Source organism: Pempheris klunzingeri, chromosome 14, assembly GCF_042242105.1.
Source record: "Pempheris klunzingeri isolate RE-2024b chromosome 14, fPemKlu1.hap1, whole genome shotgun sequence".
Classification (NCBI taxonomy): Eukaryota; Metazoa; Chordata; class Actinopteri; order Acropomatiformes; family Pempheridae; genus Pempheris; species Pempheris klunzingeri.
In genome coordinates this window covers 23691244-23835422 of record NC_092025.1, presented here as the reverse complement: position 1 = coordinate 23835422, position 144179 = coordinate 23691244, and the positions used below count along the sequence as shown (strand labels likewise).

The following is a 144179-nucleotide window of genomic DNA, read 5'->3' as shown; positions in this document are numbered from 1 at the left end:
AAATGAGTAGCGATCATGAGCGAGTCGTTCAGCAGAAGAATTGTGTAGCATGCAGCTATATTAAGCAGAGCCACATGATGTGGGCCACTTTCATTCCCGAAAGATCATCAGGACTTCATTACCCAGATGTCACTCTGCTGAGACAGCAGCCAGTAACTAACATCAGTAGTCCCACCACATACTCACATGCACACCGCTGCCACCCTTCATACTGTGCCTTGATGGCTGATGTGATGTATTTGACTTTTTGGAGGTATTAACCATGTATGAGTAGAAGCAGAGGCCATTTATTATAAGTCTGAAAGAAGAGAGTTGGGTGGCACGAAGCCCAGCAAATGCACATCACACTGCTTATCAGCCCATCACGTCCTTGGTCCGTCGCGTTTGAGGAGGGAGGGATGGAAGGAGGAAAGGATAGAGGGAGGAAAAGAAGACGATCCAGAGGGAGGAAGGGTGCTGAAATGAGGGAGAGTGATCTGAATAGAAAGGAGGGGAGGCAAAGACAGACAGGGAGGGAGGGAGGAGTGTGAGGAGAGATTGGAAAGACAAAGAGAACAGCAATGAGAACATGACTGATGAAGGCTGGGATGATCAGGGAGGGAGAGAAACTGCTGAAAAAGGGGGAGGACAAGATAGAGGGTGGGGTCAAATACAAAAAGGGAGAAATGGGAGTGAAGATAATGCACGCTGGGGGGTGTGGGCATGACAGCGATGAGTTATGATAACCCCGAGCACATTCAATAAATAAACACATCAATATAATCGGATTGTTTTAAGCAGGTGTCAACGCACTCCTGCAGTTACATTGGTCCTGATTAGTGTCTGTGGACCGCGTCCCTGCAGCAGCTCTATACATACAGTACACACTTTGAATAGTGTCATGTTTTGCATTTAAATAGAAGACAAGGGAGGTATTATACTTTGACTGCAAATCAAAATGGAAATGGGATGCTGAGCGTTTCCTGGGAGTAGAAGTGAGAGCTCTCTCCTGCAGTCGAATCTATGACTGTGCTGACAACAGAGAGGGAATAAAGTGGAAACTCCCTCTGGGAAGTAATTAGTATGGACAGTTTTTAGTGTTGACACTGCTGGATTTGCTTTCAGATCTCTCATTTGCTTTTTCCTGCTGTCCAGGGAAAACATTTCTGTGCCAATTTCTGAGTTTTTTCAGATTTTTTTTCAGATTGAAAGGTCTTTTGTGTGCTTGGGAAGTTTCATGAGCCGTTGAATTCATGTTTTCAGCTGTCGTAGAATTTCATGAAAGCATTACCATCAAAATGGAAGAACCAGACGTCAGGTCCTCATTTGTAATGAAGTTGACTTTTTGGTGGTTTTATGGAGGCTCTCGCTCTGGTTGGCTTCTCTGCTTCACAGTCACAGAAACAGTAAATTCAGTTCTTTAAAGTTGTTGTTGTTGTGTCTCTACTTCAAGATTATCTTGTTTGAGTTATGAATAAATCACCTCAACTTAGAAAGTGAGACTTGAAACTGTGCAGAGCGTTAAGGAACGTCAGCACTGTGACATCTCTGGCATGTTTTTGTTCTGTTTGACTAAATCATAAATCACTTTCACAGTGTGGAGGTGGGTGGTTGATGACATGAAAGTAGTATCAGCTATTTTAAAAAAATAAATAAATCATGTACTGTATTATATAACTACCATGTTATACAACTACCATTCAGTACTTTGTTTTTGTCCACCTGGTCTTTTAGAAACTGAAAATGTACAAATGGTTATGAAGATTATTATTCTTTCTTTCAAAGTCTTTGGATGTTGAGGAGGCAGCTGGGAGTCAAAGAAAGTCAAAGCTGACCTTGTTGTTCAGACAACTTTGGCTTCTGACCTGTCCCTTAGTGCATTGATCCATGTATGGCTTCTTGTCATTGCTTCAGGGAATACAAACATTTCTCTGGAAAGGCTGTTTTCCACAAGCAACCACACAACCAGAGCCATTTTAAAGCAAGGTGGAAACTTTGCAAGACCTAACTTTCCTTGTTGTCATGGCATCAAATCCAGTAAAATTTCTGCTAAACACAGAATCCAGCACCATCACTTGTGTTTTTACATTATAGCCTTGTGAGTACAAGTGGGCTGGGTTCCTTGTTTTCCTCTTTTTGAGTAAAGTCAACGGTTTTGCAAGTGTAAAATCCTGTGTCATTTATATCCAATCACCTACTTTATAGTAAGATGTGAGTGGAGGTTTGGGAGACTCTCTGGACAAGAGGAATGGTCCTCTGCACGTCTGGTCATTTCACAGTGCAAGTTAATGTTGCATAGCAGAAATTGGTTTTGCAGGTCTCCAGTAGCAAGGTGGACTCAAACAGTATTATACTCACTGTGCCATTATATGCTGCTATATAACCCATGCTACTGTACCTTCATTTGTAAGGAGACACAGGCATATATGATGACTCTCCCCTGATGTATTCACAGCCCATATTAAGGAAATAAAAAAAAAAAAATCAGTGCAGCCTGAGGAGGAAGAATCTATGTTTGGGTTTTGGGAAGGTCCACTGGGGATGGGTTGGGAACAGTCTGAGAGAAACCAGATATTGATTTTTTTTTTTTTTTCTTTCATTTTTTTTTAAAGATGCTCAAAGATGATTCATGATTCAAGTCAAAATAGGTCACGACATTTTCTGACTGATGATGTAACCGTGTTTGGAGTAACGGTTTCATCAGTGCCCTGCAGGATGGGACTGTAACGTTTGGTGGCCTACTGTATAGAACCTCCATACAGGCCAGTGTGAGCTGACGTCAGTGTGTGGGCGTGCAGCATGCAGGAAGCCTTGTCCACTTCAATTACGACTGAACTAGACGCTTATCGTGACTGAATACTATTTACATCCACATTGAAATAGCCTCATCCCCTTGTTTTGCATGGCATTTGAGGATTAGATAGAATTTGTTGTGCATTATGTGAGCTTCAGAGGAGTTCTACATCCTAACAGTGATAAATCTGAGTAGAGAACACATGAACTATGTGAGTTAACAACATAAATGTGGCAAACAATTCTTTTACTTTGCATTGTGGCTTTTTAAAGAACAAACACAACATATTTGCAACCTTGCAACGTCCGCCTGCCTGGTTGACGCTCCCATACTCTCCGTTCGGTCCGCGGGTTGTGGCCATCGCCTGGGCATGTAGGCTTGACGGCGACACCTTCAGCGACCTGAGGAACGGCAGCTGTGACAGGCCGCCGATGTGGCTGTCACTTGTCCTGACTGATGACAGACATGCAGCCGCTTCCTGCCAGCTAACATCTGGGGGAGCAAAGAGCCTGACACTCATCCTGACAGCAAAGGAAAATGAAAGTGGAGGAAGCGAGAGAAGGTCTGCAGCGAGAGGTCAGGCGTGTTGTTTTTACTTTCATACGTCACCACTGTTGAGTCGCTCTCAACTTATCTGCTGGAGGTAGATAAGAGATGCATCAATAGAATGTTTTAATGGACGTTGACATTTTTACTTTTAAGTCACATAAGCAGGAAAAGCACACTTATGTAATTAATGGCTGCAGTCCGCTGGAGGTCTCAGTAAGACTATAGCAGGACTCTGGAACCGGCTCACCTAAAATGTACTCAGCCATTATTAATAGTAGCAATTACATGTCCTGCTTTGACATGGCAGAATGTCCAGTGTTTTCAGGGATAATACAGGTCTACAGGTGTGGTGGAGAAATATCATGTTTTGAATTATTTCATTTTTTGGATTTTCATATACAATCCATAGGTACGTTTCTGAAACGCTCTGACTGATGGTTGATGCCTTGGCTGTACTGTGAGGTTCAGTGTGTGCAGCAGCCCAGCTGACATCAATAAACCATAATGTGTTTAGTCATACACTAATGACAGATGGCAAGGGGCAGGACATTATCTGTTTGATTGATTAATGAGGTCTCCTCTACAGTCAAAACCAGCACCTCTACTTCAAATGGACAGAGCATATTCCTTATATTCTTATATATATATATTTAGTTTGACACAGAAAAGGCATTAACAAAGTTCAAGTTGTATATGAAACAGAGTATAATGGATTAGTTTAATTAACCTGTTTACAGTATGAACTGTTACCTCACATGTGGCACAGAATAAGACAGCGAACAAACTCTGGGATTTAAGTAACTTGGCTCAATATTTATTATTATTATCTACAGTATCTATAGATTTTTACGCCCCGGGGTTATACTGAGTCAAAACCGTTAACCGCTAATGTTATGTAACTTTTAGTTTTCTTTTAAAATATGCACCAGTAACGCACAGTATCATCTGACATAATAACGGCCTCAGAGTGGGTCCTGCTTCATTGCCTGATCTTGAGGCCCTGTCTGGAGGAGCTTCATGCTTATATGTAACATATCTCTAATAAGCTATAACGTGTCAAATCAAATTACCACACAGTAAACCAGTGGCCAGAATATGGAATAAAAACTGCACACACTGCAGCGGGTGGAAGGAACCAGTGGTTAATACCAGCTCATGTTTGCCCCGAGGCCCCACAGTAGCTTAACCCATTCATGCCCGTCAGCTTACTTATAAAGGTAACATAGGATCCCAATACTAATCTTTTAAAGATGGTTTTTCAGTAAATATGTATGTTAATGTCTTGGACATTGCTCATAGTGTTAGGAATTACTAGATCAGTGTCTGAGTTGAAATTCAGTTGTGGAAAAAGGGGCATGTTGGAATTATAATTTCACTAATAAAGGAAAAGAACTGAAGCTGAAATTAATATCCAGGGACTCCTCAACAAAATCTAATTTCGCTGAATGTTTCATATCACATTTTACAAAAGTGTGTTCTTGAGTAGTTTTTTGGAGATGAAAGTGAGCTTGCATTAATGCCCGTTTTGCTCTTTCTAAGCTCACTCATCATACTTGAACATACTCAATCGACAACAGTAAGAAACAAAAAGTTCTCCATCAGCAGCTCTAAATGTCTCTTGTCTGCAGTGGGCTGACAAATAGCCAGTGGGCCTGCAGACTTTGAACCCTGGAGGAGCGTCATATGTTTCATTTAAAATGAGCCCACATCTCAGATGTCATTTTCTTCTTGTCTCAATAGATTTGAAACTCACATATTAATTTGATCAGTAGGCTCTTTGACTTAATTCCATTCCAGAGAGAACAACTATGTAATAGACCATGGTTGTGACGGGAACAAAACTGCACATCAGAGCTGCCACTATAATGCTCTAGAAGCCAAGTAAATGATGTTGCTTCTATTCTCTGAGGCTATTTTCTCCTGTTACAAGTAAGCACTAATGAAACAGTTGAGGTTTTAGTGTGAAATGATCCCATGTTTTAATTGAGCATACAATATTAACCACAGGGCAGGAAGGCAAATGTGTAGACAGATGGTAATTTGATGCAGTGACAAAGAGCATGTGGAGACACGATCAATAATCACCCACACGGGGTGGGGGTGGGGGGGAGAGTTAGGCAGATGTTGGACCAATTGGAATCTGCTGGCATTTACAGTTAAAGATATTGACACATCTTCCCGGGCCACAGCTCGTAAAAACTCTATTTACAAGCCCCATTTAAAGACATTTTTACAGAATTTGAAAATGTCACAGAGTATTACTTAAGAAGGATGGCATATCTGTGTAAATGAAATGTGATGGCAAAGAAGAAAGAGACCTCTAAACCTCCGGTGCTCACTAAGAGGAGCGTCTGGACTCCTGCCCTCTGGTTGGTGCTTTCAGAGATGGTGCTCTCAGTACTGTCTATCACCGTCATAATGGTGTCGATTTTCTTTTATACTTTACGTCTGAGATGGGGTGAGACGAGTCTTTATTATCATTGTTTCAACTATCTGCCAAATCGGACAGCCAAACTGAATCAGTCTAAACGGGCAAAGACGTGTGATGATTTAATGCAAGGTTGCGTCATGATGTCCAAATTGTTATGCAACTAATTAGACGGATTCATGCCGACGAAAATGTTAGTTTGATACTAAACAGGCCAAGTTTGGGCAGAATTCAGCCCAGCAGCAGGGCTGATGATTGGTGAAGACGGTCGGTTAGCATCTGTGACTTTTAGCCCTGTTACATCATCAATATAAGTTATATGAAAATATACTCAGTGATGTAATGTGCAATACCAAGCCTCATTTTGGGGGGACATGCAAGGTGATGCCAACCTGCTCAGGGAAAAAAAAAAGACAAAATTATCTGCTTTTGAAAAATTCACAGGCCCTCTTCCATCTGCTTTTTGTTGGGGGCAAGCCTTCACTTTGTTTCAACACACCATTTGAAGTCTTTATATATTCATATATTCTGCCAAAATGTCTTCACAAATCTATCAAATGTTGTAGGGACCTCCGCTTGCAGGCTGTGGCACACATTACTGTTGGCTCCCGGAAGTGAAGAAGAGATGTAGCGTGACTTGTTCATGGTGCCGCCAACCCTGTTAGCAAGGAGGTCAGGGTGGATGGTGTCTGACCTTAAATGTAATTAAAAGAATTTAAAAAATGGATCCTAAAATAAACTGGCATCCAGTGCAAGGACGCAAAAAACAGGGGAGTTAAAAGCCGAGCTGCAGCATTTCTGAATGAGACAGATACACAGAGAGTTACAGTAGTGGAAGTGAGAGGAAACATGTTAAAACTGAGGCTCACTGTTTGCATCCTGAAGATCTCCTGAGGATCTCCTAACCTTAACCAAGCACACGGCAGCAAGTGGCAGAGTAGACATTGCTTAAATTAATCATTTCTTTGCATTTTGTACTGAGAAACAACCTGTTTTGACATTTAGACGTTTCGCCTCTTAATGAACTGCCTCAATTTTTTTAGATTTTGCAGTTTAAGCGCCGACTGAACAAACGTTGTTATCTGTAGCCAGTAATGACCGTATGCATGCCAACACAGCGTGTGCTTTGTTTGTGTGGCAGCTCAGACTGACGAACTTACCAGGAGCATTTTCTCTCCATCTCTTTGGAGTCTCTCAAAGTGCAAAGTCTCAAAATACACACACAACTGTTTTTGTAGTATTTTCAGCTCGGTGAGATCTGATTTGCTGATCTGATACAGTCATTTGTATTGTCTAGCACAGATTCTCATCTGATTGTGTCCATTCACATGTTTGTATTGACTCTACGTGCAGCTGCAGCACCTCAGCGGTTCACCTCACTCAGACATCCAGCCCCCACTGAGTTCACTATGTTTACTGTTAAATATACAAATCATGCGGCCTGGTGACTTTCTGTTTGGGGCACATAGCCGATAACCACAAGTCCCACAGTTCAGCTTCCTGCCCCAGGGGAGCTTTGTTGCATATCATACCCCCCCAGCACCACCCACCACCACAAATGACAAAAAAGAATCTTTTTATTAATTTGTAAAAGGCTGCTATGTGTTTTGATTTTTTTTTTTTTTTTACGTGACTTGTTTGTGAATGAAGCCATTTTTTTAGGCTTTCAACAGCTTTTTTTTTAAAAAGAAGAAAATAGATGCAGCTAACCAGCTCTGAGTTTTTAAAGGCTTTTAACCAAATGTTTCGCTTTCACAAGCCAGGCAGCAGCAGGTGGACAGCAAAGGGAGGCATTATCATCTGACATTGAAGGGGAATCCTGAAGTGAAGCTGAGAATAGTCAACAATAAAAAAAAATAAATAGTTTTCTAAGCAAGAAGGTTTCATTTCAACTCTAAGTACTGTAGTATAATGATGCACTGTGAACATCGCATTAGCTAGTTTCCCCTTATTTCCCCGTCCCTTTATAAAACAGTGTAGTAACATCTCTGTACCAGCGGTGAGTGTTTTACAAAGTAACATCCCCTGATCCCGACCAGGAAGGCAAAATCGTTTCCGGTTTGGAGTCAGTAGGTGACTTCTTAGACGCAGTCTGTGCTGCAGCCGGAGGTGCTACAGCCATGGGATTCACACAAAGCTTAGCCTCATCAGTTCTATTTTAAACCATGTTTTCAGGGCTAACATGTAGATGCTGTATGGTTTTGCTGACAAAAGTGTATTGTATGTGATTGTGACTTTTAAGATGACCTATTTAGGAAATGCTGCTTCATCAGTATTCCAGATGGTGCTACGAACAATATTAAAACAAGCCTCATGTTGCATGCACGATTCAACAGAGTTTAATCATTGAAGGGGGGGGGTACTGTTTACATAACTGTATGTATAATGTATCTGGTATGTAGATGAACACAAAAATACATGTGCTCATTTGGTCACACTGAAGCTGAGTGATACCCAACTAGGAGTTCTATCTGTCTATCTGTCTGTCTATCTGTCTGTCTGTCTGTCTGTCTTCACACTGACCCCTTCCAAAGCTGGTGCAGCAGGGAGCTGCCCTGAGGCCCTAGACCCCCATGGGGGCCCCCGAAAGCCCCCTGGCAATTCTTTTATGGTAATTTGATGAACTGCTACTTTGCTTGGGAATCTGGGAACAGGCCCCACTGAAGCACAGTATCAGCGGGTGTGATCGGGGTCGGATCGCACAATATTACCTAATCTTGAGTCGCTGTCTTGAGGAGGAGCTTTATATCAAAATCTACCTGCAAGATCTTCATTATGTCAGCTTATATTGAGCTTATGTTCAAGGGGCAATCCTGAATTAATTGCCTTTAATCACATTATCACACAGAAAACCTTGGACCTTGTAATTTTCCAGCAGATGAATACTGTACAGAAAGGAGGGGAGGGGGGGCTTATAGGAGCAAAGCAGCTCATTTGTGCCCTGGAGGCCCCTAGTAGGTTAATCCAACCATGCTGCCTCTATCATTTTAAAAGAAAGTACAGGGATCCATACCTGAAACATGGCTGATTAACACAATAATATGGGTATTCTCATCTAACAGCAGTCTGTCTGGACCAGCTTCTTTTCATCAAAGTGTTCTTTAAAGAGCAGCTGAGTGCTGTAGAAGAATTAATATAATTTAGAAAATAACTGCAATCAGCACAGTCCTGAGACCAGCACATAGCACAAAGACTAAAACCCAGTTGATAATGGTCTAATTCTGGTTATTTCCCACTTCATCATGCATTCATGCAATCATGTATTTCATGTACTAAAAGCTTAATAATCAGCAAAAGCACAGTCGCCTTTAGATTCAAGCCTCGACTTCGACTTCGGCCAGCAAAGCCCTACCTGAGGATCTGTGAACTGGCTCACCTGGGGTCAGCATTTCTGCCATGTAGCTTGGGTTCAGACGCAAACATGCTTTAAAAGTGATCAGTAAAATCTCACAATCAATTCTAAATGGAACAGGGAGGCAGTGGAGAGAAGGCAGTGAGAGAGTGACTTTGGGGGTTATGCCAGAAAAGAGTCACAGTAACTAGAGAAGTCTAAGTCGAGAGAAAATAAGTGTGTGTGACTTCTTCCAGATCAGAGTGTGAGAGCTTTGGTTTGATCTTGAGTTCTTATTTGAGGGAAGCAGGAACGGACAACCTTTCTGATCTGCAGTTCAAAGCTCAGATCTGTATCAAATAGCGTTCCCCAATTTCGGGGCCTCACATTAGCAGACAAAGAACCAAGGCTGCTCCCAATGAGACTGTTGGGGTTTTGGGGGGACTGAACAAGATGCTGTCTGATTTGATGATGAAAAGGGAGTTTTCGGGAGCTCTATGCCACAGCCCTCAGCGTCCAATAAATCAATGCATGCAGTCTGCACACAGGTAGAGCTGTTTGTTCTGTTGTAGAGAAAGTAAACAAAGATGGATCTTTGGAATTGTTAATATATTGCGGTTGGAAAAGAGTGAATCAACATTCAAAAGTGGCTGAAATGAAGGCATGTCTGAGTGAAAAAGGCTGGAGACATCACTACACTCTCTCTCCCCCGTCTCCCACCCCAAAAACCTGTTTAGAGATTTAACGTGAGTTTGTTTTTCCAGTTCTGGGCAGTGTGTCGTATTCAGCCAGAGTACTCGAGGCTTTGATATCCGGTTAAATATCTCAAGCTACATGCAGGTTGCATCCGGACCCTGTCGGTCGATGTGTGCCCACAGGACATGCACATTAAACCCACATTGTCAAGAACTGATTAAACAATATCCAATGGAGCCATAACTAGAATAAGTCAGTCTGAGTTTAACAAATCACTCCCTCTGTAAGTGTGCTCCTTACTTGGTTTCTTTTTAAGGCCGGGGAGGGAAAGCAGTTTGCTGTGAATTACTACAACTGTCGAACTGTTGAAACCAATCAGGCTGATCTCTGCAGGTGATGACTAATCAGACCAATGAGCACCCACAGGTGTGTTAATATAGAATATAGACAGTTTGCTTATATGACTACAAATATATTAATGTAATTGAAAATTTGTGTTGTCTGAAAGGAAACCTTACGCTGTACAAAGCGTACGAAAATAAGAGCTTTCTCGCAACTGATGCTCAATTGGCAACGAGCAAATACAGCTACAGCAGCATTGATTAGGTTTCCTCACAACTGTGACTTTGGTAATTACACCCCAAAAGCAATGCAAATGTTTTCCAGCTGATAAACATTATATATACTATAAAAGTTGTACACTGGTGTACTGGTGGCATAAATAGATTTTGCTGCATTGGGACAAGATGCTGAAGAAAATGGGAGATTAATAATGATAAATACAGACAAAATGAGAAAAAGGAGGAGGAGAAAAATCCTCATAGATTAAATGTTTCTGTTCTGTTCTTGCCATCCAGTCTAGAGAAAGAACGTGCAGAGTCAATCTAAGTAGTTATTCTGATGTTTCACATGTATACAGCTGATCGCACCAGTTGTAAGAGCTTAACTTGACTTTGGAGTTTCTTTACCTTCATTTCTCTCAGCTTAAATAGTGATGCCAGTCTCAGATTTGGCAGTTCTCCAAACACTTTGCTCTCTTAAAAGATGCAACAGTGCAGTTTGGCAGCTGGCACAAAGGGAGAGTCAGGAGACAACGTATTACCCAAGACCAGAGCAGGGCTGTTAACTCCCACATCTAAGACATCCAACATCCAAAGTACACATTTCTATCAAAAATGCAAAGAGAGTTTTCAGCCTTTAGAGGAAGCTGGTTGTTTTCCTTAAAAATTCAAAATGAACTGGGAGAACTAGCAGGATCCTGGACAGGATTCATGCCTGTAACCAAAGAAAGATCAAACACATTAAACCCGGGAAACGTTTTGCTTGTTGTCGAGTGTCTGTATAATGTGCATTTATTCATATGTACAAAATGATTAAAAGCAAGACAGAGAAATATTGAATGTGTAGGAGAAAAAAAGACAAGAACCATGTTAACGATTCAAACCTCAAAAGGAAAGAATAAACAAAAACCAATCAAGATGACATATTAAACACATCAGGACTGGATAAAAGGAACTCAGAGACAACACAACAAGCAAAATGGTCTGATAAAAACAAAATTTATAGAAAATGACAGCCGAAAAGTACATAGAGGAAAATAGCTATGATGAAAAGCAAAGAAACAGGACAGGATTTTTTTATGGTAATAAGGAGGAAGCAGATAGGTTCACACGTCAGGTTCGTACTCACAATCGGATGATGAAATTGATTCATTAATGTGTTTGCACTTTTCCGCAGTTTGGCAGTCAGGAATGGGAAGCGAGTTGCCCAGAATCTAGATAATTAACCAAGATAATTAATGTCTTATCGTATCATCTTTGATGTTTAGGACTTCGCACATATCTGCCATGACTTTTCTTCTCCTGGATGGAAAGCACCTCCTCATCCCAGGTGAAGCAGGAGAACGACCCACAGCTGCCAGAGACGTCTAGCCAGAACAGCTTTTCTTTATTCTTTTTTGAGTCAGAGAGCCACGACACTGAGCTGCACCGGGGGTGTGAAGAAGGAGACACCCAAGGGAGCCCTGTGGCACTTTAAGAACAATCTGGTCCTCCTGTTGCTGCCTCATCAGGATACTGGTGGTCTCATCGGCTATCCTGATCACCCAAGGTGCTTCAGACTGTGTGAAAGAATAATTCAGGTCTCTCTTTACAACCTGGGTTTCACTGTAATCTAGTAGTTTGGGCCATAAATCTTACCAGTAATACCAAAAATAAGTCACACAAGGAAAGAAACATGAGTAGTCAGATCAGACAGCCTCTTAACCACAACTGTGTCCATATTTCAGGTGATTTCCTCCCAGTTAACGCTGTGCTCCCAGATCTCAGCAACTGTTTTATGAAATTATGAACAAAGTCATGAGAATGAGACCAAAGTTGGGGTGAAGTGGAAGTATCTGTTGAAGAAAGACAGGACACAACAGTATTTCAGTATTGTGGTCTCTGTAGAGATGAGGAAATGCTGGATTGAGCAGACTTTCTTTGCTCCTCATTAGAAGCAGACTGGTGTGACATGAACAGAGGTATTGTAAGGTGTAGTAGTGGACCCTGTGAGTGTCTCGTACTGCTCATTGTTCCCTGAGAGATTTCCTCCTCTGCTCCTCCAGACAGTCTGCCAGGTGTTCAGCTGTCACCTCAGATTGGAGCTGAGTTTGCAGCTGAAACTTCAACAACCACACCAGCATTCTCCTGCATAGAAATGCATAGAAGAGATCAGTCGTCTTTATGCATTAGCATAAGAGACACTTTATAGGCTGCACTTGTTTTTTTTTGCCTTGGGGTTGAAAAAGGATGTTGGGGTGAAAGATGGAAGATTTAGTCTCCCGGAGTGTTGATGCAGGTGCAGAAGAAGCTTTAAGCCACTAAAACTACTTGGTTAAGATTCAGGTTCACGTTCACACCAATGTGGTCGTCTTTGAGTGTCTACTTTTTGCTATAGGTTTCTGTGGCTGAGTCACTGAAGCAGAGATCCACTTTTAATAAATCATAATATTTATGCAGTAAAGCAGAACCTTGTTCTTGTGTTGTGAGTTGATGGGCCTGAGGATGACAGCACTGTCTGTCTGCCTGTCTTACACTGTGGTCTGGACCAGGATATCTGACTGATTGCTCTGGCATTGGTAACAAAATACCTGCAGAATGGACCCTGATGTTAGTGTTGACCTCCCACTTTTCCTCTAGCACCACTATTGGGCCAGCATTCCCACACGTATACATCAAATAGCATAATTTAAAGGAAAAACTTTTAAAAAATGTATTTCTTAGCCCCACTAGTGGTACGGCCCTCAAGCAATGTAAAATCTGTGAATGTAAAAAGTGGCTTCAAGATGTCATACAGTCTTGTGGCTGCTGTGAAATGGGAGCTCTTTCATAGAACTTGTGTGAGTGAACCGGCAGCTTGTTGTTGTATACGCAGACATCTCCATGGAGAGGGTGGATCCTATCAGCCATGATCTGCCTTGTTTTCCTCATCAGTCCACAGCACAGGTACACGTGTTCGGTGGCTTCCTGTGATTTTCTGGCACTTTTTTTTGACAGCTTTCCCCAGGTTTCTGTCCTTGGCAACATAAAGCAACACAGCTGAGTCCACCTCATCTGTGAAAGCAAAGTATTGGCTTCTCCTCTGCTCTCACAGTGTGGTGCATTCAAACATGTGGATTTCCAGACCCTAAAGATGAACTAATGTATTCTATTTTAGCTGTAGAAAAAAATACTTCTGGTTTCTCCCTCTCATTTCTTTAACATTGTCCAGTGGCAGTTTTTATCATCACAACCAAGGTTCACGTATATTAACATGTATTTTATCAAATACTGTGTATAACCTTCCTTGCATTGGTGAGTTATGTATAAAAGGAATAAGATCGTTGTTTAATGTGACTGTTGTGGTGCGATGGCACTGTTTTATCGTCTGAATCACTACCATAATCATATTCACAACCCATAGCATGGTTATACTGTAGATTACCATCAGGTATTATACTTTTATTGCAAGAGCACTGTAGTGGAAAGAAAATTGTCTCGGGTCGATTTAAGACCAAAGTCTTTTATTGCCGATTCAAAGCTGTCTATAAACTCTTAAAAATGATTCAAAAACATGTATTTTTTAATTAAAACATTCACACAGCAGAGCTCTAGTCATGTTAATCCATTTTTCTCCTTCTGTGTTGCTCATCTTTTTTGGGGGAATCCGGCTGCCTAATTTGATGGATGAGATAAAACTAAGGAATCATGTAAGATCATCTTCATTAATACAGAACTTTATTTTCAGAGCCCTAAGTGTTGTCTTTCTCCAGCTGAGCTCTTCAGAATCCTAAATTGAAGTGCTGGAATGCCGCAAGGTAGTTACAAAGAGAGTTGCATATGTATGCAAAGCCTTTTAAGTGTGAAAGCCAAACACAGTCATGTTTCAATTTTTTAGGTGCATATTGGTTGTCCAGAGGGCAGTACACTCAATTTTCATATTTTAGCATTAATATCCAGCAGGGAATTCTTTACTGTGACTGTGGATAATGTGGCACTCACGCTGTCACTGGGACCTACATTTACTACATTACTGTTGTTTACTGTGCATGTATAGGCCTGTAGAAACTATGAACTGTTTCATTCACTAATTCATTATTTGTTTTGCTTCTTTTGATTAGAAATCCTCAAAAAATGGACAGTGACAAAAACTAACCTGCACAAACAAAAAAACAAAGGGTTTCTGAAGCATGTAGTATTGCATGCATCATTCCCTCTAACAGACTCCTAAAAAAACACTCTAAACAGCATTGCCTGGAAATTTCAGGTGTTTCAAGTAGTATTTTGTTTTTGTTAAAATTAGGATCATATGTCGTATAAACCCAAACAGGATATTGTCTCTTGTCCCACTCACTGGCATTACATTTGTTTTGAAGAGCTTGAGGTATAAGAGCCACTAACAGCTCTTGAAAAATAATAATACTGTAAGCTGATGAGAGTTCCTGTTGAATATGTTCTCAACACAGTGTAGTGTTCTCTAAAGCTGTGATTGATTCTAACTGTTACTATATATAACTATAATAACTATCACTTGCGATTGACAGATTGGAATTGAAGAGGCTGAGATATTCTGCCCTTTAGTCCTTAGCGTTGGCCAAGCTTCAAAAGTGCTGAATCCTATGTTTCCCATTATGCAGCTGAACCGTGTTTGTTCGAAACACCTCTCTGCACCCCGACTAAATCACCATTTCTGTAGCAGCCATTGTTTTTATAGACTGAATAGCACTGGCCATGTTGACCAAACTGAACTTTATTCAAAGAATGACCCTTAAACTACTTAATCCCTCTCATGGTCATCATTTTTAAAACTTTAAAGCACTGTGTGCAAGATCGTTACTTAACCCAGTGGCTCATTTCAAAATTAACCAATCCAGAAAGATGTGCATATGTAAAACAGTGTGAATAACATGTATGGGCTTTATTCTCTGTTTAAAGCAGGAGCTCTTGCACCTATTAGTCAAATGATTTGAAGCCTGCGTAGATCAGCAAGCTGCCAAACTTTAAAATGTGTCTTTCATGATGCAATAGCAGACGGATTCTAACACCACTCTAAATCTGCATGAAGACCGTATTCCTTAAATTTAAATGAAATTTGATTCTGGCTGTGATTAATGTGGACATTAATATGAACACCTTAAAAATTTGTAATTCCACAGTGACAGGATTGAAATAGCAGAAGCTAGAATGGAGATTAGAGTCAGTAATACTTGAATCACTGATGCCTCTACAAGTATTAACATTAATTCCACTTAGCCTTTAAATTCATGTATTCCTTAAACCCAAGCATATCAGCAAATGCCGAGCGGTGCGTCTGAAGACTAATGGCTATTTTCATAGGTATAAGTGCAGTTACACCAGGCAGGTGTGCAGGCGAGAGCGTCCTTCATCATCTGCCCTTACGACAACACTCACACCAGCAGGCTGTTTAGAAACATAGAAATCAGCAAGAAGTGGCAACACTCCTACATTTAATTAACAGGAATCTCAATGTGTTGGCATTGTAACAAACACGAGGTCTACAGGAGAGGGATGTGGGTGGAAATGGGGAGAAATGGATGGATATTTGCATCCGTCAGTAATTTTAATGAGACACAGCCACGTGAGCGATCAGTGCGAGCAGTAGGGCGCCAGCAGTTGCATCTGTGTCACTTCCCAAAAAGACTGAGTTAGTGTGAATTTGTGTTAATATATGCACTCACATTGGGCCTCAAATACAACAAGATGCATGCTCTCAAATTTCTGTCACATTTCTGCTATAATATGCTTTTTTTTTTGTTGCTCATATCACACGTAGACTACTACTATCTTTTCAGACTGAATGCATGAATAAATTGTATGAACCGTATCGTCGCATCACGCCTGAACTTGCAGATTTACAAGGTTTAAAGAGACAATGTGCATAAGGAGTCATAACAAACCTTCCCCACACTGATCAGCACCTAACTGGCAGCACTCCCTCGATGATAATTTCATCAATCATAAGGTTATCTATGCAACATTCAGAACTATTAGCCATGTAACGATACAGAGGAGTAATGGCAGCAGAGAATGCAGTCACACTCCTTCTGTGTATGTGTTGTAAACAGAGCCTCTCTGTCCTTTGTTTAGGTTGTCGGGAGGCTGCGTGTACATGTCAGTCAATGAATCGCTCAGTGAATAAACCCACAACACAGTGAAACCGAGCCAAAAGAACCAGCAACATACAGAAATAACCTACTAACACAGTAGCACAGTCACCGAACACATGAGAGACCTGGCCGAGGAGCCGCTGAACCCCCTGTGGGGGGGTGGAAGAGGGGTGAAGTGCATTTGTTGTGTGTGTTGTGAAGTGTGTTTGTGTTGGTCTGAGATGCTGAGAAAGGGAATAGAGAACCTTTAAGTGACACTATTGATGGATGCACTGAAAAATGTATCTAGGTATAAGCATAATGTTGATTTCCCTGAAATTAAATCTGTAAGAAAATAGACAAACACTAAGTATTGATGCTGGAACGCTCGACAGATGACGATCTGGCAGAGGAAAAGAGAAGACGCAGACAGAATATACACCAGGGAGGGGGAGTACAGGTGGAAACATTCAGGGAGGGGCCGGCAATCACAGGAGTGGGAAACTAACAAGGGCCTGAAACGAGAGGGAGAAGATGAGCAGGAAACACATGAACTAAACTTCACAAAAAAGATTATCCTGCAAAATTCAGCATGTTTCTTTATGAGTGTAATTATCTATCAAATATGATATTTTAGGATGATTTAAAACTTAGATGATAAATAAAATAACCATACTGCAGTCAGGAGGAAAGGTTTTTTTTAATGCAAATGGTTTGTTGGTGTGAGAGTAGCCGGAGCTCACTTCCTCCTTCTGCCCCTCCGTCTTTCCTCAAGTGTTGGACTGCATCTCGACAGACCCGTTGCCAGGCAGAGCGGTCGTCTTCCACTCTGACAGATGGAGTGGCAGATCTTTGCTGGGAAGTTTTGATCTGGTCCTTGGATGTCCTCCTCTGCTCCACAGAAGAGTGCTGGCCTAGATGGGGCAGGCAGTTGGTGCTTTTGAAAAATATTGGAGTCTTAAAAAATGGCCCTTTCTGTTCAGAGAGAAATTCAACATATGTGTCAAAACCAAATGAGCAAAGTTTTAGTTCAAGTGGTCAGAACTGGTGCCATTGCATTGGTGGCATGTTGATGAAATCCATGAACTAAAAAGACTCGAATGAGTTGGGAAGAACAGTTTCATTACTTAGGACTGCTTTTTTATGTAGGGGCCAGTGCTGCTGGCCAGTTTTGTGGCATCAAACAAACCCACCTATGCTCAAATGGGCAACGATGTGTAGCTAACAAATCAATAATGCAGATCAGATGCTGCAGTGTGATAGTAAATTCCATTTCGGAGGAGAGGATCCAGTTCATTAAAGATCTGCTAGTTTGACTCACAGGAATTAGGCTGTGGATATAAACCTGCCAATCGCCATATATCAGAGAGCTCTGTCTCACTGTTTTCAAAGTTCCCGTTGCAGCGTGAAACAACAACAACAACAACATCCTCCAAGCTTAGCAATCCACACATTGAAAATGCCAGTGGCTATCAGAATTGACTTGGCACATCTCTTAACTCTGGCAGTGGCATGCATCACTGCTATTGACCTGACCGATGTATCGATGCACTCCACTTCACACAAACTTCTCTGATATCAGTTGAGTAAAGTTCTGCTGGAGCTACACACGGCTATTACACAGTCTGTGGATATAACGAGTCCAGTGAGCACCCCCCAGTGCCGAAGTACAGGCAGGCTTCACCTCTATGGCAAAGATGATCAAGTTATGAGTTTCTGTTTTATCAGTAAACATAGTATCATGTAGGTTTGTCTCCCCAAATGCAAATATTCCACTAAAATAAGTTCCCTCTGACACCATTTTGAAAGGCCACCATCGCTGCTTCCTCAGTTTAGCACCACCCAAGACGATGGCGATTGCTGGTCAAGACTCTGTGGAGATCTTATCTAACATAGTCTACAATAATAACTTAACTGTGCTCATGAAAATGTACCGGACTAATTAATTTATTCATATTATATCAATCAGCATGAGTGTGACTTTCATCTACATTTCGGAGTCGTCCTCATCAAAGGAGTGACTATTATCATGCGATCATGAGTGACAAGATCCATTGACCTACTGTATCTTCACTGCAACAGAACAAGCATCATCTGCTAAGGGAGACAGTGAGCTGTGACCACTGAGAGCTCTGGAAGAAGCTTGTAACTGCAGCTAGATTATCACTGTCCTCTAAAACTGAGTGTAACTGTGCACAAGTGGAAAAACAGGTCTTCATACCTGAATCGTAACATTGGTTGTTCGTCAATGTCGGTTTTATAAAAATGTATAATGTAATATATGTACTTTCTGGTATGCCACCTCCATTGTTAAGGCCTGGTTATGTTTGAGCAATTGAGTTAAGGTTGAGGACAGATCATGGTCATGTTTAAAAGAAACTGTGCTCTGCTGTGCTGAAGTAGGAACAATCATATACTCACATAAGGCAATTTACACTGAGAGAGTTCACTCATTATTTTCACACAACGGTTTGCTTTTCAGGAAAATGTCACCATACTGGAGACATTTTTAAGTATTTGAACATACAACCAATTCTGTCATTACTCGAATGAGGACAGACATGGCGGCCCACACTCAAGGCAAGATCCAACTAAAGTCCATAATTTACTCTTGATAATATGTATTTCCTGCGCTGTAATTTGGAGTTTCACATAATTATATTTAGGATGATGTATAATTGCGCTCTGGGACTCTACACCTCCTTGACAAATAGCTTTCTTTCAGTGAAGTGGCTCGGGGTATTCTACCAGCCTTTTTGGCAACTGTCTGCTGCTTTCCAAAGGGGGATGAGAGGAGCTGATGTGATTGGCCATATTGAAGCTCGCCCCAAGTCCACCTTCTGTTAATGTATCCCTCCTACTGAAAGTGTATTCATCCTACTCCAGCCACTTTTCTCTATTGTAATGTGCTGCGTCAGGATTACACTTGTGGATCCAGTCAGAAAATGAATTGGCCGTTCCCACGAGGGCTTCCGAAATGATTTTGTACTTGTGTGCGCACCCAGTTTGACAGAAAAATTGTCTTGTATAGAGTTTTTATTTGGTGTGTCTAATAAAATGATGAGACAAGCCATTTCACTATAATTTCAAAGTGATAGCAACCGTTGTATCGCGCACCAGATTCACAAGACTCGACTCAGAGATCAGACGGTTATCGAGCCTGATATTCCTGCTCGTGCTCCATAAATGAGCAACAGACACCTTTTGTATAAGTGATTAGCAGACATGTGCATCTAGCTGAACGGTATGATGTCTCCTGATCATGAGGTAGCTCACAGTAATCATCTATGAGAATGCAACTGGAGCATTATTACTCATTTTTAAAATATCTTGGTGCTAATTAAATGTAGAATTTTGACGATTGTGTCAGATCTAGAAGAACCCCCTGCAGATGTTCAGTTTTGTGCCGTCACTTTGATGCCATTTCCATGAAACTTTCTGATGCACCTGTCTTCCTTCCAGCGCTGCCTCCAACTTCTTTATCCTGGGAAATTATCAATGAGAGCTCCACCAGACAGCTACCTCTTTTGTTGCCATCTGCTCGCTGCAGAGGCTGAAGCAGCGAGGGCCTCTGTCATCTTGACATGAGGACAGACTGGAGCAAATACCTCCAGCTGTACAGTCTGTACCCGTCCCACCTGGAGCACTATCAATATGGTTTCCTCATGGTAGTGTTAATGTCAGACAACTGACGGCTTTATGCTTCACTGCCTCCCTCAACTTGTCACAGACAAGACTAGTTTTCTAAAGACTAAATTTCACAACTAGACTAAAGTTCTAGTTCTGAAATACAGGATCTATTTTCTCTCCAGACGATCAAGCAGCTCTTTGAATGTGAAAGAAAGGCTGTAATAATTGTTGTCAATTGCAGATTGCTTTATAGAGGTACATTTCTATAATTGTATAGAGATGTGAAGGTGAGTACAAGGAAAAGGGCCGTTAGTGCAGCACTGGATGAGATAATGTAGGTTTAGGTACATTTCCACTTGAATTAATGGCACTAGAGACTGTATAGTTCTGTAATTGATCATGTAACGGTCACAGCTGGCACCATCATCAAGTGGGATAAGAAGGTTACTGGGCCTCATGAATCTCTCAGTAGGCCTAGTTTCTTTCTTTCTACCATGGAGATTGAATCTTAATGACACAGTTTTGTTATGTTTTTGGATTTTAGACTTTTGGTTAGAATGAGCAAGACTTGAAGACATCAGTTTGTGCTGTAGTTTATTGTGAAGGCAAGTTTTTCACTATTTTCTAATGTTTTGTAAAACAGGCAGTTGGTGAATTAATCAAGAAAATAATCATCGAGTTAATCACTAAGTAGAAGCTAGTTGTAACCCTATTGAATTAATTTAAGTCACGCTCATTTTAATAGGGTTACAGGGATAATGATATAATGATATGATATATTGCTTCACCCAAAACTATGTGGAAACTGTAATTCCTACACTGATGCTATAAAAGCTGGATAAGCCTTTATCCTGGTCATGAGAAACCTGAATATGCTAGCTGGAGTAATCCAATAGACACACCTAATCCAGGTTTCTGGTCATTGTCTGCAGGTGCGTCTTTAACTGGAGTTATTTAGTGGTTTTTCAAAAAAGAAATGTGGTGGTTAAAGTTATGATGATGGTACGTCAAAGCCAAAGACCAAAGTGGGTGTGCAATTCACTGCAACGGAAGATAACAGTGTACAGACAGATGCTGTTTACTGGGCACGGGACTGGTTCATGAGGGGACAAATTTGGGTCAGTTAGTCTAACAGTGCTTTCTCATCTTCTGTTCAGTGCTGCTCGCCTGCCTGGTGTTATAGTTTTTATTATCATGGGCAGTGGAAACAGCAGAGGCTAATCTTTCCATGACCAAGCAGATTAAGCTTGCAAAGCAGTTTTTTTTTGCATAACAGGAGCAGAATTATTGTTTGCAAGTGCTAAGGCAACAGCACTGTGACCTTGTGCTGAGTGTTACTCACTCGCCCTCTGGTACAGTCTCAGATACAGTGCGTGTGTCTGCAGCCAGAGTAGCTAATTACTTTGGTATGGGATCCATTAATTTTTTTTAATACAGACAAAATAGTTTGCCAAACAGTCCAACACTGTGTGTTATGACAGCAGGAATGCAGATAATTAAATCTCCTCTTTTTGACAACATGATGAATCATAATGGACCTGGTGGTGCTCCTAAATATATTAGGACGGTGTCATTCACAGCACCAGTTGTTCCTCCAGGCAATAAAAGACTGTGTATGATCTGAAATGTCTTGTTTATTTGGTTGAATATGAACAAAATTAGATCTGCTTCCTGTTTGAGCTGAATCATTTGTGCCATCAATCCTGCATATATTCCAAAAAAATGACAGACCGGCTTTCACGCCCATTATCTCGTGTTTACTTAACCGTTATAGGATGCTACCACAAGTATCTGCTAAAAGAAACATTATGTAAATATGTCTACATTTAATATAAATCATATCAACAGGGATTGATCCAAACTAAGATTAGGACAGATGATAACTTCACTAAATTTAGTTGCATTAGTCAGTGATAAAAAGAGCTATTTCTAAAACATTGTGCTGCTGACTGAACATGATTGAACAATTAATTTGTTATTCATTCATGATTCATTATTTTACAAAATCATTTGTTTGTTGTATATGTTACTGTTAATTCTCAGCTATATAAATTGAAGCATACACAACCGTAAATACTCAGTCAGCACTGCAGCGTGTAGGCGGTGACTGACTTGAATCATGTTTTCCCCTCGGAGCATACCGTAGCTGTATGCATTAGCTGCTGAGGTTGTTCAGTACTACAAAGTATACTTGACTCAACTCTACTTGACTTGGCTGCTGTTGTATATATTTGTTGCCCTCGATATTTCCTGCACATGTTAAACTGCAGCCAGTACTTGGAGGAACGCTGAAAGGCCACTTTAGGGCTCACCAGATTCGTTCACGTTCCAGAGTCGGAGTCGCTCAGATTTATTCTCTGGAGACCATGAATGTGTGTGTAAACTTTGGTGGAAAGGCAGGCGTGCTGACATTGTCAGCTTTAGATAGGACACTTTCATCGTTACATCACTATAGTCCACGTTTGCATTTTGGCATTTCAGTGCCAGCTGTAAAAGGGACAGAGGTCTTTGGCCACTGTTAAATGATGGGAGGGCGCCGCGGTCCTGTGATGAGCGCTGACCTCCTCGCTTCACACTTAAACAATTCACAAATTGTTTGATGTGTTTTTTGATGTGTTTGATGGCCTTTCTGTTGCTCTCTCCGTTTCTTTCGACAGCTCTCTTAGATGGCAGAGGACAAGTCACACTGCCACCACTAATCTCCCATCCACATGTTTTATCACCATGACAGAGGGGGAGTTGTGATAGAGTACTCAGCAGGCTGAGTAATCCTTTTGACAAAATTGCGCGCACTGTTTATTCAGTGCCTTTGACTGAAGCACAGAGGAGAGTCGTCATATCTAGAATAGGAAGTGCACAGTGGCAACTTGGACGCTTTTCTGTAAACATAAGCCTTGAATTTTTCTTCAACCGTGGCTTCCATTGGTGTTTGGCAGAGTGCTGTCAAATTGGTTTGAAATGTCTTGATCCATTGTCCCATACTGAGGTTCAGATAAAAGAAGTTTGTTTTATGTTGGTCATGTTTGGCTTCGGTTATTGACGTTTGATACATAATCCTATTCAAAACCATAGAGAAACTAAATGGTCATGTTACTGCAGATGGATTAGAGCTCTAGTCTGAACACAGTGGACCCAGTTTTATTTGTTAGCTTTACGGATAGGAGTTCCCCACACTGAGATCTCCCCTCGTAGTTTTTTCCACTGCAAAGCAACCACTAGTATCTTCATGGTCTCCTGTAAGGCCTGTCAGATAGGCCTCTGCCCCATTTAATGGTCTGAAATGAAATGCAAAGACTTCCTGCACAAGGCCCATTAGAGAACAATGCTCGGTCTGACATTCATGACATCCATTTAACCAGCATCCATGTAGGCAAGGCTCTTTGTCATCCACCTTTTCCATTGTCTCGGCTGTTTGATCCTGAACAAACAGTCTCCTTACCCTCCTATTCATTTTTCAAGCCCAAAAGCCATAATATCTCCCCAGACGGTGAGGCTACCCCATACATGCTTCTACAGTAAATGGAGAGCTCCAATGCATTCCATTAGCCTCTCGAGCAGAGTGTTAACCTTAGCCTTTCTAGCGTAGCGGGAAAATGGCTCTGGAGGGAGGATTCCGTCACTTTTCCTGTATTTGCTGTGGTTCTTCAGTGCGTAAAAAGTTCCATTCACTCTCCAAGTGCTTTTAAAGTCAAAAACCTGAGACTATTGTTTTTTTTGCTCTCAATCAATAAAACATACGTCTCCACATGACGGGGTTTTCGTGAATATTTAATCTCACCACTTGTTCCCTTTTATCTGCGAAATCACTAAAGAAACATGAAGAAATCCTTCCTAGACTGTGACTTTGAATTGTTTCCTTTTATACGCCCCATTTGAAGCAAGGAAACAATAAACTCCGAATCACAAAGGGATTGTGAATACCCTGCTGAAAGTACTATTCTTCTGTCAGGAGCATCAATCCTCAGATCCCACCCCACTCGATGTTTCCATCTGTGACTAAATGTAAATGCACACCTACTGCATGCTTTGCTTCACATCTCATTATTAGAGAATTGTGTTAATGAGATGTAAATACATTTCAGTTATGCTGTCTTTGGAAAAAATCTACACACCCATGCCCTATCGTTGAGTCTTAACCTCAATGTAATCAGTGTGAAATATGTAATTCCTTGCAAATACAGACAATGCAAAGGTCCAATGGCAAATTTTGATCTCTTTTGCGAGAGAGTATTCATGTGATGGTTTTCAGACAACAGTGAGGATGGAACATGCAAAGTAAGGAAAGCCAAAGCTTTTGATTTAGACTTGCCCAGGTATTGTAGCAGGCATGTTGGTAGATTAATATCAGATTAAATGTCTTTTTATCATAAAATGTTATACTCTATTAGTCTGGATGTCATTGTGCAATTGCTGAATTTGATATTTTGCAGAAATCATTGTTGAAAGCGTGAAGGGACTGAAGAGCTGGGAGAAAATGAAGGATGCATACTTTAAAGTGTATCATCTGACCCCAGTTTGGCCACCAGCAAGTTAGATTCCAATTTTTTATATAATAAGAGGAGAAATAAACCACTTCCAAGTATATAAATAATTGCAGAGGCTTTCCTCATTGGCCATATTTTCAGTTATCCATGATATTATTGCCCATGTTGTGCGGCAGAACTTAGATTATTAGATTAGTGTTGTGTCAGCAGGGTTTGGCGTCTGCTAAGAAAATGCTGCATCGCATATACACGTACTACTAAAACACATTTGCAGCTGTATTTACAGTATGATGCATACAGAGAGCTCCCATTCCTTCTCAGCATCAAAGTCTGGAATAAGATCTGTTCACTGAACAAGATTTCCTGCATATTTTTCACATTATCCCCATAATAAACTCTGACATTTAGCCTTTAGGTGCATTAAAACTCTCATTACGCCCAGCTGCATTTAAACCTTGCACACTCCAAGTAGTGGGAAACAGATTCACGAAGTCAAAGATGATGATGATGTTCATTATATTCAGTGAATGTGACTTTCCCCTAAATGATTATTGTTATCAGTATCTTCGTGCACGTTATTGAATTCAGTATTCAATCATAAACCAGCTTTTTTTCCTCTTTGTTCATTCATGATGTGTCTATGAGTGTGTTCTGATTACTTAAAGTTATCCAGTACATTAAGGCTTCATTGACTAATGCTCGGAAATTAATACCAGGGTTGAGTGACAAATCCTTATAAAGGAACCATTGCAGAATATATGCAAGCTGCACAATTTTCCATCAACATGCATGTCGTATTTGTAGATAAAACCTACAACCGTGTGAGAAAAACAACACAGAAACTCCACATTTCCACAATGTTTTTCTTCTATGGAGCTTCAGGCTATGCTAATATTTGTTTTCATCATTTTTACTGAGGTATATTTAACACTACAAGGAATAAATGGCCTCCAGATTATATCTTTGTTGGGCTCATTCAAAGTGTCAAAACAAATGAATTCAGAACTGTTTACAGATTTGGAGTGTGTGTGATATTATGCACATAATAAATCAGCTTTGTCTTCAGTGAATGCCCCTTTAAGCTTTTAAAAAGAAATGAGAAATTGCAATATACAGCTCCATTTAGATGCAGCCAAAGTGTTGTTTAACACTAATAATAAAATCTCCTCGCTTCACTGTGTCTCATTCAAATCAAATCATTAGAATTAGCCTACTATAGCGTGTCTCAGTCTCACTCAAATGCAATTTCATAAGTGCAGAAGCCTCAGTGCCTTGATCTGCCCATTGAAGTGAAGTACAGATACTCTTTTACATGCATGTGAAGAGGAAGAGACTCTTTTCTGAAACATATAGCAGTGTGAAAACCTTTTGAGCCATTGGTTCACCCACATTTACTTAACACTTTGACCCTGCCGATAGTTCTGGGTGTATTTGGCCAGCTCAATGCAGATTGATAGAATACTAAGTGCTGAAAGTAATGAAAAGTTATAATTAAAAAATTCCACATCAACATATCTTACTTTGATCTTACGGATCTTATTGTAATAACCTTTGGAACCACTTTCTACTGAAGATTAGAAAAGTAAATTGGGTTGTAGTTTAACCAAAAGTTATGTTCATCATACTTCTTCTATCATACGCTCGATGTATTCTTCCAGGATAGTGGTAGTTAGACTAAACATATTTGGGAGAAAGAACCCATCAAAAGGGAAAAACAGAAACTCCCAGAATCAGTTAATCTTCACTAAGTAGGCAGTTTATTCTGGGAAGTGATACCGTTATAGGGAGAGCAATATTAGTGAGCTGTTATATGCAAATGCCAATCTGCAGAAAGGCTGGCAATATTGTAATGGAGGGATACTGGTTTTTACAGCATTATGGAGAAGTATCTTGTAGAAAAACTATCCCTGGGCAGTGATTGTATGGTTTGGAATTTATGATGGCCAGTAATGTCAAGTTGTGTGACAGATTAATGGCAAAGTTCAGTGGAGGGAATTTGACACTTGCAGCAATTTTTCAGAGTAATGTGGCTGTTTAGAGAGTTTGGCCATGAAGAGGATTTAAGTCCCAAAAAGTGGAGCATAGCATTATCACCACATTGGCTTACTTTTGCAAGTTGACAGACAAAATTTCACAGTAATGATGTTGTACATATACAAATAGATATAAAGATAGATGCAGATACTCTGCTGGTGACATGTAAGAATTTACTCAAAAGCATGTAAAAACATACTAGTATTGAATAATTAACAGCACATTAATGTGTTTTTCAAGCTCTGCAAGTGGAGTTATGAAACTTTTTAGTCTAGTTTGTTACTCGTGTCCTAACGGCCTGTTCATGAGGATCATTTTGCATGTAAAGAATTCTTTTTCACTGTTTTCAAGTGTTTTTTTTAGAGGCTGGAGATGTGACTCGAGTTCATCTTTGTTGCTTCTAGTCCCTCCCTCAGTGACTAAACATTTGAATTAGAACATCTTATGTCTCTTTAATCTGCCACTGAAGAAAAGACACTGTGTTACTATGCTGGCATCAAGATCTTGTGCTGTAAGCCCCTACTTGTCCACAAGCAAGTGCTTTTCCTGACACCCCTTTTTTAGCTTGTTGTTATGGTGATTTGGCACTGAGTTGTATAACCCGTCACTATGGGAACAAAACAACTAAAAGCTGTGTGTTTGTGTGACAGTGATATGAAGGAAATCTGAAACAAAGATATCCTTTTCTCCTTATAGAGAGCACTGAGGCATTCAACTCAGAAAGCCCACATTGACTGTGCGGTGGCCATGACACTATGAAGGGCTGCCGTACAATAGACCTCCACCACAATATACCAACGGCAGCTGATGTTTTTTTTTTAAGCATCACAAGCAGTGGATTAGCTGTGACACCAAAATGTCACGTGGGTCCCATGAGGGGGAAAATGAGAATGTTGATTTAACCAGAGACTCCTGACTGTAAAATAAGAGTGTATGATGTCATCTGAGAATATTTTTACCCTAGTGCTGCAAGAGGGGCACATTTTTGGAACAAAGAAATGGGCTCAGTTAATTATGTGAACTCACGTTAAAGTCGAAACAGGTTGTTTGCCCATTCTTGGCTCCCTGAGTGGATGACCAGCGCCTGATTCTATCCCAGGGAATTCAAGATCAGAATTTCATAGGGTAGTTAGCTAGAAACTTTTTCTTCTCTTATACAAAAGTCAGAGGTTTTTTACATCTGCAAAGTTTGGCTCATTCAGGCCCGTAGAGCTGCATAATAAAGTGCAGAGGCACAAGGACTGGAAGTGCAAGGACTACCGCATGACCCAATGGCATGGCGGCATGAAATGTTAAATATACTGCACTGGAGAGACCTGCATGAATTTAAAATGTCAGCAACCATCATCAACATGGTGTTTTGTTGGAGGGCATCGTCTTTCTAACACACAAGTGCAGAAAATCCTTTACCACTAAAGTCTCCACCATAGAATCCCTCCAGCCTGAAACCATTGCTCCACACGTCTTCATGCTTTTATACAGTAAAACAACACTGTACAGTATAACAGTGTTTCTCCCTTTCACGTAGCCACCATCAAGGTGCAAGGAACCAAACCTGCCACCTCTCCACGGTCATCGAGAAGAGGACTGCTGTATTCACACCGGGTGGCTCTCAGGTGGAAAGCAGGATGTGGCTAAAAGCATTCAGGCTCACTAAAAGCTTTCTTGAACAAACAAAGGTTACAAAAATGTTAATACCATAACTAAATTAAATGGATACCCACGAGGGGATGAGAGTATCCCCACTGGCAATGTAATTTAATGATCATAGGCAGGAAAATCAAAAGCAGGGAGGAAGTATCCACCCCTATGCCGCCCGCCTACAGCCCCATGGCAAGTAACACATATGTCTACAAACCATCTTATTTCCTCACTGCAGCTTTTCCCACGAGCCAAAACAGGGTCTCGTTTTCATTTTGCCATTAGAAAAAGAAAAAAGACGTAATACTCATCAATGCAAAGTCGGGATTTCTACACCCACTTCCAAGACACAAAGTCTGAAATGGTTAACTCTTTACATTTAATTATTATATTCATCAACACCAACTTATTATCATCTCTCTTGAATCAACTAAGAAACTAGATTAGAGGCCCTTCCAGCATTGTGAATGACAAAGAAAGGGTCTCAAAGGAAGGAACGATTTGAAAGCGTGGAGGGAACTCATAAGAGCATCTCAGGGACGTGGTCAGCACTTCTGATTTCTCTGCTGATTAAACATCCTTGAAAGAGTCACTCACTTGTCCCTCATAGCAAATTAGCTTAACAACCTGGACAATAACTCCAGCAGATCACAGATATTGTTGCCATGGAAGGGAAATGCTCCTGTCACAGGCAAGATGTTGTCTGTGAAAGCTGCTCTGAGAATTTAGATGTTTAATCTCGTTATGAATCTGAAAAGGTAAAGTAAAGTAAAATGATATTTCTTTGTGTTATTTTCATTGTTTCAGCTGTCGTGTTTATTAGCATAAATGATATTGCGGTGAACAAACTCCCAGGTTAGCCAAACCCATTAGAAGAGAAACAGAGACCTGCTTGTGTTTCTAACCACGTCTGACTTTTCACCGAGTTTCCACATCTCAGCAGTCACTTTGGTGTAATCATAACTGGTAGAGATGATGGCCCAAACTATGAAAATAGACAAAACAATTATATTTGTGGCCCTTTTTTTTAAGGATTCAGTTGGAAAACCTGGATTATTGCTGGTTTTGGTCTTTAACTTCTTCTTTAACAGTAAGCTTGTACTATATTTAGCCTTCCTCTGCTACAGTGCGCTCCTCCGAGGTTAAGAAATGATCTATGTCTGAGGGTACTTTTTGCATCGTCTTGCCCACCTTTTTTCCAATGATGTGGCTTGCATTTAATCTTGCTAAGACATATTAATGGCTAACACCAGAGGGCTGAAAACATATATGGTAATAAAAAAGTAGTTTTAGTCATTGTTGTATCCTATTACAATGTTCAGCAGAGCTTTATTATCCCCAAAGGGCTGCAATTAGAGCCCCACTGCTGAATCTGGTCAAATACAATGAAAGACTGCCAATGTATAACCTACAAATCAGCATAATGTAGCATTAATTAGACTCACAGTGATTACAATAGAAGTTAGGAAAGCCGGCTTTGCCAGTGAAATTAGAGTTATAAAGCTGAGACTTTCAGAAATGTGGATCCTTCCACGTGAAGTTAGCTTCAGCCTGTGAACGATATTCCAAATAATGTGAGAGCTGTCTTGTCTGTGTGAGTGAATTGCATGCATCAGCGTTGTCCTTGCACTCCTCAGGGCAAAGCCATTGACAGATCGGTCAAAATGATGATATAAGATGGAGATAAATTGTGTGTAATGCAAGACACTCTCTCATTTTCATGTGTGTAACTTGATATTTTATTTCATTCAATGCATTTACGGTCTTTTTTCCTTTTTTTCCCCCGGTTGGACATGGATGTGCGGCTTATTTGAGAACCCTGGCCTGTTCATTTAAAGAGATGTCATCATTTTAGATTAAAATGCCTATAATGCTCCATAAAACAAGATAAGATGAAGCTCTATTGATCGCCATGGGGAAATTAGGTTGTTGCATCTGTGAAAGTAATGGGCTTTAGCAGGGCAGTGAAGTTGAGTTAAAGGATAAAAATGAATCTAAAACAATCAACTAAACAGTAAAACTAATGAAAACAAGACAATAAAGAAATTAATTGGTCTATAAATGGTTTAATTACACAGACAATATACTTGGGACCGTTTTGACATATAGGACGCGCAGACACTATACAGCAAGCAGACTTCGTTCAGATGAACTTTCTTGATAAATTATATGAACCAAAACTTTAAAACTTATTGCAGATTGCAGATTTTGAGTTTTATGCATCAAATAATACAGTAAATCCTTTTGTTACACGCCTTTTGTCTTGGAAATCCTTTTGTAACAGCAGCTGTATAATATCACGAGGCTCGGTTTACCTCACACAGAGTATCCCCTATGGGAAACCCTGTTGTGTCAAGCCCTATAGATTGCGTCAGTCTCAGATCGTATTGAGGCACAGATCATGCTGCCTCGAGGCATTTGCATCCTTTCATCAATACACTACTAATGCATGCAGTGGCTGTGCCTACGAGGCTCCATTTGGCAGCAGAGAAACAGAAGGCAGCAGCCATGTTGGAAGCCGCAGCGAGCTGAAGCACACACTAACCCCACATACTGAATATCTGCAGCTCCATAGGTCAGCTCTAGTGTGTGATTGTAGTTGCAGGGCACCCCCTTCTCTTCTAGCCTCTATATTCTTCTCAACTTCACACACAGAAGTTCAGCTTTTTAGTACTTGTTGAGGTTGTTGCCAACTGAATTTGAATTTAAAAGCCTCTTTGTTCAGTTTTCAAATGTATTCAGAAAATGGTGCAAGTGTCATCAGAGACTACCGGCAGTAATGACGAGAAACAGAAACCTAGACGCAAAAGCAAAACGAGAACAGATGAAACAACACCCCACATTTTTGTAGTGCATCATAGAGTTAAAATAACATTTGTCAACTAATCCTGTGACGAGACGAAGTCGCTGCAGAAGGTGTAGCCTGATTGTCTGATATGCAACAATAAAACAAAAGTGTTTGTGCCAGTTTCCAGCTAGTAATTAGACAGCAATCTGTCTGCAAACTCTTTAAAACTTGCTTGAGAAAACTTTGATTTTTATCAAAATGAAAATATTGTGATGAAGTCTCACAGTGCAGGCATTTGAAATCAGTCTGGATTTAATCAGTCTGTATTACCACACAACAACAATGTGATAATAATGTCCATTGTGTCGTGTTATACAATCCAAACTAGTTTCAAGAATCTGCTTATGGATTTTCATACCACATGGAAATGAATAGAAACCAATGCCTGCAAGGAAGAGCAGAAAAAACACATCCAAAAATCCTAAGCATGCACTTAATTTGAAGTTAAGAAGCTAAAAACCTGCCACTACACTAGTATGGTATTTAAGGATTAAAGTCAAATGACAGCCATATAACATGGTTTAAATCTGAAATTGATATGCTTATGCCTAAAGGCTTGTAAAAGCTGTCTTTGGTGATGATTGACAGTTGGACATTGGCCATTTATTCATATCAAAGTGTCATGCATTACTTTTAAAGTCCAAGTTCACTGAAAACCGTCTGAGAAATACTGCTGCAAAGCTTCACATCATCAGTCAGAAGGTTCAGCGTTTGCAAGTGTTGGTTTCATAGACAGACACCGACTTCAGCCGCGCACAACGCAGGCTAGCCCCTCACGATCAGAGGGAGGAAGGAGGAAGGAAGAAGGGTGAGTGATGGTGTTCTCTACAAAGACTTCCTAAAAGATGTATCGTCTTTTACCCTTCACTTCTTCCTTTCAAGGCTCTGCTTTTGACTAATTGGTTGGTAAATATTTGATGTCAAACAATTGTTGGTATCTAGTCTGCTCATCAGGAAGAATGACTTCACTAAATGATAAGTTCTTAGCAGGCTGTTAATCAGTTGTTGCTTCATCCAAACAGCCTCTGTTGGACCAGATAAGGGCGACTGATAGTATAAATTATGGATGATTTTATGAGTGCATATAAAGGATCAATGATGAAATGTTCTATTTCCCTCTGATGGTGTCACACTGGTGATATATTCTTCCTTTTTAATCTGTGAATTATGCCTCATTAAAGCTGCACTATGAATTTAATGTGGAAATACACCGCTCTTATCTGGCTAAATTACAAAGTGAGGTTTTAACAGAGAAAACATTCTTCTTTCCCTAATTGAGACCCTGTAGATTCACTAAATGACGTTGGACATTTCTTCACAGGAAGTGATTGATTGGAAACTGAGGGCATGTTCGACCTGGCTCTGAAAACCCCACATTGGGGATTGCTTTATCCAGAGGAAGTTGGACTCATCAGTCCTAGATCATTAACTCTTCACTTCCTTATCCTTTTGTATCAAGCACCACAGACTAGTCAAGGCTGAGTTTCCCTGAATGGCTTCAGAGAAGTTAGAATATCCTCTCATCTCGTCGTTAATTTCAAGTCTCCCCCCCCAAAAAAAACCCATTTCCCATCAGAGCGACAGACTGGTGGGGGCATTGCTTACATACACAACAGACTGTGTGTGTACTGTACACACATATGTTCATACAGTAATCTACACCAGGACGCAAGAGATTAGGTGTCAAGCAATGTTTGTGGTGGCAGAGGGATAGGATATTAATAAGTGATTCTGATGAGGGACTGTTTTTGAAATGAAGGTGACTAAGTGAACAACAGATGGCATTTATGAATCAACAAAGTAAAATAAATTCATTTATTTGTCATTGAATGTTGGTAAATGTATGAAATGCCCATTGACACCCCCTACTAGAGCATTGCTCTGCTGCCTAACAAGCTAACATGGTTTGATATGATGGGCAGGTTAGCTAGTTACTAGTATGTATATTCCAAGTTCAAGATGAGTTACCAAAAATGTTTTTACAGAAACGGAAAGAACGAATGAACAAATAACAGTGCTGTTTCTTCTTAGACATTTTTAAAACAGGTGTCACCAACCTGTGAAGTTTCCTTGTGCTGTTCTAGAGACTCTCTGTCTATTTGTCTTGTCAAATCTGTGACTATATGCAAAATGAAAAGGCCAATTGGAGACCAAGTTGGAGCTTTAAGAGACTAAAACATGTTATGGTTAATTCATCGCTCACCCATGAAAGGGATTAATGAGAAAAACATCTGAATAAAAACACACAACACAGCACACATCTACATTAGTAGACGCTGCTGGTGGACCTTTCATGGTGACCAGCATGGAGCCAGACGGCACACATGCTGCAGCTGTGTGGTGCAGCTGACGACAGCCCTAACCGGCCTTTGTATCTGCCTTTCTGCTTCATTGCCATGTCAGTTGCACATGATGTGATTACTGACATGTCCATTCGCATCTTAGATCTGTTTAATCTGACGGAAATGTGTCCGACGTGCGTCCGCGCTTTAGGGCATATATAATGTGTCAAGATATATGACAAGTAGCTGCTAAAATGGCAGATTTTCTCTATTTTATTTTAAATCACCCAAGTGATCTGATTTCATGCAAACTTAGGGGCCTGACAAACCTTCCCCAGTGTGACTGAAACCTGACTGCAATTTCCCTATGCATATAGATAAAAACTGATTAAATGGAAAGCCACACACAGCTTGAACATATCCAGCTGCAGTCCATTTGTAAAGGTAATCCAGGTCTGACTGAAATGGAAATAGACATTCCTCAGAGAAGGGGCAAAAATAGGACTCCACCAGTGTTTCAAGTGCTAATACAGCCTTCATCCCCAGGCTAGCATGTCTTTTCATCTGCACTTTATGTTGCATTCATGGCTAATTGAATGATATTGTGAACCATTTTAGATTTTTATTTGCATGTGTTGGCAAAAGTGGAATCTAAATAAAGAATGCTGAAATAAAAAAAGCAATAGCTGTGTTTTTGGTGAGTGAATTGGACGGTATTATTCCACCATTCCAGATGTAATAGCAGCGTAGTGATACTCAAAGCAGAGTAAAAGAAGGGGGGAATGAAGTCTAAGATAAAGATCGATAGGGAAGCCCTTGGCACTGAAACATTAGTGATGCTGTGAGGATGCTCCATCTCTCTCCAAAGCCTCTCAACAATTTTTCCTGACCTTTTACTTGAAGAGACATTTATGCGCTCCTCTCTCTCAAGATCAAATGTCTGCCCTCCTCATGACATCCTCTCTATATATTTACCCTTGACTTGGCAGCTGGCTTTAATGTTTGACAGCTTTTGTATCGGCGGCAAAACATACATTGTGTTTCAGTGTTTCATTTAACTTAACTAAGCTTTTTAACCTTAGTCTGCTGAATGCCTTTGAGGAGATACGTCCAGACCCTTTTGAATTTGAATGTGTAACAATACAGCACACCAGATTGAAATGAAGAGGCTGGTTGTGTTTGAGTGGATTATTTGGGTTGAAAGTGTGGCTGCACACCTATAACACATATGATCCCAGGAATATGTGTGCTTGCCGGGTTCTTTTTCCAGATATTCTGCTCCATAGATATTTGCCCCACCAGGAGTGGTGCCTACAGACTTAATTCCTTTTCAGCACATGTTAAGCTCATATTTTACTAGTTTTAAAGCTGGGGTATGCAGTTCATAGGCCACAAAAGCCCAAAAATTTTTCAAATAAAGCCTTCTTCCTTCAGCTACCTACCAGACCAGCACGAGCATACGCACACGCTTCAACATGACTTTGATCCCCATACTTTTATATGGCAGCGATATTAGAAGTTGAGAATTACCATTCTGTTTCCTTTTCAAATTTGTGGACCTTTAAAGCCCTTTGAAATAGCATAGGCTACTGTGATTCAAGGTTCGAATGCTAGTTTGCTGTATAAATATAGACTTGTATTAGCTGCAGCCATGAGCCTTTTGGCTAAGGTTAACGGGAGGCTAAACTATGAGCAACATTCAAAATAGTCGCTCAACACCTGCTTTCATGGCAACTGCAACACATTTAAATATGAAGGCAGCTGCCTCATTGCAAAGTTCTCTCCTTCTCTGAAACACCTCGCCGATATTTACTTTGTTTTTATTGTCTGACTCTCTTTTAGACTCTTACTTTTTTGGGCTTTGTTGCAGTGCAGGCATCTGTTCCAAAACTTTTTCTGCCCTTGAACTAGACATATGAAGGGAGGTGTACATGACTCTGCCAATAAAAGGTTGCTCTCGCTGAGATTCTCTGTGATTGGCCCAAGTCTCCTGTCACTGTCGCTAGATTTTCTAAAGCCTGAAAACAGAACCGAGAGGAGATGCTGTTCGCTCGGACCACACGAATTACAATTTGCCGAAAGGGTATTATGGAACTTTTGGCCAATGCCACAAAAAACTGCATACCCCAACGTAAATCTCCTGCTTTTTGAGAAAATGATGACAAATTTGTTGCATGGAAGCTTTCCTGCATTAAATTCTGAGAAGAAAATCTTTTTGTGGATGTGCTTAAATGTTAATCAAGTTCTAAAACAAGAAAAACTCCAATAAGTGGATTGATGATTCATTTCTCTACAAAGATTAATAGGCAGCACTGTAGCTGGAATCATTTGGGTTTGTTTTTTTCTCATCTGAAGTGTTATTGGCATCACAGCAGAAGTAGAATACCAGTCAAAGCCTCAAAGTGGCTTGATACTTTCATTAATTGACATCAGACAAAGTAATCTGATGAATACAATGTGCCCTTAGACTAGACACCCACTCATTCTCCTGCCACACTCACACAAGCACACCCACACACACCCACACACTGAGCAGATGTTTCACGTAATGGGAGCACAACAGGAAGGGAATTCAATTCAATTTGGCCTGAGGTCTAATAGGACATCAAGTGGAAGAGGAAGGCGATAGGGTTTCACATTGGAAGCCCATCTGTATCCGTGCTCCCCTTCAGACCCACCTACCCAGTGATGTTGTTAGACTGAAATGAGACAAGAGCTCCCTGATGCATCGTAGGCTATTATCACCTTCTCAAATGGCACCATAAGGCCTCAGGGTTGGGAGGAAGGGGCAAGGATTTGTTTTGTTGATAGCATTCAATGCATGTATTGTCATTGTACAGTTTCATTACTTTTAAAAGGGATTAAGGGATTGCTGGACAGTGCTCAGATGACCTTCAGGCGTGACATAAAGTATCACTGTTGTTGGTTCAGTCTCCAGGAGAGGCAACATACCATCGCACTTTTGATTCAATATACTTCATTAACTTACTCATTTCCAGCGTTAAACAGTCTTCTGCTATCAGCCCCCTTACTGGATGAGGGAGTGCACCCTATTTTGTCATCTCATGCAACATGAAATGAAAGAGTTTACTCTAAGATTGGTGTCTCCATGTCAGGGCTAAGATCATGTTTCTTTGATGAAATGCAGTTGTACAATATATTTATATTGCTGTCATGATGGAAAAATTGGTGGACAAGAGACACACGACATTTATACATATGAAATAAACATCATTCATGGTGGAAGTTTGGGAAATCATTGCTTTTTCCAGCAGGTGGGAGGAAATTGAGACTTTTCCTCCTCCAGAGATGGTGGAGTGTATTGATACTTAAATTTAAAAGTGGAACTTGCCTATAGTTTGTGGAAATATCAATTCTTTTGAAACTTTGTCACAGCCAAAGTCAGTAACAGCATGCAATTAAAAATAGATCTCCATGACCAACCCAGTATAAAATGTTTTGCATGAGGATTTTTATCTCATTTTTATCTTTTCATATTTGAATAAATATTGAGATATCCTGTATCAAGGCAGGATAATTGTACACAACAGATGATACAAGTCGCAGTCAGGCCTCTGTGAAGAGATCTTCTCCCTTTGAATTTCACTTATTTTTGTGTATTTCACCAGTTTGCTAGGGTAATTCATTCATTGCCACAATGTGACTCCTTCTTCACTCTGCTCCTACTGCACCGTGTTTGACTGGATTCAATAGCTAGATCATATTACACATCGCAGATCGTAATACCAGGTACATATTGTGTTATTATTGGCTTGCACACACTCGCATAATGTCAGCAAGCTGTTTGGAGTCACAGTTTTACCTTAAGTTCCCTCCAGCCTCCTTGTGTTTAAACGAACAGATGCCGGAGAGAGAAGCAGTCAGCAGTACCAAGTCAGAACAGCAGCAAGCAGGAAACCATTTTGTTTTGGGCTGTTTGGCCAGCAGTAGGTGCTTTTGGAACATATGGAGTACACATTCCTTTAAGAGCCCTGCTCAAGGACACATCAGCAGTGTTTTGCAGAAGCAGGGGAGAACTTTAAACATTGAGTTTTAAATGTCCTAGCAGGTCCAGGGATTCAAGGTTTCTCAGAGCCCCAGGCTACGGTGCAATAGATCAAGTGAGGCGGTCTGTAATACTGCTGCAATATCTACTTACTTCTGAAACATTGTCAGGCTACCAGATAAATATCTTTACATGTGAGGCCCATCGTCTTTCCTTTCCTGAGGCTACGAGTGATAGTAGAGTCTCACAATTTAGTCATTTTGTCATGTGACTGGTAAAATATACAGAAACCGTGAGAGATTTGAATAGTGGCTCTGCATTTGGACCCAGGAGAGTGAAGCAGATGGCGCTCTGGTAGAAGAGCCGTTAAGGAAGTTTGTGGATTGCTGTGCATATTTGTCGCCTTTAATGTTGATCAAGGCAAAAGTAGCTCTTCTTTCCAAGCACACACACACACACACACACACACACTCCTGTGAGGTAGAGAGCTTTTGGTCGATAACGACTAGACAGCCTCTAAGTAGCTTCTCTCATCATTATAGCTCCTCCAGCCTCCTCCAATGGCTACGACTGCTCATTTGTAAGTGTGGGATGTTTCCCCGGCTGTGGCTTCATCTTTTGTTGCCCCCACTGTTTGCCATTCAGTTTATGGGGCCCACACACACACACACACACACACACACACACACATCCATGGATCCTTCTCTCTTTTATTATGGGAATTCCAGGCACATGTGAGTGAAGCAGGGAGGCAGTCCAGATACCCCTCCCCCTCCGGCCGGTATCCCCTCATTCTCATGGATTTCTCATGGGGCTAAAGCAGACGAAATGGGGGAGGAGAAGGAGGAGGAGGGAACCTAGGAGAAGGAGGAGGAGAAGGGAAGGAGAGCTAGGCTAATTCATCAATAATCTTTACCTAATCCCTCCCTCTCCCCTTCTCCTTCTCACTCTCTTACTCTCTCTCTCCCTGCCTGGAGGCATTCAAGCAATACATCCATCCCCCGCCCCACCTCACACACACACACACACACACACACACTCACACACACATACAAAGACACAGTCAGCCCGTATACACACACTCGCATGCACACACACACAAGAGTCTGTCTGAACACGTCCAGAGGGAGAGGATGAATCGAGCTGGAGAGTGTTATTTCTTTCGCCTCCATGTGTGTGTCAGTGTGTGTGGTGTAAGTCGAGTCCTCTGAGGGTTGTGTGTCTTAGCTCTGACCGGGAGCTAAAGTGGTGATTATAGAGTAGAGACTAGGTGTGGCAAAATGGGGCGGCGTCAAAGGCTTTGTCTATAGTTCCCGTACAGCCCACCAACCGGGAGGAGGCTCTGCCTGTCTATCAGAGTCTGTCCTGGAGCCATGCACAGTCTGGGATTGAAAGAGCTGCTGCGTGGGGCTGAACTACTCTTAAACCAAGACCTAAGCCACGGGGAATTTGAGAAGCACAAGTTCAAGAAGCTCGGTGGAACCTTTGTAGCCGGCAACAAGAACATGGCCAAGTGAAGGACTGCTGGAGCTTTTGCTGTTTTCTTCTTTCACCCTCATTTATTCTTTTTTTTTGCAACTCATGACAAAGATTTTCTAAAGAGAAACCAAAAAAGAAGCCAAACTTCTGTGGAGTGCCTGCCGAGTAACACAAGCTTTTGAAGAGGCTTTCCTTTCAAAAAGATCCTCTTGATTTTTTTCAGATTTAAAGGATGCAATTTCAATGATAAAACCATTTGGAATATGGGACTTTTAATCTATGATTTGGACCATGGGGACAGGCAACTATGTTTTTGTGCTCAGCTCTGGGTAATTTTGATAAGTATGTCACATTTATTCTGTTTGTTTTACCATGATTTTGCCCCACTTTGATTTCACTGTGGTAACTTAGGTGTTAAGCAATGTTGACTGTTGTTTTTCTCAACAAGTGCAGTGCAGTATGCTGAATAACAATGTATACACTATTCAAATACAAACACTAGTGCCTTGTTCCTTGTATGTAAAGCAGGGTTACCTTCACGTCCCTCGTGAGTTTGTATCGTCGTCATAGTTTTCTAAAGATTTATGTATACAGTCTGGTTCCAACTGTTGAAAACACTGATTGAATGCGCTGCATACCAGATAAAGATCACATGCCATGTGCCTAGTCAATGTGAACAACATGTGTCACTGGATAGTTTGTGCTCTGGATGCTTGACACATATTGGCCAGTTATCATCTGATTAATGTTGTTGACCTTTCTACCCGTAACCTTTCTGTGGCAGACTGAGTAGAGCAGACCCGTGGAACTTCCGGTTTATACCTCATTCACCTTTCAGCTCACTGACTCCTCCTCTTTGTGTCTCTTTCTTTACCTGCTCTAACTCTTGTTTTCTTTACTGTACCCATAATTCTTCAGTTTAAAAAAGAAAAAGTATATGTAAAGGTTTCATCTCTCTCTTCTCCTTTCTCTTTTCACAGCTCTTGCAGGTAAAATCTCTCCAACCAGCTCAGATGCCCTCCTCAGTTCTTCAGCAATGACAGTTAGTCCTTCGCCACCCAATGTGTACCTTCCCACCAACTTCAAAATGTCCAATGCACAACTGGCTTTCTTTTTGCGGGAGGCTCAGATCACAGGACAAACAGTTGGCGGTGGCAGTAAGAGCAGCAGTGGCCCCAGCACTGGTCACCCGCTGCAGCGAGCAGAGAGTTTTGTGGTTTTCCAGACAAAAGACCTCCCTGCCATCAACATAAGCTTTGGGCCTTTTGCCCGGGACCAGGCCTTGTCCAAGGAGTTGCTCCAGCCAGCTAGCCCGCTGGATATTCCTGGTCAGCTGACAGTCAACTGGAAGGTGAGGGCCTTCATTGTCCAAGCACGGGTCTTCTCCAACAACCCCACTGTCCAGGTGTTTTTCTACATCGCTGGCCGCGATTGGGATGACTTCAAGGCTCAGGACAAGCTGCCCTGCGTCCGTCTGCATGCCTTCCGGGATGTCCGTGAAATAAAAACCTCCTGCCGCATGAAAGGCAACCTGGCACAGTGTTTGGCCCAGCTGGAGCTGCCTCCATCCTGGTTTAACACCAATGTAGCCCCACTAGGTAGGAGGAAAGGCTCCAGTGATGGGCTCTTGGATGGGCTAACCAGTGAGACCCTCCAGGCTGAGCTCTACTACACACTCCATGGGCCTAATCTGGACGGGGAGTGCAGTGAGGGCTCAGGTCACAGGGGTGGTGGTGTTTCCAGGGGAGAGCCTCCGTCACAGCACCCTCTACTGCGCATCGGGAGCATCAGCCTGTACCAGGCCAGTCAGGAGCAGCTGCTGGTAGACAAACAGCTAGACAAGAATATGTTCCTCAGGCTGCCTGAGAAGCCCCTGAAGCCCGGAGAAACCCTCAAAATCTTCCTCTACCTGATGCCCAACTCAACTGTCGAACAGTTCACCCTAAAGTAAGTCTCCTTTACAACATATACTGGACATCATACTCTGTCTGTGCCTCCAAGTTAATTCTCTTCTCACTCTGAATTGATGGATTTAACATGTTCATACTCACGCTTTTACTCTTTGGAAAAATGATCAAGCTGTTTTCATGCACAGCATACACTTATTCTGTGAATTTTCCTGTTTTCATTCAGTCATATACAAAAGAATTATTGATGAATAGATTATTTGCCTGCTTCCTGGTACACCTAACTCTCCCTTTATAATTATGCTCACACATAATCGTCTGCAATTTGTCCAAGGTTTAGGCTGAAGGCAGTAAGACTGCATGTAAACAAAGCTATGCAGTGTGAATGCTGCATCTTGTGCAGTCCCCAGTGGACAGGCTTAAAATAAATTTAGCATTTACATGTTCAAATAGCCCTCCATTAGTGGGACAATTATCATAGAACTGGTTGTCTTCATTACAGTTGTGATAATCATCCTAATTCAGAGCTACACAATTAGATAAAGGTTTTACATAACCTAAAAATGAATTGCAGCATTATAAGATCATGCTGGGCATGTGAGTTTGGCCAACATTATGTAATTCCAATCCATGCAATATTCTCTGTCTCTGGCTTTTCAGCACATGTATTGCAATGCCATTTATGTTCATTTTTAAGTCTAAGGAGCCAAATGAGCATGTAATCGCATATTTCATCCTTCTCATTAATTTCTCCTCCACTGAGCCAAGAGATGTGCCAGCAGTAATTAAATTCAGGTAAGATAAAGAGGAGAAGACAAGGCTAAAATATGGCAACACTGTACGGCTCACCTTTTGAAGTAGTGGCTTAACATCCAGAGATTTCTTTTTTCTCTCAGGAAAGGATTGTGTGAATAATTAGTAGTGAGCTGCTTCTCAAAGCAGTTTGTGTTTAAAGCACGAGGCAGGCAGAGCTGTTTGACCAGGTGATGGTTGTGGATCTCATTTTAAATGCCTTGCTACAGTATTTCATGCTCATGCAGTATAAAAAAACAACAAAAAGAAACCTCAGTGAGGGCAGCAATGTTGTCATTGATGACTTCAACATATTTTTCAACAGATGTCTCAAATGCCTACTAGTGATTCCTACAGCAACATACCGCATGTTTCCACTTCACAATACTGTAAACTGGAGCTCATTATCTGAGAAACATACACAGTGCTTGTAATAACAAATGGAGCAAATATTTAGCATACCAGTCGACAGATATTTTTATAATAATCCGTTCACTACTTGGATCGTATAACTCCATTCTCATAACACTAAGTTCTATAATAACACCTAACATGAATCATCATTAACCGAAGCAGCATTTTACAAGTATTTAATGTAATAAATTGATTTGTCAGATCAGCTTGTTGGGGCCCTAAAGGCAAAAATGAGCTATGGTTCCACGATTTACCCCCCATTACAGCCCCTTAGTGGCTCGCTAATTTGCTCGCTATTTTATTTTCCAATTTCCAGACACACTATTTTCTCAGAGCTTCAGTGTTCATTTTTGTATTCTCTGACATTAGAGGTGTTTCAGAAGTACCATAATGGCTGTTACAGTAAATAATATTTGCCAAAATTCTCTGAATTTGACCCTCTGTCTATGAAAATAGAGCTGAGGGAGCATGAGGCTCAGCTTGGCTCCCTGGTCTCTGCACTTCTTTCCTCTCCTCGCTTGTCAACACAATATTCAGGGTTAGAGAATAAATGATTATTTGCACTTGACAAGGCTTGAGGAAAGTAAGTTTTTCTCTGCTCGTAGGCGTGAAGGCAGCAGATAGAAAGGAAACCAATATTACTGACTTACTCAAGTGCAATGATGAAACACACTGTAAATATGATTGTTGTACCATCATCTGAATCTCTTACAGATCTAAATTTAGAGATTTGTGGTGTATTAATTAAGCCTCAGTGACTCGTTAAGTGCCAGCAGAAAGCATCTTATTTCTCCCGCCTGAAAGGGTTTGTTAATAGTGACTCCCTCTTTGTTTCAGTCGAAAAGGTTCTGACCCAAACAAATTAAAAAGCTGTTCACTTTTTCTAATTTTAAGCACAATTCTTTAAACACCTCAACAATGACAATTGACTGACAGTATACAGCAATAGTACAATTATTTATTCAGCATTCCAGATTTCTCTTCATAGCCCATCGATAAAGCCTCATAACAGCTTATTGTTGGGAAACAGATACTAATCTGTCATTTTATATACTATACATATGGCCAGAGCAGTTTACCTAAAAACGTGCATGGATCAATGAAACAGTTTTAATGTTTCCTACCTTTCCACATGAAAGATTAGGAGTCCCACCTATTTTAATGAATAATCAACAAAATGCAGCAGACTTCTTGACTGTGGATTGATGTGATTACATCTTTTGTGTGTTCACTGAAACACCTCTGAATATTCTATATTATATTAATGCCCTAGATTTGCTTCTTGTGTGTATATTTAAATATTCTCACACTCGTCCTCCTTGCAGTCAGACCAGAGTGCCAATCATTCATGATAAAAGTCCCAACTATCAGGAATCCCAAGCATTTTTCTTCACATCCTCAGGGCAACATCTTCTATATATTCTGCATATAAAATATGTAGAAGTTCTGCATATGAGATTCAGAACCAGAGCCACATTTTTCAGTCTAATAACTAAACTATTAGTCTATTAAATGCCACATTAATATAAACACAAGCAAAATACCCATTATTGGAATTTAGGTCCAACAGAAGCCAAAGGCTGTGTAGCTTTCACCAATCATGTGGACTGGTGCTAGTAGAAGAGGCACAATATGTCCGCTATTAGTCGTTTTGCCTTTCCGTGAATCCAAATCCAAAGGCCGTCCATCCCTGGGAGCTAACTGCAGCACACAGTCTGGATGACGGTCATAACCGTGTGTTCATGGAGCTTTGCTAAGCATGTCTATTAGTCGCAAGGAGCATCACTTGGTTAAGCGTACAAAGAACAACCGAGAAGCTTGGATTACATCACACACAAAGGGAGCCTGACTTTATTCTCTGTTCAGATCACCATTACTTCACTTTATCTTTACATTAATATTGTGAATGTCATTTAAATGATCTTTTAGACTCCTCCACTGTAAAATGTGTGATCTAGTGTTGTGTTCCATTACATGCAGTCTCTGCCTGCCAGTTTTCTACACTTTTACTGATGTGCGCCTTCATCTGAAATCTAGATTACAGAATAGTTTCATTAAATCAAAGAAAAAAGTGGCTTTGAATCTTGTCAGTCAAGGCGTGATATGACAAAGTTACAGCGAGGCTTTGTAGTATAAGGATGAGGCTTTGTCACATCCCCTGCCTCTTGAAACATTTAGCTGACCATGTTAGCATCCACACACCACTGCAGATCTTCAGCAAGCTGCCTTTGTAAACCCCTTGCAGGGATGGAAATGAGGAGTGATAAAACAGGAGAGTTAAAAAAGAGATGGGGCAGGGAGAAGAAAGCCCAGCTTGAACTCAACTCAATAGGGTGTGAATTCAATAGTTCTGGAAGCCAACTGTGGAGTCGTCCCTGCGCAACGAGGAAGATTATTAAAGATGCAATAAGGAGCATCTATAAAGATGAATCAGAAGGCCTCCTCTTCCTTCTTTGACTCCCCCTTTGCCTCTATCGTTCCTTCCAATTTTCCTCATCTTCAGTCATCCAGCTTTGCAGACCTTTGACTTGTTATTGCAGATAATGGTATGTCAGACAGAGGGCAGAGCCTGACCACTTGTGGAATCTGCCTTCAGGCTTCCCACGGCCACAGCAGCACCGTATGAAGTGTGCGTCATGTGTGCCTGCATGTGTACACGTCCTGCAGTAGAATGTGGAGTCGTGTATATAACATATATAATATGTGTTGCCGTCTTTAGGCGTGCTCTGCTTGTCTTAGCGTAGAGTGATATTACTTTTCTGAATGGGCCTCTTTTGCATTGTAAATGTCATTTGAAGATCTTTAATCTGAAATTGCAGTCTGCAGACAAAGCTGGCGAGTAGCTGGTGAGCATTGTGGAGTATTTGGCAGCTGAAGACCCACATATCTTTCTCCACAGTTGGTGGAGACCAAAAATGGAGCTAAAAGTGAGTGTATGGCTTGCACAACGTGATCAGAGGTGTGTGTGTGTTTTTTTAGCTTCCGAGATTTGTTAGTCATCAAGTGGTTAAAAAAAACAATTCCATGTACTGGTCTCTGATAGAAACTCTTACTAAACAGAAATCAGTTAAATCTCACAAAATCCCTGAAACATAAGCTTAGCTTCTTAGGCTTCCATCACTCTCAGTTCTTGGGACGATCTGTCACAGCTTCAAGGACACACAACCAATTTTCCAACTAAATACAAAGCTTATGTCAGTGAATTATTCTAAAATGCATGTGATGTCTTTATAGCCTTATCTCATCGCACAGCACAAGTTACTAACATCTTTATCCTTGTGCCTGTTTGCCATCTGTTAACACTCATAGGTACATTTCTTTCTTTCCACACGAGCACAAAGACGAGCACGAACTATAACTATTGCTAATCAAATTGCAATTGTCTCCACTATGCTAGAAATAACCAAAGAGCTGCAGCTGGGAGGGAGCCAGAAATGTTGTGTTCATTGGTTTATTCATATGGAGACATAGTTTCAGGATATCAAAGGGTCATATAAGTAGCTTAACCTGAACAGCAGCTAGGTCACTGCATGCATGTAAATGTACTCTGTGATGACCCGCCAATTTAGATTTTGTTGACATTTGCACTGAAGTAAGTACAGCTTCATTGTAGTACACACACATGAACTACAGTCACATAATCCTCATCTACAATATGTGCACGGTACAAGGCTCTTGGAAACAGTGCACTACTCCAGAGCCCTGGGTACAACATGCAGTATTCAAATGCCCTGGCTCCAAATAAAGGCTTGAGGAGAGGAAGCCCAGTAGAAGCCAGAGAGAGTGACCCACATTCAGCAGTAGTGGCTTCATCCCCGGCAGCTAGATGGTTGCTTTCGCCTCGTAGGGAACATAGCAACTTCCTGACCTCAGCCTCTGCTTCCTGCCAGCTCTGCGGTCTCGCTCCGCTCCGTGTCCCACGCCTCGTTGTCACTGTCAGTGTCGACTCGTCTTTTCCCGATGCTTTGATGGGAAATGTCAGCACCTCTCACCATCGAGCGCGCGTGTTCAGATCGTATGACCGGGGAAGTGATGCCTCTGCCGTGGGTCGTTTTGTCACGACACATCGAATGACACAGAGAACCGCTGTTTATCAGCACTCATCTCTGATAAAAGAAGAGGAGGTCAGAAGAGTCTTGTTCGCCTCAAAGTGCTTCCACTTTCACAATGACAAAATAAAACAAAGGCTCTCTGCAGGGCCATATTGGCCTGCGCCACCACTGTGTCTCCTATTACTTCCTTCCTTCCTCCACTCCTTCCTTTGCTCCTTCCTTCCTCAACTGTGAACAAATAATTTGAGGTCAAGCAGCAGGGAGAAAAGTATTTACCATTGTGAACTCCTCTTAAATGCTGTTGGCACAAATCACAAAAGGGGGCTATACTGTATGTGCCAAGATTTTAATGAAATGGGCTGTTTTGAGCTTGAGTTAGTTTTTTAATGCTCAAAGAAAGTTGCATGTGTCAGCTCTCTACGCCAGACCAAATGCAGATATTTATGCAGGTTTATTCCAGTGCTTGACTACCACTACCACTATTTCAGCTCTTCTCCAACCTTGAACGGGAATGCTGAGTAACTTTGTAGAGGTAATTCTAGTTCACACGCTTGAAAGATTCTTATTTTAGACCCATATCTATTGAGGGCTTTTTGGCATTCTCAGCATGGCGTTGAGTGTTGGTTTGATTTTAACAGTTTCACAAGCACAACTAGTTAATTTACACACTCTGTCTAACAAAACCACAAAGTTAATCAGAGTCAAGTGTACAGCTATGAATGTATTAGCCATTTCCACATCCTACATCTGCATATTCTTCATTTTCCCACCTAATCAGTACAGTCTGTTGATATTCACTTTCGTTAACACAGTCAGCCAGAGGAGCCTCTGTTTAATCCGCAGAAGTATCACATTCTCATCGGTGCACACAAATTTGTGAACTACTACCGTGACCAATGGCTTATACTTCAGCACATACTCATTAGCTGCTTTAACCCTGCTGGACCTGCCAGTGGGCTCATTAAACAAACATGTTGTGTCGACAAAGATTGTTCAGAGCCCCCAAACTTTTTTAAATGCTTCCAATGAGCCCAAGAGTTTGCAAAGACACCAAATATCAGGCTAAATAATAGTAAAATGTATAATATAGTAATAGTAAAATAGTAATCCGGGCCCATTTTTCCCATTAACCACTTAATCAAACTTGGATGAACTCTTTCTGTCAGTGTTAATTGTGCTGGACCTTTGTGATCTGCTCAGGCTTTGTGGGAAAATCATTTAGTGTACTTTTTCTCTTTTACCACAGGTCATGCGATTTTGAAACCATATGTTTGGAGAGAACACTACACAGTTTCAACCCTATCATCTATTCCCACTGCTAATTATCAGTGCGTAGGCCTTTTTCTAGTTTAAATGGCTTTCATTAATCCCTTTTAATTGATATAACGTAAAATACTACAGGGTGCTGCTCATTAAAGCTCTCTGCTCAGTTCTTTCACATCAGTTTAGTTTTTGAACACTTTCATTCGGAGTTAATCTTCAGATTGGCAATGAATGCTCTGCCTCTGCAGAAATATATAGCAGTATTCTGTCCATTGGAGTTCATTGGTCTCATGAAACCTCTTAATCTCATAGCTGCTGTGTGTCTGTGTCAGTGATTGGTGAGAAATCTTACATTCACATTCATTTTGTTATATCAACTTCTTCACTTCAACTTTTTGGAGCCTGATAAGGTTTTCGATCTCATTACAACCCGTTCTCTCTCTCCCAACTCGCCAAATACGGCAGCTTGGTCAGCTCACTATGCTTTCCAGTGTCATTTCTGGAGTCTGTGCAGGAAGGAGGTTGGGCCGGTTAGATGGGTCAAACACCTCACGTTCACACGATTTGTTTCCTGTGTGAAACCAGTTGACAACACTGACTTTTTTTTTTCTTCGCATGCATAGTTTAAGTTACACAACTTAACTTAAGTGACTTACATAAATAAATAATACATTATTTTAACCCAAGCCGTGAGTTTTTCCTAAACCAAATCTAGCAATTTTGGTCATCTGACTATTGTTACCATGGCAATGAAGGTCCTCTGACTTCATCCTGACCTGCACATCCAAAACCGAACGAGAAATGTTTCTCTGCAAGCTTAAATTTTGAAAGTCCAATTGGACGCTGCATATTTATTATTGAAAACGTTTGAAGAGTAATCGTAAGGCCACTGACCGAACTTGACGAGCTGGAAGTGAGAATGTGGTGTTTATTGAAATGCTCATATTGAGGAGTCAGATGCTTAAATGTTTGTCTGACAGATGGATAAACACAGACAGACCTGAGGATTTTCTGTACTTTTCCACTTTTTCTAAAGTATATTTGATTATTGCAAGATCCTCCTGCAGACTGTGTTAGTTTAGCATGAGAGACAAATTGACAAAAGCCCAGAGCTCCTCACTTCTTTGGTCTGCTAAGTATTCAAACAAGCAGTCCTCAGGAATAAAAAGTGTGTCTTTCATTTGACTGCAGAGGCTTACATTAACTGTTTTATCTTTGTGTATTCATTTTCCTGGACTCCAAATAATAGTGCCAATCTTTCAATCACCAAATGTGTTTGCTGTTTTTCAAACACATTCTTTTGTTTCAGTCTGGACAGATTTCTGTTTGGCATTTGTGGTTGTGCTGCAGCTGAAGTTGTGAAATATTGTGACGTCTCTCTAGGAATGTAGATTGAAGGAATGTTTTATTCAGTTTTTATTATTCTGCATTCTCACAGCATACTGTAGTTACGTTGATAGATGAGTATATTTAATAGGATAAAGTGTTATTTAATAGTGTTTATGATGGTGACAGCGATGAAAATATCAGGGAAATTATGCTCCTAATTATAATTTGTTAAATCCTTCTTCTTTTGATAAAAAGTAACATGCAAAACATTAAAAGTCTACTATTGTGAATGATTAACATCTTCATCTGATCAAAAGCCGTCAAGATAGATACATAAATAGAAAAGCGGATAGATTGATGAAAGAGTAGCAGGGTATATAACACAATATGAATGCTCACGTCATGATTACCAGAAAGCACATCTGCTGCAGCTCTCAATGGACAGATGAGTCAAGACAGATGATTAACTAAAAAAATAAACAGAAAAAAAAAGAACAGAAAGAGTTTTTTAAACTGAAAAACTTTGATTAACGGCAGTTTTGCATTAACAGTGGACCAAATTACCCCACATGTCTGGGAGAGAGTGATTAATTCATCAAGAAGTGTTTGGCTGCAGACACCGCTGTTAAATGTGCTGTAATCAGTTAGTGAGCTTAAGGAAGTGTAGCTTTTTTTCTTCTTCACCCTGCTGAAATGGGTGTTGCATAACTTTATTCATGAAATAAATGAGTGACAGAATTTGTTCACTCTCTTGGTTGTGTTTTATCTAATAGCAGATTTCGGTTCATGATTGGATGACATTCAGAGAGGGAAATGCAATAATGTGGAAAATCAAACGAGGGGGAATATGTGTAGGTTGGTGAGGCATCTGCCCTGAGAGGTTATCATATTTCTCAGTCAGCATCACATTTCTGTCCCCCTTCCTCTTCCATTAGATTATTTTCTACCTGCACAAAGCGGCCCTCCTCCAACACACACAGCCTTATGTGGTTATCTTCAAAACCCTCAGGGGTTTCAGGGACAAGACTAAGATAAGCCATATTTTCCACTGCAGGCAGCCTCCATTTACCTGTCCCTCCCTCTTTCATGTTGTCACAGACAGAAATTGGTGAGGTTTTATTATTATCTCTCCCTGCCCCCTCCCTCCATCTTCCTGTTTTTTTTTTTTTATGATGCCTGCCAAGAGATTTGCCGAGCCAATCTGTAGTAATAGACATGGCTCTAGCCAGCGTGAAGGATTGTACTGCCCAGTAGGCTACAGTTTCAAAGGAGTCAGTGGTGTGAAGAAGTTGCATCTTCCCACCACAACAATCCTTTGATTTTAATGATGTACTCTCTGCCTTGAGTGAGTGTTCTATACAACTGTTATTTGCTAAGCTGAACATCATATCCTGTACACAAAGATCAAGAGATGCCTTATATACTGCTGCCCTGCGAGCAAGACTTCTCATATACAGCTGCATTAAATTCTAGGGATATAAAGCAGCTGTGGGTTTTTTGATGAGGGGAGCAAAGATTCAGCTTTTGCTTTGACTGATCCAGGAAAAATAAAGGTTCCTTGCAGTTTGTTGTTTCAGGCTGTTGAGATGTTCACATGGACCATTTGTGCTTCCACATGTAGTCACAACCTTGTTTCCTCTGTGAACACTGAAGGGTTGGAAGTCACAACAGAGCTGAGAGAGAGTCATTAAGCTGTATTCATGGTGGCCTATTGAAGGCAGAGACACTGCAGCATGTCTGTGCCTCTTTTGGATCATGGGAGTAATGGTAAATGAATAGTAATGGGTAAAGTAATGCATTGCCAGCACATGGGACACCAGCCAATCTCAATAGAAGAAATGAGACATGATTGGGTTAATGCAGATTCATAAAACATGGCAGCCATCCAGGACTGCTGAGCTAATGATTGTGAATGCATGAATTGGGGTTTCCACATTTCACACGATAGGCCTCGTCAAATTTGTACTTTTACCACATTTCATTGGAAACCAGGCGATACTCTCTCCAGCACCTGCAGGGATCAGTGGCAGAGAGCTTTTAATTCTACTCACTTTATGGCTCTCCTTGCCTGCCAGTGTGTTGCTCAAGATGCTGGCATACAATCACAATAGTGGTCGTATTGTCTTAGATTAAAAATTCCCCCCCACACCGAAGGACAATAGCTTTTTTTTTCACCTCCATGTCACAGAACTTACAAATTACTTTTAGCCTGGTGGAATTTTACATCAAGTTGTGTTTTGGCCCAGAAATCTTCAAGTCCAGTTGTCATGCAGACACTTGGATCCACACTGGGTCTTTTTAGGGGAGTTTAAAATGAGGGTCTACAGTAATCATCTAAAATCTGACACCTCCAGTAACCTCCAGCAGGCCAAAACACTTCAGTACTCCACCCATCAATCTGCAATATTTCCCAGGTGGACCAACCTGCAGCCATGAGATAGGCCAGGTCCCTGTTTCCATGAATGCCAGCCATGGGTAAATATCACTCTTCTGCTGGGTGGCAGGTGCTGCAGGCTGTAAGAGCGCACTGATATTACCATACCTTCTCTACTACAACACGCCTGGTCATATGCACACATTGGCATGTGCAGCCTGGCTGTTCCTCACTGATTCATATACTTACATGTACACAGATCTGCTGCAAAGAGAAGAATATGAAAAAAAAATAATAATAATGGTGCAGTTTACGGTTTCTGCTCTTTGCTTCTATGGGCTGTTAGAATGATATCAATAAAAGCTGATATCAGATGTTAATATACCATTTACATACCCCGCCGCAACATCAAACTCAAAAAAGTATGCAGCAGTGTATTATCAGCCGTTTTCCAGTGGGCGCCATTTCATTTGTAAACATAATGTCCACTGTAATGGAGGAGGTTAAAGGCAGTTCAAAGAGGGTCTCACAGTGAGGAGCTCCTGGCCCCCGGCTATCGCTACTGTATCTCTCTAACAACACTGTGGTGATGTCTTACTACTCTCTGACCAGTGTGTGGTCAGTGTTGCCTGCAACAACAGTCTGATAGCTCCCCAGGCTGCCTACAGTAGGTCTAACTGCACCCCCCACATACCCACCTACAACAACTCCCCCACACTGTGAAACTCTTTTCATACCACCACGTGTGAAACCTTTTTTTTCTTTCATCTTATTTCTTTGTTCTTTCTGGGGGGAGCAGTGGGCTCCAGAGTGTCGGTTCCCTCTGCTGGAAGGTTGTTATGTTAGGCTGATTTAAATTAGAATAATTTTGAGCACACTCCTCAAAATTGGTGCCTCCCAGCAAACTAGGACAGATTTGTTATGGCCATTTGCAGTGCCCTCCCATGCTCTTTAATGGCTGTTAAGCACACTCGTCTCACGGCTCTGCATGGAGTTGTGAACTCACATTTATTTGTTCTTTCTTTTACATCCTAAGGACAGTGGGCAGTGCATCCGCAAATCATTTGGTGGGTTCGGTAGCATAAAAAAAAACAGTAAAAATGGTCAAAACTGAAACTTTCCTCTGAAATGAATTGGTAACCATATCCAAGAAACATAAATCTCTGCAGTGGTGGGGTTTTAAGGACTGTGGTTGTCTTTGTTTATTCCTCTGTGGGAAGTATTTTCTTTAAGAAAGCAATTCTTCTTGCTGCAGCACTAGAAAGCATCTCGCAGCAGAGGGACTAAGAGAGACAGAGAACTGTGTTGTTATTTCAGGCTCAGGCTTGAAGGCTTTTCTCTAATTTTTTGTTGTTCTTAACAAAAAATTCAGTTTTTGTACAGTTTTGTACAAAGTGGATCTTGTTCTTGCAGTTCTGGCTGATATCAACATCTCCAACATCTGTGAATGCAGAGTGGACTGCAGAGTTCAAAGAGCAAAGAACAAGGTCGAATTGTTGGTCAGATAAACTTATCGTAGTTGTGCAGAGTTTTCTATGTAGATTTATCCAACATTTTGCTCTGAATCTGTTGTAGTGGTGTTGCCACATCTCCGCCTGAGCTGCTGACAAGTAAAATCATGATATCAAAGAATAATTAATAAGAAGAATCAATAATAGGACATGAAACGAAAAAGGAATGTTACTTTTAATTGTAATGTTGGATCCCATGTTCCTTCATTAGCAATGAGTGGTATGGAAGAACATTGCTGTAGGAAGTTTCAACTACTTAGAATTTGTATTGACTACAGTTAATTACTTCTCCATCACAATAGCCTTCATTAGCTCTCCACCCACCCACAAAGCAACGGCTAAGGACTGCAGTAATCACTGAGTACAGCCCACAGAGTGGAGGCTATTTGAAATGCATTTAGACGTTGACACAGATTTACAACTCGAAAAGATTCTTGCATATTTAAAGCAAGATATTGATATGTTTTAAAACAAATAAGGGCGAAATTAATTGAATAAAAACAGTTTGAATGTGCACTTTGGACATGTTGTTATTAATGCAATGTATGATCAAGTCAGAAATAGTGGTGTGTGCTTATGTACTGTATGTGGACGCACTAAATATCTATATTTAATCTCTCTTCTAATGTTAAACATCACAAATGTTGAACTCTTGGATCGTAAGATTGAAGTTCATTAAGTGCATCAATATAGAAAACTGCATGTTCTTTACAAGAAATGATTGGAAACCTTCTCAGCAGCGTCTCAATGTGCCAACTATGTAAATACATAATTCACTGATAAATCATTTAGAATATTTAAGGACTTTATTGGCTTCATGAGTCTTTTTCTCATTCAGTTTCCTGAAGGCCTGTATTTCTTTATACTGTATCAATGTTACATTACCTGTTAATGGCACCTGTCCTCTCACCCTTCAGCACATGCATCAGTCTTAAATATTTCATAATTGATAGAAAATCTATGTAATGGCAGTAATTATGATATGCGATACAGTAAAAAAATAATAAAAATCCCTCAAGGGAAACGCCACTTTGTCATGACCCCCCCAACACCACCACCACCACCACCACCGTCCCAACTCCACCCCAGCCCCCTCACATACCAACCTGACATGTGATTTGTCATTCACTTGTACAATACCTGCCACCGCCTCGGAAAGCTGATAGCTTAACCCTATTTGCATCAACCCTTTAATCCTCTGAGATCCAGGTTTGAAGATCAGGCGGTGTCGTATTTACTGCGGTGCAAAATCATTTTGACAAGAAAATCATCCATTTGGCGAAAAGAGCGCCTGATAGTTGGTTAAAGGTATTTTTAGCGCGGTCTGCTGTGTAAGTGACACAGTATGATAGAGGGAGTCAAGCAGCCCAGCATTACGGCTTTTGTTCTCCCTTTAAACCATCCAGAGGTTGTACTGTAGGCTGTAAATAAGTACATGTGCGACGACGGAGCGTTGGAATACAAGAACTAAAGAAATCAGCAAGCTTATCAACCAAAAACAGATTGTGCACAGTTAGAGGAGCTCCAAAGTGAAACTACCAACAAACACATGCTGTCAGCATTTATGTTTTAGCCCTGTGCTCTGCTGTATGATGTGTTTTACAACCCTGAGCCTCAGTCATCCTAATGTTTTAGTGCTCGGTGTTCTTCTCCTTGCCAGGGATTAGGTCTTTTCATTTAATTTCCCTTTTTGGAGAAAAGTTACACATAAAGGTTAAAGTTTTAATCAAATAGAAAATACACAATTGGTAGTTCACAGTTGGGGATACTTAAAATTGCTGCTTTCCAAGTATACTTCAGTGTGCAGTAATTACAGGCCTATAAGTACTGCCTTTGTCCCAAAATGTTTCCCAGCATCCGTCTAAAACACCAGTAAAATATCTAATTATTCACTATAGATGATTTATCACAGGATCAAACCAAGAGTGGGGCAATTTTGCTTTCCTGATACCGGATGATATGGGATTATAAATTCAAAAACATATCCGCCTTTCAATCAAATCAGGATTTACCCGTCTTTTATAAAACACTGTTACCAAGCAACAAGCCTAAGCCTAGCAAGGTGTCTGAATGCATTTGCTCAGAATATTAGCACTTCATTTACTTAAGGAAATTGCTACATGTCACTAGAAGGGGGGTTAATTATTCTCTCCCACTGAAACGTGAGATAGACACAGGCACTGAAATTGAATTCATAGTGAGTGGCAGAGGATTGTTTGGCTTTAGCTCATGTTCCCTCTCAGCCTCAGTGAATAGCTCTCACTACCCAGAACATCACAGAGTCCTCTTGTGCAGCAAATGACATTTTGGTGCTCAGCTACTGTCACAAGAGAGTATTTAGAAACATGATCTGTGATGCCAAAGTGTCCTGTGATGTCAAATAGCCTAAATAACAACTCAGTACGACATCTGCGTAAAGAAAAAGCAGCAGCATCGTCAGTTGAATGTACTGACGCGCTCTTAAGTAAACAGCGTGTGTGTTCACTTGTTAAGCAGCACCGATGCTTACCCTCATCATTTGCCGCAGTTATTTGAAGCATAATGAAACCAGCAGACCGAGGTGTCAGAGGGGCTAAAGATGTGGAGGCAGCTCAGACCAACACTTCTTTTTCACCATCTTTCAACCAAGCAGGCGCTCGATTCGGCTACCTTAGCAGACCTCCGAGAGCTCAGTGAGGGAGGGCGAGCCGATTGGAACTGACAACAGGTCCCTAACACCCTCTCTCCCCACCTCTTGGTGTCGTGGCTGTTGTGTGCTGCCTCCCCCAGGGCCCGGCTTTATCTGGTATGGGGGGAAGGAGAGGGGAATAGTTTGTGTTTGCAGAGCTCTAACACCTGAGCCCAGTGTGTCGCCGGTCGGTTATGTTTTACAGCGTTAAAGCTTCACTGGGCAAGATTTTCATGTGGAAATACACCCGTCAGCTGAACTGGGACACATGTTGGGACAGAGGACAGACAGAGGAGCATCTCTTCTCTAATGACCGAGAGAGTGCAGCTTTACCAGAAGTTTTATGACTTGACTTCGTACCGTCGAGCATGCAATCATTTGTTAGCGTGGGGCAGATAGGGGAAGTTCTCCTGTGTGTTTAAACAATATTTAACATTTGAGAACTTTGGCTTTGTGAAAAACATGATTACATTCCTCAAAGTATTCTTTCAGTCAGTTTCTTGTGCAAAGATCAAAAGTTTAAAGATTTCATCATTGCCATTACCAAAGCTGAAGCGTTCTCTGTTCCTGGGCCTTTAAACAGGCGCTGAAGAGCATCCTCACACTATAGAGTGTGAAAAGCACTGCACTGATCCTTATAGGCTGAAATCTAATTCTAGCAAAACATACCGTTACTGTTTATGTGGTCTGCTCTGCTTCACCCAGCTGTAGTATAGAAGAGCCTTAGCAGTGCAGGCACGATTAGTTTCTAGGCTATAATTACTCTGGAAAGACATTCTTAATTTCTCAGCATGTTTGGGTATCATTTAAAAATATACAAAACCAGAACTTTATATACTTTATACCTCCTTTTACAAAGGATTGACTGCTGGTATCATTTGACTGGAGAAGTTTCAAATCTACTCGCAACTGGATTATTTCGGTCGATACCTTAAAGGAATCCAGTACAGATACCAAGCACTAGAGTCTCAGTACATTTACATTTTTCATTTGATCCTCCTCTTTTCTACAACACTGCTCGTGCAGACCACCCAGATCTTCTTGTATTTATTACAGACTCATGAACCAGACAGATTTATTAAGGTAGCAAATGTAAAGGTGTTATGACAACTGCACAGCACATTCAAGTGACACAAACTACTCCTGATGTATAGCAGAGAGCATTCCCAAGTGTGTCTCCCATTCAGTTAAACATTCATTAACAAACATTTATTTAACATCGATGCACTGCTACAGACAGTAGTTCAGCAAAAATGTCCACAAAGTGGCCACAAAATCAAACTAATGATTCTTTCTAGCTTGCGTCTTTGTAATTCGTGAAACTAAATGAATGTCTGTGGAACTTGAATGTGCATTTTTATCACTATTGTATTTTCAGCGGCGCCTCGTCTTTTCAGCCGACCACAGCGCTGCATCACCTTTTCATGTAGCCGGCAGAGCAGCATACGGTCACAATCCTTTCATGCATAAAAAAGGCCTGTAGCAGTGTGTTGCATTACTGTACCATCCCTCACAGCAAAGAACACCTCCGACATGTGTCCAGATGAACAATGAATGCGTCCATATTTGTGCCATATGTGGAGCGTGGCTCCCTGCCAGGAAACTAGGCATCCAGTTTTATCTTTAGCTGCCTTCACCCTGGTTAGACTTTATAGGAGCGAGAGGAAAAGGAGATGTGAGCTTGTCTTTGATAGAGGTCCGGCTGCACAAAAGAGCCTGATGTTCTATTTTTGCACCCTGCCTCTGAATATCAAAAACGCAGCTCATTGTGTGAAAGGTAAATGTCGGGCCACTCGTTGCAGAGCCCAGAAGCTGGTGGGGAGCGCTCAGTGGAATATAGAGCTCAGGTTGTCCTGGCCGTGGCTGTGATGATGGCTGATGGTGTTTAGATGTTCTTTCAGCTCACTGCTCCCATGTTGTCACGGTTTGAAGGGGTGAGGAAGGCTTGCTGTTATCGACGCTGTCACTGCTGATATCACCACACTTTATGCGCACGTAATCGAACAAGGAGCAGGTCCACTCCACAGCACACCGACATGCTCTTAGACGAGCTATGTTGAGTGTGAGAACATTTGGGGACAGACGCAATTGAAATTCAGACCCGGCCCCTCACTAACACCCCCCCCCAGCCGTTATAGTCCTGGCCTTGGCTGATTTTCCTGAGTTTCACGTTCCTGTCTGAGATTTATTATCTCCTACTCTGGCTGGTATTTTACAGTTTAATGACCAGCAATCGCTCCCATCATCAGGGTCGGTTACAATTACATCCACTTTGCTTCTGCTCAAGCAAATGCAACTTAGTGTGCTGCCTCTGGGACGCTTTTGGTTTAGAATTCCAGAGCTTGCTAAATTTGCTATGGCTGTAGAGGAGAAATTGTAATTAAAGATTGAAATCCAGATATCCTAACCCCCCCCCTGGACATTTGATCCAACTACTGTGCTTGTTTACGAGCTATCTGGATATGGCGGCTAGGTGATGTTTACAGTTGGACTAAGACAGTGGCATCAGCTGTAAAATATCAAAACAGGATGGATGACCATGAGTTCTTCTCATGCTTGAGCCTGTCTGTAACGACCACGGCTGTGGACTGATCATTTAAACTTCCCTTCTCAGCCTGAAGTTGGTTCAATTAAGACATTAGCTTCCTCTTTCAATAAATAAATGAATTAATCTCGAGTGTACTGTTGAGTTATTGAATATCATTTTAAAGCATGGTCATTTGTTACTACTTCTGTTTTTGCCTCTCTCTCTCACACACACACACACACACACATTTATCAGCCAAAAATTGCTTACACTCTTCTAGTAGCAAAGACTGTCCAAAACTAAAAAGGTTTTTTGATTGATCATCTCACCGCTCATCACTCCTCATCTGTTTTCCACCCTTCTCCTCATCTATCTACCACCTCTCCTGCCTCTTCTCCTCTCCTTTAATCTACCCCGCAATCACCTCCTCCCCTCCCTCACATGTCGGATGACACATGCTATACAGTTATTTTGACACCAGAGCCGGAGTGATAAATAATTTCCCTCAGCAGCAACCTTCCAACACATTCACGTTAATTTTGTTTGGGAAGAAACCAGGGTACATAAATAATTAGTCAGCCCTGGTTGGCCCTTTTTCCCCTGCTGTGAGAGCCAAGCTTGATGTTGTAGAAATGCTTTACTTTGTATAATTTACTCAACAAACCTCATGTGCTCAACGTGCACACCAAAACACTCTCACCCACCCTTGTGAGACCTCTACAACACACATATAGTCCAGCGTGCAACCCAGACTCAGCTGTAACTGCCCTGCAGGAGAGAGTTTCAGCTCGATACCCTCACCGACCGACCGACCGACCGACACAGACTTATCAGGAAAAGTAAATGAAAGATGCTGTAGCTGAGAGCAAGTATTAAAGGAAAAGTCCAATGTTTTTCTAAGGTATCCCTTTGGTGTCTTACCCGGAGTCAGGTGGAAAGATCAATATCAATTTAAACTCTGTGTGTTGAAATTGTGCGACACAGGATAGCTATTCTTCTTTGAAGCCGTGAGGGGAGTAAGACAGTGCATCCAATAGATTTCCACCTTGAAAAGCTTCCTGTTGTGCTTGCCTCCCCGCCCCCTTGGTGGTCTCTCAACCACTTTAATGCCTATACACTGACATTGTGTTAAGCCAGGGAGGTTTTTCCTATGTATTACTGCAGGTAATCATACCATGTTTGTATTTTGACTCATGTTAGCATTTTTTTGCAGGTTCACACATTTCACATTTGCCAGCATGTTGTATCACTGCCTTCAGGCAAAGCAGGTAAAAGAGTGGGTGTGTATATGTACGGACTGCACTACAGTATTGTCCAGAAACATCTCTTGTATGGCTGTAATATAAACATTGTGCTATTATATAGTGTATTGTTTGAAGATCCTTAAACGTTCACTTGAGAGATGTGTCAGTGTCAGCAATAAGCCAGTGTTTGTCGATGGCTGATCTGAACTCAGAGGCAAGAAGGAAATATTTATAGAAGCACTGCCTCTGTGTCAGTTGGGTGAAATGTGCTCGTGAGGCATCCTCCTGTTCTTTGTTATAATCTCATCAAACCTGTGCTCACTGCTCACCTGTGCAGTCGGTGTTTGGAGCTTATGGTTTCCACCAGCATTACTCCATAAAGGAGGACACCTCTGCAGGGTGAAGTGGGTAAATGACTGTGACAGCTGCAGCGTGTGTGTGTGTGTGTGTGTGTGTGTGTGTGTGTGTGTGTGTGTGTGTGTGTGTGTGTGTGTGTGTGTGTGTGTGTGTGTGTGTGTGTGTGAAATAGGCCATGAAAAATGTTTACCAGTTTGGTTACTGCAAATCCATAAACACCAAGCCTGAAACAGACACAAGTGATATTTAAAGGAGATAAAAGAAAGGGAATTGATAATAATGTCTGAATCAAGTATGACATCTACTGTTCTTTATGTATAGTAGATGAAGTCAGAAAAACATATTCAAGTTACTTATGAAAACACTGGATAAACCCCCCCGACTGCAGTTGTCTCACTACACTAGCAAAAAACCCTATTTGATTTAACCCTAGAACAGATTTTCACCCACTCGACTGTGGATCCCAGCTCCATTATTTTTTATCACTCACACAGTTGTCAGCTGTCAGAACTGTTGTTCTTCGGGCCTCCCGTTCCTGAGACATGTGAGCCTTGTCCGGTGAAGGTCCGTCCTCCCTGCATCACTGACAACTGTGTGACTCACAATCGCCCGACGTTAGTGTTCTAGGGTTAATGGATTAATTCATAGTCTATTGCAGTTCAATATATTCTCTTATCATGTGGATTGTTGTCTATAAAGACACTGTTGATATTGTACGGCAACACAGATTTCTTGTCATTGCCGTTCTTGTCAAGCAGACAGCATATATGTCAAGGTTAGTGTATTAGTCATGGGGAATACTACTTAAGATGCTGTCAAGTTGCATTATGGGTAAGGTAGGATCTAGTGTTTTTGGAGCTCGATTGTTTTCAGGATTTTTCTGCATCTGCTACGGCAATTTTGACCTCTTTGAAGCACAATACTGGATTGTTGGATTAGTCTTTTAATCAGACTTCACCCACCCTTTATTTTACAACTGTGCAACATTCTGCTAGCAGTCTTTTAACTGGCGGATGAAAGTTTTAGTAGCTAATTTTTTTCTCAGTTCTGCTTCAGCACCTGCAGTAATACAGTCAGCATTTCAGATTTGGTTAATTGGCACCTCTTGCCAAATTGCCAAAACTATTCAGCAATGTAATTTCATCAGGGACGATGGAGACCAAGTGACATTTAGGCAGCAGGGTAAATGGATGGGAGCGGAGGCCAAGTCAGCCAACATTAGGTGTTAATAGTGAAGATGGCTTTCTGTCTGTAAATTACCTGAAGCCTGCAGCACTTTATGTTCTGCTGCAGCAGGAGACCAAGCAGCTCTGTGGCGCTAAAGCACCCACGAATAAACAGCCTGCATTGAAGTCTGTATTTTATCATTTTCTTCCTAGCAGACATGACTGACTGTGTGAAATGTCATCTTTATAACATTCATAATTTAAGGCAGCTTTTGACTCTGGAAAACGATAGGGTCACAGAGCTGTTTATCACATAGGCTCTCCATGCATTTCAGCTAGGCCCCTTTAACATTGTCAACTGTGTCCTTTTGCTTTTTCGTTGCTTTTCACCGTTTACCCTTCAGCAAAGTTGCAATGCTGTTTAAGACAGTTGCATCTATTGTAAATCTTTGACTTCTGTACAAGGCAGACAGAGAGTGAGTTTCTTTTTCCCTTAGGTATCAGTAACCCAGTATGCACATCAGTTGATCCATGAAAACAACACTGACATGAGGTTCAAAACTGCAAAAGATGTGGGTGCAAGAAACCTGACTCTCGTGGGATGCTGGAATATGATTGCATGCTGCCTGTCACAGGCAATGGTTGTCAGGAGGAGATGGCATCTGCATTCAGCAGGGAGCTTCATTCATCTCTCTCCTCTTTATTTAGCTTTCCAAGCCCAGTGAGTTGGAGGGCTGGATAGGGCAGACTCCTCATCAGCTTTTAACTGGAGGCACAATTGGTTGGCTCATTTGGCAAAGCAAGGCAATTAGAGTGGCTGGGTGAGGAGGAAGAAAAGGAGCGAGCGAACAAGAAGAAGACAAAGAGGAGTGGAAGGAAGAGTCTTGGAGGACGGAGGGAACTGGAGCGCAGTGATTTAAATGGAGCCTGGGGAAGTACATTAAGGTGGGGTTGACATGAGGACAGGTCGGCGAGTATTAGAGCCAGGCGTGAAGAGGTGAAAGCAGCAGGGCTGTAATGATTACATGCTTAGTGTGACGTGAGGTGATTCACTCCACTGCCTGTCTTTTGTGTTTGGTTCACTTAAGTGGGCTTTATTAGGATGCCGTCTGACACGTGATGCCAGAGCAAGTTTAAAATGTATTGATGGGCGTCCCCCTGCTAGCTCACCTGGTAGAGCGTTCACAATTAATCAAGGCTTAGTCCTTATGGCCTTTCCTGTCCTTTTCTTACCTGGTATTTTGGTGCTGGTGGTACACTTTGGTCATGTCTGCTTTAGCTGATGTCCCACTGACCGACCCCGCTGTGACAGCACCTGTTGAGCCTGTTGAGCAGCTGCTTTGGTAGTAACTCCTCCTGTGCTTTTATACTAAGAGCACTTCTGTTTTCAGCAATTTCTGTTTCTGTTGTGTTGCCATTATGCTGGCAGTGCCACCATTTCTGTTCAGGGTTGCAACACTTCTCTCAGTCCATCTGTACATTGTTAAAGTCTTATTTTCTTATCAGTCATTCTAGTCAGTCTGCTACAAAATACTCTGTTGGGTTATTACAATTTGTGCAGCTCCTATAAACATTTAGTTTGGTATTTGTTGGTTTCTTTGCCTGCTTCACTTGTTGCAGGAAACGGCAACTTTGCTGTTTAGTATAGAATCACTTGCTCTCTCTATATTTTGGGCTGACCTTTAAGTCTACAGCTCTGGCAGTAAGCGAACTCAAATATGACTCAAAGCAGGGTTAGAATACTTATGTCCAGTCTTGGCCTCTTGAAAATACTTCTTGAGTTTCTGATAAAAGCTAAATTAGTGTTCTGTCACCTCTTCCCCTTAAACTTAAACCTCTAAATCATATTGTCCGTCATGATGCCTTGAAGAAGTTACAGTACGTTCATTATTTACTAGGACTTTTAGCCTAAAGTATAGTAAAGAGGGAACGCAACTGTTGCTCCATTTTCTGTCTTTTAGAAAGATGGCCTTGCACTTCATGGGGTTTGTATGAAACATTAATGATGTAGGAGCTGGCCGGTACAGGCTGCGAACAAACAGCCATGCCATTTCAAACCACATTTATTTCAAAGGCCATGTTTTAGCAGCCAGGTGACCTGTACTAACAATTCCAACCGTGTGCTGATTACATGGAGGAGCCTTCAGCTGTATCTGGTAAAGGTTTAATTAAACATGGCCGCATGTTGGAATGAAATGTGTACTGAAGCGAGACAGTGAAGGTAAATGGAGAGTAAAAGTGTGTGTGTGCCGCGCTGTCACCAAAGACACAGATTGGGCCTTCCTATACCTCCATTATTTTTCTCCCAAACTCCAGAATTACATTTTTATTTGTGTGTGTGTAAATAACAAAACCATTGCCATCAAGATTCCCGCAGGTGCGATCAAAACTGTGACCTAAATCAAATGAAATAATAAATTCTTGTCATTGCTCCTTTGCAATTCTTCATACTTGCCATATTCAGTATGCAGAGGAGAGGATCTGATATTTCATTGATTTTCAAAAGTGCTCAACCTGACATTTATATGTTCTTGAAATTAATCTGGCGTCATTGTTTCTGCTCTTTGGTGAAAGGGCAGAGAAATGAGAGTGTGCACAAATATTGACGGAGAAGTTATATAAACTGCAGAAAAATAATACAATTTTCATCAGAACTAACTGCCACAGGGAAGCAGCCCCCTCATGTCCTCAGCTGTCAGCAGCAGCTAGAGAATTACTCCCCTCAGTTAAGATGGCCATGTGAGATAGTGAGCTCAGAGAGGCGTTCGTATAGAAGAAAGCTGATGCATAGATGGCTTTAGGAAGAAATGCCGATACTAATGCTACATTTTAACAGGATTTTAACATCAATGCACCAACAGCAACATTTGGGTTGAGACATTTGTGTAATTTTCTTTGCAAAACGCCTCTACTCTGTATTTTATGCTTTTGTGCCATGAGGTCAGGATTGGTGGGAGGTCTGCTGGATTGCTTTTAGAGAGAGAAAGAGAGAGAGATTGATTTGAGGCAAGGGAAATGGTGCTGGTCTTTCTCTCCAAACTGAGCTAAATGTATCTGTTTTTCCGCTACGCCAGAAGGTTGAAGGAGCTAAAGGCCAATGGAGAAACCATTTCCAACATTTAGCCTCTTCAGCAAAGACAAAGAGAAAGCCTCAGAGCAATAAAGGCAAAGAGGGAGAGAGACGTTGTCTGTGATAGGAGGCATCAGGGTTTATGGATAATGGAGATCTCATTTGAGGAAAACATGTCTTTTTTATATTGATGAAAATGTTTGGGGAAAAAGTCACATTGATCTGTGCAGTTTTTTCATTGTTTGTAATTTAGATGCAACTACTATGCTGTCATGCGTCGAGTCTGGGAAGTGAGTGAGATGAGTTGCCCTTGAGCATAGCTGTGAGTGGCAGTACCTTGAATAATCTGGTGGCTAACAGTGGAGGACTGTTTGAACTGAGCGACTGCTTTTGTGATTGTACAGTAAGTGTGCTCGCATTGAGTTTTCTATAAAAGAGATCGTTTACACCAAACTTGTGTCTGTTGGGGAGCTGAAGGTCTTTGTAGCATAAATCTTCTCTGTATCTTCATAGCTGGAATCTCACTAGCATCGAGATAATTTGATCATTATGCATGATTCCTGATAACGAAATGCATAGGAGAGGAAAAGTATGGTGTCTTTTTAGAGATAGCGGTACACAATCACACTATTTGCATTTTAATGAGATGCCCACAGGGACTCATTCAAAGCCGCCTGTATGCTGTATGTGGGAATGGTTTTGTCCCTGATTGACTTTAGGAGTTAGAAGTTATGGGTTGCTGCTAACCTCCAAAAAACAATATGCCAGCAGCAGCAGCAGCGGCAGTAGAGGTGGGCGTGTATAGCCAAGCCTCTCCATGCAAAAAGTACTTTCTCCAAGTGCTTTGCTATGATCGTATATCTTGTCTGTGTCATTATATCCTTTTGGGCTACATGAACATTTTGAATGGGCTGCTGAATGAATCGTTCAGCTGATTAGCAAACAGTTTGGGCGCATTTGAATACAGCACAGTTTAAATATTAGCTCATTTTACTGGATCATTAAAGGTAGAGTAAACAGAGCTGGTGGCTGAGTCGGATTTAAAAGCACAACTGGAATTATAGATGGGATGGTCTTCAAAGCTAATGTTCTTTTTGCCAAGTGATTGCATCGTGTTTTAAAATAGCAGGTTAAAATAGGGTTATTTGCATGGTGCTACCACTCAAGACACCAGAACATAACCCTTGGTTGCCAATTTTTACTGTAATAATTGAACATTACATACTACCGTCATAGTTGTATGAAACAATGGATCTAAGCACAATGAAAGTGTTAAAAAGTGCTGTAACTTCCTGCTGTGGGCGTTGATTGCGCATGAAGATTAGAGTCTTTTCATGGCTACACTAGGCCAACTAGCAGCGCACACAAATGGCGTGAAAATAAGATATTTATATGCCTCTTTTTATGTCTTGTTTGCAACGGGCACATCTTTGCCAATAGAAATGACTCAAAGTTTGTCTGTGTCTCATGTGAGCTGCAGTACCAACTGTCTCATTGTGTTTCACAGCCTTATTGTAGCAATTGGGGAATCAGTTCTAGGTTGGATGGATCGTTGGGTGCAGTAGTGGTACGTTTTCTGATTTAATTGCTGCGGTCCAGTTTGAAGAGCTAGTCCACTGTGTCTACTCCACACGTCTCAGCTCTCCAGAGATGCAGCAGAAGTTCAGTGTCAGTTTGGAGTGTGTTCAGTGAAAGTGTGAGATGTTTAGATTCAACCTTTTGCAACACGTCAGTATTCAAACGTATCTGAAGAATGGGATATTTGACAGACTAGGTGAAGGCAGATGTGTCCTGACCACCTGATTATTTCAGCTTAAAGTTTGCACATTACCTGATGAAAAAGAAAATTCAATCAGCAGTGTGTAACGACGACATGCCGCCTGTTTACTAATGATGTACTGTAGTGGTACTGCATGTCAAGAAGGCAGTGTGGGATGAAACACTTTCACACTGCTGTCAGTTGTTAAGTTCATTTTTGCTCTCTTGATTTTTCAGGTTTTCTGAATCATCTCTGTAAAACTGCCAGAGGGTAGTTTTCATCCATTACGCACTTTACATTTGCCTCAATCAATTTCCTAAATCTTGTGAAACTCATGTTCCTTTAAGCATGCATTTGAACTGAATAAACGTCAGGCCTGATTAAACTACCTGATCTGGAGTGACTGGTAGCTTTTGACCATCAGTCAGAAGTGAAAAACCTGTGGATTTTCCCTCAAGGTCAGACTCCATTTTCTTGTGTATTGAATAACAAATATGTCCTGGAATCTTTTCACATGGCTGACTACATGTCGCAGAAGGCAGAAGGATTATACTGTTCATGGACTTTTGTGAAATTCTGGTCTCGGCTACAGAAGTAGGAAAACAAAAATATATCTTTTGGTTTTCAAAAAAATGGAATTTGGTATGCTCAGGATCAGGAATGTAGTCCTGTTAGTGCAGCGGGAAAACTGAATGACATCTCGGTCCCATGGCAATACTGAATTCCTTGAGGTAATAAGGATTCCAAATAGAAAGATGTCCATTCAGGCAGGGCTAGCAAAAAGTCAGTGTTTGGGACTGGATGGAAACCTTTGGGAAGGTTGCAGTAGAGGGCATAGAGGACATCGAGCTGTGTCTCTGAGATGGTGCTTTATGAAATTTACAAGGCTGTAGAAGAAATCATCACACTCAGATGCATACTCTGCCAGGAAAGTACTTCCAAATACTGCCAGTCTACCTGGAGGCAGGCCAGCATATACTTGAAAGATAATGACAGCTATATGAGAATGTGATTTCTTTGTAATGCCATCTTTCTCGAGATACCATTTCAAGGTGTCTCCCATTTTCATGTTAAACTCCATGTGGGGAGATGTCTTGAAGGCTTCACTCATTTCTCCTCCACACTGCTACAGTTCTGTTCAGAGCGCTGGCAGCTCCACGTAAGCTCAAAGACGTCTCAATGATGTTCAAGTGGTGCCTCTCTTCGTCTTGGGCAGATTACTGGCTACTTTAGACTGTATATTCATACTTCTTTCTTGAGCGATGTCTCGCTCTCTACAGATTTGATATACAGTACGTGTGCAGGGAGGAATTCCTGTGCCTAGGGGAAATAGAGGCAGATTTACATTTGAAAGAGCTAGATCTGCAAGGTAAGGGTATGTCAGATAGCTCAGAGCTGTTCTCAGGTGTATTGCTGTCATTTGTTGCAGGATAATTGACATCACTCAGAGGGCTGCTGCCAGCACTATGTCGGAGGAATTCTGTTTGCCTCAGATTACTGAAGATGTTTTGAAAATCGATTGTAGGAGAGGCACAAGAAAGCTGGCTGCATATTGCTGTTTGAGTCGGAGATGGATGGTTTCCCTTGGCTGTAGGATGAGCTGATGGTCCAATAAGAATCTGCGGTGGTTCTTCTCGCTCTGGATGCTTTTTATCCCGGCTGCAACATGACCTGTCTGGGACATTGAACATCTAACAGAGTTACCTTTCTCTGAGACACACCACTTGAAAGACTGCCATAGAATGTGAAGTAACTTTAGAGGCTCAGTCCACAATTGGTTCACAGCACCCTCTCAGTCACAGTCGCATCATGTAAGTTTGTTTCTGACAGGCACTTTTCTCTTTGGGCTTCATAAAGAATGTGTGCACAGGACTATACTCTTAAAAATGATGTGGATTGTTGTGAACGATATTTAAGAACAGACAGATGATTCTCCACCAGAAACACCGGTAATGCATGACCTTTACAGTCCAGAACATTCGAGGACATCTTTCAGATATTCTACTCATTGAGAATGCAGCTACAATCCACTTTTCATCATGTCCAAATATCCTCTTAATGTCTTCAGTTCAAAAGACAATTTACATTTTGAAATGGCCCAAGTTGGCCCAAATTACAGGTAGTTAACTTTTGCTGTTGGACGTCCTTCAGTGTGACTTTAAAATCTATAACTATCAAGGATTGCAAACTTTTAATGTGTTTTTTTTGCACAGTCTAACCATGCAGTATCAAAAAGGCAAACAGGAGCATGATAATTTGAACAAATTTACTTAAAAGATACGCCCCTCGAGATGCTTCGCATAATTTTCAAGAGGGTCCTGAATGTTTGATCTTCTGCAATATTTCCTTGCATTAATTCTTGGATTTTTCTTTTGAAGTTTTATGAGAATATATAATGTTTCAATTTATTGTGGTGGCATAAGTATATAACTTGTTGAAGAATGAAACATTTAGGCAGGTTGCAGCCCATATTGCAGTCTGTTGCAGTGACCTACCACCACATGGTGTCAAAGTGAAGAAATGTATGATCACAATGTATTTCCAGGTACGTTATGATAATTTCACAACATATTACATAATGTTATGGTCTATTTCTTTATGATTTTTTTAAATGTATTTCAGTTGGAGGCATCAGTTTTGTGGCTGGGTGAGTGAGTGTGGGTCTGTGTCTTTCCCCAGAGAGGGATGGCATTTCTTCTACACTGGCGTCTGTGTGGGTGAGGATCTCCAGAGAGAGCTAGTTTTACTCGGAGCTGTCCAATTTGAAATAGAAGTTCCTCGGGGGAAAAGTTGAGAACATCAGGAGCGTTGACACCACCCCCTGCTTGAAAAGATCTCTGAATTTAATCTCCTGTTTTCGGTACCTTGAAGGGAAGCTCAGTTGCCCATTTTCACTGTATTGTAATCACTGCTGCACACAAGCAGCAGCCTCACTATCTCATGCTTCAGTGAGTTGTAGTAACCCATACTTTTGCTTGATCACCTAGGCAGTGCAGAATACTGAAAACTAACATTCATCCATTGCACCCTGAACTTTGAACGTCTACGCGGAACCCTGGCTGAAATATTATTATAATCACTATGCATGCATGATTTGAACTCTGAAAATGTCAGCAACTAGGTTGCAGCATTGCCCCAATTTTCTTCCCCTCTGCATCTGTTGGCAGGTCTGAGCTCCACTCGCCTTATCAAATAAATTGGACAGTGGCTATTTCCCCGATTGCCTCCTCAGAAAGGTTTTGGCTCACCCGAGGGTCTTCTGCTCATGGCTCTGGCTGATGGGAAAACTACTTAGAATAATTGTCCTCCAAAAGGACGCCTTCCCAGCCAATGCTGTCGCCTCCGCGCCGCTGTATGTGCATTCTGTGTGAGTGTGACTGAGAGAGAGACACACAAAGGGATAAAGAAGGGAAGACTACTTCTAAGGTTACATGTCAGGATTTGTGTTCAACATGTTCACTCCTGGCACTGTGTGTTTACAGCAGCACTGAAGGACCAGGCTAGATTTATTTGTAGTGCAGCAAATGAAACATTTCTTTTTGCCTTGACATCAGTAACAAAATGGTTTCATCTTTACTTTGATCTATACATTAGAAAGGTTAATACAATATGTATGAGTGATGCCTTTTGACTACAATGCACTGATGTTATGTGTGTGTGGTGATCAGTTCATTAGCCCTCACAGTGTATGTTTTTGCCATTATACTTTAAACATAACCGCTCCAGTCGTGCGATATGCTTTGATGTTATATACTTCTGTTTGCCCCTCAGTGCATTGATTAACTGTGATTAAATGGCACTCCACCACATTTACACATGAAAATCAGTTTACTCATCATATGGAGTGCCACTCACTGTGAAAATATGTGTATTATTTCTTCTCTGGCTCTGGAGGGAGCTTTCTGAGTCTGAAAAGAATACCCCAGTGATGCCATCAGGGTTATCTAAGTTGGAGCTTGAGAGTTTTTATCCTCACTATCTGCATGGTTCTATGGATGGCTCTGTCAGTCTGACGGCACATTTCTTTGATCCATGTCTCAGACATCTCAGCCACTATTGGATGAATAGCCAAGCCAACATTCATGTTCCCCAGAGGACAAACTCTAATGAATAACATCTCAACAGTCACTTGATTGATTGACACAAAACTCTGTTTTCATTTGTAAACATACTCGACTGTATTCATGATTCTTATAATATGAATTTCTAGCACCACCATGAGGTTGAATTTGAGGTTCAGAGTGAAATACTTCCACTGTTTGATGGGTTTCCATGAAATTTGGTTTAGACATTTATGTCCCGCTCAGGATGAAGTGTAATAACTTTGGTGATCCTCTGACCGGCCCTCCAGTGCCATCTTCAGGTTAATGTCTAATGCTTTCGTGCATGACTAAAGGGATACCTGTTAAATTATGACATCTCCATCAGCAATGGCTATACTTTCTGTCTAGTGCCACCTGGCAAAGTTTAACATGCTAAACCCAGTAAAGTAAAATGTTAACATGGTAAACACACCTGTTGAGCATCAGCATTGCCGTTGAGAGCTTGTCAGCATTTAGCTCAAAGCGCTGAAAACATCTTCACAGAGCTGCTAGTGTAGCTGACTTTAAGTCCTGTGAACAAAAATCCTGCAATGCAAACTGCAGGCTAATCAATTATTTATTACTTATCAATTTATTTATGAAAAGTGTTGTCCAAAAATCCTGAAATTCACAACAAGATTTACAACAATTAAATGTGTTTTTATTTATTTATTTATTCATTCATCTATTTATCATTCTTCCTCCTGCATTGAAGCTCAATTCTTCTGATTAGATATGAATGTGAATTACATAATTAAGGTTGGATAAAGGGTGTATGAGGGTGGTATGAATGATTCTGTATCTTCTTTTGTCTTCTTTAGAATCGAAAGTATTTGCACTTAAGATATATGTCTGTAGTCTTGGATGCCCGCAGCATGTGGTGTGACGTCTTGATGTTCTAGTTCTGGTTTCATTGGTCTTTTTCATTTGTATTTGCTTATCAGGGGGAAAATGTGCAAAAATACACACTTTCTCCAAAGTCAGAGGTTGAAAATCATTGGCGACAAATGCTGCAAATGATTGTCCACAATGTCTATATGCATAGACTGCACACGACAGCTTGGAATTGCCTGCGGCAGACTCCGTAAACCCCTCAACCCTTTTAAGGGAAAACCCAAGGCCCATAACACCCTTTCATCTGCTGTAGAGACAAACAGCCTGTTTTAAGGCCTATAATTGAGTTTTTTTTTCCAGCAAGAAGCCAGATTCCAGTCAAAGCAAGTAGGGACATGACAGAGATTTAAACTTCTAAGATACCTAAACTTAAGAAGAAAACGATGAGCCTCTTAAAACCCTCTCCTGTACACTATAATTATATTGTCTAGATCTTTTCCATAGCAACAGACACTCACTTCAGAGATATCTTCCCCATGGCTGCAAATATTTGTTTGGCCTACAAAGACATTCAACTTCTCTTTTTCATTTTCAACCCATTGCATTTTCCTGTCTTTTGAGTCCTCTGCCGTAGTGTCTAAATGTAGCCTTATTACATCAGTTGTTAAAAGTATCCATGGAGCTCCAGAAAGCCTCTCATCAAAACAAGTAAATGATTTTCCTGCTTTCCACTCCTTTTTCTCCTCCAGTGAATTGTCAGATTAAGCCAAATCCTGACTACTGGGCCATACTGTGTTGCACATTGTTGCCTTCTTTTATTTGAGTTTGAAATGACTGAATTGAGCCTGCTGATAATGTCCCCGTTGGCCAAGCCCTCTCGCATGGCCTGGCCGCTCTGTTTACTGTTAGATGGGCATTCTTTCTCTGACTCTCATAATGAGCATTAGGTCTTTTTTGCAGCACTGTGCATCACTCTGCCAAATGAACATCTGTGGCGACGGCTGCTCCGGTCTTCATGACTGACAATTTTGTGCAGCCCCCGTATTGACACTGACACCTCTCTTGTCTCGGGGCCATAATGATGAGCACATTGCATGAGCTTTTTTTTTTTTTTTTTTGCTGAGGCAAAGCATTACTAAACTGTGTACTCATGTTGAAGTTAGTGAGGCTGTTATGGGATCTTAAGGACCCAGGAGGTGCTTTAATTGTCATCGTGCAAACACATTGGACTGTGGGATTGTGGAGATTTACAGTTAAAAAACACTTTTTTCAAGTGGAGGGCATCAAGTTCTTCAAGTTTTGTCCGTCGTTTGTGCCAAGAGCTCATTACAGCAGTACCTCTGCACTGCATTTCACACACTGTCAACTGTCACAGAGCTGTGGCATCTTTGTTTTTGCATTTTCAATTAATAATTCTTGGTTTCCACACATCACTTTGGGGTTTTCTGTTGAGCTTTGGTGGCTATTTTTCGTCCTAACCACTACACACGTTTTCTCTTCATCCCAAATAAACTAATAACAGAAAATGCATCAATTCATGTGGACCAGAAGGGGCTCAGATGTAGCAGAGTGCTGAGAGGAGCTGCAACCCCCCCCAGATTTTTGACATGCACCCAATAGCCCCACACACACACACACACACACAGATCACGGAGATGTTTTCCCATATTGTTTTCTCTAACCAGGCAACACAGAACTCATATTTCCATATTATTACCTGATCAGGCAGCAGAAAACCCAGATGGTGGCCAGCTCTGATTCTTGCCCACCACTGGATAAAAGTACTGCGAGCAAAGTAGCAGTAGTAGATTTGTGTCTTAACAATTTTTTTAGAAAGCTATTATGTGAAACGGGAATAGCCAGTGAAAAATAAAACCTTCCTGACTCTGAAACAGGAGGCGGTCATACATTGGATGTTTCGACTGATTACAGTCCTTCCAGTTACACGTTTCCCTTCTTTTGATGGCAGTTGTTAAATGACTCAGTTTTGAATGTCAGCTCGATTGAACGCTGCTGAACACCAAAAGCAAGCCTTTTGCTTTTAAAGTAGCCTCTATAGACACAACATGCTGGAGCTGAAACACGTGCACAGCGGAGTATGTAATGGCATCACATGTCATTGAACACATAAAAGCACCATATCCACATCTGGCCAAGGACAAATAAAAATCTGCACTTATTTTGAATTATATATATCTTCGTGGAATGGAATTTGTTGTGTCTGCAGTAGCACAAGTGGCAAAGTTGTCTGTAAAGTGCCCCCTCAGAGGAGCTAATGGAGCTTCTGCCTACAGATGAGAGGAGAAAAAAGACTTTGGTGGCCAAATTTAGCTGTTGGGTAGAGGCCCCATTTCTGCTGTAATGCAAAGGGGAGTGCAGCTAATGCCTCTGAGACATTCAAGTGCTGACATTTTAGTTGTTTATTTACTTTTCTGCCTTCATCTGTGTATCGCTAAAGGGACAACCGTGAAGCCTGTCTCCACTCGTCAGGGTTTCGCTCACCGATGGCGGCACCACAAGTGTTCTGTGGGCTTTTGTCACCACCATCCGCGATCAAATGTTTGTTTACGGCGTCCCACTCGGCAGAATAACATGCCACTAGTGAATGCCAAATACCAGTCCAATCAGTCTGGGGTTGGCAGCCGTAGAAGGTCTTGGTCATTTCATGTGATAATTTCACAGGGGAACTGTAGTCAGGCCCTGATGAAATGCACAAACCCAGAGTGGGGAGTTGTACTCGCTGAGGCTCAGAGAAAAGCAGATGAAAACTGAGGGAGTGGTCAGGCAAAAATCAAATTCTCATTAAAATCAACGCTTTGCTGGTGTGTAAAGCCTTAGATCTGGTGTGACCTTTCATGCTGAGTGGAGGGAATAGTTGTAATTAGTAACTTACATTCACCCCAAGGGTTTTTTTTTTCGCTGATTCTGGCGTTACTTCTCTTGGATAAGCGTTGGAAAAATGTCCCAAATTATTTGGCAACAGCGACAAAAAGCATTTTCTCTAATCCTAAAAACAACGACAATTTATAGCATGCAGTTACGTCTATATATATATACATCAATATTCTTAATTTATGACAGAGCCACAGTCTTTTTTTTAATTATTCAATGGATAATTCAAGTTTATAATATATTGGGTCTTATTTCTGGATGTATTTCTCTTATGTAATGCAAGTGATGTTATTGCTCATTCTATTTTTGGACGGCCAAAACTACAATTATAAGACCCAGTTTACAATAAACAGAACTTCAGCAGAGCACCTCAGCCGTACCCGTACATCTGGTACAACGTGCCTTCATTTAGCATTACGTGTTTTAGCAGTATTATTCTTCAGTAATGATTTTTAACTTGGTTTGATGAAAGCATCACAAGCTGGGCTTAAGTCAGTGCTGCATGAAAAGTAAGAGAACTGGAGTGACTTTAAGTTGCATTGTTAATACACGACTAAAGTAAAGCCAGCTATGTATTGCTTTTGGTTTACTACAACGCTCTCTCAATTACTGACTCACAGTTGTTTGAATGTAAATGAAAGAAGCAACACTAACTCACATCACCAATGAAATGTTCTGATGTCTTTTTTTTTTTTTTTTTTTTACATAGAAAGTGGGGAGGAGATAAGAGTGTGAACCCTAAGGGCTAGTTTAAGATGAACAGCAGCTATTCTTTGTGACATGGTCCTCAGAGTAAGAAGGCCTGAGCCTTTTAAAGTGAGTGCAGTGGGAGCATCTCTGAAGTTTAAAGGCCAAGAAAGAAAATGTTTGAAAACCAGCAGGTGGTTAATCCAGTGGAAAAAAAAAAAAAAAAGAGTATATCTCAGTCGCACATGTTTAGGCAGCCTTTGAATATGATGAAGAAACAGAAAGATAATTCTCAGTGTTCAGGCGTGTTCTGTAACAATACACTTTATTTTCTGCTTTTATGCTCCCTGATGATATTCACTTGCAGCAAGCCATGAGCCTTAACATCATCTGTTAAATACTTCCTCTGAGGGGCAGACCAGTAGTACGACTTCTACCACAGTGTCACGATTATAGAGTATCTGCCGGGTTTGTTAGGTTTAGTGATCAATGTCAGTGATACAAAGGTGAATTCACCTGATGCTCCGATTTCTGGCTTTTAAACGACAATACTGGTGACATTCTATATTAACGTCCGTATAGGTCGCATAAAAAGATCAAAACCATCAGTGCATGGATCCAACAAACAAGTATTGCTTGTGTAGCCAAAACATTTTCCTTTTCCTCAGTGCCAGAGAGGCACATTGCTCACAAACTCCTGAAAGCAACATAAATAAGCCTCACTGATGAGGTGACACGTGCCGTCATTACAATGAACACGAAGCACTGTAGTTCATTTTGTGTCAGTGCCACATACATGCTCCTGTAGATGAAACTCAAATGTGTATTAATCCACGGATGAAAATAGTCCCCAAGAAATTCTCCATTTTCTCATTCTTTGGATACTTTTTTCTACAAACTACAGTCCCCAGCTGACCTGTTTTAAAGATTTACATCATTAGTAGGAGCCCATGTGAGAAATGTAGAAGAGCATCAGCCCTACTCTTTAAAACTTTGTGCCGTTGTCTTGTTTTGGAATAAAACCAAGCGTAAAAATAGCCACAAGCAGCAATGATCCTAGTCCAAGGATCTTCTGGCATTTGGATGCCAAGAAGATTTGACAAGAAGTATTTTACTCTTAATTTTCTTAATAATACTTACTGTCTGCTGATGCTATATCTCGTGCCCTTCAGTGAAGAGTCTCTTCACTATTCCCAGGTCTTTCTAATAAGAAATGTCTGTAAATGACGACTGGCCTTGTGGTTTTTGGCGAGGTGTCGAAAATAGGATTTTGAGAATACTGATCAAACACGCAGATGCCTTGAGAGATTAAAATGATTAAAGAATTTGGACTTTTGATCAGCTGAGCCATTTTCAAAGTAATTATGAACATGTAAACGTGATTGTTGCAGACTCACCCTGTCAATGAGCGTCCTTTTATATGCCTGAGTGATGGGTGGAAGCTGCAACCCACCTGCCAATTTTGGTGACTTTTGGTCTTGCTGAACAATCACTTTTAGCGGAGAGAAGAAGAAGAAGAAGAAGAAGACGGAGACGAAGGAGAAGGAGAATGAGAAGAAAAATAATAGGACTCCAACAGAGAGCGTGCTGCGTGGAGCCCTAATAATAAGAAGAACAAAAACAATAGTTAATTATCAGCTACGATGGTTTTCAAATGCTCGAAAATGGAGGATGGAGCTATTAAGGACCAACTGGCATCATGAAAACACCTAACTTTGAGGATAAAAAGCATCAGTGTCCAGACAAAAAGAATGTGACAAAGCAGTTCTATAATTGCAGTGTTTGGCACGGTACTGTAATATCTTACCTCAGCATTAGATGTTTTTGTTGGATCTCTGCTATAATTATCTGGCTTACTCATCTCTTCTGTTAAAATGTGACTTTATTTGTATTAATTACAGCGCAGATCACAGTAAGCTGGAACAAAGCTCTGCTGTTACTTGAAAAGCAGTTATGGTTAAACTTGTGGTTGCTTTGCATGATTTGGGGCGTTAATAACTCTGAATATTCTGCAGTTGTTCTGCAGAAGTTGTATTTATTCCTGCACCGCGTTGTTCATTTTCATCTACAAGAAATAAATCTGTTCAGCGTTTGCAAACCAGCAGCTGCACTTTCAAATTGGTAATCTGTTCTGTGATATTTCCCTAGCTTCTCATATTCTCATCGTTGGAGCCTCCCATTAAAAAGCCTGTCCCTGGCAGGTCTGCCCCTCCCTTCTGGCTTTCCAGCTGTGCGTCTTTGGGCTGCCGTCAAGAAAACCTCAAAGCTGTTAATTTGTGAAGATAAACACCATTGATATCAAAGTGCTTGAGATGATTGATAAGATTGCTGCTTCTGATCCAAGTGTGAAGCTCTGTTTGTCACTCAACACTTGCCTCTGGCTACACTACGTTACATTATTGGCATTTTTAGGAAGAACAAATTAGATAAAAGCCCCCGTGCAGACCATGTTTGAAACTTTACCAACCAAGGAAACTTCACTGATGTATGGTCCAGTTTCACATTTTCCTCTAGAGAGTTAATCAGCAATGTTACATGAATAACAAAGCCTCCTCCAGCTGTGAAATGGCTGTACAGCTGTGTTTTGATAGGCAGCCAGTGGTTGGTTCCAGTCAGCGAGGAGGCCTCAGGCCTGAAAGTACACTCATAATTAAATCATACTTAGCATGTTCTCAAACTGCTGCTGAATATGCCGTCTTGCCGTTAAATGCCTGTGTGCTCGCTGCAATCTGAGCTGCCCCGAATGCTTTAGCCAAACCTAAGTACACAGGGATAATTTGGAGTATACCTAAGAGATGCTCATCTTCAATAGTCACACACTGATGTAGATCAATAAACGTCATCAGATCAATTCAGCTAACAAGGAGAGCTACACTTGAGCTTATTGTGCCCAATCATGTCTAATGGTTGGGATAATCCCTTAACATTGCCTCAGACCATCACTAAATATCCAAATCCAAAAACATATTTGGGTCAATGCACTCCTCACTAAAGGGAAAAGGGTGATGCCCAACATATTGCCGGGCACAAGGGGGCTGTTCAAGCCCTCAACAGTGGGCATCTTTCCAGACTCTGAAAGTCAGTTCTGTGACATTAAGGCATTACGCCACACTGATGGTGTGTGAGTGCATCAAAACACTTGAATCTATCGTCTCTTATGTGCTTTCAAATACATCAGGATACAGTACTGTCCTCTGTCCACTGTCCACTACACTGTTCCAGCATCTGCACACCTCACTTCTCTAGAAAATAGCTAAAGTTATAATGTTTGCTCCTTGAATTGGCACATCTCAGCCGCTCTACGAACATCCATAATTAATCTTATATGGTACATATATGCAGTCTAGACCATTAAACTTTTATTTCATTGTAGAGATTTGAAATGATTAAAGTCTAAAAATGCATTTTTAACAGTCAGTCTCATTATTCTGTGGAAAAATTCCAGTTTTGTGGCTGCTCTGCCTGTGGGGACGTTCTCTTCAAATGTGTTCAATAAATAAGCTTTAAAAGAGCCATTAAGGGAAAATTAAAGACTTGGGAGCTATGATTTGATTTAATCTTGGTTTGCATATTTTATTTATTAACAGCAGCTAGAGAGATTAAATTACAATGTGTGGCATGGCAGTTGACATAATTACTGGCAGCAAGTGTCATAAATGGGTCATGAGGACATGGGCCCCCGTGCCCAGTGGAGACCAATCCAAACTCTCGATTACAAGCACACCAAGGAGACACTCGGCAAGCTGCAAAGAAATTATGAGGAAGCTGTAATTAGAGCAAAGACCGTGGATGATAATGAACGGTAGGATTTTAAATGTAGACGTACTTTAACGTAACCTTTTAAGCAGTTTAAACGAGGTGTGGGATGAGAATGTGTCTCTCTCGAAGCTTCGCCACTTGAAGAGTTCGTCTGCAGAAAAACACGTGGACTACAAAATCACAGCAGCTGAGGTATTTATCAGTGATTGATCACACTTTGTTTCATGCTGAGGGACAGTGCTTACTTCTCCGCAAAATACAAGACCAAATTTGATAACCCCAGGGAGAGCAAGCAGGCAGCTCAGAAATCTGGCCTGAAATGTGTTGACCAAACGCTCTCCTGTTTAGCAGTCCGCCAACCAACTCGGAGTCTAATAGGTGTTGCCATGGCAGAAGGCATCTGTGTGGAATGAGTAAGTAATAGCTCTGTCTTAGTTGGAGTGGCTCACACTGCCTCTCTACTTCCCCCGTGTAGCAGCAGCAGCAGGAGAGCTCACAAAGATTCGGAGAACTTGGGCGTGTATTATTACCGCCGTACAGCGTTTCCATTTGCAATGCTCTTTCATTAATCAGCATTAACACTGTTCAATGGGGAGCCCGATTCATGTGGTGCTCCCATGAGTAATGCTTCATCCCCTCTCATTTGTGGTGCAAAAATGAACCAGAGTCAGTGAAGAGGACCGTCTGATTAGAAACACTGGTTGTGTACAATGTGCAAGCTCTCTAAAAAAGATTATGATGAATATGCGGAGGCCTTTTATAAGCTGCTGGTGAGCGTAGGTAATGAATATAAATATAAGTGTTACTCATCAAGGTTGCATTCTTACCAGGAAATGAAGTGGAAATGGTTATGCCCTACCATAATGTGTAATTATCATCTCTTATGATCAGTATTTTTACAAGCTACTGTAATCAAGTAGCAACTGGGTCATCTCATTTAGCGAGAGTCTGAGGGTATTACGTTTCCCCTTTTCAACTCACATCAAAGGCAACACACTTGATCAGGATAATTTCTTAAACATTACATATTTCTCTTTCATCTTCCCTTGACGGCGCTGTATCAGATAATTACTGTGTTTTCTCTAATGTGGGTGATTTGATGAAAGAAGACAATAAGAGTTGCAATAACAAGAAACAGTGCTTTCAGTGCTGCAACCTGCTCCTTCTGTTTATTTCAGACACATTTGAATAGTTAAATACACCATTTCTGATTTGTATCAGACATGGCACGTTTAGGAGAGCAAATGCAGAAGCTCTCTTGGAGTTACGCAGTTGTTGATGTAAACAAGCAAAATAATATCGACTCACGGTCTTTCTTACCTTTTATTCACTGATGTAGAGCGTGTGATGCGAAGTTCAAACTCCAGAGAAGCTTAAACTGAGATCATGCTGTCACACATATTGATCCCCAAGTGTTTGCTGTAAATTTTATTTGTATATATTCTTGAGAAATGTTGTTTCAGAGCCTTCACACTTCAGGGAATCTAATTCTGTTGGAGAAATCCAAAATTAAATTTTTTATCAGCCTTTAAAATTTAACTTCAGCCTTTATGGTGTAATTCATGTGGAAGACAAACTCCTTCTCAAGTTGTTAAAACTCCTCAATTCTCATTAACAATACAGAGAACAGGACCTCAGTGTCCTCATTTGTTGCCACAGACTTGCTTATAAACTGTAATAGTAATATTTAATTAACTTCATATCTATCTGACTGCACACGAGTGAAACTGGAAACAACAACGTTGGTCATTCTTCTAACCATGACCACCGTCTCTCTCTAACTTTATCATAGTAGGTTTTGTGCCTAAACCTAACCTAACCGATTTTTGGCTCCGACAAACGTTATCATCCTGCTGATATCGGCACGAGAGGAGAAAACGTCCACTTTTGAAACACAAACTGGGCAAATATACACAAGATAAAAGAAGCAAATTGTTAAAAGACTTAATCCGATGGCTAATAATAAGTCAATGCTTCTAATTAGCTTATATTGTCTCTGTTAATCACTTGATAAATACTATCAGCAGCAAACCGAGAATGGTACTGATTACATTATTATCCAGATTCTGTTTGAGCTGTGCACGTATTCGGGCTGAAGAAGGGAGACAGCTTCAGCTGAAAGTCAATTGCTTTCACAAATCATGGATGAGTGGTCGATGCACTGAGCGCAGGTTAGCGTAGAAAATGGAAACACCTCGGCGGGACTTCAGAATTTTTTTTATCTGTCAGAGAAATAAATGGAACGATCTGCAAGATGTTGCAGGTGCCTCAAACTTTCAGCCGAATGTAAATGAGACACACGAGAGAAGAGTATGATTGTGGTGGAGCTTTCACAGTTTGTCCAGACAGAGCTGCTGTTTGTCTGTGGAAATGCAGGGATCTCATGGTGGGAAGAGAAAAACAACACTGTGTAAAATCATTAGGACCCTCAGAGCTTCACATGCAGGAAAGCAGCACTGTGACAACACTGTCGGACCCTGACCACATCCTTATCGTTTAGTTTAGGGGTTAACATTAACTTCCAGTGCAGTTATTAACAAATTGTCCAGAGGACACAAGGCAGACAAACAACAGCCAAATCTGTTAATAATTCATCTTTGTCTTATGTTTCATGGAAATGAGAGCATCAGATCAATAATGTCCACTGGCTCTACATGTCTGTGGATGTGCTGTTTGTCTCCATCATGCATCGGCGCAGGAGTCGGGCGTGGCTCTGTGATCAAATGACCAGAATGCCAATAACTGGGAAGAGAGTGCTTTTCCCTTTGTTTTTCCTTTCTTCTGTTTTGTATTCCATCAGTGGGCACAGTAAAAGCACGTCTAAGTCACAAAGGACAAGTGCCAGAACTGCTTTGTTAGCCAGATGGCTGAAAGTTTCAAAACATTCATCACTGGTTTGAACAGCCTCTTTGCTTTAAGCCTCTCTTGGTTTGAGGTGGAATCCGGCGCCGTCATCAAACACTCAAAGTAAAGCAGATCGTACAGGACCACAAGTTTAGTTTCAGCAGTCATGAACCAGAAGTCCCTCCCCCTCCAGCTTATTTTCACAGTCACCTTTAACATCTGTTGAATATTAAACTCGTCATGTTTCAGGATCAAGCCTAAATCATAATCAAAGTCTCTCCGTTCTTGTGTGAAATGTGAAAGTACTTGCAGCATATAGGAGCAGCCTTATAGCATCATATTCATTTCTTCATTATTTAGTCTTTACTGTACAGCTGCAGTTTTTTTTTACTCTTTTTATGAACCAATTTGTTTTTGTATTTGCTGTGTTGAGCTTTAAGCATCATGTGCTGGGACATTAGGTTTTTGTCAGTAGAATATTAATGTTTGCAATATACAGTATGTACAGATACTGCAGATGTATGCATTTACATGTGTGTGCTGTATACACACACACACATGCATGCTCATTATGGGAATATGCAAAATCTCTGCAGACTCTAGTATATTTACGAGTGCATGTACATGTGTGCGTGTGTGGACTTTAGTTGATGCACTTGTGTGTGGATATCTGTATTTATTTAGGTCTGGAGCGTTGGGGAGATACTCACACATGTATCACATGTCATCGCTTATTCCCCAGATGTGGATGTGATTTGTATTTATTTGTATGATGCATTCATTTCTTCAGTGTATCATGTCAAGTGTTATGCATCTAAATGTGAATTGTGTGAATGTATTCATGGAAAAACTAGATAAAGAAATGGTAAAGACACACATGCAGCAACAAAAACATTTGCAGGTCCAAGGCTGAGATATTCACTCACAGTAAACGTGTCCTTGGGCGAAAAAATGTGAATCTCTCCAGAGCTCCTGTTCTATAGCTTACCTTGACCTTACCTGTACAGTATGTTCTCCCTGAGGAGCTGGGGGTTACCGAGGGAGGATTTCACCTCTGAACCAATAAAGTATCATGATATTGTGTCTTCCAGTGTTATTTAGTCTGTTATTTATACGACATTGAACGTCTTTTTTGCCGTGAGTAGAAACGTTTTCATAAACATGAACTGAATCCGAAGGCTAGATTTCAGTGTTTCAGTTTATAATATGATATAAGTGCTCAGTGGGTGAAGTGTAAAGGCTTGTAGAAGTGTTAGTGAAAACTGTGACCTGACCTGAAGTAGTCCCAGCTTCCTGGCCTCATGTATCATTGCCCTGTCATCTTCATTCTTCTCTGTTATTGATTCATCTGTGGAATTGCTTTTGCCATGACGCAATACAAGGAGGAGGACTACTGCACACAGAGGGCACTCACCTCTGACCTTACACATAAATCATCCCCCCCTAATAAAATGGACTCATCCCATTCTTTTTCCCCTCACCATTTCCTGCAGGGTCAAAGCAAAGAAAGGGGTGAACCTGCTTCAGACCAAGTCAAAGAACGCCCAGTGGAAGGTGGACTGGGAGGTCCAGTCTGGCGCTAAGCATTCCATCACCACCATCGATGTGAACAAGAACAAAGCAGTCAAACAGGGGTAAGTCAACCGCCCCGGGCCTAAACACACTGCATCTCCCTAACCAACTACTGCAGCTGCAGCTGTTGATTCCTTCCCCTCCCTACCGCTACACAAACACAACAATATTTATCTTCTTTCACAACGGACAAAAGGATTCCTCGCATATAACAGTCATAGGTCCGTCTCTGATTAAAGGCAGTTCTTTACCCCAGAAGCTCCAGGAGATAAGAATACAGCTTTGGGCCCCAGCATTGACTAAAACACCCTCCGCTTTTATAACACATATTTAATGGTGATGTTATCTGAGTAGTCTCACTGCATCTGCTGTTAATTCAGTCTACGTGGAGTGATGAGGTACGACTTTGACTGCAGGCATTAAAATACCTTTGAGATGAGATCTTGTCTAAGAGCAGTAATTATGCCATGCTCCTCAAAAGAGTACAGACACCAAATCACAGGCGTGTACTGTCTGACGGGACTGTAATGGACCCAGTCTGGTCAGATTCAGTGGTAAATGCAACTTTATGGTAATAATGAAAGAAGAGTTGCTAAGTGATTTACAAACTCTAAGTAGTCTGGATGGTTTTTAGCCTGTTAATGCATTTGTTAGCCTGCTTTTAGGAATACAGCCTGAATAATTTGTCCACTAAATGTAGGCTCGGAGATGAATATGTAGAGGCAGTTCCTCTTTAACCTCGCTCTTCTTCCACTCAACTTTGCTTAGTTTCATTAGTTCCCATTTTGGCACATGTGCCACCATCCTGGTATGATGGAGGTGGGATTTTTATTTTTGACTTTTAATGATCACAGCAGTGAAAGATTATATTTTAAAAGTCTCATTCCAATTTTCTTAGGGACCACGTCTTTTAAGGAAGTACTCCAGTGGAAACGATTGACAGTAAGGTTCGTTGGTTATCCAGAGAAACCAGAACAAAGACTGCAGAACTTTGTATTGAAGAGGAGTCAGAGATCTCATAGCCTGTAAATAAAAACAGGATTTAAAATATCCTTCTTTTTTTTCATTTGGCCGAACTGATCCTTTAAACAGCTGCCTGCATAGTAACACACTGACCATCAATCACATTGTGCTCATTGGATTTTACATGGGTGCAGTGTGTTGTGCCTCTGAGGGAAAGCAGCTAAAATTTTACAAGCATAAATCACAATATGTGATTCATTCAGCTCATTAAGAATTGAAGCACCGGGGGTGAGGTGGGTTCACCGAGCCTCGGAGACATTAGCAACTGCTGGTCATAACATTAGCGTCCCTATGGAAGCTAATATTATGGCTGGGGAGGAAGAAGACAGAGTGGCCCTACCTGAAATAGAAACCCACTCTACCTGTCTTGTTTACTACTTAACGCCTTGGTGGCAGCTTTTCTCCCCCGGCCTAGATGTAGTGACCCATGTCATGTAATTTTTGCCCCCCTGTCACCATGTGGGAAATGTCCAGTAGGGGGTCAAGCTTGGATAAAGAAAACAAAGTGTCACGCTCAGTTTTATTCCAAAAAAAAAAGTCAATTCTGTGACCACTTAAAGCCAATTAATGGGCATCTGAAGTCACAGAGAGCAGAATCATGGACGAATTCATGTTCTGATGCTTCTTTCCCATCAAACTGATTGAAAAGTGAGAGTTAAATTGTTCTATATAAAAAGCACCACGCCTCCTGAGATCATCTTGTGGACATATATATATATATGTACACACCACTATTTTAGGTTGGTTCGGGAGTCTGCATGAAGTTTCAAGAGGGTTTAAGTAATAAATCCGACAAAATATTACCTCAGTCATTTCTGATTTGTGATGTACTCTATTTTGTGCCACTGGCAAAAACATTTCATGCTCTTTGTTGTTGCGGAAACTGACTTCATCAGAAAAATCACAAGGGTACCATGAAGGTAATTTCTTTTCCTAACCTGAAATAGTATCAGCTGGCTAAAATCAAAGCAGCTCTTTATATTTTATGAGATGCTGGTTCAAATTATAAGACGTGTTCACAGAGTGATAAGTCAATCCTAGTGAACATTTTGGCAGCTCAGATACATAAACTATTTTGTCGTTTAAATATGAGCACTTGTGGCCTGTGGGCATGTTGGAACAAATGGATTTTTAATATCTAATATCTGTTTGGACCTAAGCCTTTAGCCCAGCGAGTCCAGGGGTTGAAATGTCTGCTAGATTGTCATGAAAGTCATGTTTTGTATATATTTCATAATAATAAATATCTCCTTGCCAACACACAGCAGGATTTAAGGTAGCTACAAAGATGTGAATACTTTCCATCGCTTCTTTAATTCTTCAGAAATATATTTGATATATATTTTAATAGTTCGCTGTGAGTCCACTGACCTTTGCTGATCATTTCTGTTATCACCCATTCATTCGCTGCAGCGTTCTTTTAGATCATAGTCGTATTTGTTTTATAAAGAAACCATATCCACCCCTATTTTCTCTCTTGTTTGAGAGGATGAGCTCACAGTGCAGTACAAAAGTACGTGCAGCAGCTTTTAAACTCAGACACTTCGCAGTAATGAGCCTAAAAATACATGAATTCTCAAGACAGTTCTTCCCCTAATTACCAAATTCAATGCAGTAATAAGCAGAATTCTAATATGTTTTCTAAGTTCAATAATTGTTTTCATTCATATGTCTTTTTGTGCAAGATTTGAGCAGCAAACAAGTAACTGCTTCACTATTTAAAGCCCCTTCTCCCCTCCTCACACACACACACACACACACACACACACACACACACACACACACACACACACACACTCCCCCAAAAAGAAAAACACACACGCAGCATCATTTTGCATCTCATTGGTGAATACATCTGAGCACCAATTCAGTTTGAACATCTGCTTTTGTTTACTCAAAATTACCTGAAACTGAGAAAATGAGGTGACAATGTTTTCTCTTCGGGGCATGTTGTCGATCTCTTCATCTTTTCTCCTCTCTTTAATATTCCCTTCTTATCTTTTTATTTTCTCTCCATCAGATCACATTTTAGTCAGAGCTGGAATTATTCAACACATTTATTCCTCTGTAGTCCTCCATCTGGAGCAGTCCCATCCTAACAGAAGCTCGTTGATAACACCATATGAACCGATGCATTATTGATCGCGGTCAATGGCTTTCAAATGAGTAATGCTCTTGAAAATGCTGCGGCATTACCACTGCCGCAGTCAGGACAACAGCAACAACCGATCATTTAATAAAGATGATCCTCCCGTTCACTTTTTGCTCTGAATAATTAGTGTTGAACCAGCGATGGAACAATGAAAAGACTCAGAGCGCATTTTCAAGTACCAATATTGAGTCCTAACGAAAACTTCTGCAGGAAAACACAGAAACTGAGAGGTACTGTGTTTTCAAAGCTGCTCCATCATCACTGATGTTTGCCCATTTTGAAGCTGCATGAAAAAGAAAATGTCTTTTTAGCACGACAGATGTTCTCCAGGGCCGTTTACATAAATTGTTTCCTCACAGAAGTGAAATTCTTTTTTTTTTGCACAGTGTACAATAATCATTTACATAGGTGCAAGCTTCATAGGCCAATAAAAGGAAACCTTTTGCAGTGCGGTTAGTGCAGCAGACTATGGCTCAATGTGAGAAGGTTTCGTTTGAACTGCTTGTTTTTAACTATATTTGTTTGTTGGTTTGTTTTTTGAAAAGAAATCTTAGAGTCAGATGAGAGGATCTCCATCTGTGTCTATACAGGATGGATTCAGGCACAGTATTCAGCAAAAACAAAACAGAATAAGATCTTTAAATTTCTACTTAAATTCAATTTAAGGAATCATTTAAGTAGGAATCAGATGTTCCTATGTGCTCCTTTGATGGCATGTAAAGAAATGTAAAGGTACTCGCCTTCGTATTATTGACTCAAACACATGGACCATTCTGAACTCTCTGTTCACCATCTCTGTTCTTCTGCTGTTGTAAGTCTTCCCTACAGTGCTTTGATCCAGTGAACTCTCCCTGTTAATCTGTTCAAACAGACCTCTGATCAAAGAATGAAATCCCCCCCGAGTCCTGAAAAAGCCCCAAGCTACAACTTTTAAAATGTATTTTTTGTGCTATACAGGCACTACATCATTAACTTAATGGAAACAAGGCTGGACTTTCTTGAGCCCTGTTTACTTCTCTGCTCTCCTCCTCGGGTATGAAATCACTCATTTAAGTTTTCGCCGCCCACCACTTTTTAAAAATACCTTTATGTTGACTTTTGTTTGCCTGACATCAATGCTTTTTTCTATTTGTTGCTATTAGAGCTGAAAGATGTCATGAATAATTGCATGGAGGACATAAATAGTTCGCTCTAATCATGGAGCCAACCGAAGCATTTCCTTTTACTGTTCCTTTTCTATTTTTTCTCTCAAGTGACATTAATTAGCTTAACATATACATAATTTAGTATTTTGATGCAAAGGTCACCCTATATTCCCGTTGAGACGTGATAAAGGAAATGTACAGTAATAAGACACACTGTAACACAGCAGCTACTGGAGCAGTGGAAAGAAAAAGCACTCAGTATAAACTGTCATGGATTTAGTTATTCTTTAGTTAGTACAGTCTGTCATCTGTCATTACGTGGCAGGATGCACATCTAAAGAGAAAGGTGAAGCTCTCCAGTCACCGTGCATTTAAAGATGATGTAAAGAGACAGAAACCTAAAGCAGAGAATCGATAAGGACTCCGATAAGGGCATGTGCAGACAGACAGTGATGTGATATTTCCTACAATCTGTTATTTTGAGCCAGATCTGAAAAACCATGTCAAAATGTCCTGGTCAAATGTCAGAAGGAGTAACTGTATGAATGGATGAAAGGTGAAGGAGCAACGTCATTTTTATTCCCCTTTACGTCTGCTGCTTTCACTTTCTTTTCTTTTTTTTTTTACAATTTACTCCTCACTCTGATAAAAAAAGCACGACTTCTAACCCCTTCTAGTCAGTGCGTTGTGAGCATCATTTTTCTTTCCCCCTCAGCGTGGTTGCAGGCGACACTGTATTGAGCGACTGTACATGTAGTCACTCCACTGGGCCATATTGATGACAGCTTTAGTGTGTCACAGACAGATGGGGGTGTTTGTTTTCAGTGAGTGATATCGAGACAAATAGGCTGAGATCTCATCACGATGTTCCTAAGAGGAACCTTTTGTGGGTGGAGGCTCACACAGATAGTTTGATCCAGCTTTCATTAAAAAAGGCTCTCAGACTGAATGGTGGGATGGATCTCTGCTTCTGTGAAGGACAGGCGGCGAGCACTTCACTCTCTGCTAAAGGTGAGCCTTTGGCGGGATGATTCTGGTCACGGGTGGAGAGAGATTTAATTTGCCCCTTCGCCACCAGTGAGACAGTTTCATGTTAGGCTTGTTGAACCTGAGGATTACAAGCCCAACAAGCAGGATTTTCATAACAGGAGGGCTGCTATCGCTTCTTCATCGCTGGCATGTTTGCGATATGAAACGGAGATCCCAGCCAGAGTCTTTGGTATCTTTACACTGCAGAGAGAAGCAAAAGAGAGAACGCTCAAATATTTCAGCTGCAAGGCCATCAGAACAATCAGGTTACCTACCAAAAGCTATTGATTGGTCAGAGGCAAATCTGCAGCCACTGCAATTACGGTTATTTGAAAGTGAGAGGCAGAACCGATTCGCAATCTCTTTGCACAAGTGCTCCGCTCAGACTTTAAGACAGGAGAAGAAATCTGGCCAGCAAGATTGGGGAGCAGTGATTGTTTATTGACGAGGCCTGCACACTGTTTTCATTAAGAGACACTCATAGCACATGATAACTCCATATAAACACCATACCATTAGAAAACTGTCACTGCTCTTCAGTATTAGTGTCCCTCTTAAAAACATACAGGAGTGGAAACATGTATGTACCGTTTTTTTCTTTAAATAATTAGCTCTAGTCTAGTTTCCTATAGAATACAGTTGTGTGTGAATAATTAGCTTTGCCAAATACCTGGATTACATTCACCGAAAAAACCAGGAGGTGACACATTCTTTTACCGTGCAGGTAACAAAGGGAGGCTGCTGGGCAGGCACAGGACTTCAAAACCACACACCACATCCCAAGTATTGTTAGGTTTGGGTTTGTAAATCACTTGGTTGAGGTTAGATAAAGATGGTGGCTGAGGAGTACCATCCATTACCTTACCCACTTATCCTCCCTCACCTTGCTGTGAGTTCCCTAAATGTACCCAAACCTTGAATAAATCTTAAATGAGAATAAAAAAAGGATATTTATTAGTGTAATCAGCAGTTTCATACATACATTGAATGAATCAATCAGATGAATCACAGAGATTCTGTTCAAGTAGTCGATGAAAAGGATTAGAGAATAACACAAGGTAAAACTTACCACACATCTCACAATGCTGTCATACATTAAACATCACAGAGTACGTGAATAATAGATGTACTTTGATTATCACGCTGTCATTGCCAGGAGATGATATTGTAAGAAAGCAAATTGAATATGTTGACAGTAACTGTTTTCCATGTGGTTTCGTTCTCATCGTCTCACACCGAGCGTGAACAGCTTTTCCAGATAATCCAACACAATAACATGATAAAATAATCTTAACACCAAGTCTGTTTGCTTCTCTTTTTCTGGTGGCTTTCAACTGCAAACAAGAGAAAACTATTTTGTCAAATTACCATTTCTAAGATCAAGAATAGACTTTAATGGCCATTTTGTAGATTCAGTCAGTGCAGAGACTTTGTTAATGGAATCACATTTTCAGCAGAAGCATTTGTTATTTACTTTATGTGAACATATCAGGTTTATCCGTTGATCCGGTGGGTTATCTTGCTTCATTTGAGCCTGTTAAAGACGGTCATGTCCAAGGCGTGAAAATGAAATGCTGACCACCAAGGGGAGTAAAAAAAAAAGGGTGTTCAGACAAACATTAGAGACACAAACTGGATGTAACGTCACTCAGCTGTGCAAAATGACATATTTGCTTCGCGCATTGATGAATCTTTCGTTAAGGTGTCTAAAAATCCCATTTCACTGAAGGAACATTTGGTATTCAGACTTTGTGGCCAGACAAAAAAAAAAAAAACAGTTTCTAAAGGGATTACTGAAGTAAAGGATTAAATTGTTGCATAAGAGAATGATTCATATTTTAATACGCTTTCGCAGAGTCTCAGCTTCTTCACCTTGACTTTATTTAATCAAGAAAGGTGTGAACCGAAATCACTTATCATAATGGCTGGACAACAGAATCACATTAGCCAAAACCACTAATAGTAATGGTGGATTGTCTCTTTACAGCTTTTGTGTTTACATCCAAACCTGAATATCATTACGCTTGCTTTTGCTTTCAAGGAACGACATTTATGGGAGTAAAGCACAGTAAAAATTGAAAAGGGAAGTCAGTCATCCAGTCATGGAGCTTGAGGCTGTAAACAACACATTGTGACCTTTAAGATCCAATAGACATGTTAACTGCCTTGTTTCTGTCAGTCTGAGATCCGCCAATCAGGCTGGAGGAGCTGTTTAGACTGAATGGAAGCTCATGACGGGGACTTTTCATCATTGAATGTGTCTGACAACCTATCTGAGCTTTGCTGAATGCATTGCATTGATCACACCCCACTGGAAGCCAGGAGCTAGATCCAGGCTTTCATCCTGAAATATTCTCTGGGCAGTTTATTGGATATCGATTCATTGATTCCGCCATAATGCTGAGATCAATCTTCATCAATCAGCCTCGTTAGAAGTACATTCAACTCTTCTGTTATTTCAGCACAAGATAACACAGCTGTTTTGTTATTTTCTCAGGGTGATCAAGTGCATGTATAATTACAGGCTGTCTGTGTTTTCACGTTATGTTAAGAAATGCCTTCAGATATGCAGATGTAGAATATAATTTTGACTAAAGAACAAATACTGAAATATATCATCTGACAGTTTTCTGCTCAGCTCTAAAGCCTTTAGCTTCACATGTTGATGACTTGGTGAATACATTATTTCTTTTTTTAACTTTAAAGATGACTGCAGAGCAGTGTGTTGACAGCTCACTAAATAGCATGTCTAATAATTAAAAAGTATGCCGTCAACAATTTCATCACCAGAAACTTCTGCATTGCCTGAATCCCTTCTTATAGTGTGTTTATTACCAATATGTTGCTGTAACTGGCCTTTAACTCTCTGTGTTGTGTGTTTTTATGGTCTGGCTAGGGAGGTACTGGGAAATGTTGAGGTGATGCAGTTGGATTTCGAGATGGAGAACTTCACCAGCCTCTCTGTGACCAGAAGGATCAACTGGAACATCGACTACAAGGGGCAGAACCCGCCTCCGGATTCGGAGAAAGTTGTGACCGAGTTGACGGTAGTGCAGCGAGATATTCAGGCCATCATCCCTCTGGCCATGGTGAGTACTTGAAAACTTAGTTATCATTTACACCACACACATTACACCATACCAATCAGCCAAGACACCAGAGGTAACAATGCCTTCTTTTAAGATCCATTTTCCATTTACACGAATGATCAACGAGCTGTCAAAACACATAATGACATATTTTTTCTGTGGAGTCTATCAGTAGGTCTGATCTCATACAAGCCTTGTTCCTCACTACACACTGTTAGCCACACACAAGTATGTCATACCTGGTTGATTTCTGTGAAGGTTAAAACTCATTCATTAATCACACAATGACTGAAAAATGTCTTTTAGTCCAGGCTGACCGGCACACAATGCATACCTGTTGCTGGCCTTTGAAAAAAAGCATTTAATTGTTGTGTTGAGGCAGAAATAGCAGGAATTCTCTACATCAAGGCCAGTTTTGTGTTCACAATAAAACTGTTTCCTCTATTCCTGACAGCCTGTGCTTGTATATAAGTAAATATTACTTACAGAGCTCAGAGATTAGACACGACGCAGACAGGTGTACAAAATAAATCCAATCAACGTTGTACACTCTCTGCAATGGCTCGCTGATTGTTAAGAAAATTCAACCAATCTCTGAACACTTAAGTGTCTATTACTCTTTTAATCGGGGCTCTTCCCCTTGCCTCGTGAAAGGTGGCAATTAGTGAGGGTGGTAAACAGATTATGGGTACAAAGGGAAATTAATCAAGCAGGAGGTGCTGAGTACCGCTCACTATGCATTGCCTCCCTACATCCTCTCTTGTGGCTTTGCTTCGCTCACTTGTTCGAGTGAAACCCAGTGGAAAAAAGTCCAAACCCACATGATAATTTCTTTTTAGAATTTACTGCGCATGGTAAATGATATAGAAGAAGGTGCCGTGTAGAAGTATATGTGTAGCAGTTGCTGAATAAAAAGGTGTTGTTTTTTTTTCTGACAACGGCGCATTGCAGTGTTTATGGTGGGCAAAGTTCATCATTGCAGCTCTGAGACTCTTTAGGTATCTGGTCAGAAGCACATTTACTGTTGTCTACTACTGTAGGGTAGAAGATATATTTGCATAATTACATCTGTTCTCATCCTAAAGCTCCATGAAATATACTTGAGCTGCAGTCGTGACTTTGTGTGCAGCACATCTGTTGTAACATAAGGTTCACTTCATATCTCTGCTCCCTTTGAAAGTTCACATGCATCTTGTACCCAGATGTGTTTAGCTGCGTTGCAAAATTAGATTTCTGCCTTGGAGTGCTTGCAATTAGTTAGTCGTCTATCGCTGACATTGCTCAGTGATATAAATAGTCACAATTCACTTCCAAAGCAAATTTGATCGCATCTCAGCTCAACCTTGCCTCCTCATTTCTCTCTCTGAGTTCTCAGAAGGTGCAGTTAAAGGGCTTCTTGCTGGCGTGTGATGAAGAAGAGAGGAGTTTTGACCCTGAAGTCTTTACTCATCAGGCCACATTTATTGCTTTTCAAATATGAGAGAGACCTGCAGGTAGATCACCTGTGGGCTGCATGAGAGATGAGGTTTAAGCTCAGGTGACCGATTGGATTGTAAATTATATCAAAACAAGAAGTGGACGTCCCCCTCCACTGTTAAACAACGGTGACACCCATGACACCTGACATTACGGCAGGTTGTTGACAGGCTTAATGGGATGGTGCGTGGTGGCACGGCTGCCGGTTGTACAATCAGATAGCTACTTCAGTGTTTAAATCGAAGAAGATATTTTGTTTAGAATTTATAATCATACTGAGTTTTGCATGAAAGGGCTTTAAGTAAAACTCTGGGGGATATAAAACAGACTAAATGGACCACAAGGATCACATTTCTGAACTTATTTTTGAGATCCTGTCCCGACTGTCCAAGATCTGAAATGTTAAATATGTCACAGTATCAGCTTTTACATAAAATATGTTGAGGACAGCTTAACTGTAATCTAGGACAGGATTAGAAATGTTAAATTGTTTGAAACTCACCTTTTAATTGCAAAAAGCTATTTAAAATTGTAGTGTCCCAGGTTTTAATCAGGCAGACCAACATTTTGGAAATGGAAATGAGGGACTTCTAGACTTAAATTCAAGCATAAAGCTGTAAAGGGACATTTCCAGAATATTTAAAATATTCTGGGCTCTTATGGGTTAAGGTGAATACATCGTTAACTTGTATGTAATTGTATGATTTCTGTTTATTTTGATGTTGTATTATCTTTTGATAATCAGCCACTGGAGTTCAGTTTTTCATAGCATTGCATCACTGTTGATAAAGAACCATTAATATGTTTGTTTTCTTAATAATTAGGAGAAAAGGAACACTGACTGGGCAGCAGTGCTCGTGTGTTTGCCTCAGTTGCAGCCTGTTATGTTTAACCTCTCCTGCACACCGTACTTTGAACACCGTCAAGGCTGTTTTAGTGTGATGTGAATACCCGATGACAATGATGGATTGTTAAATGCAGGAGCAGTAATAATAGCTGTGATGGCGACATGAAAGCTGAGTTTCCAGTCTGGATTTGACCGAGCGGCGGGTACTTATCTCGTAGCCTTTCACAAGACCTCAATGCGGCATTGAAGTACAGAAGTGATGTTTTAATGCTCAACATCACAATGTCCTGTAGTTAACACAGAGAACACGGCCACTGTGTGGACATCAAATCAACCGGTGTGTCTCCAGAGCCGTCTACGAGCCCGACCTGCGCTCATGTCAAGGAACTAAAGCATTTAAGACAGAAATCAATCAGGTCAGATGATACAATAGCCTCGGAGCAGTGATCTGTTCGACCAAAGGCTGGCTCTGAAGCTGCTGCTGTGGAATAACTGTCATTTTATGGTCGGCAGTGGATGCAAACCAACCGGCACGTCTTCGCTAGTGCCACACACCCACTGACAGCTTGCAGGACAGATCAGCACTTTCAGAAACTGCTGATATTAAGAGATGGTCTCCAAAATAAAAAACAATGCACTTTGTGTAACAAAGCAACAGAGATCAAGGTCTACGACGGACCCCTACCGTGGGTTTTGACTGGGGGATGTGTGAAGGAGGAGGGAGACGAGGAAGGAGAGGAGCTGGTAAAGCGACAGTAAGGAGAATGAAGTTTTTATGAGTTTTATGGTTGGCAGAGCACAGATTGTGTGCCAGCTACAGTTGACCTGCTGCAGATAAGGGATGGAAGGAGGAAGAGTGGGTTGGCATTACCAGTGAATTTACAATGTGAAAGGAGAAACAATTCCAAAATGGAAAGGTTAAATCAACCCTGAGGCTTATTACACAGTTTAGGCCTCTATTAACACAAAAACCACCACAGCCCTCATTCACAGGACATTCTTCTTACTTTGAGAGAGGAGAATTAAAGATGGCAAGAAAACAGGAAGGATGGTGCAGAGCAGAGGGTGCCGACTCCATTAGCTGCTCTGTGCCATAGTAGCTGCCAGATGTTAAATAATGAATGAAGTTTTGTGTTGTACAAACCCCACAGCTTGAAGTCACGCACTGCATTCATACATGCATACATGAAGATACACATCTGGCAATATGTATTGTTTACATTATTCAAAAGTCAGTGGAAGTGGTTGGAGGTTGAACTGAGCGTTTAAGTATCACACGCTACAGCACCTCGCCTCAGTGCTCGTTAAACCAGGACGCTGTGGGTGCTTCCAACAAGGCTCCGTGGTAATGGAGTGTATTTAGAATGACAATAACCACGAGCGAATTCCTATCTGTGATCTCTAAACACAGTTTGGTCCGATGAATCCTATGAATGAGTGAAGGCATTTAGAATACAATTACACCACACACACACACGCACAATCTAAACAAATAGTTTTCCAATACAGTAATTTAGAAGAAATATAATGTATAGTATCATAGTCCTTTATTCTTTTCATTGATGGTCAATGTTTACAGAAAATTGAAAAAAAGAATTTGAGCCCAGCTCCTATCTTCCATATGTCCTGCTGTAATTGCTGCCAACTGCTTACTTTGTAATGTAGTGTTAAAACACATTCAGTGTAACCAAAATAAGCCAATTTAATTTAAAATGATAGTGGAATTACAACATTTTTTGTATTACCATTAAACAGGGTTTCTGTTACTGTAAACTGTTTTCATGTAGAGCATAGTAATTAAGTGAAATGATACCTCTGTGTAGCAATGGCTGATTTTTGTTCCAAGCTAAACTCAGGTAAGCATAATTAGTGCTCCCAAAGCAGCACACATGTAATTGTAAGGTATCTTGTGTAGTGTAATACTTACCAGATGCCAAAACAACAAGCAGAGCCTGGGGATGATGTCTTTCAATTAGGATTTTGCCCCAGAGTCCAGTCAATTATCCACAGAGGTCTGCTGTGCTTTGCTTTCCATAAATTGGCCATGTTGCATAAACTAAAACTAAAAACACAGCTGCTCTGTGTCGATTTACCAACAAATTTAGCTAAAATACTGAAATCTATTTCACAGATTTTGCTTTAAGTTTGCAAATAAGAGACACAGATTCACAAAACACAACACAAAAAACTATTCTGGGTCATGTGACTGGCATTTAGCACACTGTCTGTACGGAAACAAGGAATTATCGGCTTTATTGGTCAAGTATGTGCACACATATGAGGAATGTGTTCATATAGAGTTCAAGAGTTTTCAGGTAAGACACAATGTGTGGGCTACAGCTTCACTGTACTTAATGGAGCACCGCAAGTACTGTGTCTTCTTTTATTTTCTGCTTATATAATGGTTTAAGAGTGAACCTACATATACAGCTGCACTCAAAATGATTCAACCCCCGTTGCAAATTAGTTATATTGGCAAAATTCGCAAACAAAAACAATTTAAATAGCTTAACACAACTAATATTGCAGGTGGTTTCTTCAAATTCAACACTAAATGCCACTTTTAATGACTGCTGCAGTCACAAAATTATTCTAACTAATCAGGGGCGTCATTAGGTGCATCAGGTGTGAGACAGAAAACATCAAATACCCCGACCGGCTGTGGGTTTGCTCACAGTGATGTTTGGTTGCGTGTTAGAAATGTGGGCAAGTCAAGAGAATTGGCTCAAACATTAAGAGAGGAGGTCATTATCGTGCACAAATAAGTAAAAGGATATTTAAAAATAAAATAGCAAATGCACTGAACGGTCCAAGAGATACTGTTGGAAGCAAAGTTCACAAGTTCACAGCTAAAGAAGCGCTGGCTGCACTACCTGGACGTGGCAGCAAGAGGAAGCTATCAACAGCTGCCACCAGATTTCTGAGGAGGCAGGCGGCCAAAAAAACCCTCGAGTGACTGCAAAAGACCTGCAGCAAGACTCGGTGGCAGCAGGCACTGAGGTTTCAGCTCCTACAGTAAGGTGCATACTAAACACTGAGGGCCTCCAAGACGTTCACCACTAGTGACCCAGAAGCACAAGACAAGTCGGCTCCAATAAGCTTGAAACCTTATAAATAAGCCGCAGAGGTTTCTGGGTGTTCTGTGGAGCGACGAAACAAAACTGGAATAATAAGTTGAAAGTTGAAAAGACAAAAGGACAAAACGATGATACAAACATCAGGACAGTAAGAAGAATAAAGGCTCTCATACTGAGTAAAACACCAAAGAATAAACATGTGTTTTTTTAAAAACAGGCAGCGTAGAGGAAACCTGACATGCTGAGGCAACTTGTTTTAGAGAATAGACCTGCAGACAACCAGAAGCAGCTGGTCAGTGAATCTAAACCACTTGATGATGATGATTTTATATAAGATAATAAATACAAACACATAGAGAAAGTAAAAGAAAACAGAATAATATATATATGTTTATGCTGATTCATGGCTTACAGTATTTTTTAGCCACTATCTCATACCACAAGAAAGCTTTAATGTTTTCTGCTCCAGCCTGTGGAGAAAAACTGAAGTGAAACACGTTTGTGACTCCAGCTGCATTTCAAACAGTTGTGAAGTCCGTGGTAAATGACTCTACTGGTAATTGCCACCGTTATTACCAATTACATTCATATAGATTTTGCTTCACATGTGGGTTTCTGCTGGGGTACAGTATGTGTTCGCTCGCTGCTCACTGCTTCTTTTTGCTCTCTTTTGTAGTATTTCTAGTATCAGCCAGGTCTCCATTGTAAAGGAGGTGTTTGACCTCAAAATAAAACACGTTCAAATGTTTCAGATTGTGTCTTTAGATCCGCTCTGCATCTCTGCACCTCAGTGCCGCTGTGTGACTCTCGGAGGTAAAGTTCAGTGCCGTGCCTAAGGAGCACTGACTACCTTTGTTGCTTGCTTTAGGCGACACAGAGGTGAGATGTCTTGATAAAGTCTATGTATAGAATTCCCTCTATGAATCAACAAATCTGGGCCTTGCAGTTGAGCGGGAACACGTGGAAAAACTAGAGGACGAAGACAGTCACACACTTCACGCTCTACATGCTCCTTAGTTACTATTCACATTTAAACTATTTTTGCTTAAAGGAAATTTACATGGACTAATCGACACCACAAATTAGAAAATGTGATGCCGCCTTGCAGCTAACGAGATCTGCAACAACTAATTGACAACTGAAGTCCTGGTGTGGATGTTTATTGACTGTTAAAATACAGATGGGATGACAATGTGTGCCTCGTTTATCAGAGAGTTTTCATCGTTGTGTTTAACAAACTGGATTCATGGATATAATATGAATATAATAGACGTTCTCTCTATGAACTGAAGTGTTGGTAACAGACACATTATCTCAAAAATAGAAGCTCAAGGCTTTTCCTCAATGCACTTTCAGGATTATCTTCATATATTGGTTGTTCGTGAACAAATGGATTACTAAACCCTAAAATGGTGGAGCAGTTATAGAGCTATTATAGAGAGATATATTATTATGAACATTCTCCATGAATTTCTCAACGCTCTGCTTATTTGGCCCAATTAAAATTATACTTTACTATACTTTTTTCTCAAATACCCTCATGGCAAAATGATTCAAATTAAAATAATACAGCCTCCTGAGAGGAGTGATAAGCAAAAAAAAAAAAGGGTAATGGAGGTGCACTAAGCATACACAGTTGAAACAGGATTTTGCAAATGAATGAGAAAAACAATGTAAGTATTTTTGGTCATACTTCCTGATATTAACATAACAATTTGCTCTTACACATCATGGTGACAGCAACACGTCCGGTTTCATTTTCCGGAGTGGTTCTGCACTTAGGTTATGCATTTAAGATGAGAGGCATCCGTCCCTAATGACATGAAACCCATCTCTGCTAACATCCAAGGTATATTTCCTCTTATGTGCTGAACTCTAAGTAGTGCAATGGATAGTTGCATCAGATCCTGTGTACCTCTTCAAAAAATGTCACGTCTTTCATGGAAGCCTGAAATTTAGGCATAATGCTGTGATTTACCTTGTAGGACTCCATTACGCCACATGTGTCTCCTAAAATGATTAAGGTTAACATCATTACTTTTCTTTGAATTCTGTCCTTTTTAATCCCCATTTCAGTTACTTCCAGTTGCTTACTGGAAGAGCAGCGTATTTGAAATGAAAATATCAGTTGATGAAATCCAATGAAAGACATCTCAGCAAAATGAGTTCTGCAACAGAGAGTATCACCTGGGGGAGGCAGGAGCCCTGGTGGTAATGGTTTTAAATGTGGACATCAGTAATGCTGATGAAATATCAAGGAAGATCACACCGTACGTCTCGCTGTTTCATGAATATCATGTCTACTTTTCTCTCTGTAGGACACTGAGATTATCAACACCGCCATTCTGACCGGACGCACCGTGGCCATACCTGTCAAAATGGTCTCCATAGAGATGAATGGAGCCGTCACTGATGTCTCAGCCTTTGTGCAGTGCAAGTCCTCCAATGAAGACATTGTGAAGGTACAGTAAACATGATTTCCTCAATCTCTGCATCTGGGAGAGGATGTCAGTTTGGAAAATGTAATCCTTTTACTCCTCCGCTGATATTGGGGAGTGGCCCGGCACCAGGAAACCATAAAAGCTTCATTTTGGGCCGCTCCATATGTGTTCTTGATTTGATTCCTGCTTGATGCCTCAGATAAAATCAATGGAAGTTCATAAAACTCTCAATATAAATCAATATGGTTACAAGGGAGCAGTAAAAGCTCCATTATGTGCTTTTTTTTTGATGCACCACACCTTCACAGAGTGCCACTCACCTGATGTGCTCTAGTGCAGAGCCCATCATTTCCTCTTGTTCAGCGCTATGGCTGCAGGCAGATATAACACCAGTCTCTCAGGATGCAGGGAGCAATCACCGCTCAGGCTCACGGGGAATCCAAGCTGAGAGCACAATATCAAGTCTCGTTTGTTGATTAAATAAATTAAAGTGGGATCACAAACTTGCGAAGCACGTTAGAGGCTGTGATTATGCCGTTAGTATTCTTCAGTCAATTACGATCATAATAGATTGCACTATAGGCAGGTTGCATAATTGTATAGGCGGTGTACAGTGAAGTGCTGCAGCGTTGATCAAATTTAAAGTGACGGTCTGAGGGGAGACGTGACATTAGATTAAGTAAACAGCATATACTGTATGTCGTTATATTCAAATATACAACAGAACAGACAGTACAGGCTGTTGCATTCCTCATCTCAGGCTTCCTCCAATACAAGCTATAATAAAAGCCTTTCCTTGTGTAGCAACTTCCAAAGGAAGACTAAAATGGGTTACAAGAATAAAGGGATCCTATAAAAAGTGAAGCAGATTAATTAAATTAACAACAATGTGAAACTAACAAGTCAGCACTGGTCAGTAAGCACCCTGTTGAGCCCACGCCTCAAAGAACACCTAGTACCAGACAGGTGTACCCGATAACGTGCTCTCCCAGGGCATTACACAGCTCCAGCCCCACATTATGAGGGTCATGGCCTTTGTTGTCAGATGGAGGGAACTGAAAATGGATTTCATTTCATGTGCCCAGGGATGGTTTTTATGAAAGAAACTAAGTTAACTGAGTAAACGTAGTTACAGTGAGGTTTAATTTGAGATCATGTACTTCATTTTGTTTTTTTGTGGACGGGGAGCAGCATAAGATTTCTCAGAGGTTTGTCCCATACATGCAAACAAGTTTTTAATCATGCCATGTTTTTGACATTCGCTGGGGGTTGGACACAAACATTTGTAGCACAAAGGCACCATGATAAAAGAGGATTGTCCATTGTTTCTGCTGCTTTACACCCACTTTCTAATTAACTAACTGTCCAGACATGTGTTTTGTGAACAAATGAATTCTGCCAGTAGCAATGCATCTCCATATATGTCTCCTCACCCTATCAGAGCATCTAGAAACAGTCTTTTTACCTGCTGACCTGGAAAAAGATGGGTTTAACCTAGTAATCTGTCCCCAATGGGAGCCTATTTTTCTTAATCCAGTTTATCCTTTATCACATTTCTCTAACTTTATCTCCGTCTCATATAAAGGTTGCACGGTTATTGAAAAACTCTGAATACAGTAGCAGCTGCATGTGAATACACACAACTCAATGGGAAAGAGCCAGACGAGAGAGAGAGGCCAGACGTGACTGGCAGCGTGATCAATTTTGTCTTGTCAAGCTCGTGAGTTGTCTCCCAGAAGAAGCAGAAATCTTTAAATCTGACCACACTAATTTCTTATGTTTGAAGAATACGATTCAGGGCCGAGTCAAGAACTCTATTGCTCATTGAACAGTAAAACAATGATATCAAGTCAGACTAATGAAATCCTTTTGGGTGGTTTAACACCTCCTCAAGGTCAGACATGTTTGATGTGGATGTTACAGACTGAGTCCATGAAGCCATAAAGCAGAATCAGACACAGATTTCTATCATATCGGTCGTGACTGGTCAGTAACTGTTTTTATTACATATATATTTCCACTGCACTGCTGCACTAACCCCTAACGTTCGCTGCCGCCTCACACTGTTGTCTTGCATAGAAATTGGTCTGAGGAAATAGATTCAAATTCCCGAGGGAGCACAAACTACGGGATGAATCTAACTCGTGGTGGAGTTCGGATCAATGAGTTTCCTGTTTAGATGTGTGCGTGGTGATCGGGGTTGTGGTGCATTGTGTTGTACCCTCAGTAGAAAAGAACAGGTGTTGCATTGGGATGTCTGGCTTCACCACGTCGTTTGTCATTTTTCATTATCCATTAAAGACAGGGCGCTGGGCCATGTGATATTGAGTGGGCTTGCTTCAGTGCCCCTGCCGTTGAACATGTGAGGCTAATTTAAAATGAGCCCTTCAGGCCCAGGAAATACACCGCTCATGACAGTTCAATAAAATGTCCCCCAGAATACAGGAATAAAAGATTCACAGGAGGAACACTCCATTACTTCCAACTTACTGTTGTTGTTTTCTTTTTTTAACCACCCACATTACTGTTATGCCAAAAGTCACACCGATCTATTCTAATCCGATTGTCTTGTTTCAGTTGTGCCGTGCTGGTTGTTTTTTTTCCCGAGCACTACAGATGATTGGTGCAAAATGCATGCAGCACAAAGCTTTCCAGTGCCTTGTCACATTTCCTGATAGCCTCGTGACTTGAGACTGCAACTGAAAAATTATTTTCAAGACTTCCCTCCCTGAATAAAGCTTTATTTTCAACCCAGCGTTCTTCTCATTTGGATGTTTGCCAACCCACAGGCAGTTGCTTTTTTTTCTCCCCTCCCCGTCTTTGAGAGTAAAAATAGGTGAGACGTTGTCATTTTTCTTTACCGGAACTTTTATTTATTTCTTTAGTTCTTTCGTCTTTGGAAATAACTAAGCTGCAGTCTGCATCAAGAGCCTATAGCAGATAAGCCAATCCTGTTGTAGCTGTGTGTGTGTGTGTGTGTGTGTGTGTGTGTGTGTGTGCAGGAGATTTCTTTAAGGCACCCTAGTTGTACAAGGTGGGAAAAGATAGAAAAAAGAAAGCCGTGAGAGTGTGTCAGGGGGTGGGGGGGACTTGCCAGCCATCGTAAGCACCAGAGACAGCCCCCTCCCTGCACTGATCCTCCTCTCCTCTGGCATTGTGACTCAAATAACCCATATGAAAGCAGAGGTGTATGGCCCTGTGTCACATGACACCTCATGGCTGTGGTCATCCTGCACACGTACTGTATGTGACTGAAGGCTCTTCCCCCCCCCCCCCTCCATCGTTTGCATATTACTGTGACACATTTATCTTTAGCATAAATCTACATTTAGCATCTAAAAGATGAGAAATTAGCTAATAAGATCGGAGGCACATGGAAGAGGAAGAGGTTTTATTGATTGAAATCCTCAAAAAAGATGCACATCCCTTATTTTGATGAGCCAGTTCACCCAAATAACCATAATCACCAACCATTCAGATACATTTTAATGCCAAACGTATGTGGACACCCCAGTTCACACATTCTGGTCTGTGGCGGCTCTTCGTGGTTTGGGCGACGCCACTTAGATCCAATTAAGGCTAATCTTAATGCTGCAGTGTACAATGCTGAAGAGTTGAGATACCTGTCTCCTCCTCCTCCTGTGTCCATATCACATTGCACCCAGCGACTTTTTCAAAGAGCTCTGGCTTTTTTTCTTCAACCTTTTTCATGCAACTAATTAGATGGGGTGCGACTCGTCAACCTGTTAACCAAGATAATGGAGGAGAAACTTGTTCTACTCTGGCTGTGAAATAGGCCTTGAAAGGGGCTCAATCTACCAGTAGCTTTTGGTGGAGGCAGTGATATTCACTGTATTGTTGTCTCAGACAGATCGTGTCATGCACTCACATCCTCTTTGCTCCACAGTCGGGTCATTACCATTAATAAGCTCATCATTACAAAGTAAATGGGTTGGTGCTGTTGGTGAAAAATTAATGTCCCCCTTGCAATGGAGCTGAATTAAATGTGGTTTCCATTTACCTCCATTGTATTGGCTGAATGGCGAGGTACAAATATTGGTGCATTTTCTAATAAATACCTTGGATGAACAACCCTTGAAAGCATACTGAGCACTGCTTTGCAGCATAAAATAAATATAAATACGAGGATTTCTTTTCTAATTACATCCAAACTGTTTCCAAAGTCCTAGCTTTCCAGAACAACAGATCATTTTCACACTCAACATCATTAATCCTACCAACAACAGGCTAATGGGAGCTGGCTCATTTAGCTAACAGAGCTAAATGAACTCATTGGTTGCACTGCTCTTGAAGCCAGCACACATCCATCACGTGAAGAAAAGCTTCACAACAGCTCCAAGACACAGTCCCAGTAATGCTAGCCATATGTCAGCTTTCATTCGGTGTTCATTTAATACATACGTTATCCCTAAGTGGAAACTCCACTTGGCAGTGAATATTTAAATTTGAAAATAAAATGCAGTGAAATTGTGGTTTCTGCTCGGAGAATATGTTAATGTCACCGAGACGTCTCCATTTTTCTTCTGCGCTGACTTCTTCTTCGCTATGTGTGGCTTTGACATTGAAACGTGGGTGAGAAAATCACTTTCCTTCCTGTAGTCTGTTTGATACACTTAAAGGAAGCAACACTGGAACAAAAGCAGTTTTAAGCAGCCCAGCTGAGTGTTCATCTCCGGCCAGCTCAAGGATAATTACAACTTCACTCATGGAAAATATGTTGAATCTTCTGCCTGCATCAGGTTTTGTTCTTTTTTTTTGTTTTTGTGTTGGTAATGCATGCCCTGTAACCGTGGCAACAAGGGCTTGCTGCGTGTCATCCCCTTTCTATCTCGACCTTTCCTGCTGTCAAATAAAAGCTAAATGTGCAACATACTCCATAAATTTAATAATCTCTACTGTGCTGTCAGAGCACCTGCAGTCGTATATGCTCCCTCAGCGCCCGTGACCTACAGCACCCTCCACCTCAGCTAGAGAAAGCATCCAAATGGGGCATGAGATTGTTATTGTTTCTTTGTAATTACTCATTCTTGCTCACATCATTGATTTTTCTTCTGCTTATTTTATCCAGAAGGATTTCACATTTATTATGGGAAATGTGAATTATGATTTACAGCCTTAGTTTTTTTTTAAACATGTCTCTGAAACAAAGCAAAAAAAAAAAGGGTGAATGTTGGACTTACATTCTCAAGATGGCCAGATAGATGACACCAAATGAATAATGTTGCTCCATAGCTGCTGGATGTGTGGGTCTAGAAATATTCCATGGAGTTGAGTTATGAAAAGTGTTGGACTGAGTGTTCCTGGATTTTGACCCTAACTAAAGACTAAAAGTCAGATGATCTCTGCCTCTGTTACATTGATTTTGACCGTGCATTCTTCTTAATCTGTCTCTTGTGAATCCCAAAGTTCAATACTAAATCGCTGAAGTGCCCCTTCAGGAGGTCATGTGTAAATAATGAGCTGATGATGTCACTGCAGTAAATCTGTTTTAGCAGCCTGACTGCCCACGATGGAGTAAAATTATGGCTCCAGTCACACACTGTGAACAAGTGTGCTTAACTGCTACTGGTGCAGAATGTGGACGATCAGAGAATTTGCAGTAGGTCTATTAATTGTGCTGTGTGTATGGTGACATCGCACTATAATGCCAGTGCAGCGTTGCTCGCTTGAAGGACAGAAGCTGCTGCCCTTCCTGGAATCGTTTGGCAAATTAATTCAGTTAATGTTATGGAATAAATGTGAGAAAGGTCCTTAGGTGTCTTCACCTTTATTAACCTAGCCAGTCTTTCAATCGGCGTCATGTGACCGCTACACAACCAAATGCAGACAGCACTTGCTCTTGTCCTGATGATCTGTCTCCACCCAGGCAATCTGCTGGCACCATGGAGGATGCCACAGCACATTAGCAGCAGTGTGATGGCATGTGGCGGCTCAGTGTGTGAAAGCTCTCCTCAGCACGCCCCCACAGGGCCACTGATACCCACAGTTACTAACAGCTTTTGACTTGCAATTAGCTGGCCAAGTTTATCAGCAGCAATAGCCACAGGAGCTGAAGCGGCACTACAGCCAGAGCTCGTCTTCGGTGTGTGCGTACGTGCACGAGCGTGTGCGCCTTTAGGGTAGAAGGAGTACATGTCAGGCAGATGTTCTCAACTCACTCATACAGCAAGCCATGCTGTGATTAATCAAGGTGGCCGGGGTCGTTGTGTAGTTACTTCTTCTTCTTTCTTTTGCAACTTGCTTCTCACAGATAAGCCTGCACGTGAACAGACAGAACAATAACAGACAAAAGCTGGATACTGTGGCAGCGTATAAGGTCAAACTCTGCAAAATTGCATTAACTGAACCAGAGGGAAAGACTGTCATCTTAAGAAGTCCTTCCACCGCCCACTCCCCCCACTTTGGCCTGTCTGCATGGAGGGGGAATTATATTACCCAGACCTCCTCCAAGTTATGATGAATCCCCAGCCCTGAGAAGACTGGCCAGCCCGACCTCCATTTGCGGGAGATTAGATCCTCTGATTACAATGCCAGCTACCTCCCACCACTAGATAAATCTTCGATGGGAGCCCAAAAGCAAAGCCCTCCAGATCCATTGCAGTTAATAATTTAGTGTTAGAGGGGGACAAGTATTTATGATAATTCAAATGGAGCTGGAGCTTTTTGACTAGATGGGAAAGCTAAAGAATGGTTTAAGTTAAAAATGGCATTTGCAAAGACTTAAATTTAGAAATTTCCATATATTGAATTCATACTCAGTGTCGCTGCTTTCTCACAGATCATATCACATTACACGAATGTCTCGTGAAAGGTGAAATGTGGGAATATGTTTATTAATGTGCCTCGTAGGTGTTATGAGCTAAAGTTCATGTGAAATGTCACACCGCTGTCAGCTTTCATGTGATATGAATTATGTGTTTGCCTAAAAGCTTTTGTTGGCATGTTGTGCGTCTGTGTAATTGTTCATAGATCATTATGCTGAGAATGGGCATGCGAGGTTGGTGGGGTTAGGACGTGGTTTGCATGCCTAATTTGGACTGTACATGCTTAAGAGACACTGGGTTACTTAGAAACACTAATTTAACTGCATAAGAGATGCAAATTAGATTTGAAAACAGCCCACAGCCAGTAAGCATTGTTTACAGCAGTGGTTCACAGCGCTGTGCCATCAAGGCCAGAGAGTCTGCGGGTGGAATGAAAACTGGCAGACTTAGGAGCCTCAGTGGCTCATGAATGAGCAGCGCTGGTCCACATTGTGCTAAATATTAACATTTCAAGAGTTGTTTTAAACAAATTACCAACAAAGTACACAACACTTCCTCATTTGTTCCTTCAGGCATCTAGTTATGGAAATATTTTTGGAGAAGTTAGATGTATCAGTGTCTACCATTTTTCATTGAGGCCATTTATCCATTAGAAAGTTGTTGCTGAGTTATCCTGAGTAACCAAGATGTTGTTTCTGTTGAGCTTTTAGACAGATATCTCAAAGGCAGGCAAGTAAATCCACCAGTGTTTCCCCTAAAGTGTTAAAGTGTTTTTTAAATTTGGATGAACTGAAGTATTGCCAGAAATAGTTCATGTGCCCTAAACTTTCACATCACACCGACATGCCTGAGAGATCCTCACTGTGTATTTGCTCTGCTGAAAATATCAACCTTGAAATGCTCTGTGATGAATTGTGTCACTGACAGCTGGATCCATACAGTGTTGTATATCATCACATATCACTTAGATCCTCTGCCACAGACATGACCATTATCATATAGATGGCCTGACTTCTGACCTTGATCTGTCCTAGGTGTCAATGAATTGCGACTACGTGTTCGTCAATGGGAAGGAGACGCGGGGATCCATGAATGCGAGGGTCATCTTCAGCTACGAGCACCTGAGTGCACCTCTGGAGCTGACCGTCTGGGTGCCCAAGCTTCCCCTGCAGGTGGAGCTTTCTGACAACAATCTGAGCTTCATCAAAGGCTGGAGGGTTCCCATTCTGCCCGATCGAAGGTGAGGCTCAGTCCAAACGGAGATACAGTTAGCACGCCTGTAATCTTTTAGGGAAATTACAGCCTTGTGCGGCTTGGGCTGGATTTTCGTAGCTTTAGCCATCATTCCCATCTGTGATAGTAGCATCCGAAGTTAACTTCTGAGACAAAGTCAGATGGGGAAAGAAGCATGAGCAGTCAGATGATCAGACAGACCGTAAACAAACCAGATAATCCACAGTTATTAAGAAGAGAAAACAACGGCGTACTTTAAGATTATTTCCCAAACTGTCTGTTAATTACAGTTCAAAGTTGGTTTGTTGGTTTGAGTGGATGTCACATAGGGTACCAACCAATCAACAAGACAAATGATCACCATGTGACATATGAACTACACAAATATCATCCAATATCACCCAGAATGTTCCTTTAATCTAAAGTTTAACCTTCATGGAAAGAAACGTACAGCCGTTACATCTAATAGTATGTCTCAAGGGAGCATTCTAAAACCTCTTTGCTCTATTTCCTTTTCTTATCTGTACCCTTTGGTAAAAACAACAGAGCCAGAATGCATTAGGTGCAGTAGCAATTTTGGATGTGCTATTTTTATACATGATTAGCAGAAGACTCATTATCCAAAAAGCATGGAACCCCGCAGTCTTAAAACATTAGAAGCTAAAAAGCAGTCCAACCTTCTCTCTGTTATCCAGGATTTTATGTGCAGTTGCTTGTTTTACTCCAATTAGATGCTCCGTCTCAGACACACAGAAGTAATGTACCTTGCAAAATGAAGCTCTCACGTGCAAATTGATCTATGAGTTTGTCATATTTGTGTCCGACCCATCTGAACACTGGAAGCTTTTTTTAAAATTAAAATAGGTACTTCATGTACTTCCAGGCAGATAATTGTGTTTTGGGACTAACAAGCAGGTAATTTTGGGTGTTACTCAGGACTCAAAATGATGGTCAGAGTTTAATTGTTGTTGTAGCTGCATTTCCAAGAAGCTGCCACACTGTTGATGCAGTACTAAAGGCAACTCTTCCTTTAATAATATTACATGTCCCTACATTGAGTAATCAGTTAGCATTGATTAAATTCACATTTTTACAAATAATATTACATTTAAAATCCAATTTTATAAGCTACAGCTTACCCCGTGTTATCTCTTGGCTAAAATGTGGATTAGAACACTGCGTGCTCGCTGAATCACTGCCAGACAAACAAGCTCAAACTGGATCTGAATGTGCAGGCTGGGTTGTCATAGGAACGTTTGATTTAGGCATTTTAATTGAGTTTTGTGAACTCAACTTATTGCGAGGTTTTATAAAACACAATTTCATTACAGGAAATAATGAGTTGTTGAAATCTTTTTTTAATCGTGTCAAAGTTGATTAATCTTATCTACCTTTTATTGTAAGAAGAATGAATTTTAACAGTGAAGGTTTTTTTTTTTTTTAACAGTGTTTGGACCAAATGCCTCACATGGTCACTGAATAGACACTTCTTCAATATTATGATTCGGTTTTCTGCACACGATGGCGCTCCCAGGCCTGGGCTGGCCTTCAGGAGCACAGGTCCCTGTGGCCCGGCCAGCCAGCTGATTGGCCTGGAGTGTCGGGTCAGTGGTAAAAATGCTAAATGAAATCAGTAAATCAAAGAGAAAGCAATACAGAGCAGCTCCTGTCCCTTAGAGCTGCAGACCGTCACCCCCCCTGCCTGCCTTTAACTAGACGGTATGATCTGTCTCTGTCATCACACACAAGTGGTCGCACGCATGTACACACACACACACACACACACACACATCAACACACCATAAAGTGCACATGGCCGAGCAGCATGGTGAATAAAAATGGACAGAACAGGAAAGAGAGAGAGAGAGAAGGGCAGAAAGAGGAAAGGAGGAGCTGAGAGCAAAAGACGTAGGTGACGTTTAAACACATACGACCTCTCCCCAGTTGATTCTGAGTTTTAATAATCGCGCTCTGTAGGAAAGCAGGAGATGCTGTAAACTATTTTCTGTTGGGTTGAAAGATCTCTAGTCACTCGGAGCTTCAGAGCTTCACGATTATCAGCACAGGCCCAGTCACTGCTCTGAGGAAATGAAATGCCAGATGCAAAACAGATGCACACAATGAACAGTTATTCCTGTCACCTTGATTATAGAATTGCAATTAACTAACTCTTGAAACTGAAGACTCTTGGCTGTTTTTAACTATTTTTTTAACTATTTACATTTATTAGAATAAACAGCAAACAGAAAAAGTTGTTAAAAATGAACTTGCAGTCAAAATGGCAGTGAAGATAACAGAGACAGATGTTTATTCACCTTGTGTCGTGCATAACTTTAGTGGATCATAACATGTCAGGTATGGAATTAATCTGCTGATTCAAAACAGAACCAAGCTTTTCTATGGAAGGCAGTTATTTAGCCACAGCAAAGGCCAAAATGTGGCCTGCAAACGGCCAAGGTGAGGCTTGTTGATAGCCAGGCAGCCGTTTTGCTCCACAATGTCAAACAGAAGCGGTTTTTGATGACATACGGCACCGACCAGCCGGTTAACAGGAGTCAGCAGTCTATGATGGCCTGAAACAGTTATAAAACCAGTTATACAAAACTTGTGAAGCACCACAACCATGAAAGGTCGTTCAGCACACAGGCATAAATGTGCTCACAAAATATTAGGCTGGTCACTCCCGTACTTTTAGGGATTAGCCATGGACAGACAGACAGATACACACACTTATACACAACCCCTGCCTATATTATCATCCCTGTTTGCCCCTGGGTGTTACACTGTGGTGATCCTTGTGAGGACTCAAGGCCGACTGCCTGGCCTTCATGTCAGTATTATACAGTAAAAGCTTTAGTTGATGGAAGGAATCCACCAGACAATAAAAAAATGGCCATGCTGTTGTCTACAAGTGTTAAAGATATACAGTAACACCTTAAAAAGTAAAAAAAAAAAAAAAAAGGGAGATGAAGGTTGTTCAACACAGGACCAGATGAAAAATGTGTACGCAGGTTAAGGAACCTGGGTTCATTAAAATGTTCCAGCATTCTTGTCAGGCATGCAGCAGTAACAAACAGGCCCACAACCCTTCATTTAGGGAGTGTTTAATGGGAGCATTAACACTCGCGCGGGTGGCTGCTGTCGTTGCTGCTAGAGTACATCACCATAAGACCAAATCCATTTCTACCCAACCTGAATATAAATGGCGTGTTTAAGGAGTTGTTTGAAGAATTAAGGTATTTCAAATGACCTAGAGTGCTTGGAAAACATCTTGCATAGCCTCATTTTTCAAAGAACCCCAACGGGCTATAACGGGCCATAGATGGTGTATTATTTTGACGTGTAAAATGTGTCTTAAATCTCCACTTTAGCACCATTCATTTATTTTGTTCTTTCACTATAAAAGGCCCAGCCTATTAAAGGAGAACCCCCGCAGATAACAAACCATACATGTGTCTCTCCGGCGGGTTTGTGAGACGTTCAGCCCTTGTTATTTTGAGTGGTGTTTGCTGTTTGTCCAGAGTTTACCAGACCCCAGGGTTTGCCGGCACTCTCATATGGTGTGATTCTTTTATAATGATACTAGCTTTGTTATTCAGTGTTCCCCAAATGTTAATAGCTGGACTGGTTGTTTCAAGCAGACTGGTGTGGCTTTAAAGTTTTTCTAAAGTACGTATCTCTACCATTCTTCCAACCCATTTTCTATACATATAACCTCCTTCGTCCAGTAATCAAAGACCCCTTGTGAGCTATTTTAGGTTGCAATGATTGCCACACAACCAGGCCAGAGGAATTCATTTCACTGCTGCTGACGCATTTCTTCAGTGCATGCTGTCATTTGGATTTACTGAGTGTATGTAATTTCCTTTTCCCTGTAGTTTTTTGCAGCATCGGGAAACTGCAAGACAGCTCCCATCACTCTTAATGGTGCCACATGCAGACTTACTTGACTGGCCTTTGCACAGGAGTCTTTGTTTTCAGTCATATTCCTGCTGGTGGTGTTGGACGCATCTTTTGATGAATGCGATGCACCGTGTTTTGTGTTTCTGTTGCCTGATCCATAGCTGGAACAGTGTCACCGCAGGCTGACTCTCTTAGTGATATTTGAATGTGAAATATTCTGTATTTTTGCCTCAAAAAGTGATTAGCACTTTCATTCCAGGCCATCATGTAGCATGTTTGCCTGGATCCACACATTTGAGTTTTCTGCCTCTGGTTTGGCGTGAAGACATGAAACTCCAGATGAAAAAACAGTTCAGTCCAGTAAAAACTGCAGGTGGACAAACGATTAGCGTCTCAACGCCCTGGATTGGACTTGTCAAGTGTTGTCAAGCTGTGAGCCCACATTGTAGTTTGCTTTTTGCTTTTATAAAACCCCAACAAAACCAGTATGTTGGCATGGACTAGGAATCAGTGTTGATTTAAGATGGTGTTAGATTGAGGCGGATACGCTGGTCTCTAGTGATTGGTTTGGGAAAATCGAAATCCTCTTCTCCCAAGGAGATCGGTTAGAGTGGAGGCAATGTCAGACTGAATGTAAATGGAAGTGTAACGAGTTGACAATTCTGTCTGATATCAGGCTAGTAGCATTAAGCTCTCACTGATACCCTCAGTTTGAAAAGATGTTTTAGTTGAAAGGAAAATAGATCAATTCCTGGTTATGCTTGCCCCTCTTGAGTGATTGATTCAAAAGCATTAGTTTTGTTCTGAAAACAGCCTACATCTAATTTCAGGATAATTGTACCTGTTGTCAGAGTGTCGAGGTTATCCATTAATCACCGAGGATTAAGAAGAAGAAGCAGGAGAATTACTTTATTAAACCCCTCGGGGGAAATCCAATTTCATCATTGTCATTTTTACACACACACACACACACACACACACACACACAGGCCTGAAATACACACATGACCCTTAGACATGCAGGTGTGGAGAACGATGTTAAAGAAAATTAAATCTGTAAAATCAATAAACCCCTCACAGAAATGCACAAACCTTCACTGTGTTTATCACATGTGATACATTCACATTCACATAAAGGCAAACAATCCTAATCCAGGTCCCCTTACCTGCTTTATTATTATTATTTATTAGGAGTAACTCCTTAAGGTGTGCCATCTAATTCTCAAGGGGCTCCTCAGCGACAATAATACAGTTGCACCATAATCAGATAAAAAATAAATAAATAAAAATAAACCCAGGTTGCTCGGTTGCCATGGAAATGTAGAGGTTTTGACTGATTCACGTTGGCTTAAAAGTGGAGCATCATGACGATTCTTCACCTTGAAGTTTCACTAAAGTTAACTTGGTTTTGTCTGGAACAAACATTTCACGAAAAAATTAGATTAATTTTATAAGTGTACTTTTTGTCTTTGTTACTTAATTGGAGACTTCAGACTTCTTTGTGACCTGCAACACAACAACCTGGATACCTGCCATTAACAAAACAAGACTACTGCCAGCAGCTGTCCTCAAACTCTACTGTACCAGGAGCCCAGGGAGAAACGGAGGAACGGACAGACACTAACAGGATTTACGAGAAATCGTCTTAATTTTGAGCAGTAACAGTAGCTCTGGCATGAAATAGCAGGCTGTGTTTGTCTTGACCTTGCTCCTGTTTGTTTTCAGTCATCATGGAGTGCTGTGATAATTAATAAATGATGTTTACAAAGGCTTCCAAAGCTCTGTAAATAACACCACAAAGTAAGGGGAAATAAGAACTGTGGTACAACGTAATGTAGCTCGTTAGTCATCTCAAACACACTCCAGCAACACAAAATGGAGATGATTATTTGCGTCAGGCTTTGCTAAAGCTGCTTTATTTTGCGATTGTTAGACTGAATTATTGTCTTTTCATTAACTCCTCTCAATCCTCCCATCGCTCATTCTCTCCTGCTTGTTTTCCTCCTCTCACGAGTGCTCTGACTCTCCTTCACACAACCTCTAACCTCCCACATTCTTTCCCTCACCTGCTTAACTCTTTTATTTTTCTTTCGTTACAGCCTTTCCATCCTACACTCCCTCACTTGTGCAACGTGACACATTCTGAACCTTCATGCGCAGCAAGCTCTCCTGGCCTGCAGTGAGCCTTTGCTACAGTGCAGCAGAATTGCTCACTGGCTGCATTATCCAGTAACATGCTCTAAAAAAGGAAAGAAAGTGTAATCGGGCGGGCAGCCGTGTGCACTGAAGCTTCAGCTTGTACGGTTGTATCAGAGACTCTAATAAGAACAGACATTATTCTTCTGGGGGAGAAAAAATATCAACCTTATTTTCAGGTACAGACTCAGGAAGGTAAACTTTCACTGACCTGAACCCAGAGTTGTGAAACTCCTTGACAGAGACAGAGAGAGCCTTACTGTCTCATTGAGTTTTTCTCTACCTTTAACTGCATGAGTAACTGAGTGTGCAGTCTCAGCGTCTGCTGTGGAGTTAACTTGCTTACCCACGTACAACAGCAGCTCCATGTCCTGAAGCTACTCTGTCAGTCTCCCGCACAGAGGCCAACGTATGAAGTCCAGATGACATCCAGACCAGAGAGCCTGTCAGCTGGAAGACAAGTGCACCATACCCAAGATCAGTTTTTAGGTTCTACTTTCCTGGTTCAGCGTCTTTAGGCAATTGCTTTGGATAAGGTTTGCTGATTTTGATTTATCTAGGTATCCACTTTCTTAAAACCTCCAGCAATTTAATTCTTCAATTCTGAGATAGGGTACACGAGGGAAAATGTTCAAAAGTCTCAAAAGAGCCATTTCCCATAATGTAGCCAGTAGCATCTGTTTGTTAAACCTTCCCTACAACCTCTACTCTTCATGATGAATTAACTTCTTTCATGAAATTTCGAGTCAAACTTATAGTGTTGGGGTACGTTTTCAGCTGTACTTCAGCTGTGAAACTGTTTTTGAAATGAAAATGAACTCTTTCATAAGGCTCACAAACATCTAGATTCTAAACAGCCACGATGGACACTCACGTTCACACCTATCGGCGACTTAGAGTCTTGCCAAAAACTCTTAACAGACCAAGAAAAACATGCAGACTGCTCATAGAAAGTCCTCAGCCCTATTGTGAAGTGCCACTGCTAACAACTACTCATTAACTTCGTCATTATTTTCAACACAATTCACACAATTTGTGATAAATTACCTTTTCTTTCCTGATTGTTATTTTATATAATTTGACTTCCCTTAAATAAAAATTCAGCAAATGTTCCAGCTTCAACCGGAATGATGAATACTAAACAGTGTGAACAAGTTTCCTAATGGTTTATCTAAGGTCACAGTCTGAATTTTAAAAACTCATTAACAGCCATGCGTGCTACAGGTATGCAACTTTTAGAGGCTCATCAGCCCACATGAGCAGAAGCTGTTTTACATCAAATTAAAACTCAGAAAATTATACAATTCACAATTCTATTAATTATTCTCCAAAAACTTTGTGAAGACACAGAATCCATACACAAGTTTATTGTAACCCCCAAATGAGTCAAACTTATTGTGTTGCTCCAATTCCTCAAATCTTATTAGTTTTTTTTGTTTTGTTAATGTTTTACTTGCTGCATACACGCAGTTTGTCACTGTTACAATCCATCGTTGCACTAATATAATCAGACAGGTGCTCCACATCTCTGCAGCTTTTACCTGTCAAGACGATAATTTCCATAACATTAAATTCATTGTGGCATTGCCACAGTTACAAAATCACGGTGACTCTGAAAGAGCTTTGCATTTTTTATTTATTTCAAGGTTATAGATTCAACCAACCATAGACACAGAAGTGATAAATCCATGACCCGAGATTAATCAGAGCGAAAGAGGTTCACAATGTGGAGTTAAAGCTGCTCGAATGAACAACTACATGCAGGTACCTGTAATGACCCATGAGAGCCTTATGGGAGGCCCTTTTGTTCTTAAACATCATATAACCTGACAGTGCAAAGTTATAAGCAGAGCAGAACGCTGAAGTATTGGTGGGAATGCTGAGGTGTGGAGAGGTGGCACGCTAAGATGAATTAATCATCAGACTCAGTGGGAGGGACGGGTGGAAAGGTCTACGCAACAATGCGTTTTGCCTCATAATCGGAGCTGTTTCTTCAATCAATAGCTGAGATATATACTTTGTCGGTGGCTGACTGCCCCACTGCCTCTCATGAATCTCAAGTCATTCAGATAGTTAAGTCAAAGCAAAGATTAAGCAGAGGACTGCTTTTTAAGCAGGAGCTGGCTGACTGTCAATCCTGCTGAGGGAAGTTGGGCAACTCATACATCTTGTTGTAGAGCAGATTGCACTCGGTGGGGGATGCACCTGGCATGTTTAACCCCGCTGCCCAGGGCTCCTGTGAAATAAGAAGGGCATCGGTCCAAAGCTCTGCTTTTGGTGCCTATCATTATTCCCTTGCTGGCTCAGAGGACGTTTTCCTCATTGCCACCACTTCAGAACAGATAATGTGATGGATTTGTGTGGTGTGGCGCCGAGATTCTCATCAGTGTTATGATGTCAAATTATAAAATGAGTAGAGACCCTTAAGAACAGAAGGCACAAATTGAGCCATAGCATCATGCCACAGTGCTGAGGAGAATTTAGCAGCAGCTGCTCGGTTTAAGGAAATGACAAGTTTTAATTGGTGATGGTTTCACGTTTTTTTCTATCTTTAATGAAGGGCTCAGTCTTTTTGGTGGCCAATTCCAGACACACTTGGCTAAATCTTGGGTATTGGGTTTAGCCTCTCAGTTGCCTTTTGCAGGAAACTCCACAGCTGCCTGAATTTGGCACCCACGACATCCATGGGTGGTTTGGGAAATCACTGCTTCTTTATTTGCTGCATCTTTACGCCACATAAATGAATGTTTAATTTTCATTGTTGCTATTATTTTTCCCCCACTTCTTTCCATCCAAGGAGCACCAGAGACAGCGACGCCGATGACGAAGACGACGAGCGCCGGGTGAGTCGAGGCTGCACCCTGCAGTACCAACGGGCCCTGGTCAAGGTGCTCACCCAGTTCCACACCACGTCCACAGAGGGGACCGACCAGGTCATCACCATGCTGGGGCCCGACTGGCAGGTGGATGTCACAGACCTGGTCCAGGACTCTCTGAAGGTGGCGGACCCAAGGATAGCTGAGTTGGTGGACCGGACGGTCTTGGTGGGTCTGGAGCTGGGATCCACTGTGCTGAAGGTAAAGTGACCGCCTTTATGCCTCAGTGCTGAGAGCTCACATAGATCAGCAGTGAAAAATTAAATGTCTTGTGGTGATAAATGATGCGTCTGAGTGAGAAGCATGAACGCGGACATGGTGTTCCTTGAATGTGCCCTCCACAGCTACCACACACAAAATGAAGATTGAGTTAAAGAGATGAGGAAGAAAGATTTAAAGCTTAGAGCTCATTACTCTCTCTGAGTTTACAGCAGCTGTTGGGGACTAAATGAGATGGTTCTTTTGTAGATTGTTGATGTTTTGATTAAACACTAATGCAGCCAAATATATTTATTATCATTTTCTCCATTTGGAAACAGGGTGACACAGCTACAACAAAGAGGCAGGAAAACCAAGCAGTCAGGCAGGTTGTAAACAAGCCAACAATTAAGACGGATCGTATAAAGTGAGAGCACCTCTCTTTAATAATACCTCATTAGTATTACACTGTAAAACCATAGCAACTGCAGTAGATCAAAGATGAAACCAGTAGATGGTCGATAAACGGTGATAGACACTTGGAACAGACAGTTTGGCTCACCGGAGGATGGGAATTACATCTTAGAAATTAATTTGGGGAGAACAATATTATGATCATCATTGGTAACGATGGCCTAAACTGTCAAAGTAGTAATGAAGAAGATTCATCCTTCATGTTCATGCAGTATTTTCTGCTCTTTCTTCTTAACCTTGTGTCTGTGTCTGTTATTAAACACAAACCTCTTCGCTGGTTGGTCTGTAAGTGTGTGCCGCTGTTGATGTCCACTTCTCTCAAGCAAAACAGCTCCCTGATGTAAAGTGCATATAAATGCATCAGCCGAGACAGGTTCAGAAGTCCTTATAAAGGAAGCGGCACGGCAAGTTATGGCTCCTGGGCAGTGATTTACTGATGCTTCACTGGTCATTTATGGGGACATAGGGAAGTAACGGTTGGTGAGAGTTTTGATCACCATGAGAGATCACAGTTTCAGCCCGTCAGGAGAAAGAATAGTCGCCTGATGGATGCGTCTGATGATGGCGAAATACGGAGGAAAGATATAAGTCACCAATCCATCATTTTAAATGAGCAATGGATCATTTGTAATCTGTTGAAGGGTATGAATAATTATACATCAATTTACCACCAGATGTAACTTGCCACACTGACTCGCAGCAATTGTAAATAAATAAATAAATAAGTTATTCAGAAATTGTTTCATCCATCAAATATCTTTATTATTGGTTGATTGAGAACAACATACTACAGCTGTTCTAATGTAGATTACAGTGATCTGGAAACAAAAGTATGGGTGGAGCCTGAAGGCCTTCTTTTCATCTAATTACATGATGTTCTGTCAGATATCAATTAAGCACTATTAAAAGGAGGCATCATTAAGAGTCTACAGCTAAGCTAGGCTTTACCTAACCTTAATGCTAATGCTAACATGTTTACTGTACACACTTACACTGACAAAGCTAACCTTTTGTATAATGTTTACCATGGTCACCATCTTAGTTTAGCATGTTAGCATGCTCTCATTTTCTAATTAAAAGTTTTGTAAGCACTTAGTTGGAAATATCAACTGTGTTTGACTAATTTAAAGTCCAAAGCTTTTAGAACACATAATAAAACAAGTCTGCAATAGATGGATAGATAGAAGTACTTTATTGATCCCCGGGGGGAAATTCTGGTGTTACAATAGTAAAGAAGTAAAAGTGAGCACCACCATGAATACAAACAAATAAATAAGCAAATAAAAAATAAATACAAAGTGTAATATACACTATAAACAGTACGTGCAAACCAAATGTAATGTGCAGAGTAAACCAGTACCAGGTGTAATGTGCAATCAGTGCAAGATGGCTGTTGCGCCCCGTCTATGAATGACAGCAGTTATTTACAACATATATCCTCAAAAAGGTGCGTAGGTTCAGGCGTCAGGGTGGACAAAGGCCAAAATAACAACCAGTTCTACCTTAAAACAATAAACATGAGCTATGGAAATTACAATCTCTACTTTAACTCAGGTAAACAGGAGAAAAAATCTCTATTAACAGAAATGGCAGCCCCCCCCCTCCATTACCTACAGTACACAGTTAGAAGAGGATCTGTGGCTGGTTAGGGGATGAGCAGGATGGGTCTATTGTTCTCTCTGCCATCCTGGTTCTTCAAATAGAGGGCCGTTCTCCTGGGAACCAATCACAGGCGAGAAGCAGCGGCAGGCGGCCAATCATCTCCTCAATCCAGCTCAGACCTGTTTGCGTACACACAGTCCTTACAGACACCAGGCAGTCAGAATCAGGGTTACAGCAACCACATGCCCGCAGGAGTAACAATGGCAAACTGCATTCTGTCCCCCTCACATTACACACAGTGATAGCTCACTGATTGTCTTTAATACTGATCCTGGAAAGTGCGTCCATGAAAACCTACTGTAGTGTTTTAAGGGTGCACTCGAGTTGAGGAGGGTCCTTCAGGCTCACACAAAATGGCAGCGGCAAATGCAGTTATATAAATCTTGCATGAGCATCGTGCCCCCGAGGACTTCCGCCGGTTTATTGACTAGCATTCTTATCTTTGATAACATGTTTTCCCACTGTGTCCTCAATTAATCCCTGGAGGAGAACACAAAATAAAATATGGTGAGCTCAATTAACATACATATAAGGTTTAAGATTCACTTAAGGAACATTATTCCCAAACATAACACACACATGCCATTTGCACATTCAATGAACTGGTGTGTGTTAGCCGTCCTTCTGTCCATACTGGCTGTGAAGTGATCTCTTCATAACACGATTATGCTGCGAGACATGGAGGAGAAAATCCACAGACCTCATTCTAAAGTTCAGAGGAAGATAATATGAAGCCTCAGCAGTCTGAGTTGGAAAACCTTTAAACCTTTGGTATATTCCAAAGTTATTTTTTAGCACCAAATCCCTTCTTTTTGACAACGTTTCCTGGCTGAACTGTTGGACTTCTGTTCACATCAGAATCTCAGGTTGCGTAAAATATTAATGGTTTTCACACAAAAGTTTCTCTTGTACACAGTTAATGACTGTTGCTCCAACTGACCTATCTTGAGATCACACTACCACAAACCACAAAAATATCACTGCTTTGCTGACTTTTGAACAGTTGACCTGTTTGTTTATGTGCTTTCTCTAAGTGTGCATGTTTTAGATTTTAATAAGGTCATACTGAGTCCTGTGCTTCTCCTCTTAAATCAGTACCATCATCCTGGTCGAGCAGAAACAGGCTGTTTGTTCAGAATCCTTATTTCTCACTCGTACGTTAGTGGTGACTGCAGCAACACAACAGTATTGTTCTTACTCGATCCATAGGCGCCATAATGCTCGCTAGTGTTTTCACCTCTTCAGCCGTTTGTCAGATTGCAGATCAAGACTGCAGGAGATGATGGTAAGACACAAATCCTGCATTTATCTGTAAACAAGCAAAATAACAAGTATAAAAACTGGAAGTTGGCGATCTTAAGTAAAATTGATAGGTTCACAAGTTCACAACAGATTACCTCTTATCTTTATCATTAGAATACATAATCTTTCTAATATTAATGTATGTTATGATTGTGCTTGTTTCAAATAGTATTTATTCATTTGCTGCTGCAACATCCCATTTGAACTCCGATCTATTTTCACTTGCAGTGCCAAGCCTTTTGTTTTTCCCTTCCGGCAGTGAGAGTAGTTATACAGACACTGTCGTCACAAGCTTATGAAGTATGACAATTTTATAATTTTAATGTATTCATTTATTATGAGTTTGTTTTTTTATCTGGAGCAACAGAAACTTTTCCTGGAAGCTTCTTTGTTTTTGTTTTTTTTTAGGTATATCAGACTTTTACTTATATGTAAAAGTGCTTCAGCTTGAAGTTCATCCATTTAATCATCTATACAATAACAAAATAAATGTTATCTATCTAAAATAAATAAATAAAGTAATACTCTTATTGAAGACATTTGAATACCACCACTACCGCAGAGTCTTTGGAGCACAACTCAGCGGAAATTAAATGAAACACAGCAGAGTCCATCCTAGTGTGACGACAATGAAGAGGCTGGAACATCACACAGAGCAAAGCAGAAGTCAGTCGATGTCCTTGGCTGGAAGAAGACAAGATATCTATTTGAAAGCAACAAAAAAATCAAATGCTAACTTTGGAAACAGTTGTAAAACATTAACATCTGCTGTCTCCTTTTGTCACGTGCATTGAAACGCACATTTTTCCTCACACGTCGTCCGTTGGTTGTGATTGACTGAGCTGCTCAACATCACTTTTCCTAACTCGTAAAAACTCTTGTGAAACAAAATTAATTCATGTCTCTCTGTAGAGAAAAAAATAGTGTAAGACTGCTCCATAAACTCCACATTTTCTACACACATAAGAATATATTTGAGGGCTAATGTTAGCATTGCTAGTGAATGGGAGCTAACATTTACCTTAACATTAAATAGCTAAAGCTTACCTGCAGGAAAACTGGATAACAGATTCAGACAACTACATTTATCCCCAAGCAGCAACTCATTTGTAGGCCAGTAAAAATAATAATGCATCGTAAGAGATAATCTCTAAGTGTGACTGATGAAAGGGTCAAAGGATGATCCTCTGGGCACCATGAATATCTGCACCACAACCTAATGGAAAACCATCTAATATTTCAGTATGAAAGCGGTGGAACGACCAACCCGGCCATCCGTGGAGCCGTGCAGCTAACATGGCTAATAAAAATAAGCACAGGTAATGTGTATTTACAGGTGGATGCCATTCCTCATTTACTCTGTCATAAATCAGAGTTCCCAGCAGGGCAGGGCTTCATTATGATCATTGGTCACTGAGACCGGACTGAAACTCCAGCTGCCTCCTGCACCTGCAGCTCAGTCCCCATGAAATCTTCAGGACGGAAAAATCTCCTTAAAGTCTCATTTTAAAACATGAAGGAAACGAGCCCTGTGATTGACCGGTCCAGGGCGTGTCTCGCCTCTCACCACCCCTCCCACCCCCCACCCACAACCTTTAAGTATAAGCAGTATAGACAATGGATGGATGAAGGAAACAGAAATTAGATCACTGCAGAATCACTACGCATTCATCATGAATGATTGATGTCTAACAAAAACTCAAATCACAAAGACGTTACAGTAAAAGATCCCCCGGTTTGCGGAGCCTATTTTACAAAGAATGGTGAAATTATTATGCTGATTTTGTGAACATTAACAGTATGTTGCTCAACAAAGGTCCTTTTTCTGAAGTCTGTCAGAGGACTGAATCAGTCTTCAGTCTTTGGAGACTCATTCAACTTGTCCACCAGCTCAGTGAATAAAGAAAAGGAGCAGCTTTTGTCCACTTAGTGCAATATTCCAGGCAGTCTTTTGATTTCTCTCTTTTTGGAAGGATGGCTGAGGATTATTGCATGAATGAAGTATTTCTGTGTTAAATTTGACAGGTCTGTTTAATTGAAGACACAAAGGAGAGAAGGTTAAACTGTAGAAATGGCGCACAGTAATGTTTATGTCTTGTGAGTACGAAGCCAAACGGTGACTTTCTAAGAATTCACCAAACCTGGTGGGAGTTGGGGGTTTTCCTCCAGAGGATTACTGAACAATAGTTGCCTCTCGAAGAGGAAAGCCGTAATTCACTCTTAGTCCTCTGATCAGAGATTATTTAATTAATATCTGCAAACATCAACCACTCTTCTAAAGAGAGACAACAGAGTAGAAATAGATTTAAGTCTAATCTGCAGGATCTTTAATCTCACTGGGAAATTATAGTTCAATATTGACTCTACAATGTATGATGTATAAACGGTGTGATATGAATCTCAGACATGTGATCCTTATTTAAATGATAACTTCACTGGGTGATTTAAATGGAAATGTGGACAATGGGTGTCACTGGAATAAAACACACACACTAGCTGGAGGTTTATCAAGTGAATATGGAGAAGAACAAGTTCCACCCACAGCTTAGGCCTATTTAGATTATACACCATAGTCCGACTCTTCAAATATCATCACCTCTTTTTAAAAATAGTGAGTTATATAATCTATGAAACTCTGTAGGCGAGAAGGTAATAAAGGCATTGAAAAAAATCATTTGCACTCAGCAGCATCCAGTTCTCCATGTTTATAAATGTTCATGCATATAGGCTCAGGTCTCTGTACTGTACTGTATGTGTTTAGGATTATTTGATTTAAGAAGGGACAATGCACTTCACCATTTGTGTTAATCTGGCAGGAAACAACTTAAACATGTCCAAAGATCGGTCTGAGGTTAGGTTTAGGTCAGGAAAAGATTGTTACTTTGGCTGAAAACAAATTAAATATGTATGAAATCAAATACAGACAACAAGTGAAACATTTTCCATCCAGTGTCAACATTTTTCCAACATGCCAAGTTTGTCAATTAGCAACGCTTCCTCATTTTGTAAATAGAAAACGTGATTCTGTCTTCATAACGTGTCTCTGCCATCGCAAATTATTTGTATATTGATGTAATTTCTAGGAGACAGGGCCGACTTGGGTTGATTGTATATGAAGAAAAACATTAAGAGAAAACAAAGACAAGAGCACATAAGCACAGACAAATAGTAAACCACTACTTCAGATCATGACAGCATGTTTGATTGATTGTCCAAGCTGATCTGTATGGATCCAACATCAGAAGAAAGGCTTCTACACACATGAGCACATTTATGTTCCTGCAGACCCACATCCTGACTTCTATCCTAAGATAACACACACAGGATCAACGTCTAACAGACATTTGTCACCCGTCATTCCCCCTTTTTCTGCCTCTCCAGTCTTTGTATCTGTCTAATAAAGCTGAATATGTCCCCCCAGAAAGTGATAGTTTTATAGGAGTGGCTATCAGCAGGCTGTTGGCTGCTGAAAGGCTCTGTAGCTGTCGAGGGAACCCTTGCCTTGCAGGGGGGTGCATAGGTTTATTTTGCAGCTGTTGCACCCTCTTACTCTGCATTGTGGGAAGCTGTGTAATTGCCTGAAAGTTTACAGGACGGTAAAAGTTGAAAGCGAGGGTCATGTTATCATTTTTCACTGCATTTCAAGAGGCATTGCCTTTGTATTTCATCAGTGCATCCTCTTGGAAGAGGAGCACTTTGTGTTTTGTGCAAACAAGCATAAAGAGGCAGGATACATCTCTGTGTGTGTCAATGTTAATTACACTGATGGAAAGTATAATGAAAAATGCCCATCATGTCTACAACATGAAGGCTGGAGCTTGTAGAAGTCGCAGCGTAACCAGACTAAATTGATCTGTCACTTAAGTCTACAAAAAAATGGATCACGGTTCAATTTGCTAAAGCTCTCTCTTCTGAATAGTAAATTGTATTTTGTTGAGAGTTTGCTTTATTGATGCCGTACACAGGTACTGTCCGACGTTGTTAGCTGAAGCTGCCTGTCACTTGCTTCATGAGCGTGCTGCATATTCAGTCCATTTTAGTAAACAATCAAAGGTCATACAGCAGCCAGGCTCAAATCATCAAGGTGAACTTTATACTTTATATTTTGACCTGAGAATAAAACGAACTTAAAGTAGCTTATTTAAAATCTATTACAGCCTTAATAAAATGTGTATTTTATATAGATTATCAAACCCTGATCAAGTCAGAGTAAAACATCCAGTTGTATTAATAAGTAAGCAGGTTGTGTTTTATACTGATGAAGTAAAAAGAAAAGCCGTCTGAAGGAGCAATGGTTGCCACTCTTCCTTTGTGCTGTAAATTGAGCCTTTGTTTTCCCAGTCATAACTGGTTTCATGGTGAAAGCGAAGCTTATAAGAAGCCAATCTAAATGCAGATGATATCATTATTCTATGGCCATTACACTGTACAATCAGCATCGACTTCATAGTTATAATTTAGAGTAAAAAAAGTTGTCTTCTTGTTGCAGAATGCACAAATATGATTTTACTACGTGCCACAAAACACAGGCCTTCCAGTTCTGTGTTATTTTTTTTTTTTTTTTGCTTACACTCAAAGAGAATTTTCAAGCAGGCGAAGCTGGTGTGTCTATTCCTTAAAAACAAAGATAAAACTACACTATGCATTTGCATTTTGGCGTTTCCAAGTGGCAGCAAGAAAAGGCAGCTTGAAATTCAAAACAAAATGCAATATGGTTCTTTCAATATGCTGGATTTCTATAATGTCACGTTCTGTTTGATGAGATTTCACCACCAGTGTCCCAATCAGGCTCCAGACATCATATTTTGGCAAACACTGTAAATCTATAGTGTTTGAATCCATATGCTCAGCTTTGTGATTCAGATGTAGTTTTACGTAAAATCTTGCTAATTGCAATTTTATCTTTCAAATCATAGTTTCTTTTACTGTAATGAAGCATAATTAAAGTCCAGCTGAAGGTTTAAAGTGCCCCCTGCACATCACCTATGGTCAAATACTGCATAGCTTTCAGTGGAAAGACTTATCAGTGCTACAGACATTAAGGATCTTTGTGGTATTTTCTGTAGATACGTCAGGATGCTTTATTGCCTGAAAGGTGACATGTTTTCTTGAGGTGTGTTTCTGCTCCAGGAGATAATTTCAGGTGCCCATGAAATCTTCCGCTTGCATGAATAAATCTTCCACTGATATTCTGTTGCGCTGCACACCAGAAGTATGACTTATTGAATGCAAGGTTTGAGAGGAGCACGTGGGCTGTAGTAGGGAGAAGATAGTGTAGTGTGATAAGTAATATGCACCAGCACGAGTGAGCGCTCATCCGTGTTCAGTGAGGAAACTCTGCTGTTGGGTGTCAGTCCACTGCTTGGACTCATCATTGATCTTCTGTTTGCCTTAAGCATCAGTGAAATATCGCGCCGCGGCTTCCTGTGAAGGCCGCCAGCACAACGTCACGCACAGGTACACACAGCAGAACGCTCAACGGTGGCTGATAGAGGAGCTCCTGCTCGAAGAACATGTAAAGTGTAACTACTTTTGTGCTTCACTTCACCTCCCCTGCCTGCAGCACCAATGACAAATTCAACTGGGAGCTGGGCTGGAAGGAGCGACACAACTACAGCTGACCTCTCCCTGCTGGCAGACGGAAACACAGATGACAGACGTGGAACGCATTCATCATTCATTACTTAGCGTAGCTATGAATCAGTATTTATTCCAGACGGTTCCACATTTTGTCAAAATAGCTCTGTTTACTTCCAGGCAGGAGGTGCTGGCTTTTTATATGTTAATTATCACATCAGAGGGGGCAGAAAGTATTTTCGAAGTAAAAGGGACAGACTCAGTTCAAGAATATTTCTCTCTTCCACCAGCTTTGTCTCTGTCCAATTAAATTTTAAATAAACGCTGCCACAAGATATTAATTGTTAATGAAAGTGACCTGATGGATGCAACACTAACGGCTTGTTCTTAAAAGCTGAGCAGTGGTTTCATTGACAGAGAGATGTTAAATGTAAAGAAGCGTTGGTGAGTTTTCGTGAAATTAAGAAGAAAGGGAAGCAGGACACAATTAGCAGCGCTTACATGTGGGAAGCCAGTGAGGGATCGTGTTTCTACTCCAACTGCCTGCGTGTCTGCGTAGTGTAGGTGCTAATTTGGGTGATCTGAACCTGCTGTGTTTTATGTCCTCCCAGTGAATCATCACTGTTGTCATGTTTCCTGGGTCAGTACTAGAGGTGCAGTAACAAGGACTGCTGTGTGCAGAGAACTGGGTGTTTCAAATCACTAACTAAATCAAATAATAAGCACAGTTGATGAAATTAAAAACAGTGCAATCTGGAAATGCAATATAGATAAAGTGTCAATCACTTAATTGTGTAAAACTAAAATAAATAAGCAGGGAAAATATAACATCCGTTGCAGGTCAGGGTGAATGCTGCTCACGTCCAGCCAAATTTCATGGTCCCTAGAGGATGAATCCTAAATGACTTTGTGATCCATGACTTTTCCACAAATACCACCAGGTACAGGCTCACATTTGGACTTCTGAGTGAAATATTTCTACAACTATTGGATGGATTGCTGTGATGTTTGGTTCAGGCGTTCATGTCCCCCTGAGGATGAACTGTAATAACTTTGGTGATCCCTTATTTTTCCATTCTGCGCCAATGTTTGGTAAAATGCTTGTTCAATACCAATAATAACCTGGAGCCTGGAGCTAATGTTTACATGCTAGCATGCTTAACGTTATACAAGATAGAAGAGACAAAAGTTTTCTTCTAATAGACCAGAAAATAACATCAACATCCTGTATGTTTGATTTTGAGTCATGATCTCTTGCTTTTTATCGAGTGATGTCCTCACACTAACCAACACTCCCCCACCTACACGTACTGGATGCAACATGTCCTCAAGCATTTTGTGGGGATTTTCCACAGACATTGTGGGAAATTTAGGAAATCAGTAACTGTGATAAAGTAAAATGAGGCAATCTGAGGGAAAATGAAAAAACCAAATTGCAGCACTTCATCAGCAAATACTCGCTGGAATACATCATAAACATCACAAATTGATAACAGTTGGGGAGAAAATCTTCCTCCTGGGTTTTCATTTTTATTGTGACAAAAGCTTGTTTGAGGTCTAATTCTCCTCTGCGAGCATCAGCAGTGCTCCCTCCAAGTATTATTTAAAAATGATAATAAAAGAGAAGGCGATATTAATGCAAATAGGATTAGGGATAAACTGTGACCATTACTTTTGTCATTTTTTCACATTTGACTTTCTGGATAATTCTTCTCACTCACAGCACTTATAATACAGATAGACCCTCTTTGTGCTCTTCTTAATAGCTTTAAAGATGTCACTTTCAACTAACTTGAGTACAAAATAAGTATTTATTTCAGTACCGTCAGTCGTATCTTGCAATTGAACTATTTCCAGATTCTCAGATCACGTTGGTTAAACTCCCCCCTCAACAAAAAGTCATCGTATTTGCACACGAGAAAGAAATGAAGAGCAGAACAGAACTCTACATGTCGCAGCGTCCTGGAAAGTGACGACGACTGAACCTGGCACTCAAATAGGCGAACACGTTACTTATTGATAAAGACAAGAGTCCAGACTAGCTGCTCCTAACAGAAAACAAATGTTCATGTGCAGCATCGTTGTGAAAAAATAACCATCAGCTCAAGCAACGAGACAAACATTTAGCCAAAAATCATTGCATTATAACATGAATACGAATTTTTGCCTGGTGCACTTCCAGCAGTTGAGTGTGAAGGAAGTCATAAGGAGATGTGCACCCTTCAGACTTAAACATTTTATGAACAAATGAACCGTGAATCATTCTGTGGAGCTCTAATATTTGCTCTTAAAGTGCTTTTCCTCCACATTCAGGCCTCTTTCTGTATTTTGGCAACTGTGGATGGGGACTGAGCCATTACATCTATAAATATCACAGGATGAAAGGTTGAGAAGGTTGTGTTCAGGTAGATTTGGTGTGCAGAGAATCTATAGACAACTATAACGTGCGTGAAACAGGTTTATGTGATTTCTGAGGGTCTGTGTGGGCCAATTCAAGCAACAAAGGCAGCAGAGACTGAGGGAGGCTCAAGCATTGACACCGTACTCGCACTGCAGCACCACATGTGTCGTGACAAAGTTTTTGTTTTTAAATATCCTTGAAATTTCCTGAAAGAAATGCCTAAACAATATGATGTGTTTCAAGCATAGCGATCATAACTCTGGACAAGATTCTTACATTTTTTTAGTTTAGACAATCAATGCACAACGGGGTGTATCTTTGAATTGTGTTTTGACATTTGTACAAAGTCGTACATATTGATTTTAATAGTATGAGCATTTCTTTTTAGTCATTTTAATTGGTCTGCAGAAATATCAGCCACAGGGGAATTGGTCATGAAATAGCAGAAAATCAATTGTGAGCAAACAGCTTTCAAACCGAGTCGTATGCGGTTTGACCCCAATAGGTCGTTCATCATTTCACCTCTCTATCACTGTTCATGAAAGGACTTAGGGCCATTATCTCTATTAGCTCCCCTCTTGAACAGAATCCATCCCTAGAAATAAAAAGTTCTGCTATCAAGATTTCCTTTAGTATTAAAAGTGATCCATCATGCAGCTGAGTTGTCCTCATGAAAACTTTAAGTTTATGTATCCATTTACTATCATGCCTTAGGGTTTTGCTTAGGTGGTTGTGTGTGTGTGTGTTAGTGTGTATGAGTGTGTGCCTGCGTGTGCACGTGTTTGTGTGGTGCCCAGTGGACCATAACTCTCTTTTCTGGCACGTTAATCTATCACACCCAAACAATATGCATATGGAAGTGGGACCTGACTGCAGAATTTTGTAGCTGCATTTTTATTTTCTCCTATTTTTAGCACTAGCGCATGAAACAGTATGGAGAATTACTCTTTTATTCCCTTCGAACAATTTCAACGATACTTTTTTACCGCTGTAACAATTCACTCTAATAATAAGGCGGCACATAGACGTACAGATAGCACACGCTGTTGTGCAGAGATATATAAAGCAAAATATCAAGGGCAGGGAAATCGAGGTGCTGTAGGGGGAAACACATTATACGCAGCTACAAGAGAGGCTTTCACACAGCCGACAGCGGTACTTAATTGTTTCGTACCATTAACCTTTGTGGGCTAAGAGGACATTAGCGCAGAGCATTATACCATTCTTGTAGCTGTGCAAAGCAAAGTTTGACAACACTCATCAAGCCATCTAATTAGCGTGAGCTATCATGTTGGTACAAATGCAGTGACACTGAAAATAAAGAGGGAAGGTGTCACTGAAGGTGAGGACCTCGTTTTCAAGTGTAGAATATAGACATAAGCGCTCAGGACGAGATGTGGTCAAAAGCTACAGAAAAATCTAGTAAGTGAGCTGTGGACTCTATTTTATTTCAGCTAAACTGTGTCAAGAATTCCAGAAGCATATTTTGCAGGAGTGTCTCTCCTGCTATGGCCACACTATTGGAAGTTAATAAACTGTCGCCCTGGTAGCACCTGGTAGAGAACCTATCATGTATTAAGGCGGAGTCTTTAAATCCATCCTGTGCCCTTTGCTGCATGTCACCCACCACCAAAAAAAAAAATCTGAAATGTAATAAACTAAAAGAATTCAGTTTATTGGGCAAAATAAGAGGCGAGAGGTGCTAACAGTACTTCTGTATTCTGTGCTTTTGTGTGCAAATTACAGATCAAGGCAATGCAGAGTTTTTTTTACAGAGGTTACAAAGAGGCCAGCACACATAAAACAAGGGAAAGAAATACCTTAGTCTGGGTGTATTAGCAAAGAAGAAGAGCAGACTGAAAAAGCTCCTCACCAGTGTGACAGGGTTTCTTCCTGTTAGAGGAGAGTTTTTCCTGCCACTGTTGCCTGATGTGTGGATTCTTGAATTGTTGGCTCTTAATTAAAGAGTTTGGTCTAGACCTGCTCTTTATGGAAAGCGTCTTGAGATAACATTTGTTGAGATAAAGATGGATTGATTGAAAGATCATTCTTGACCTGTGAAATAGTATTTCAAACTCTATTATTGACTGGAAGCATTGGCTGACAGCAACTGAAGCCTTAAAACATTAGCTAGAAAAAATTCTGACGGATGATGAACTAACATCGTGCTCCTCAGAGGTGTGTTGTAGGCCAGTTGTATTTATCTTCTCCTGTTACCATAGCTACATGTAAGCTCAAAACCTCCATGCAGCACATAATGTAAAGGAATAATACAAAACAGACAGCGCAGAGCAAGAGTACAAGCCTACAGAGGCTGAAATAAAGAGACAGACCGCTGCACTCTGTGTTTTTATGAAGGGGGGGGGTTATGATTTAGATTCACAACAGAAATCATCAACTTTCAAGACCAAATTAATAAAACCAGACACCTGCAGATGCATCTGTTTCCGCTCATCATTTGGCTCAAGCCTTTACGTGACAAATCACACAACAGGTTATTGCACCAAATGATGTGGCAGAAAAAAAAACAACAACATTGTTCAGCAAATTATGCAGAAAATCAAGTTAAGAAGCAAACACAGCAACCGGGCTTCTGTCACAGGCTTCACATACAGTATCAAGAGAGACATGAAAGGCTTCAGGTAAAGAACCATGTCTTTTTTTAATTATTATTATTATTATCATTATCATGATGATCACCTCCCCTGTTATCATTACAACTTGTGTACAGACGATGTAGTCGGCTTGCTTTTTCAAGGTTTCACTTGATGATGATTGGGGAACCTTGTCAGAGCACCAAACCCTCCGCTGCTCTAGCGTTGCATTCTTTATTTGACGCCAGTCAGAGCAGCTCGAAAATACTCAAGATGAAGGTGAAAAAGATTTCCGTGTCTGGCACTGAAGACAAGGCCCAGCGCTCCACTCAATGCCTCTTTACTTCACTCAAGTCCCTCATGACCTCTGGCCGCACTTGCAAAGTAAAATGATGATCTTTTAAAAGTGTTTAAAGTAGTGGGTGCAGAGGCCTGTCAGAAACCTGGGATTACCCAAAGAGGCGAGAACGGCTTCAAATGGTTTCGGTATTTCATGTGGTGACACTTAGATGGGCACAAGTGTTTCTGCTCAACGTCACTTTGAAAGCAGCTTTGGATTGTACCTCGTTGTCTGGTCGCTGATGGATTTTGTCTTGAGTGTGTGTTTTTTTTTGTTTGTTTGTTTTTTTTCACTATGATAGACAGAGAGGCATTGACACATGGATCCAAGACAACAGCGAACAAAGCACTTTAATCCAAAATTGGCTTGTCATGGGCATTATGAGCTTCAAAAAGACAATAAAGCTGTTGTCTATTCTGAACTTAAGCAACGTCGCTCTGTCATGTGGAGAAACAATAAAAGAGGTACCTCTCTCTGCAGGTGGAGTCTCCGCTGGCAGTGGATGCAGTGCTGGGGGAGTCTGCTTTCTCTGTCACAGACGAAAAGGTTTCCATCACGGAGCTGCGCGTTCACGCCATTTCAGGCCTGACCCTATCGCTGCAGCCCAGCCCCGGCAACAGCCACACCATGGTGGCCAAGGCAACCGGCATCCAGACACTCAGTGCTCCCAAGCAGGTACATCATCATCACATATCACACAGGGCAGAAAAATTACCAATTATTCATCCAGTAAATGTTATTTTATTTATGTTCGCTCGCTACTTCATTATCAGCGGTGTGAGAAGGAACTGAAATGTATCAGAAAAGTGCTACGAATGTCAGAAATATCCTACATTTACACCCAACCAGGGGTCTGATTCTGTGGGAAATAGTTGTCCAAAACTGATCTCTCTTTCTGCTCTTGTGTCTCTGTGTGTGTGTATGTGTGGGCATGTAGTTGTTGTGGTTAAGGTCAGGGTTAAGACACCAGAGACTTCATGTAATCCAATCCAATGTCCTGTTAACTAACAAAAAAGTGTGTGTGTGTGTGTCTGCGGGTGTACTGCAGCTGTCCAGATACACTCCCCAGTCACGTACCCACTTTGAGCCAGTCTCTTCAAATTCCCACACTAAACAGAACTGTCAGAAGCTACCATGTCCGTAGCTCCGTCAAATATTTGCCGTGCATTTTATTCTGGAAAACGCACAACAGTGTCATGAAAACATGTGGCCGGCACCACGACCCCTGCATATTTATGAAGACTACTCGTGCACTGACAGCACGGTTACCAGAAGTCTACCTGAGGTAAATAACAAGCATTACTGCTATTTCCAAAAGCACAAATTTAGATGAAAGAAGCTCACTGGATCCAAGTCTTCCCCGTGTTAACGGAAACTTACCATCCTAATTAGGGACTCACTAAAACGTAACCTAGAGTGTCACTGCCTGTGTTTACTACTCACTGTCAGTCGGGCAGTAAACACAGTGTCCTGGACCTATTGTGAGTCAGGACTTGAAATAAGAGTTCTTGAAATGTTGGTGTGTTTTTTAATGTTCAATCTTCAATCAACAGATTTTTTAGGATAGTCAACGTATCAAATATCAGCTGGATCAATATGAAATTGCAGCTGAAACAATCGGCACTGAATTGCTGATCCATTGTTTTGTATGGAATCAAAGACTATATATAGGCATTCACTGAATCACTGGAGAGGACTGAATACACACCACTTCTTAAGGTCCAAACGTAATACCATTGACCTCCATATACAGTTAATTATGGCAATGAACCGTTCACCAATTACTAAATGCAGCAAGGGTGTAAATGTAGTGTTAGTGAGGCTCCTTATGCCTCACTAACACTTAGTGTGTTTCCTTATTTCAGTCTCTGAAGTAGTAAAATGAAGTTTATTTGCAAATCCCTTCAGTGGCTCAGTATCAACAAGCAGGCACTAGCTTCACTTCTGAGTAATAAAATTATTTCCCAGCTAAATCTTTTAAGCTCCAGCAAGCATTGTTAGCAAGCATTCCAGATAAAGGCAGCTGCAGTGAACTAATAAGTATCCTTGGTGCTGTTTTAACATAACCTCCATATTAGCCAAGCCTGGCAAAACACTTCTGATACGTCCAAATGCATTTTCCCAAAATGGATTTTGTTACTCAAGTGAGAAGTGAGAGGACGTCTGGGTGAAAACAGCCGACCGTGGGCTTTTTTCTTTGCCACTGTCTCTTCACACAGGGGTAAGGATCTCTGCAATTCTCTGCAAGAAATTAATTGGCAGCCATGCTTTACCTAGGGAGGAGAGTGTGTGTGTGTGTGTGTGTGTGTGTGTGTGTGTGTGTGTGTGTGTGTGTGTGTGTGTGTGTGTGTGTGTGTGTGTGTGTGTGTGTGTGTGTGTGTGTTCTTCCTGCTGAGCCCTTTCACTGGCCTGCAAGTTGCTAAAAATGCAACGACAACCCCATCAAGCATCAGTGAGAGAGAAGCGAGCATTAAATTCCAATTTTTCCTGCTTTCCGCTTCTTGGCCACCTTGAAATTTAATTATTGTAATGTATTGTCCTAAGTGCTCTCCAAGGCCGGGCCATAAAAGGCAGCCAATTCCTCTGCCGGCAAAGCTCTCAGAGGAGTACTGGAGCTATTTCAAGCCATTTGATTCTGTTTCACAGGAAAACTTTCTAAATGTCCTCTATTACTCTAGAAATGAATGAAACACATAAACTATGGATGGGGAGGACTGGACAATCAAGGTCTCTTTGTATCATTCTCTTTTCCACTTGACAAAGTTCAAGCCTTTTCGGTCTTGAAGGTTCATCATAAACCATTTCTGTTGTTGTGACATTCTCGGTGTTACTGCTTAAAAAAGGTAGTTATGAATCTGAATAGTATTATTGCATCTTAAGTTGATGCAAATGTCTCAGAATACTATTTCCAGGGGAGTGTTTTTTTTTTTTTTTCTGCATATTCAGATTTTACAATCAAAGTCGTTTATGTTCAATTTACATCCCCGTATATTCCCTGATGCAGCACAGCACAAATAAAGGAAAGTGGAAAACTCAAAGATGGGAAACTCCATGCTAATACACTTTTGCAATTGCACAGATTATATTACTTGGGTAAATTATGTGCCAATGGTTTGGTAAGATATGGACATGGCACAGAAACCGGTCTGGATCTCAGTCACCTAAAGCCCAGACTAAACAAAATCATCTCCGCTACATGCACAACTTTCCTGTACTGGAAAGCATGTGCCAATTGTTCTGCCAGTGTTGAAACATCCACCTACTGTCATTTCTTTTTTTTCCTATATCAGGCCTTTCGTAGCACAGTCGGCCCATAAAAACAGATATGCCATATTCAATGTATTATTTAAATCATCCATATCAAAGGCCGTCTTTTCTGTCACACTGGGATGACAGAGGTTTGCCTCGCGGTGGAACATCATCACATAATCAACACAGTACTCTTCTCCTAAACCGGACCAAAGGGAAATCTGTCCTGAAAAGACGTGGTGTGTATCTGCCCTTTGCAAAAAGAAAAACTTAAAGGAACCTTAAAGCGCCCGACTGTTTAAGAGACAACATTTCCCCTCTTTTCAGCTCTCCTACTGGTTGGTTGCTGATGTTTAAACAAGCTGTGAACAAAGGGGACTGTCAAACACAGCCTTGATTACACGGACACCAGTGTTGCGGTGTACCCTGTGGCAGATGAATGTTGTCCATGACCCAGCATGTAAAAATGTTCTCTATAGGGGAGTATAGACACTGAAGAATGATTGAAAATACAAAATGAAAAGATCAAACGCAACAAACAGTAGATCTCATCATTCAAAGCACACGCTGTTGTTGTATGTGCCTTATCTGCCTGTGCGGCAGAGCGGAGCTGTGTTGTAGCCTTCAGGACAACGCAGTCATTCCTGCCACCCCTTCCTCCTCCGTGCATGAAAGTGGTTTGCTGGTGTGCACATCAGAGGCAGGCCGTCTGTAAGGCTTGTACTGAGCACAGGGTACTGCACATGTTCACAAAAGGCTCTGGAGATTTAGGGATTGGAGCAAGTCCAGAACTTCAAAGGCTCAGTTGGGAACAGATTTTCAAATCACGTTCAATGCCATGAAAGAATGGGATCTGAACCATTGAAATATTCTTTGGAGAGATATAAACACAGGGCAGAGTCACTACTTTTTGACTCTTTCTGTGCTTTGATATTAATGCAGCATGCTGTTTACTTGCAGGAATTAGTAAACATGCATGTGCAAAACTCTTAAAACAACTATATAGAACTTTGTTTGTTGGAGGAGTCGTGATGTTATTGCCTTTCCTACTTTTCCCTCATACACCCAACATTTGTCTGACGTCTTGATGAGCTAGATGCTATTATAATCCATTAAAGTCTGGGGGTAAACCTATGCTGCAGTATTACTGATAGACTTGTGAAACTTGCTATTGTTTGTCATCAGAATGCATAATGTTCTCCATCAGTTTTGTCCAAACAACATTAGCACACAAATTACAATGATTTCCGATTATTTGTGAAGCGAAGGGAGCAATTTAGCCGGGGCAAAATCTCCCACCATCATCATTTCAATGATGATAATCAGTACAGCACTAATGGTCTTAAGAGAGTAAGAAAGAGGTAATAATTATTAAATCAAGTTTTCAGTCTACTTCTGATTCTGTAGGTTGATCAGAGACATTAAAAACATTCAGCTACTCTTGTTATTGGATGTTAATAACTGACCGAAGACACACAAATATTCAAGAACAGTACCTTTGCATTGTGATCAGGGAAGTGAATGCATTTGTTTCATGTTGTTGTAATCTTTTTCCTTTTGTTTCTGAAGTAAACAAAAGTTATCTTGTGGTGTAAAGAAACCATCAATTTAAAATGTACTTCTCTCTCTTTGTCTGGCAGGAGGCGAGTTTGTCTGTCTGGATGCTTTTCAGTGACAACACAGCCGCCACTCTGACTTACTTTGATCCCAAAGACTACAACCTCAATGCCTCAGCGCTGGATGACAAAGTTGTGTCGGTATCCCAGGAGCCTCAGCAACGCTGGCCTGTGGTGGTGGCAGAAGGGGAGGGATCTGGCGAGATGGTGCGTGTAGAGATGACCATCTGTGAGGCCTGCCAGAAGACCAAACGCAAAAGCGTCATCGCATCTGCTACGGTTTATGTCAAGGTCCGCTTTGGCCCAGAGGAAGACTCTGAGGAAGAGGCAACCACGGAGGGTGAGATTGAGCTGGCGCCCGTCACCAGGCGTCCAATCATTGATCCAAACATCAGTGGAAGAATTTATGAGACATCTAATGAGCAGCCTGCCAGCGTTCCCATTGATTACACCAATTTCCCCACCATTAGCAACCAGGAGCGACCAACTGAGAGTGACGAGGAGGAGGAAGACGACTTTGTGCATTCACCTCGTAACATGACTGACCTTGAGATCGGCATGTATGCTCTACTGGGAGTCTTCTGTCTGGCCATCTTGGTATTTCTCATCAACTGCATCGTCTTTGTGCTTAAATACCGCCATAAGCGGATCCCTCCCGAGGGACAGGCCAACATGGACCATTCCCACCACTGGGTGTTTCTGGGAAACGGCCAGCCACTGAGGGCCCAGTGTGATCTGTCTCCACAGCAGGTAGAAAGTCCCAGTAATCCACTGGAAGGCGTACAGACTTGCTGTCATGGGGACCATCACAGCAGTGGGAGTTCCCAGACTAGCGTTCAAAGCCAAGTGCATGGGCGGGGTGACGGAAGCTCTGGTGGCTCTACGAAGGAGAACGGTGAGGAGGCCAGTTCCCCCACCTCCAAGCGCAAGAGGGTCAAATTCACCACCTTTACCACCCTTCCCACAGAGGAGCTGCCCTACAACTCCATCCCCATTGCAGATGAAGAGGACATTCAGTGGGTTTGCCAGGATATGGGCTTTCAAGACCCAGAGGAACTGCACGATTACATGCGCAGAATAAAAGAAATAGCCTGAGATAAGAGGTGCAGTGTGAAGCACCACTCTCAGCTTTCTAAAGAAATGTTCCTTTCTATTTTTCTCTTTTTCACCTAAGTGAAAGATAATTTTTCACAGACTAAAAGGCCAATTGTTGTTTTGGTTAGGGTGTGTTCCATTTAGTTTGCACAGTGCTGTAATCTCATACACGCTCACACAGGAGAGAACGCAAGGAAGCCAAAGACTTGACCAGAGGATCGCAATCACTGGAGAAGTCTGTAAATCTTGGCTATAGGAAACACGTTTCACTGGGAAGCTGAGCCATGGCCAGATGTGGGAGCTAATCCAGCTCTGTTATTTTTGGATCTGATTCTAGAGAGAGCCTGATATGGACAGGAATATAGATGGATGATATTAGCTGTATTTTTTTGCTGGTTCTGTGGGACTCTGCAGTACTGTACCTACTCCAAACAAAGAGGCCTTTGATGAACAAACAAACTGTCAAAGACTCTCATGAAAGCTACGTTAAAAAAAAAAAATCATTTTGTTTTTTGCCAAAGTAGGAAAAGTGTTTTAATGGCGAAATTTTCTTCATTGTTGTTCTTGGTGCAGCACTCTCATGATTTGTACTCATGTTCATTCCTTACATTTTTCTACATTTCATAGGTAATCAGAATCAGTGCCCTACTACCAGTCCTCCTCGTCCTGAACAAACAAATCTAATGCCTTATGAAAATGGTCACAGTTCACTTCTTGTATCAGCGCGGACACCCTGTTTTCTCACTATGGCTAGAGGCAGTGTAGTAAGATGTTAAGTTCTACAGCTGATCTCGAGCATGAGGTATAAATAGAAATGAGCTTGTGTATTGTGAGGATCTCTAACATTCTTTGCATGGAAGGGGATCGTTAGGCACAATCAGCAACTTTTTCCAAATTTGTAAATGTTTGTATTGTAATTATATAATCATTCATACACATTACTAAAGTAATGTTATCATGCATTACACGCATGCCATGTCAGGCCTACATACACACAGACATTCCTCTCTACTATATGTATATAGCCTACGGTATCAAGCCAGAGTCGCCTCACACGAGCATTCAACAGGTTGCTTACTCCAAGCTAGAAGAGTGGGAAGCCGGCTGAAGTCTTGACATTTTTTTTTATAGTCCTGTGGTGAATAGAAGGTTTCCCCTCGCTAATGACATTACAGAAATGTAGCTTTTTAACTAAGTGGTCTCACATTTGACTGTTTGATCATGGAGGGATTAGCTATGCATCAGAATTGTAACAGATCAAATCCTTTCATGCTTTTATTTTTTATTTTTTTCCCTTCCTCAAGTTCAACTGGCCTCCGGCAGTTGGGGAGAAGAAAAAAAAGCGTATAACGTATAACGCACTAGTCGGAAACACTGAAACACTCTCACTGAACACAAGATCCTCTAAATCCTCTGAACTCTGCAGGAAGTGTCATCCACCTGAGAAAAGATTACTGAATAATTTATTGATTTTGCTCCATCATTTAGATTATGGACATCCCATGTAGTCATGCTGGTTTTTTAAAAACACACACTGCTATGTCTTTTTTTTGCTTCATCTATTCTAGTGAATTCACTCCTTGGAGTCGCTGACGTGCTCCGTCTGACCCAAACGGACAGTGTGACCAGCAGCTCTTGCTGGTTACAGCCGGGCTGCTGCTGACAGATGAGCTTTGCGACAACATGTAAAAGCATCTCAGGATGCCGATTAGCTTCGTTGACAAATCAAAGTAGCTGGAAAGAGCACAGCCAGTGGGTTTAATGTGCAGGTTTTGTTGTGAAGCACAGGAGTGTTAAGTGTTAATTGCTGTGTTGAGCTTTTAACAGTTTTGCTGCCATGGGTTGTAAACTACATTAAAGCAGGAAAAGGAAAAAGATCTTGTGGGTTTAGAAAGAGCATAGAATATCTCAAGTGAGATTTCATCCAAAACATTGCGAGGCAGCCAGACGCGTAGTAACTGAGAGCATGATGAGCACTAGATTTAGTACTAGAGTGGATGATTGGAGATGACTTTTGAAGGTTGGTGTTATTCCAGCTCTGATCTCACATAAAACAAGTTCTTTTCAAGACTAATGAAGCAACCATGAGATAAAAACTAGCTTCCGTGTCACTTTCCTTTAATTCTGTACTGCATCTAAGGGCTTGGATTTTTTCTTTTATGTTAAATGACTGACTGATTTTAGTGATCCTGTGAGAAATGTTACTTGCTCCCTCTGTAGTGGTAATGAGTGTAAGCTCTATTTGTCACTCAAGCTTGTCACTCAAAATATACAACATTTTGCTACCATCCTTTCTGCTTGTCAGCCCCTACAGCCTTATTAAAGACCCAATCCAGAATTGTTCTCCTTGAGGCAGTGCTGTTCTACACAAACAGCAATATATAGGACAAAAACATTGAATTAAAGTTTGTATTTGCTTTCCTGAGCTCCTCATTCACACGTGACAGCTAAACACAAGCGATCTGAAGATAGAGACGGTTTGATTTCAGCAACATTGTAAATACTGGAGCAAAACAGACGTTAATTACCTGAAAGTTGCCATGAGGTTATTTTCCATCAGTAAACCACACCCTTCAATATTCTACATGTATATAGATCCATAAATCCTGGATTGGGACTTTAAGGATTGGGTTTACTGCATGCCCTCTCTTTGTTTCACGTGGTTGAAATGAATAATGACATGATTCTAGTGTTTAATAATATTAAATCTGTGTTAACATCTAAAGAGAAGATGAGGTGATATTTTCGACAGTCCAAGCCCGTCCTTCAGCCGCAGCATCGCCATGACTCGCCATGAAATTAAGAGAAGCAGCAGCCAGCTGGATTTGCTTCAGTTTTAACTCTAAATTGTAGTTTCTCAGGATGAATGTAGGATTCTTAACTAAACCTGGCTATTTAGTGTTTAGTGTTAATGTGATCAGCCCAATCTGGTGACACCATTATAACAGATTAAGTGTCTAATAGCAGCTTTACATCCTGTTTTCACATATAAAGGTTTTCCAGTGGATTCACACGGTATGTAAATATTGTGTCCATCACATGATGCGCATCAGAAACATTTTATTTCTCACATCATTTTTACATCCCCACTTCCCCTCTTTGCATTTTCGGACTTTATTTTTTTGTAACGCTGCTTTGGTGATGGAGCACATATTGCTGAGTTTGTATTTCCTTCAAGCTGCTAATAGAAACTTGGTCTTCGTACAACATGTAATTGAACATCTTGAATTGTACCTTTCTGCCCTCCCCTCCCCATGGAAAACTGTGCACGATGTGCACGGCTCAGCCTGCTGTGCCAAGCAACCACCACACTCACAATAATATGTTAATGTACAGAGCACTGTTAAATTTCCTGTATTCTCTTGAAAACAAACCCTTGTATTTTTCCCCGTTATATGTAAAGTACTAAAGAAAATCCAATACACAAATGACATTGTGTCATTTTTATTTCACCCACCAGTGTTGGAAACGGTGTTGAACCAACATTTTTGTGCCTCACTATGTCTGCTGTTTGTCTTCAAGGATTTGATGAGCAATTCATCCTCAGTAGTTATCAGTTATATATGAAGAAACACTCTGACCTTGAAGGAGTTTTGCTCAGTCGGCCCGTATTATCAAGACCAATATATCAATATACCAATATATAATATATGGCTTTTCTGCATATACACTACTCACTAAAAGTTAGGGATATTCGACTTTCAGGTGAAATATATGGAAAATGTAAAAAGTGAATGCTACAGTGATATTATATCATGAAAGTAGGGCATTTAAGTAGAAGCATGCACTGGTAGTTTCTTCATTTTAAACAATTTATTGAAAGAAAATCTACCAACAGTGGTAGGTAAACCACAACAAAACATTTTCAGTGTCTCAATAAATTGGGACGTGGCCAAAGGACGTCCACTCCTCTCCTTTCTGTGACTCTTCCAGTCTCTGTATCACTGTTCCAACCTCCTGATGACACTCTGTGACCCTCTAAGCTCAGTGAACACCTCCGTCTGAGGACTTCCTGTTTGAAGCCTCCAGTGTTGAGGTGCTGCTGATCAACTGTTAGGTGTCGTCTTGGTCTCATGATGTCAGAATGTGAACAGCAGGATGAGGAGGACTGTTTAAATACCAATTCTAACTGAAGCAGGAAATGTATTGGTGGATTCATGGATCAAACCTGTTGTGAATGTTGCTGTTAAGCTTCTTGTTAGAGAACAGCAGCTGGTGCAGAAAGTACTGAGACACTGAACAGTTGGACATGTGCATTCAAAGGTTTAGAGAAGGTCACATTAAGTTCACCTGGAAAGGTTAGAATGCATTTTAGGTTCATCCTGAAATTTCACCTGAAAGCTGAATATCCCTAACTTTTAGTGAGGAGTGTGTGTGTGTATATACATCTTGATTTACTCATTCCTGTATCTTTGGTCTGATTCACTGAGTGTAGGCTGTGGGTATAAGTATTCTTCTCCCCCTTCACAATAAGCACCAGAGTTTAAAGATGTTCCTAATCAACTCCCACTGACGATTGCAGTGGCAGGAAATTGATCACTGTTGGGCACCAAAGTGTTGGAGGACAAAGTCTTTGGCTTTTCTAAGGTGCGTTCACAAGTTGTTGTTGTTGTTGTCTTCACACAACCGTCTGAGACATCAGTTTAGTGACGTTCTGAAAAGCTTCATTCAGCTGTTAAATGGTCCACCGAGCTCCTCCAGAGCTAAAATACAGGCAGGCTTCACCTCCGGGGCTCCGATGATCAAGTTATATTTGTCTTTTTGTCAGTAAAAGTTGGAGCCGACGTCTTCCTCTGTTAAATCTGGCATGTTTTACATTTGTTAGTTTGTTTGTGAGCGAGCGCTCGTCTCCCCACATGAAAACAAGTCCCCCCCCAACACTGATTTGCAACAGCACCATCGCTGCGTCCTGAGCTTTGTGCTGCTCCAGACAATTCAGAGGAGTTCAAAGAAATACAAACAAGACAGAGTTTTTTCCTCTATCCCAATCAGACCTTTTATCCAGAGACAAAATTTAAACAACAAACCTTTTTTATCGTATGGATGAAGTCAAGACACCAGAGGAGGTTGCTCAGATCTTTGCCCGTGTATGTTTCTCTGCCAAGCTGATCAAATTCTGGCTTCAGTACTTCCAACATATTCACCAGCAATTCCTGCAGCAGCGTAAAGCTCCTGCAGAGAGAGATGTGTGTCAACCTACTGTACTGCATGTCTACTCATCCAGCAGCTCTCATCTACAAAATCCATACTTGGAGCCGTTTATTTGAAGTCTGGAGTGTTTACTCCTTTAGTTCACTTCATTTGGGCCACTGAGATCAAAGCCTTTTGAACCGAGGTGAGGCACACAGGTCGTTAGGAGGGAGTTAGCAGGAGACAGATGCTGACATCTGATAGCCGGAGGCGATGAAAATACTTGGAAGGAGCTTCACACTCATAGTCATGTCTGAAAAACAATTATCGTCTAATGGCAGAAATCAGGATTATTACCTAAATGTTATCAGCTGCTTCTTCCGTTGACCAGATTCCAGCCTGATGCATCAGAAACATGTAGATGTGTGGATAGAAACAGAATCAACTGTGGAGATAATTAGACACACCGTTTTAAAAATATAGAAAATAGAAGAATAAAGAGTTTATTCTGTGTGTTTTAGAGCTTATTAGCATCCAAAACAAAGAAGTTCCACACGTCAGGTTCCTAAACATTTATTGTTGTGATGTCAGTGATGTAGGAAATATGAAATGACAAGTATTAAACATTCAGGTTTATTAAAATATCGTCGTCTTTATCGATATTATAAACAATCCTGACAGGGATTTATGAGACATATTACAAAGAATAAACACATTTTCAGAAACTACAGCTCAGCCAAGTTGAAAATATAAAGAGAATAAGCCCGACTTCTCCTACCACTACACTTCAATCAGTCTGTAATTTGTAATATTAAGGTCACAATGCGACTATTTGGATTAATACATCCATTAGAGATTCTAACAAACAATAAATAGCACCAAAACCACTCTGACATTTCACAGTAACAACTAAAGCATTTTGGATTTGTTCATGTGGCAGAAAACTGGACACTGGAAGGACAAAAACATTTACAGTTTTACAATGTGAGCATAACCATATTAATGATATTTACAGCTCGGATTTCAACACCAGATGATTCCTTCTACTCGAAAAAGCTGGAAAATAATCTTAGATGCTGCGCCTCGTGATTTCAGTGACATCGCACGTCCTGTATTTACTGTTAAAACAGAGGATTGAACAGGTGAAGCTGCACCACAGGCTATAAAGCACTGTATGGAAAAATATACAGTACTGTGTCACTTTACTGGTAACCTGCTTCCACCCATCTGTTTAATTATACATTTGATGATCAGACAAACGGTATGAGTGCCCCCAGGTAACAGCACGGCTTCTCTGGTTTAACATGTCATTTTTTCTGATGCCACATGTCAGTGGTATTCAGCCACTTGAATGGATTCAGCTCAGTGGTAATTTGGTCCAATGTGGAGCGCAGGGGTGACTCCGAGTGAATCAATCTGCAGATCGTGGTGAGTGTACCAGCCATTTATGCCCTATCTAACCTGTAATAAAGGGTCACTTCTGCAGCAGGAGCCTCCAAACCACCATTCATATCAAACCACTCTGCTTAAGAAATCCTGTATGGGCATAGAAACAGATCTTCAGTGCTAAAGGCATTAAATAACCTGCAAAGTGTGCACTAAAAACACAAAAAGAGAAATTACACCAGCATTAAAACATCAAATAAGATGGTTTAGATAAGTTAAACCTGGATTTAAAGGTGGTCAAAGTAAGTTCTTTTTCTAGCTTCATGGTTCACAGTAATACACTGTGTACATTTTCCTCCATAAGATGCTGAAACCAAAAGCAGAACAAGCACACAGTGCAGCTAGTGGTGATGTGCAGCTCGCATTTCTGGTCCCATTTTTATGTTGTTGTTTTTATTTTACTCGTGTGGATAGCAGGCCAGTCATGGAGGCTGTGATCTCACGTCAAGATATTTCCAGAGCAGCTATAGTACAATGAAGCCTGACAGCAGAAATATCATTAACTATATAAAACATCAACAGTAAATGTCAAGTTTTGTTGTCAGTCCCTCCGAATCAAAGAGAGAGGCTTCTTCCTAGACTTCCCATTTTCAGGGGCGTTCAGCAGTCGTACGGGGAGAAATCCATCATCGAGGCGGAGATAACAGCCTCACACTGACAGCTGCCTCCATAGACCAGAATGCAACACTGAGACAAGACATGCTGCATTTCAGGTGAGGGCTACAACTCTTTATGTGACTGTCGCTGTGGTGTTTGCATCTCTCTCTCTCTCTCTCTCTCTCTCTCTCTCTCTGTTTTATGTAAAGGCTTAGGGTTAGCTATGAGGGTACGCTTTGCACTCGTCACTCAAAGGAAAGTAAGTTAGTGCATTTGTTGGGGACTACTTTCCACTGCGGATCAATACACATTTGTTGTCGTGCTCGTGGACGCAAACAAAAGTTGTTTCTTTCTGCACTGTCCCGATTACTCTGGGCCTCAGAGACACTTTATTCTGTCATCGAAGGAAAAACACAGGTTTTAAGATAACAAACTTGGCTGCATTTCATTTAGGTCCTGGTTTTTATTGTGGTGCAGAGTCGTTATTAGTCACATGTGGACTTTTCCTGCTAAGTTTAAATGCCTGACGTGAAAAAGGTGAAGCAGCACCTGCACTGTTTGCATAGTATGATCCCCCATTTTGTAATTCTGGCAGCGTGGGATTAATATTAAAGGATCCTTTCACTTGACCTGCGAGCTTCCATTTTTCTTTTCACAACCCGACCTGCGCTCACTGACATTTAGCTTTTTTCGTATGAGTGTGAATCATTTCTCTGCAGCAAAGGGATAATTAGCAGCACTGAGTAATTTGGGCTGTAGTTAAAGTGGAAAATAGAGCACCATTGTAAGAGAGACGTCTATATAAGTGTTGACAGACACCACAGACCATCATGCAGAGAACTCAGACTGTACACGACATGTATCATAAAATCTGTGACCTGTATCCTTTTTTTCAATTAGGATTTAGAAGGACGGCTTCAGAGCAGTCCTGATAAAGTATAATCACGTCAGCTCTTGCAGTTTTTAAACCCTCTGGATCAAATATAGATGTCGTGGAGGGAATCCTCAAAAGAATACAATTAGATCTTTTCTGCATCCTCGATACAGAGATGTTGCACTTTGAGTAGAAATCAATTTGTTTGTGGGGGAAATGCTCAAACACAGAGAGGGTTGCCAGTAAAGAGGCAGCATCTGCATTCACTGACACGTGGTGACATCTCTTAGCCAGGTCGATGTGCTGTGCCAGCGGCCTTTCTATCCAAACCAACATTATTCACTGCTTTAAATGCTGTGTAATCAGTAGCTGCTATGGAGCATTTGGCGAGCGCTCACCAAAGCAATGTGTCCTCCCACTGCTCTACTCGCATAATTCCAGCA

General features: G+C 41.0%; 1 protein-coding gene across 1 annotated transcript; it reads left to right on the top strand.

Annotated features, from left to right (window-relative positions):
* The first annotated feature begins 39069 nt into the window (after positions 1 to 39069).
* Positions 39070 to 135689, top strand: tmem132e (transmembrane protein 132E). The gene is made up of 9 exons (XM_070843795.1): positions 39070 to 39148; positions 39787 to 40753; positions 81831 to 81971; positions 90155 to 90347; positions 98066 to 98209; positions 106008 to 106213; positions 115103 to 115382; positions 130210 to 130404; positions 134619 to 135689. Exons 1-9 carry the CDS (start codon positions 39070 to 39072, stop codon positions 135687 to 135689), a joined length of 3276 nt encoding a protein of 1091 aa, XP_070699896.1.
* Positions 135690 to 144179: the final 8490 nt, after the last annotated feature.

Excerpts from the sequence above, each read along its gene's own strand:
- tmem132e (XM_070843795.1), top strand. The coding sequence starts at position 39,070 with ATGGGACTTTTAATCTATGATTTGGACCATGGGGACAGGCAACTATGT. Across the intron at positions 81,972-90,154 it reads AACAAAGCAGTCAAACAGGG|GGAGGTACTGGGAAATGTTG; the intron begins GTAAGTCAACCG and ends TGGTCTGGCTAG. Across the intron at positions 130,405-134,618 it reads CACTCAGTGCTCCCAAGCAG|GAGGCGAGTTTGTCTGTCTG; the intron begins GTACATCATCAT and ends TTTGTCTGGCAG.